Genomic DNA, 144,179 nt, shown 5'->3' with positions numbered 1-144,179 from the left:
CCTTGAAATAGGTGACCAACTGTAATGACATCACAAAGCGCTCAGCTGAGCTCACCTGAAACAGGTGACCAACTGAAATGACTCACTCACTTACTTCCCCTGGAGATGAGGACATATCTCTTAATGTCAGGGCGGATAACATAACACACTAGAAGTCAGAGTGAAAGCCATCCTCCAACTAGAACCTTAAGACCTACTCAAATGACATCACAAAGTGCTCAACTCTATTCCCATGGGGACAAAGGAATGTCTCTTACTGGCATGGCGGAACACATAACACACTAGACCAGAGGGGAAGCCAAGATCCAGCTGGAATCTTGTGACGTACTACAATGACATCACAAAGCACTCACCTCAGTTCCCCTGGAGATGAGGGAATGTCTCTTCTGGCATGGGGGATAACAGAACACACTGGCAAGCCAACCTCCACCTTGAAACAGGTGACCTACTGAAATGACATCACAAAGCGCTCACCAGAGTACACCTGGAGACGAGGGGATGTCTGTTACAAGCAGGGGGGATATCATAACACACCAGGAGTCACAGCGGAAGCCATCCTCCACCATGAAACAGGTGACCAACTGAAATGACATCACAAAGCGCTCACCTGAGTTAACTTGGAGAAGAGGGGATGTCTGTTACAAGCAGGGGGGATATCACAACACACCAGGAGTCACAGGGGAAGCCAACCTCCACCTTGAAACAGGTGACCAACTGAAATGACCTCACAAAGCGCTCACCTGAGTTCCCCTAGAGAGCAGGGGATGTATGTTACAAGCAGGAGGGGTATCACAAAGCGCTCACCTGAGTTCCCCTGGTGAGGAGGGGATGTCTGTTACAAGCAGGGGGGATATCACAACATACCAGGAGTCACAGGGGAAGCCAACCTCCACCTTGAAACAGGTGACCAACTGAAATGACATCACAAAGCGCTCACCAGAGTTCCCCTGGAGAGGAGGGGATGTCTGTTACAAGCAGGGGGGATATCACAACACACCAGGAGTCACAGGGGAAGCCAACCTCCACCTTGAAACAGGTGACCAACTGAAATGACCTCACAAAGCGCTCACCTGAGTTCCCCTGGAGAGCAGGGGATGTATGTTACAAGCATGAGGGGTATCACAAAGCGCTCACCTGAGTTCCCCTGGTGAGGAGGGGATGTCTGTTACAAGCAGGGGGGATATCACAACATACCAGGAGTCACAGGGGAAGCCAACCTCCACCTTGAAACAGGTGACCAACTGAAATGACATCACAAAGTGCTCACCAGAGTTCCCCTGGAGAGGATGGGATGTCTGTTACAAGCAGGGGGGATATCACAACACACCAGGAGTCACAGGGGAAGCCAACCTCCACCTTGAAACAGGTGACCAACTGAAATGACATCACAAAGCGCTCACCTGAGTTCCCGTAGAGATGAGGGGATGTCTGTTACAAGTAGGGGGGATATCACAACACGACACGATTCACAGGGGAAAACAATCTCCACCTTCAAACAGGTGACCAACTGAAATGACATAACAAAGCGCTGACCTGAGTTCCCCTGGAGAGCAGGGGATCTCTGTTACAAGCAGGAGGGGTATCACAAAGCGCTCACCTGAGTTCGCCTGGAGAGGAGGGGATGTCTGTTACAAGCAGGGGGGATATCATAACACACCAGGAGTCACAGGGGAAGACAACCTCCACCATGAAACAAGTGACCAACTGAAATGACATCACAAAGCGCTCACCTGAGTTCCCCTGGAGAAGAGGGGATGTCTGTTACAAGCAGGGGGGATATCATAACACACCAGGAGTCACAGGGGAAGACAACCTCCACCATGAAACAAGTGACCAACTGAAATGACATCACAAAGCGCTCACCTGAGTTCCCCTGGAGAAGAGGGGATGTCTGTTACAAGCAGGGGGGATATCACAACACACCAGGAGTCACAGCGGAAGCCAACCTCCACCATGAAACAAGTGACCAACTGAAATGACATCACAAAGCGCTCACCTGAGTTCCCCTGGAGAAGAGGGGATGTTTGTTACAAGCAGGGGGAATATCACAAAGCGCTCACCTGAGTTCCCCTGGAGTTTAGGGGATGTCTATTACAAAAAGGGGGGATATCAAAACACACCAGGAGTCAGAGGGGAAGCCAACCTCCACCTTGAAACAGGTGACCAACTGTAATGACATCACAAAGCGCTCACCTGAGTTCCCCTGGAGACTAGGGGATGTCTGTTACAAGCAGGGGGGTTATCACAACACACCAGGAGTCACAGCGGAAGCCATCCTCCAATATGAAACAGGTGACCAACTGAAATGACATCACAATGCGCTCACCTGAGTTCCCCTGGAGAGCAGGGGATGTCTGTTACAAGCAGGAGGGATATCACAAAGCGCTCACCTGAGTTCCCCTGGTGAGGAGGGGATGTCTGTTACAAGTAGGGGGGATATCACAACACACCAGGAGTCACAGGGGAAGCCAACCTCAACCTTGAAACATGTGACCAACTGAAATGACATCACAAAGCGCTCACCTGAGTTCCCCTAGAGATGAGGGGATGTCTGTTACAAGAAGGGGGGATATCACAAAGCGCTCACCTGAGTTCCCCTGCTGAGGAGGGGATGTCTGTTACAAGCAGGGGGGATATCACAACACACCAGGAGTCACAGGGGAAGCCAACCTCCACCTTGAAACAGGTGACCAACTGAATAGACATCACAAAGCGCTGACTTGACTTTCCCTTGAGAGGAGGGGATGTCTGTTACAAGCAGGGGGGATATCACAACACACCAGGAGTCACAGGGAAAGCCAACCTCCACCTTGAAACAGGTGACCAACTGAAATGACATCACAAAGCGCTCACCTGAGTTCCCCTGGAGAGCAGGGGATGTCTGTTACAAGCAGGGGGGATATCAGAAAGCGCTCACCTAAGTTCCCCTGGTGAGGAGGGGATGTCTGTTACAAGCAGGGGGGATATCACAACACGCCAGGAGTCACAGGGGCAGCCAACCTTCACCTTGAAACAGGTGACCAACTGAAATGAATCACTCACTTACTTCCCCTGGAGATGAGGACATGTCTCTTAATGTCAGGGCGGATAACATAACACACTAGAAGTCAGAGTGAAAGCCATCCTCCAACTAGAACCTTAAGACCTACTCAAATGACATCACAAAGTGCTCAACTCGATTCCCATGGAGACAAAGGAATGTCTCTTACTGGCATGGCGGAACACATAACACACTAGACCAGAGGGGAAGCCAAGCTCCAGCTGGAATCTTGTGACGTACTACAATGACATCACAAAGCACTCACCTCAGTTCCCCTGGAGATGAGGGAATGTCTCTTCTGGCATAGGGGATAACATAACACACTGGCAAGCCAACCTCCACCTTGAAACAGGTGACCTACTGAAATGACATCACAAAGCGCTCACCAGAGTACACCTGGAGACGAGGGGATGTCTGTTACAAGCAGGGGGGATATCACAACACACTAGGAGTCAGAGGGGAAGTCAACCTCCACCTTGAAACAGGTGACCAACTGAAATGACATCACAAAGCGCTCAACTGAGTTCCCCTAGAGATGAGGGGATGTCTGTTACAAGCAGGGGGGATATAACAAAGCGCTCACCTGAGTTCCCCTGCTGAGGAGGGGAAGTCTGTTACAAGCAGGGGGATATCACAACACACCAGGAGTCACAAGGGAAGCCAACCTCTACCTTGAAACAGGTGACCAACTGAAATGACATCACAAAGCGCTGACTTGACTTTCCCTTGAGAGGAGGGGATGTCCGTTACAAACAGGGGGGATATCACAACACACCAGGAGTCACAGGGGAAGCCAACCTCCACCTTGAAACAGGTGACCAACTGAAATGACATCACAAAGCGCTCACCAGAGTTCCCCTGGAGAGGAGGGGATGTCTGTTACAAGCAGGGGGGATATCACAACACACCAGAAGTCACAGGGGCAGCCAACCTTCACCTTGAAACAGGTGACCAACTGAAATGACTCACTCACTTACTTCCCCTGGAGATGAGGACATGTCTCTTAATGTCAGGGCGGATACCATAACACAATAAAAGTCAGAGTCAAAGCCATCCTCCAACTAGAACCTTAAGACCTACTGAAATGACATCACAAAGCGCTGACTTGACTTTCCCTTGAGAGGAGGGGATGTCCGTTACAAACAGGGAGGATATCACAACACACCAGGAGTCACAGGGGAAGCCAACCTCCACCTTGAAACAGGTGACCAACTGAAATGACATCACAAAGCGCTCACCTGAGTTCCCCTGGAGAGCAGGGGATGTCTGTTACAAGCAGGGGGGATATCACAACACACCAGGAGTCACAGGGGAAGCCAACCTCCACCTTGAAACAGGTGACCATCTGAAATGTCATCACAAAGCGCACACCTTAGTTCCCGTAGAGATGAGGGGATGTCTGTTACAAGTAGGGGGGATATCACAACACGACAGGATTCACAGGGGAAGACAATCTCCACCTTGAAACAGGTGACCAACTGAAATGACATCACAAAGCGCTGACCTGAGTTCCCCTGGAGAGCAGGGGATCTCTGTTACAAGCAGGGGGAATATCACAAAGCGCTCACCTGAGTTCCCCTGGAGAGGAGGGGATGTCTGTTACAAGCAGGGGGGATATCACAACACACCAGGAGTCACAGGGGAAGCCAACCTCCACCTTGAAACAGGTGACCAACTGAAATGACATCACAAAGCGCTCACCTGAGTTTCCCTGGAGAGCAGGGGATGTCTGTTACAAGCAGGGGGGATATCACAAAGCGCTCACCTGAGTTCCCCTGGTGAGGAGGGGATGTCTGTTACAAGCAGGGGGGATATCACAACACACCAGGAGTCACAGGGGAAGCCAACCTCAACCTTGAAACAGGTGACCAACTGAAATGACATCACAAAGCGCTCACCTGAGTTCCCCTGGAGAGGAGGGGATGTCTGTTACAAGCAGGGGGGATATCACAATCCACTCACCTGAGTTCTCCTGGAGAGGAGGGGATGTCTGTTACAAGCAGGGGGGATATCACAACACACCAGGAGTCACAGGGGAAGCCAACCTCCACCTTGAAACAGGTGACCAACAGAAATGACATCACAAAGCGCTCACCTGAGTTCCCCTACAGATGAGGGGATGTCTGTTACAAGTAGGGGGGATATAACAACACGCCAGGATTCACAGGGGAAGACAATCTCCACCTTGAAACAGGCGACCAACTGAAATGACATCACAAAGCGCTCACCTGAGTTCCCCTGGAGAGCAGGGGATGTCTGTTACAAGCAGGGGGGATATCACAAAGCGCTCACCTGAGTTCTCCTGGAGAGGAGGGGATGTCTGTTACAAGCAGGGGGGATATCACAACACACCAGGAGTCAGAGGGGAAGCCAACCTCCACCTTGAAACAGGTGACCAACTGTAATGACATCACAAAGCGCTCACCTGAGTTCCCCTGGAGACTAGGGGATGTCTGTTACAAGCAGGGGGGTTATCACAACACACCAGGAGTCACAGCGGAAGCCATCCTCCAATATGAAACAGGTGACCAACTGAAATGACATCACAATGCGCTCACCTGAGTTCCCCTGGAGAGCAGGGGATGTCTGTTACAAGCAGGAGGGATATCACAAAGCGCTCACCTGAGTTCCCCTGGTGAGGAGGGGATGTCTGTTACAAGTAGGGGGGATATCACAACACACCAGGAGTCACAGGGGAAGCCAACCTCAACCTTGAAACATGTGACCAACTGAAATGACATCACAAAGCGCTCACCTGAGTTCCCCTAGAGATGAGGGGATGTCTGTTACAAGAAGGGGGGATATCACAAAGCGCTCACCTGAGTTCCCCTGCTGAGGAGGGGATGTCTGTTACAAGCAGGGGGGATATCACAACACACCAGGAGTCACAGGGGAAGCCAACCTCCACCTTGAAACAGGTGACCAACTGAATAGACATCACAAAGCGCTGACTTGACTTTCCCTTGAGAGGAGGGGATGTCTGTTACAAGCAGGGGGGATATCACAACACACCAGGAGTCACAGGGAAAGCCAACCTCCACCTTGAAACAGGTGACCAACTGAAATGACATCACAAAGCGCTCACCTGAGTTCCCCTGGAGAGCAGGGGATGTCTGTTACAAGCAGGGGGGATATCAGAAAGCGCTCACCTAAGTTCCCCTGGTGAGGAGGGGATGTCTGTTACAAGCAGGGGGGATATCACAACACGCCAGGAGTCACAGGGGCAGCCAACCTTCACCTTGAAACAGGTGACCAACTGAAATGAATCACTCACTTACTTCCCCTGGAGATGAGGACATGTCTCTTAATGTCAGGGCGGATAACATAACACACTAGAAGTCAGAGTGAAAGCCATCCTCCAACTAGAACCTTAAGACCTACTCAAATGACATCACAAAGTGCTCAACTCGATTCCCATGGAGACAAAGGAATGTCTCTTACTGGCATGGCGGAACACATAACACACTAGACCAGAGGGGAAGCCAAGCTCCAGCTGGAATCTTGTGACGTACTACAATGACATCACAAAGCACTCACCTCAGTTCCCCTGGAGATGAGGGAATGTCTCTTCTGGCATAGGGGATAACATAACACACTGGCAAGCCAACCTCCACCTTGAAACAGGTGACCTACTGAAATGACATCACAAAGCGCTCACCAGAGTACACCTGGAGACGAGGGGATGTCTGTTACAAGCAGGGGGGATATCACAACACACTAGGAGTCAGAGGGGAAGTCAACCTCCACCTTGAAACAGGTGACCAACTGAAATGACATCACAAAGCGCTCAACTGAGTTCCCCTAGAGATGAGGGGATGTCTGTTACAAGCAGGGGGGATATAACAAAGCGCTCACCTGAGTTCCCCTGCTGAGGAGGGGAAGTCTGTTACAAGCAGGGGGATATCACAACACACCAGGAGTCACAAGGGAAGCCAACCTCTACCTTGAAACAGGTGACCAACTGAAATGACATCACAAAGCGCTGACTTGACTTTCCCTTGAGAGGAGGGGATGTCCGTTACAAACAGGGGGGATATCACAACACACCAGGAGTCACAGGGGAAGCCAACCTCCACCTTGAAACAGGTGACCAACTGAAATGACATCACAAAGCGCTCACCAGAGTTCCCCTGGAGAGGAGGGGATGTCTGTTACAAGCAGGGGGGATATCACAACACACCAGAAGTCACAGGGGCAGCCAACCTTCACCTTGAAACAGGTGACCAACTGAAATGACTCACTCACTTACTTCCCCTGGAGATGAGGACATGTCTCTTAATGTCAGGGCGGATACCATAACACAATAAAAGTCAGAGTCAAAGCCATCCTCCAACTAGAACCTTAAGACCTACTGAAATGACATCACAAAGCGCTGACTTGACTTTCCCTTGAGAGGAGGGGATGTCCGTTACAAACAGGGAGGATATCACAACACACCAGGAGTCACAGGGGAAGCCAACCTCCACCTTGAAACAGGTGACCAACTGAAATGACATCACAAAGCGCTCACCTGAGTTCCCCTGGAGAGCAGGGGATGTCTGTTACAAGCAGGGGGGATATCACAACACACCAGGAGTCACAGGGGAAGCCAACCTCCACCTTGAAACAGGTGACCATCTGAAATGTCATCACAAAGCGCACACCTTAGTTCCCGTAGAGATGAGGGGATGTCTGTTACAAGTAGGGGGGATATCACAACACGACAGGATTCACAGGGGAAGACAATCTCCACCTTGAAACAGGTGACCAACTGAAATGACATCACAAAGCGCTGACCTGAGTTCCCCTGGAGAGCAGGGGATCTCTGTTACAAGCAGGGGGAATATCACAAAGCGCTCACCTGAGTTCCCCTGGAGAGGAGGGGATGTCTGTTACAAGCAGGGGGGATATCACAACACACCAGGAGTCACAGGGGAAGCCAACCTCCACCTTGAAACAGGTGACCAACTGAAATGACATCACAAAGCGCTCACCTGAGTTTCCCTGGAGAGCAGGGGATGTCTGTTACAAGCAGGGGGGATATCACAAAGCGCTCACCTGAGTTCCCCTGGTGAGGAGGGGATGTCTGTTACAAGCAGGGGGGATATCACAACACACCAGGAGTCACAGGGGAAGCCAACCTCAACCTTGAAACAGGTGACCAACTGAAATGACATCACAAAGCGCTCACCTGAGTTCCCCTGGAGAGGAGGGGATGTCTGTTACAAGCAGGGGGGATATCACAATCCACTCACCTGAGTTCTCCTGGAGAGGAGGGGATGTCTGTTACAAGCAGGGGGGATATCACAACACACCAGGAGTCACAGGGGAAGCCAACCTCCACCTTGAAACAGGTGACCAACAGAAATGACATCACAAAGCGCTCACCTGAGTTCCCCTACAGATGAGGGGATGTCTGTTACAAGTAGGGGGGATATAACAACACGCCAGGATTCACAGGGGAAGACAATCTCCACCTTGAAACAGGCGACCAACTGAAATGACATCACAAAGCGCTCACCTGAGTTCCCCTGGAGAGCAGGGGATGTCTGTTACAAGCAGGGGGGATATCACAAAGCGCTCACCTGAGTTCTCCTGGAGAGGAGGGGATGTCTGTTACAAGCAGGGGGGATATCACAACACACCAGAAGTCACAGGGGCAGCCAACCTTCACCTTGAAACAGGTGACCAACTGAAATGACTCACTCACTCACTTCCCCTGGAGTTGAGGAAATGTCTCTTAATGTCATGGCGGATAACATAACACACTAGAAGTCAGAGTGAAAGCCATCCTCCAACTAGAACCTTAAGACCTACTGAAATGACATCACAAAGCTCTCAACTCTATTCCCATGGAGACAAAGGAATGTCTCTTACTAGCATGGCGGAACACATAACACACTAGACCAGAGGGGAAGCCAAGCTCCAGCTGGAATCTTGTGACGTACTACAATGACATCACAAAGCACTCACCTCAGTTCCCCTGGAGATGAGGGAATGTCTCTTCTGGCAGGGGGGATAACATAACACACTGGCAAGCCAACCTCCATCTTGAAACAGGTGACCTACTGAAATGACATCACAAAGCGCTCACCAGAGTACACCGGGAGACGAGGGGATGTCTGTTACAAGCAGGGGGGATATCACAACACACCAGAATTCACATGGGAAGACAATCTCCACCTTGAAACAGGTGACCAACTGAAATGACATCACAAAGCGCTCACCTGAGTTCACCTGGAGAAGTGGGGATGTCTGTTACAAGCAGGGGGAATATCACAAAGTGCTCACCTGAGTTCCCCTGGAGAGGAGGGGATGTCTCTTATAAGCAGGGGAGATATCACAAATCGCTCACCTGAGTTCCCATGGAGAGGAGGAGATGTCTGTTACAAGCAGGGGGGATATCACAACACACCAGGAGTCACAAGGGAAGCCAACCTCCACCTTGAAAAAGGTGACCAACTGAAATGACTCACTCACTCACTTCCCCTGGAGTTGAGGAAATGTCTCTTAATGTCATGGCGGATAACATAACACACTAGAAGTCAGAGTGAAAGCCATCCTCCAACTAGAACCTTAAGACCTACTGAAATGACATCACAAAGGGCTCAACTCTATTCCCATGGAGACAAAGGAATGTCTCTTACTAGCATGGCGGAACACATAACACACTAGACCAGAGGGGAAGCCAAGCTCCAGCTGGAATCTTGTGACGTACTACAATGACATCAGAAAGCACTCACCTCAGTTCCCCTGGAGATGAGGGAATCTCTCTTCTGGCATGGGGGATAACATAACACACTGGAAGTCAGAGGGCAAGCCAACCTCCACCTTGAAACTGGTGACCTACTGAAATGACATCACAAAGCGCTCATCAGAGTACACCTGGAGAGGAGGGGTAGCTGTTACTAGCAGGGGGGATATCACAACACACCAGGATTCACATGGGAAGACAATCTCCACCTTGAAACAGGTGACCAACTGAAATGACATCACAAAGCGCTCACCTGAGTTCCCGTAGAGAGGAGGGGATGTCTTTTACAAGCAGGGGGGATATCACAAAGCGCTCACCTGAGTTCCCCTGGAGAGGACGGGATGTCTGTTATAAGCAGGGGAGATATCACAAATCGCTCACCTGAGTTCCCATGGAGAGGAGGAGATGTCTGTTACAAGCAGGGGGGATATCACAACACACGAGGAGTCACAAGGGAAGCCAACCTCCACCTTGAAACAGGTGACCAACAGAAATGGCATCACAAAGCGCTCACCTGAGTTCCCCTGGACAGCAGGGGATCTCTGTTACAAGCAGGGGGGATATCACAAAGCGCTCACCTGAGTTCCCATGGAGAGGAGGAGATTTCTGTTACAAGCAGGGGGGATATCACAACACACCAGGAGTCACAGGGGAAGCCAATATCCACCTTGAAACAGGTGACCAACAGAAATGGCATCACAAAGCGCTCACCTGAGTTCCCCTAGAGAGGAGGGGATGTCTGTTACAGGCAGGAGGGATATCACAAAGCGCTCACTTGAGTTACCCTGGAGAGGACGGGATGTCTGTTACAAGCAGGGGGGATACCACAACACACCAGGAGTCACAGGGGAAGCCAACCTCCCCCTTGAAACAGGTGACCAACTGAAATGGCATCAGAAAGCGCTCACCTGAGTTCACATGGAGAAGAGGGGATGTCTGTTACAAGCAGGGGGGATATCACAACACACCAGGAGTCACAGGGGAAGCCAACCTCCACCTTGAAACAGGTGACCAACTGAAATGACCTCACAAAGCGCTCACCTGAGTTCCCCTAGAGAGCAGGGGATGTATGTTACAAGCAGGAGGGGTATCACAAAGCGCTCACCTGAGTTCCCCTGGTGAGGAGGGGATGTCTGTTACAAGCAGGGGGGATATCACAACATACCAGGAGTCACAGGGGAAGCCAACCTCCACCTTGAAACAGGTGACCAACTGAAATGACATCACAAAGCGCTCACCAGAGTTCCCCTGGAGAGGAGGGGATGTCTGTTACAAGCAGGGGGGATATCACAACATACCAGGAGTCACAGGGGAAGCCAACCTCCACCTTGAAACAGGTGACCAACTGAAATGACCTCACAAAGCGCTCACCTGAGTTCCCCTGGAGAGCAGGGGATGTATGTTACAAGCAGGAGGGGTATCACAAAGCGCTCACCTGAGTTCCCCTGGTGAGGAGGGGATGTCTGTTACAAGCAGGGGGGATATCACAACATACCAGGAGTCACAGGGGAAGCCAACCTCCACCTTGAAACAGGTGACCAACTGAAATGACATCACAAAGCGCTCACCAGAGTTCCCCTGGAGAGGATGGGATGTCTGTTACAAGCAGGGGGGATATCACAACACACCAGGAGTCACAGGGGAAGCCAACCTCCACCTTGAAACAGGTGACCAACTGAAATGACATCACAAAGCGCTCACCTGAGTTCCCGTAGAGATGAGGGGATGTCTGTTACAAGTAGGGGGGATATCACAACACGACAGGATTCACAGGGGAAAACAATCTCCACCTTCAAACAGGTGACCAACTGAAATGACATAACAAAGCGCTGACCTGAGTTCCCCTGGAGAGCAGGGGATCTCTGTTACAAGCAGGAGGGGTATCACAAAGCGCTCACCTGAGTTCGCCTGGAGAGGAGGGGATGTCTGTTACAAGCAGGGGGGATATCATAACACACCAGGAGTCACAGGGGAAGACAACCTCCACCATGAAACACGTGACCAACTGAAATGACATCACAAAGCGCTCACCTGAGTTCCCCTGGAGAAGAGGGGATGTCTGTTACAAGCAGGGGGGATATCATAACACACCAGGAGTCACAGGGGAAGACAACCTCCACCATGAAACAAGTGACCAACTGAAATGACATCACAAAGCGCTCACCTGAGTTCCCCTGGAGAAGAGGGGATGTCTGTTACAAGCAGGGGGGATATCACAACACACCAGGAGTCACAGCGGAAGCCAACCTCCACCATGAAACAAGTGACCAACTGAAATGACATCACAAAGCGCTCACCTGAGTTCCCCTGGAGAAGAGGGGATGTTTGTTACAAGCAGGGGGAATATCACAAAGCGCTCACCTGAGTTCCCCTGGAGTTTAGGGGATGTCTATTACAACAAGGGGGGATATCAAAACACACCAGGAGTCAGAGGGGAAGCCAACCTCCACCTTGAAACAGGTGACCAACTGTAATGACATCACAAAGCGCTCACCTGAGTTCCCCTGGAGACTAGGGGATGTCTGTTACAAGCAGGGGGGTTATCACAACACACCAGGAGTCACAGCGGAAGCCATCCTCCAATATGAAACAGGTGACCAACTGAAATGACATCACAATGCGCTCACCTGAGGTCCCCTGGAGAGCAGGGGATGTCTGTTACAAGCAGGAGGGATATCACAAAGCGCTCACCTGAGTTCCCCTGGTGAGGAGGGGATGTCTGTTACAAGTAGGGGGGATATCACAACACACCAGGAGTCACAGGGGAAGCCAACCTCAACCTTGAAACATGTGACCAACTGAAATGACATCACAAAGCGCTCACCTGAGTTCCCCTAGAGATGAGGGGATGTCTGTTACAAGAAGGGGGGATATCACAAAGCGCTCACCTGAGTTCCCCTGCTGAGGAGGGGATGTCTGTTACAAGCAGGGGGGATATCACAACACGCCAGGAGTCACAGGGGAAGCCAACCTTCACCTTGAAACAGGTGACCAACTGAAATGAATCACTCACTTACTTCCCCTGGAGATGAGGACATGTCTCTTAATGTCAGGGCGGATAACATAACACACTAGAAGTCAGAGTGAAAGCCATCCTCCAACTAGAACCTTAAGACCTACTCAAATGACATCACAAAGTGCTCAACTCGATTCCCATGGAGACAAAGGAATGTCTCTTACTGGCATGGCGGAACACATAACACACTAGACCAGAGGGGAAGCCAAGCTCCAGCTGGAATCTTGTGACGTACTACAATGACATCACAAAGCACTCACCTCAGTTCCCCTGGAGATGAGGGAATGTCTCTTCTGGCATAGGGGATAACATAACACACTGGCAAGCCAACCTCCACCTTGAAACAGGTGACCTACTGAAATGACATCACAAAGCGCTCACCAGAGTACACCTGGAGACGAGGGGATGTCTGTTACAAGCAGGGGGGATATCACAACACACTAGGAGTCAGAGGGGAAGTCAACCTCCACCTTGAAACAGGTGACCAACTGAAATGACATCACAAAGCGCTCAACTGAGTTCCCCTAGAGATGAGGGGATGTCTGTTACAAGCAGGGGGGATATAACAAAGCGCTCACCTGAGTTCCCCTGCTGAGGAGGGGAAGTCTGTTACAAGCAGGGGGATATCACAACACACCAGGAGTCACAAGGGAAGCCAACCTCTACCTTGAAACAGGTGACCAACTGAAATGACATCACAAAGCGCTGACTTGACTTTCCCTTGAGAGGAGGGGATGTCCGTTACAAACAGGGGGGATATCACAACACACCAGGAGTCACAGGGGAAGCCAACCTCCACCTTGAAACAGGTGACCAACTGAAATGACATCACAAAGCGCTCACCAGAGTTCCCCTGGAGAGGAGGGGATGTCTGATACAAGCAGGGGGGATATCACAACACACCAGAAGTCACAGGGGCAGCCAACCTTCACCTTGAAACAGGTGACCAACTGAAATGACTCACTCACTTACTTCCCCTGGAGATGAGGACATGTCTCTTAATGTCAGGGCGGATAACATAACACAATAAAAGTCAGAGTCAAAGCCATCCTCCAACTAGAACCTTAAGACCTACTGAAATGACATCACAAAGCGCTGACTTGACTTTCCCTTGAGAGGAGGGGATGTCCGTTACAAACAGGGAGGATATCACAACACACCAGGAGTCACAGAGGAAGCCAACCTCCACCTTGAAACAGGTGACCAACTGAAATGACATCACAAAGCGCTCACCTGAGTTCCCCTGGAGAGCAGGGGATGTCTGTTACAAGCAGGGGGGATATCACAACACACCAGGAGTCACAGGGGAAGCCAACCTCCACCTTGAAACAGGTGACCATCTGAAATGTCATCACAAAGCGCACACCTTAGTTCCCGTAGAGATGAGGGGATGTCTGTTACAAGTAGGGGGGATATCACAACACGACAGGATTCACAGGGGAAGACAATCTCCACCTTGAAACAGGTGACCAACTGAAATGACATCACAAAGCGCTCACCAGAGTTCCCCTGGAGAGGAGGGGATGTCTGTTACAAGCAGGGGGGATATCACAACACACCAGAAGTCACAGGGGCAGCCAACCTTCACCTTGAAACAGGTGACCAACTGAAATGACTCACTCACTTACTTCCCCTGGAGATGAGGACATGTCTCTTAATGTCAGGGCGGATAACATAACACAATAAAAGTCAGAGTCAAAGCCATCCTCCAACTAGAACCTTAAGACCTACTGAAATGACATCACAAAGCGCTGACTTGACTTTCCCTTGAGAGGAGGGGATGTCCGTTACAAACAGGGAGGATATCACAACACACCAGGAGTCACAGAGGAAGCCAACCTCCACCTTGAAACAGGTGACCAACTGAAATGACATCACAAAGCGCTCACCTGAGTTCCCCTGGAGAGCAGGGGATGTCTGTTACAAGCAGGGGGGATATCACAACACACCAGGAGTCACAGGGGAAGCCAACCTCCACCTTGAAACAGGTGACCATCTGAAATGTCATCACAAAGCGCACACCTTAGTTCCCGTAGAGATGAGGGGATGTCTGTTACAAGTAGGGGGGATATCACAACACGACAGGATTCACAGGGGAAGACAATCTCCACCTTGAAACAGGTGACCAACTGAAATGACATCACAAAGCGCTGACCTGAGTTCCCCTGGAGAGCAGGGGATCTCTGTTACAAGCAGGGGGAATATCACAAAGCGCTCACCTGAGTTCCCCTGGAGAGGAGGGGATGTCTGTTACAAGCAGGGGGGATATCACAACACACCAGGAGTCACAGGGGAAGCCAACCTCCACCTTGAAACAGGTGACCAACTGAAATGACATCACAAAGCACTCACCTGAGTTTCCCTGGAGAGCAGGGGATGTCTGTTACAAGCAGGGGGGATATCACAAAGCGCTCACCTGAGTTCCCCTGGTGAGGAGGGGATGTCTGTTACAAGCAGGGGGGATATCACAACACACCAGGAGTCACAGGGGAAGCCAACCTCAACCTTGAAACAGGTGACCAACTGAAATGACATCACAAAGCGCTCACCTGAGTTCCCCTGGAGAGGAGGGGATGTCTGTTACAAGCAGGGGGGATATCACAATCCACTCACCTGAGTTCTCCTGGAGAGGAGGGGATGTCTGTTACAAGCAGGGGGGATATCACAACACACCAGGAGTCACAGGGGAAGCCAACCTCCACCTTGAAACAGGTGACCAACAGAAATGACATCACAAAGCGCTCACCTGAGTTCCCCTAGAGATGAGGGGATGTCTGTTACAAGTAGGGGGGATATAACAACACGCCAGGATTCACAGGGGAAGACAATCTCCACCTTGAAACAGGCGACCAACTGAAATGACATCACAAAGCGCTCACCTGAGTTCCCCTGGAGAGCAGGGGATGTCTGTTACAAGCAGGGGGGATATCACAAAGCGCTCACCTGAGTTCTCCTGGAGAGGAGGGGATGTCTGTTACAAGCAGGGGTGATATCACAACACACCAGAAGTCACAGGGGCAGCCAACCTTCACCTTGAAACAGGTGACCAACTGAAATGACTCACTCACTCACTTCCCCTGGAGTTGAGGAAATGTCTCTTAATGTCATGGCGGATAACATAACACACTAGAAGTCAGAGTGAAAGCCATCCTCCAACTAGAACCTTAAGACCTATTGAAATGACATCACAAAGCTCTCAACTCTATTCCCATGGAGACAAAGGAATGTCTCTTACTAGCATGGCGGAACACATAACACACTAGACCAGAGGGGAAGCCAAGCTCCAGCTGGAATCTTGTGACGTACTACAATGACATCACAAAGCACTCACCTCAGTTCCCCTGGAGATGAGGGAATGTCTCTTCTGGCAGGGGGGATAACATAACACACTGGCAAGCCAACCTCCATCTTGAAACAGGTGACCTACTGAAATGACATCACAAAGCGCTCACCAGAGTACACCGGGAGACGAGGGGATGTCTGTTACAAGCAGGGGGGATATCACAACACACGAGAATTCACATGGGAAGACAATCTCCACCTTGAAACAGGTGACCAACTGAAATGACATCACAAAGCGCTCACCTGAGTTCACCTGGAGAAGTGGGGATGTCTGTTACAAGCAGGGGGGATATCACAAAGTGCTCACCTGAGTTCCCCTGGAGAGGAGGGGATGTCTCTTATAAGCAGGGGAGATATCACAAATCGCTCACCTGAGTTCCCATGGAGAGGAGGAGATGTCTGTTACAAGCAGGGGGGATATCACAACACACCAGGAGTCACAAGGGAAGCCAACCTCCACCTTGAAAAAGGTGACCAACTGAAATGACTCACTCACTCACTTCCCCTGGAGTTGAGGAAATGTCTCTTAATGTCATGGCGGATAACATAACACACTAGAAGTCAGAGTGAAAGCCATCCTCCAACTAGAACCTTAAGACCTACTGAAATGACATCACAAAGGGCTCAACTCTATTCCCATGGAGACAAAGGAATGTCTCTTACTAGCATGGCGGAACACATAACACACTAGACCAGAGGGGAAGCCAAGCTCCAGCTGGAATCTTGTGACGTACTACAATGACATCAGAAAGCACTCACCTCAGTTCCCCTGGAGATGAGGGAATGTCTCTTCTGGCATGGGGGATAACATAACACACTGGAAGTCAGAGGGCAAGCCAACCTCCACCTTGAAACTGGTGACCTACTGAAATGACATCACAAAGCGCTCATCAGAGTACACCTGGAGAGGAGGGGTAGCTGTTACTAGCAGGGGGGATATCACAACACACCAGGATTCACATGGGAAGACAATCTCCACCTTGAAACAGGTGACCAACTGAAATGACATCACAAAGCGCTCACCTGAGTTCCCGTAGAGAGGAGGGGATGTCTTTTACAAGCAGGGGGGATATCACAAAGCGCTCACCTGAGTTCCCCTGGAGAGGACGGGATGTCTGTTATAAGCAGGGGAGATATCACAAATCGCTCACCTGAGTTCCCATGGAGAGGAGGAGATGTCTGTTACAAGCAGGGGGGATATCACAACACACGAGGAGTCACAAGGGAAGCCAACCTCCACCTTGAAACAGGTGACCAACAGAAATGGCATCACAAAGCGCTCACCTGAGTTCCCCTGGACAGCAGGGGATCTCTGTTACAAGCAGGGGGGATATCACAAAGCGCTCACCTGAGTTCCCATGGAGAGGAGGAGATTTCTGTTACAAGCAGGGGGGATATCACAACACACCAGGAGTCACAGGGGAAGCCAATATCCACCTTGAAACAGGTGACCAACAGAAATGGCATCACAAAGCGCTCACCTGAGTTCCCCTAGAGAGGAGGGGATGTCTGTTACAGGCAGGAGGGATATCACAAAGCGCTCACTTGAGTTACCCTGGAGAGGACGGGATGTCTGTTACAAGCAGGGGGGATACCACAACACACCAGGAGTCACAGGGGAAGCCAACCTCCCCCTTGAAACAGGTGACCAACTGAAATGGCATCAGAAAGCGCTCACCTGAGTTCACATGGAGAGGTGGGGATGTCTGTTACAAGCAGGGGGGATATCACAAAGCGCTCACCTGAGTTCCCCTGGAGAGGAGGGGATGTCTGTTATAAGCAGGGGGGATATCACAAATCACTCACCTGAGTTCCCATGGAGAGGAGGAGATGTCTGTTACAAGCAGGGGGGGATATCACAACACACCAGTAGTCACAGGGGAAGCCAACCTCCACCTTGAAACAGGTGACCAACAGAAATGGCATCACAAAGCGCTCACCTGAGTTCCCCTGGAGAGTAGGGGATGTCTGTTACAAGCGGGGGAGGATATCACAACATGCCAGGATTCACAGGGGAAGACAATCTCCACCTTGAAACAGGTGACCAACTGAAATGACATCACAAAGCGCTCACCTGAGTTCCCCTGGAGAGCAGTGGATCTCTGTTACAAGCAGGGGGGATATCACAAAGCGCTCACCAGAGTTCCCATGGAGAGGAGGAGATTTCTGTTACAAGCAGGGGGGATATCACAACACAACAGGAGTCACAGGGGAAGCCAACCTCCACCTTGAAACAGGTGACCAACTGAAATGACATCAAAAAGCGCTCACCTGAGTTCCCCTGGAGAGCAGGGGATCTCTGTTACAAGCAGGGGGGATATCACAAAGCGCTCACCAGAGTTCCCATGGAGAGGAGGAGATTTCTGTTACAAGCAGGGGGGATATCACAACACACCAGAAGTCACAGGGGCAGCCAACCTTCACCTTGAAACAGGTGACCAACTGAAATGACTCACTCACTCACTTCCCCTGGAGTTGAGGAAATGTCTCTTAATGTCATGGCGGATAACATAACACACTAGAAGTCAGAGTCAAAGCCATCCTCCAACTAGAACCTTAAGACCTACTGAAATGACATCACAAAGCGCTCAACTCTATTCCCAGGGAGACAAAGGAATGTCTCTTACTGGCATGGCGGAACACATAACACACTAGACCAGAGGGGAAGCCAAGCTCCAGCTGGAATCTTGTGACGTACTACAATGACATCACAAAGCACTCACCTCAGTTCCCCTGGAGATGAGGGAATGTCTCTTCTGGCATGGGGGATAACATAACACACTGGAAGTCAGAGGGCAAGCCAACCTCCACCTTGAAACAAGTGAACAACTGAAATGGCATCACAAAGCGCTCACCTGTGTTCCACTAGAGATGAGGGGATGTCTGTTACAAGCAGGGGGGATATCGCAACCCACCAGGAGTCACAGGGGAAGCCAACCTCCACCTTGAAACAAGTGACCAACTGAAATGACATCACAAAGCGCTCACCTGAGTTCACCTGGAGAGGTGGGGATGTCTGTTACAAGCAGGGGGGATATCACAAAGCGCTCACCTGAGTTCCCCTGGAGAGGAGGGGATGTCTGTTATAAGCAGGGGAGATATCACAAATCGCTCACCTGAGTTCCCATGGAGAGGAGGAGATGTCTGTTACAAGCAGGGGGGATATCACAACACACCAGGAGTCACAAGGGAAGCCAACCTCCACCTTGAAACAGGTGACCAACAGAAATGGCATCACAAAGCGCTCACTTGAGTTCCCCTGGACAGCAGGGGATCTCTATTACAAGCAGGGGGGATATCACAAAGCGCTCACCGGAGATCCCCTAGAGAGGAGGGGATGTCTGTTACAAGCAGGAGGGATATCACAAAGCGCTCACTTGAGTTACCCTGGAGAGGACGGGATGTCTGTTACAAGCAGGGGGGATACCACAACACACCAGGAGTCACAGGGGAAGCCAACCTCCCCCTTGAAACAGGTGACCAACTGAAATGGCATCAGAAAGCGCTCACCTGAGTTCACCTGGAGAGGTGGGGATGTCTGTTACAAGCAGGGGGGATATCACAAAGCGCTCACCTGAGTTCCCCTGGAGAGGTGGGGATGTCTGTTATAAGCAGGGGGGATATCACAAATCACTCACCTAAGTTCCCATGGAGAGGAGGAGATGTCTGTTACAAGCAGGGGGGATATCACAACACACCAGGAGTCACAGGGGAAGCCAACCTCCACCTTGAAACAGGTGACCAACAGAAATGGCATCACAAAGCGCTCACCTGAGTTCCCCTGGAGAGGAGGGGATGTCCGTTACAAGCGGGGGAGGATATCACAACACGCCAGACTTCACAGGGGAAGACAATCTCCACCTTGAAACAGGTGACCAACTGAAATGACATCACAAAGCGCTCACCTGAGTTCCCCTGGAGAGCAGGGGATCTCTGTTACAAGCAGGGGGGATATCACAAAGCGCTCACCAGAGTTCCCATGGAAAGGAGGAGATTTCTGTTACAAGCAGGGGGGATATCACAACACAACAGGAGTCACAGGGGAAGCCAACCTCCACCTTGAAACAGGTGACCAACTGAAATGACATCAAAAAGTGCTCACCTGAGTTCCCCTAGAGATGAGGGGATGTTGGTTATAAGCAGGGGGGATATCACAACACAAGAGGAGTCACAACGGAAGCCAACCTCCACCTTGAAACAGGTGACAAACTGAAATGACATCACAAAACGCTCACCTGAGTTCCCCTGGTGAGGAGGGGATGTCTGTTACAAGCAGGGGGGATATCACTACACGCCAGGAGTCACAGGGGATGCCAACCTCCTCCTTGAAACAGGTGACCAACTGAAATGACATCAAAAAGTGCTCACCTCAGTTCCCCTAGAGATGAGGGGATGTCTGTTATAAGCAGGGGAGATATCACAACACAATAGGAGTCACAGCGGAAGCCAACCTCCACCTTGAAACAGGTGACAAACTGAAATGACATCACAAAACGCTCACCTGAGTTCCCCTGGAGAGCAGGGGATGTCTGTTACAAGCAGCGGGGATATCACAAAGCGCTCACCTGAGTTCCCTTGGAGAGGACGGGATGTCTGTTATAAGCAGGGGGGATACCACAACACACCATGAGTCACAGGGGAAGCCAACCTCAACCTTGAAAAAGGTGACCAACTGAAATGACATCACAAAGCGCTCACTTGAGTTCCCCTGGAGAGGACGGGATGTCTGTTACAAGCAGGGGGGATACCACAACACACCAGGAGTCACAGGGGAAGCCAACCTCCACCTTGAAACAGGTGACCAACTGAAATGGCATCACAAAGCGCTCACCTGAGTTCCACTAGAGATGAGGGGATGTCTGATACAAGCAGGGGGGATATCACTACACACCAGGAGTCACAGGGGAAGCCAACCTCCACCTTGAAACAGGTGACCAACTAAAATGACATCACAAAGCACTCACCTGAGTTCACCTGGAGAGGTGGGGATGTCTGTTACAAGCAGGGGGGATATCACAAAGCGCTCACCTGAGTTCCCCTGGAGAGGAGGGGATGTCTGTTATAAGCAGGGGAGATATCACAAATCGCTCACCTGAGTTCCCATGGAGAGGAGGAGATGTCTGTTACAAGCAGGGGGGATATCACAACACACCAGGAGTCACAAGGGAAGCCAACCTCCACCTTGAAACAGGTGACCAACAGAAATGGCATCACAAAGCGCTCACTTGAGTTCCCCTGGACAGCAGGGGATCTCTGTTACAAGCAGGGGGGATATCACAAAGCGCTCACCTGAGTTCCCCTAGAGAGGAGGGGATGTCTGTTACAGGCAGGAGGGATATCACAAAGCGCTCACTTGAGTTACCCTGGAGAGGACGGGATGTCTGTTACAAGCAGGGGGGATACCACAACACACCAGGAGTCACAGGGGAAGCCAACCTCCCCCTTGAAACAGGTGACCAACTGAAATGGCATCAGAAAGCGCTCACCTGAGTTCACCTGGAGAGGTGGGGATGTCTGTTACAAGCAGGGGGGATATCACAAAGCGCTCACCTGAGTTCCCCTGGAGAGGTGGGGATGTCTGTTATAAGCAGGGGGGATATCACAAATCACTCACCTAAGTTCCCATGGAGAGGAGGAGATGTCTGTTACAAGCAGGGGGGATATCACAACACACCAGGAGTCACAGGGGAAGCCAACCTCCACCTTGAAACAGGTGACCAACAGAAATGGCATCACAAAGCGCTCACCTGAGTTCCCCTGGAGAGGAGGGGATGTCCGTTACAAGCGGGGGAGGATATCACAACACGCCAGACTTCACAGGGGAAGACAATCTCCACCTTGAAACAGGTGACCAACTGAAATGACATCACAAAGCGCTCACCTGAGTTCCCCTGGAGAGCAGGGGATCTCTGTTACAAGCAGGGGGGATATCACAAAGCGCTCACCAGAGTTCCCATGGAAAGGAGGAGATTTCTGTTACAAGCAGGGGGGATATCACAACACAACAGGAGTCACAGGGGAAGCCAACCTCCACCTTGAAACAGGTGACCAACTGAAATGACATCAAAAAGTGCTCACCTGAGTTCCCCTAGAGATGAGGGGATGTTGGTTATAAGCAGGGGGGATATCACAACACAAGAGGAGTCACAACGGAAGCCAACCTCCACCTTGAAACAGGTGACAAACTGAAATGACATCACAAAACGCTCACCTGAGTTCCCCTGGTGAGGAGGGGATGTCTGTTACAAGCAGGGGGGATATCACTACACGCCAGGAGTCACAGGGGATGCCAACCTCCTCCTTGAAACAGGTGACCAACTGAAATGACATCAAAAAGTGCTCACCTCAGTTCCCCTAGAGATGAGGGGATGTCTGTTATAAGCAGGGGAGATATCACAACACAATAGGAGTCACAGCGGAAGCCAACCTCCACCTTGAAACACAAAACGCTCACCTGAGTTCCCCTGGAGAGCAGGGGATGTCTGTTACAAGCAGCGGGGATATCACAAAGCGCTCACCTGAGTTCCCTTGGAGAGGACGGGATGTCTGTTATAAGCAGGGGGGATACCACAACACACCATGAGTCACAGGGGAAGCCAACCTCAACCTTGAAAAAGGTGACCAACTGAAATGACATCACAAAGCGCTCACTTGAGTTCCCCTGGAGAGGACGGGATGTCTGTTACAAGCAGGGGGGATACCACAACACACCAGGAGTCACAGGGGAAGCCAACCTCCACCTTGAAACAGGTGACCAACTGAAATGGCATCACAAAGCACTCACCTGAGTTCCACTAGAGATGAGGGGATGTCTGATACAAGCAGGGGGGATATCACTACACACCAGGAGTCACAGGGGAAGCCAACCTCCACCTTGAAACAGGTGACCAACTAAAATGACATCACAAAGCACTCACCTGAGTTCACCTGGAGAGGTGGGGATGTCTGTTACAAGCAGGGGGGATATCACAAAGCGCTCACCTGAGTTCCCCTGGAGAGGAGGGGATGTCTGTTATAAGCAGGGGGGAGATCACAAAGCGCTCACCTGAGTTCCCCTGGAGAGGAGGAGATGTCTGTTAGAAGCAGGGGGGATATCACAACACACCAGGAGTCACAGGGGAAGCAACCCTCCACCTTGAAACAGGTGACCAACAGAAATGGCATCACAAAGCGCTCACCTGAGTTCCCCTGGAGAGGAGGGGATGTCTGTTACAAGCGGGGGGGGGGGGGATATCACAACACGCCAGGAGTCACAGGGGAAGCCAACCTCCACCTTGAAACAGGTGACCAACTGAAATTACATCACAAAGCGCTCACCTGTGTTCCCTAGCGATGAGGAGATGTCTGTTACAAGCGGGGGGGGGGGGATATCACAACACACCAGGAGAGACAGCGGAAGCCAACCTCCTTGTTGAAACAAGTGACCAACTGAAATGACATCATAAAGCGCTCACCTGAGTTCCCCTAGAGATGAGGGTATGTCTGTTACAAGCAGGGGGGATATCACAAAGCGTTCACCTGAGTTCACCAGGAGAGGAGGGAATGTCTGTTACAAGCAGGAGGGATATCACAACACACCAGGTGTCAGGATTGTAGAATCTCTGTCATAAATTAGCCTGAGTTCCTCCATGTCAGTTATATTGTTTAATGGGACCTGGCGCCTGCTAGCCCCGGCCTTGTAGTTTGTAAGCAATAAAATAGAATAGTGATGTTATTCTAACCTTATCTTGTTGTGGGCTCACAGGGTTGTTTGTACCTCTCTCAAGGATGGGAGTTTGGAATCCTGTTTTTGTTTCACATATGTCTTTCTTCACTAACCCCCCTCCTTGGGAACTGTCAAGTTTTGGGCGGGAGAAATGTATTGATAAGCTGAGGCAAATCTGGCTTCGAGTCAGATTTGACTTTCAGTCCAATGCGTATAGTGCTAATCAATAAAACTATTTTCTTTTGAATAAGTTTTGTTGTGAGTTTCCTGTGCGTCTGACATCAAGTCAAATCTCACAACTCCTTTCACCTGCAAAATGCAGGGCGAGGGACATACTTTTTCTGAGCAGGGAGAGGGCCTGGATTGGGACCTCTCCCAGGGCGACGGCGCGAGTGCCGGCCCGCACAGCTCGGGCATGATGCGGGCAATCTCGGGGACAACCCCGGGGCCCGAGGAATTTTTGGAACGACACGTCACCCAACGCAGGCGATTGTCTAGATACGACCGCCCTACTGGGGATGAGAAGTGGCCGGAGCACCTGGGACTGCCTAGCTACGCGCTTGAGCCTGTGGGTGAGACACAGGACTTGCAGTACAAGCTGGACAGGGTGACTAACTGGCTGCAGGATCTTTCGGGTCGGTTGGATCCGGAGGAGAAGCGCCGAACGCAACGCCTGCTGAAGGAGGTGCTCGGTGGTGGTGCGCACGATACCAGCCTGCGAACAGTGAGTGGTGGGCTTGCACTGCGGGAACACGGCATGGCGGACACGCAAGCGGCAGCGGATGCTGAGGCGTTGGCCAGGGCCAGGGCGCAGCTGGAAATCGAAGCGGAGGCAGAGGCTCGAGCGAGAGCGCAGCGAGAGCAAGAAGGCGAGGACGAGGAGCGAGAAGACGAAGGCGGCGCGGGCGGCGATGGGGCCGGAGGGGACGGCGCGGACGGAGGCGAGGATGCAGCGGCGGCGGCAGCAGCAGCGGCGGCGGCGGACGTTGCGGGAGCCGAGGCGGCGGCGGCAGCAGCGGCGCGCGAAGCGGCGCGAGCGGCAGCGCGAGCAGCAGAGGCGGCACGGGCAGCGGAACGAGCAAGAGCGGCGGCGGGGAGAGGACGAGGCATTGGCCGTGGTGCAAGACCCCCAGTACCGGCCCCGGCACCGGCGGATTGGGGCCCGGGGCGCCTACCGGCCCACCTCCGGGGTGTGGAGATGCGGGCCACCTATAAATTCAAGGCTAAGTTTTCCGGAGACCCCTCCGATTTTCCTACGTTCCTGGTGCACCTCCAGGCCTACATGATGGAAATGGGGTTCACTTTCCAGGACGACGCTGAGAAAGTGCGTTTCGTGGGTCAAGCCCTCGAAGGCAAAGCAGCCAAGTGGTTCGTGGACTTGTACCGCTATCACCCCCAAGCCATCCGTGACTACAACCATTTTATGAGAGCCCTGCGCCAGATGTACGTGGAACCGTTCGAGCGAGAGACCGCGGAGAAAAAACTCAGGGCTCACCGGCAAGGGAAGTTGTCAGTGGTCGAGTACGCCAGGGAGTTTAAGGAGCTGGCTTCCTCGGTGCCGGACTGGACGGAGCCCCAACGCGTGCTGTCGTTTGTGGAGGGCCTCAATCCTACTCTGGCAGACAAATGCCTCCTCCTGGAAGACCCGCTTACAGTCGAAGGGTGGGTCCAATTGGCTGGGGAGATGGAAAATCGATTGGAGCGAGCTTCGATGGTGCAGGTCCTGGCAGGCAAAACCGTGGCGAAAACTTCCACCCCGGCGAAAGCCAAGCCCCGAGCCAAGTTGGAGCCGTCTGAGCGCACCCGGCGCATGGAAAAGGGGCTGTGCTTGGGTTGCGGCCAAGCGGGGCACTTTCTCGCACACTGCCCGACAAAAGCAGCAGCGACTCCGAAGGCCGTGAGCAGCGCCCCACCGAAAGCCCAGCCTGCCAAGAAAACCACTCCAAAGAAAAGTGCCAAGTCTCTCCTGGTGCCAGTGGCTACCGTGCCAGCAGTGGACGACTCGGAGGAGGGAAGCGGGCTGGAGGACGAGGATCAAGCCGAGGAGCAGTCGGGAAACGAGGACGGTCTGCTGTAAAGGCGCCCCGCCAGCAGGCCGCCAACAGGGGCAAACGCGTGGTGAGTGATTCCCCCTTGCTACTCCTGCCTGCCAAGCTCTCCAACCCCAAGTCGGGGAAAACAGTGGGAGTCCGGTGTATCGTGGACTCGGGGTGCACCCAATCCCTAGTGAGCCCGGCACTGGCCGAGACTTTGGGGGTGGGAAAGGTGCCGCTGAGGGAACCCTTGCCAATCACCCAATTAGACGGGAAATGTGCTCCCGGAGGGGAGGCCACAGCGAAAACGCGCCCAATGGACTTGGACATAAAAAAACATTGGGAGCAAATCCAGCCTTTGGTAGCCCCTCATTCTGCCTTCCCTTGTGTGTTGGGGTTGGATTGGTTGAAGGAGCATGACCCCCTAGTGAAGTGGAAAGAAGGGACTGTGGACTTTACCTCTCCCGCCTGCGAGCAGCACGCCCGACCGCGGGATCCCCCAAGCAAGGGGGTTGTGGCCGCTTTGGGATCGGGGGGGGCAGCGCTCCCTCCTGAGTATCGGGACTTTGCGGATGTGTTCGCGGAGGTCGAGTGCAACCAACTCCCTCCCCACCGTAAAACTGACTGTGCCATCGAATTGAAGAAAGGGGAACCACTCCCCAAAGCCAAGCTTTATTCCATGAGCCCCCGGGAAATGGCGGAGCTTAGGGATTTTCTGGATAAGAACCTGGCGAGGGGTTTTATTAGACCGGCCACGTCTTCATTGGCGGCCCCGGTCCTTTTTGTAAAAAAAAAAGATGGTTCGCTACGTTTGTGTACTGACTACCGTGGGTTGAACGCGGTCTCTACCTGCAATGCCTACCCGCTCCCCCTGATTAAAGACTTGTTGGGACATTTGGGGAAGGCACGGATTTTTACGAAATTGGATTTGAGGGAAGCCTATTACCGAGTTCGGATCAAGAAGGGGCACGAATATTTAACGGCCTTTAATACCCCCCTGGGGCAGTTTGAGTACACCGTAATGCCGTTCGGCCTCGCCGGCGCTCCGGGCGTGTTCATGAATATGATTAATGAAATTATGCATGATTTATTGTACCAGGGGGTGTTGGTTTATATTGATGATATTCTTGTGTACTCTGAGAATGTTGAGAGTCATGCTGATCTGGTCCGCGAAGTGCTCGACCGCTTGCGGAAGCACCAGTTGTTTGCTAAACTGTCTAAATGTGAGTTCCACCGCGATGCGGTGGAGTTTTTGGGGTTCCGTGTCTCCCAGGCTGGGATTGAGATGGACCCTGGCAAGGTGCGCGACTTGCTGGCTTGGGAACCTCCCCGCACCAGGAGGCAACTGCAAAGTTTCTTAGGATTCGCTAATTTTTACCGGACTTTCATCCCTAATTTTGCTAAAGTGGCGTTGCCCCTCACTGACTTGTTGAAAACCAAACAAGGGGGAAAAGCGGCGGGCCGCCCAGGGACGCCCCTTCTGTGGACTCCCCCCTGTCAAGACGCATTTGACAAACTAAAGTTGTTGTTTACGTCCGAACCAGTACTGGCCCATGCTGACCCTTCTAAGCAATTTACTGTACAAGTAGACTCCTCGGACGTAGCAATGGGGGCCGTGATCCTCCAAGAGGGGGAGGACGGGAAGTTACACCCACTGGCCTATCTGTCCAAGAAATTCTCGGGAGCAGAGCGAAATTGGGCAATTTGGGAAAAAGAAGCGGCTGCAGTAAAATTGGCCCTTTCCACCTGGAGGCATTGGCTAGAGGGGTCCGCGATCCCATTTGTCGTCTGGACGGATCATAAAAACCTTCAGGCACTCAAGCAGCCCCGATCGCTGTCCGCCAAGCAAATGAGATGGGCGGAGTTTTTCGCCCGTTTCAACTTCTCCCTTAAGCATCTGCCGGGTAAAATGAACTTTTTGGCAGATGCATTGTCACGCCTGCCCCAGTACAACAGCAAACGAGACCCATTGGTGGACACCGTTTTTACCCCCGCCCAACTAGGGATGGCCGCCGTGACGCGCAGCCACGTAAAGACTGTTCCGCCCGTCCCAGGGGGCTGGGTCCAGAAGGAGATGTCACAAGATCCGGAGTTTGGCTCCCTCCGCCCTGATCTGTCGGAGAAGGGAGGGCTCTTTTTTAAGGGCGAGAGACTCTTTGTTCCCGTTGCGACCAGGGGAAAAGTTTTGAAACTTTGCCACGACGCAAAGACTGCTGGACACTTTGGTTTCGTGAAAACTCTGCACCTAGTCAGGAGACAGTATTGGTGGCCGTCCCTGCGCAAAGATGTGGAGAAATACGTGCAGGGGTGCCCTATTTGTATTGCCTCAAAACCGGTTGGGGGCAAGAAAAAGGGGTTATTGCAACCACAGCCCACCCCCTCTCGTCCATGGACAGATGTCACTATGGACTTTATTACGGACCTCCCTCCCAGCCACGGGAACACCGTTATATGGGTGGTCGTGGATGCTTTTTCTAAACAGGCTCACTTCATTCCCTGCACGGGAGTGCCTTCAGCACCAAAATTGGCTTCTCTTTTTATTGAACACGTGGTACGTCTGCACGGGATCCCGACACGTGTCCTGACGGATCGGGGCCCCCAGTTCGTTTCCAAGTTTTGGAGGGAACTCTTGAGACTATTGGGGGTGGAGCAAGCCCTCACTTCGGGTTATCACCCTGAATCAAATGGCCAGACCGAAAGAGTAAACCAAATCCTGGAACAGTATTTGCGTTGTTTTATCAATCACCAGCAGGACAATTGGGTCTCCTTATTACCGCTGGCTGAATTTGCCTACAACAATGGGGTTCATGCCTCAACAGGGGTATCACCCTTTAAAGTAGTGTATGGGACTGATTTGGCAACAGCCCCCACCTGGGAACTCAGCTCCACTGAGACTCCTGACATAGATAAATGGGCATCAACCATCAGTACAGGTTGGCCAAAAATTGTTGCTAGCCTCAAAGAGGCGAAACAGGCCTATAAAGCTCAAGCAGATAAGAAAAGAGTACCTGCACCTGATTGGAAAGTGGGAGACCTGGCCTATTTGTCTACTAAGAACCTGAGGTGCCAGCAGAAATCTAAGAAACTGGGCCCTAAATATGTGGGGCCATTTAAGGTGGTAAAACTGATTAATCCTGTGACTGTTGAGCTAGCTTTACCAAAGACTTATAGGAATGTGCATCCGGTTTTTCATTCCAGCCTGCTGCGAAGAGCTCCGGTCCCAGTGGCACCCTCCTCCAGACCAGCCTGTGCCAATTTACATCGACAAAGACACCCACTATGAAGTCAACCAAATTTTAGATTCTCGTTTGCACAAGGGTCGCCTTCAATATCTGATCGAGTGGAAAGATTTCCCCTCGGGGGACAAAGAGTGGGTGGAGGCAGGGAATGTAAAGGCACCCCGCCTTCTCCGGGCTTTCCATCGAGCATTTCCTGATTGTCCTCGCCCGGTAGATGCCGGCTAGATGGGGGAGTGAAGTTAGTTTTAATGCGGAGGGATGTCAGGATTGTAGAATCTCTGTCATAAATTAGCCTGAGTTCCTCCATGTCAGTTATATTGTTTAATGGGACCTGGCGCCTGCTAGCCCCGGCCTTGTAGTTTGTAAGCAATAAAATAGAATAGTGATGTTATTCTAACCTTATCTTGTTGTGGGCTCACAGGGTTGTTTGTACCTCTCTCAAGGATGGGAGTTTGGAATCCTGTTTTTGTTTCACATATGTCTTTCTTCACTAACCCCCCTCCTTGGGAACTGTCAAGTTTTGGGCGGGAGAAATGTATTGATAAGCTGAGGCAAATCTGGCTTCGAGTCAGATTTGACTTTCAGTCCAATGCGTATAGTGCTAATCAATAAAACTATTTTCTTTTGAATAAGTTTTGTTGTGAGTTTCCTGTGCGTCTGACACCAGGAGTCACAGGGGAAGCCAACCTCCACCTTGAAACAGATGACCAACTGAAATGACATCACAAAGCGCTCACCTGAGTTCCCCTGGAGAGCAGGGGATCTCTATTACAAGCAGGGGGGATATCACAAAGCGCTCACCTGAGTTCCCCTGGTGAGGAGGGGATATCTGTTACAAGCAGGGGGGATACCACAACACACCAGGAGTCACAGGGGAAGCCAACCTCAACCTTGAAAAAGGTGACCAACTGAAATGACATCACAAAGCGCTCACCTGAGTTCACCAGGAGAGGAGGGAATGTCTGTTACAGGCAGGAGGGATATCACAAAGCGCTCACTTGAATTCCCCTGGAGAGGACGTGAAGTCTGTTACAAGCAGGGGGGATACCACAACACACCAGGAGTCACAGGGGAACCCAACCTCCACCTTGAAACAGGTGACCAACTGAAATGGCATCACAAAGCGCTCACCTGAGTTCCCCTAGAGATGAGGGGATGTCTGTTACAAGCAGGGGGGATATCACAACACACCAGGAGAGACAGCGGAAGCCAACCTCCACCTTGATATAGAATATATAGATTTGTGGAACACAATTGAGAACACAAATACAGATTTGTGGAACACACTTTAGACACAGTCTGTCTATGGTTTATTTTTAGGTCAGGCAGAATGTATCTTGAGTTCATTGTGGCACTATGTGTATAGTTATTTCTTTGTCTCTCAAAACCTTGAGTTTGTCAAAAGCAGATAGCTCCTGAATGTAGCATCCCTCCATATAAAGGAATGTATTATTTGAAACAAAGAGCGAGAAAATTGTAATAAGATATATAGCCATCCGTGATAGGTCAGATTGTACGCCCTTCGTCGTCGACCTGATTGGTCAAAGGGACAGTGAGGGACTGAGCGTCAGGATACCTCATGATGACGTATCAAGGTCTTAAAAATGAGCTGCACTGATGCAGACTTCAGAGAATGCACCAATTAGCTTTCTCTCCATGCTTGCAAACATGTATCCTAAATAAATCCTCTTGCTCCTTAGCTGTCTTTGTTGTGGTAAATTTTACACTGTATGATCCATAACAATTTGGTGTTAGAAGTGGGATCCGCTTTTGGATCATTTTGACTCTCTGGCTGAAGAACTTATTGGTCTCAATTTCGGGGAGGCGCCCTGGTCTTCTTTTGACTAGCCCTGGATGAGTTCCATTGCTTCGCAGCCAGTCAGTCAAGAACCCAGCAGCAACAGGCAAGGATTTCTTGGTGAGTAGATTGGTTAAATAAGAACACTGCTCCAATAATATATTTGGGTGTGATTTTTAACGGGCATCTGACTGGCATGTAAGAAGCATTAGGCTGCCAGCCGTGGGACTGTGGTCCCGAAAGACTCAGACGACAGGCTCTGAAAGAACACCAAAGATATTGTTGGGTGGTTTTTTCAATGGGCGTCTGACTGGCTACTAAGAAGCATTAGGCTGCCAGCCTTGGGACCGAGGTCCCGAAAGACTCAGACGACAGGCTCTGTAAGGAAACATTGTACAATGGGGAGTAAGACGTCTAATAATAGGTTTTCTGTGGGGGACGCCCCGTCTGCTGGCAGTCAGACTGCGCAAGAGTCCCGGTCTTTCTGCGAACAGTCAGATAAGAATTCCTAAGGATGGTCCAGTGGGACTGGTGTGTGAAATATGGGATAATAAATTTAAAGGAGATGGATCCATGAAACTGTGGCCAGAATATGCTTTGAAAAATAATTATAAGTGCCCCCTTTGGGCTCTTGTTATCTTTTGTATGTTTGTTATCTTTTGTGTGTTTATTTGTTTGAAGGAGGAGGGTCACTGGAGGCAGGGGAGGGAATCCCTTGTGTTCTGCTGTGGAGTGAAATAATGCAGAGTGGAAAATGTAAAATGGCCATCCCTTGTATGGCAGTAAGAAACAAAATAGTCAAACCCTCTGCTCCCTCCAAGCAGAATAATAAAACATGGGATCCGCTCATTTGTTCTCCTCCCCCTCCCTATCAACCCCCTAGTCCCGATGGTCCTGTGCATGAGGAAGAGGATCCAGGGAGGGGAAGTTGATCCTGGTTTTCTCCCCGCTCTGGAGCCTACAGGGAGAAGTAACCCTTCCTCTGCACGCATCATTGGGCTGGCAGAGCTTAGGGATCTTTATGATCAAACTGAATATTGGGGAGATGGAACAATGCAGGCAGCCTTGGACAGCCAGCTATTGATGTGGAGGCTTCTGCCCCGAAATTAAACATGGCTGCCGAGTTCCCTCTCCGCCAGGTTCTGCAAGGAAACAACCAGATTGGCTATGTTGAGGTGCCCCTTACTTCTGCTGATATTTGGGGAATGAGGGGGCATCTTCCAAAATTCGGGAGGACCCAGAAGAATTTAGATTGGCTTTTGGGACCTTCCTTTTTCACACCTACTGAAATTCAACATTTTGGCAGAGGTGGTTAATAGTGGCATAGAATAGGCTAGGAAAGTTTGGATTGAAAGAGGAGCAAGGCAACCAAGGAGTCTGGTAAATAAAGGTAATGAGAAGGAGGGATGTAGAAAAGGAGAAATTAAAGGTACAGTTGATGATATAAACAGTACAAGAGTTACTGTACTGGTAAAGGAGTGTGGAAGGGACAAAATGAAAGGGTTTTAGCTGGGAAAGCATAAGACAGACTACGGATTTGTCCCAAGCAAAGCAGGCTAAAAGAGAAAGTGAGAGAAAAGCGAAAGAGGGGTGGCGGAATCAGAGATTGGTATGTTCTGTTGCTTTTATGTTTTTTTTGGGTTCATAAATATCTAGGCAGGCTAAAAGGAGTATACCCTGGACAGGATTTAAAATCCATAATTGGTAAGTGAGAAAAAAATTAAATTTGTATTGAAATATGGAAAAATTGATAGGTTTTCTTTCTGCTAACATATCACCCTTTGTGATTCCTGTAGTATTACAAGAAACCAAATGAAATAATGTATTGATGTGTTAAAGGTGTTATTAATTGAGCAATGTTTATTCTAACTCTGCCTCTTCATGATAAGTCTTGAAGTTATTCATATCATCATGTTATTAAGAAGGTTTTTTGGCTTTTATGAGAATCTCTGGTTAGAGAACAAGTGGGCTCTATATTGAATGTAATAAATAATATGTGTATTTCCATTGGTAAGAACTAAATGTGTTTTTTTATTTTGGGTGCAAAGAGATAATTTTATGTGTGTGCCTAATGAAAGGCAGCTGGGAGACAAGATTGTTCTCCCCCTCCTCTCACAGTTCTTGTTTGCCCTTTGTTAGTTTCCACTATATAAGTCAGTGGGTTTTATGTGAGTTTCTTAAATCTCCAAAGAGTTGGCTTCCATAAGATATGAGAAACCCTAATTTTGTAAATGGAGTAAAAATGATTAGGCTCAGTGAAGCCAAAATAGGCTTTCTTTCCCCCTCTCTGTTTTAGTCCAGCGATGGAATGGAATCTCAAGGTTTTTGTGTCTAGGAGACGCATTTTAAAATCTGGCAAGGGGGAGAGAACGGGGGATTGAAAAATGGTCTTTGCAATGAAATTTCTTTTTTTATTAGAAAGTAAAATGTTCGGGGTTGTTTTGGTTTTAAAATTGAATCACCTGCTTTGAACTATGTCTGTTCAGGTTTGGTTTGTTTATGTTTGACAACTAAGAAGTGAAGGTGTCTGTATATTGTAAATTAGGTTGGATATAACCAAAAGCAACTTGTTTTTAGATAAATTTTGTAATGTGAAAGTTTTTTTTTATTGTTTTAAAATAATCCTGGGCGGGAGATAACAACCAGGGGCTTATCACGTCACAGGAATTCTTTTTTGGTCACCCAACCCTCCCCCTTTCTCTGGTAGAGAAAAAAAAGAGAGAGAGAAAGTTAAACGTTCTGCCCAAGAGAGGGGGGAGAGAAGGGGGAATATCAGCGTTTTTCAGAAGCACATTAGCTCTGGCATGGGCTAAAATAACCTATGGTCTTTATGGGTTTAAATATAAGTTTTGATTAAGTGAAAGCTGAGCACAATATAAATGGGAGCAAATGAAACTGTTATCTAAAGGTTTTTAAGTTTTCACCCTATGAGAACTGTTTTAGACTGAAGTCTTTTAATGTAATGCTTTTTAAATAAATGCTTAGTCTCAAAACAGGGACTTTATTTGTATAAGCCTCCATCTTCCTCTGACATTTTAAACTGGACATTACCCTGTTGTGAGAAAGTTGTGGGAAAATGGCAGAGGAAATTTGGAAGTACCGGGAAAATGTCTAAATGCTGTTAAAAGGATGATGGGTCTTGGTAAACGGAGTGATATTGATTGAAGGGTTTATAAAGCTAGAAAACAGGCAGAGGGAAAATGGAAAGAGGTTTGTGGGAGTAAAGATGTTAATATTGAGGGTTGGAGGCAATCCTGGACTGTGTAGATTTCTGGGAGAATTAAATAAATTGTTCGTTCTTGCTGATACCTGACTGTTCTTTGGTGCTGATTGGAAGAGATTTATTGAGTAAATTACATGCTTATGTATTTTTACTAAAAGGGGTATCTCTGAAAAGGATAGATGGGTTATTGTATGTAGATAAGAAAGTTTGAGAAGAAGTCAAGGAAGGCCAGGGAGAGAAAAGGAAAATGGTTAGAATTGTATGCTATTGAAGAGAGGATTGGGCTTGTTACCAGGTATATAGGATCTTGGGCTCATAACATTTGGATAGAAAGAGCCTCGTAATTTTATTTTATAATGTTCCAATATTGATCATTGTATAAAAGAAATACAGGTAATGTATAGACTGGTGTAGAATCTCAGAGCTAAGGTAATATTAATTTGTCAGATCCATATATTTTTCAAACCACCTGCCTGGAAACCAAAATCCCAGGAGGGCGTTTTTCTCATTCTCTCTTACACAATCTTGTTTCAAGAAACTGTTTGCTTTCAGATGGAAATACCTAATGAACAGGTATCAAGATTTACAACAGGTAGACCGTGTTGTCCCAAGGATTTGTTGATTTTCAAATTATTTTTGAGCAGATGTTTAGAGAAACAGGACCCATGGAAAAAGGTTTTGTCTACAAAATATGTGATTCCAGCATTCAAGCAACTGTAAGTTTGTTTTAAAAAATTGTTAAACAAAAGAGATTTTGCGATTTTAAAGGAAAGGCCAGACTGCTTTATGTTAAGTGTGTTACAGAAACACAAGAAAACCTTGTGAGGAATCCAGAAGAAATCAAAACCATAAAAAAAACTGAAACAAGAGATTTATAACAAGCACCAACCCGGGGCCTGCCAGATTTTCTTATTGTTTGTCTATAAACATCAAAGCAATGCTGCAGGACTCTGGACTTACCCATGGAAAGGTAAGGCGCAACCTATTGCTTGCTTTTCCAAGCAGATGGACGCACTAGACCTGCTGTTCCTCATGGTGCAAGAGGTCAGGCTGGTGTGATGGGATTGCCTTGACCAGCTGGCAAACATGATGTTCCCAGAGGCTGTGGTTTCCCTGGCTCAGATGTCATTGCTGGCCTCAAGGATCCCCCTGGTGAACATGGATCTCTTGGCCCTGCTGTATCCAAAGGATCTCCCAGTGAAGCTGGATGCCCAGGTGAACCTGGTCTCCCTGGAGCCAAGGATCTGACTGGTAATCCTGGCAACCCTGGTCTGATGGTAAGACTGGACCTGCTAGTCAAGATAAACCTCATGGCTAGAGGATGGCCTCAAGATTCAAGGGCCATTGCAGTTACTTTGATGGAGAAGGCTCAGAAGTATCTTGGAACAGCCCCTCCATGTCTACTGTCCATATGGCAGTGATTAATCAATTCGAGACTGTATGAAAGTATCTTGCTGTAACAACTGGCTAAACCCAGCCACACTGTTTTCCTTGGAGACAGAACTGACCCCTAATTAAGATGGTATAGGATTGATGTGAACACCAAGATCAGGCTGGATCTAAAGAAATGGAGAGTGGATCACAGACTATGATGTTGTCACAAGCAATGACATTCTGGAAGTCAGCCCTCTCCCACCTGCATGATCAGCTGAGACCGCAGAGGTTTAGGCTCTCATATAAGCCTTACACCTGAGAAAAAGGTAAGAAGAAAAATATTTATATAGACTCAAAGTATGGACATGGGTTAATAAGTTCAAATGAAATAGCAAAAGGGGTCCCTCACATCAAATGAGGCTGAATTAATGTATCAAGAAAGTTATTCCAGGCTATGGAACACCTTGAAGAAGTGGCCGTGATCTGAGTAAGGGCCAACACCAGGCACCAGACCGAAAAAGGCCAAAAGAAACCAGAATGCAAGGCAACAAAATGATTTTAAGTGCCTTAAATTAGGCATAAAGTGTACCTCACTAATTATAAAGAAAGATTAATAAAACAGGAGGAGAGAGAAAATGGATGGTGTTTGGATCTAGACACTGGCTGGTAAAAATTATACCTATAAGGTATGTGTTTGTTTTGTTTTATTCTGCTCTGAGTTCTTCAAGTCTATACATAAAAAGAAACAGTAATTTAGGATCTGGTTAGATATATTATATTGGAACAGAGGTGAGATAATAGATAAATAGTATAAAATGTTTTAGGTGTTAATAAATCTGCTGAAAGACTAACTCTGTTAAAAATGTAAACTTTAATAATTTCTTGACTTGTTTTGTCAATAGCTTCATTTCCCAGAAAGCAGAGTGGGCCGAACTATTCCTCAGTCATCTCTTGTGAGGGGATGTTTGGATTGAAGCTAAATGTTTGGATTGAAGTAAAATGTGGCAAAAACATTTTAACAAGGGAGTTGGACTGGATGATCCAGGAGGTCCCATCTAATTATATGATTTTATGATTTTATTGTTCTGTGATTTTATGATTTTATGTTAATAAATCAAAGGGAAAATGAGTAACATTTCCCTTAGAAAAACTGATAAGAGTTTTCCATAGCTCTTGTCAGCTTAGGTGTGTGAGCGTGAAAAACAATTGAAAATTACTAGGGGATTTTTCAAGAATTCTTTAAAGACCTAGGACACAGTTAATTATAAATTGGCTTTTGCCCTATGACTTTCCAGTTTATTTCTTAACCAGGTAACCAAGTATGGATGAAGTCCTGAGAAACCAGATTATTAAAACTGATGATGAAGTGGAAATTCCTTTCCAAATATTGTTGACTGGTGATAATGAGTGTCAAAATAGATTCCAGAGACAATGGGTCCATTTTACCGTATGTGAGCTGCTGCAATATCTTTTGAGGCTGAAGAAAAAAATGCTGCCTAATAAAAACTTTAACGCACGTGCAAGTGCAAACTTGGGATGGCAGGAATTATAAACATCCGAAACCATCCATCTCCAGAACTACCTTTCAGTCAAGTAACACAGAACTCATGAGGAGTCATCAAGGGGATGATCCTATTTGGGACCCAGAGACTTATTATGTTATCTTTGCAGGAGCTTTTGAAAATTGTTTATTTATCATTTCTTTATGGGCTATAATTGATTTAGGAGGGTACCTTCTGTTCTTTCTATTTTGGGAAAATCTAGAAAGACTACAAGAGAGACCCAGCTATTTACGCTTATTGGGGAAGGGTTGTTTTTCTTTCTTTAAACACTAATCTTCACCAGAAGTGGAAGGTAAGATTTTATGTTTACAGGAACATACACAATGAAAGCAAACAAATTAATTAGAAATTTGTTTTACCCTGGATGGTACTTTTTGGGATATATGATACTATTTTCCGTAAGATTACAAGCGAATCAACCAGATCCTATAAACCCTTTTGTATATAACACTATCAGTGCACCTCCCCCTTTAGTGAATAATAGAACACTATATTCTAGATTCCAGGGAAATTTCCATATTTTTTGTTTACAACCCAGACATCAAGCCCCAAAAGGTATTGGCTTGAGATATGCAAAACTCATCAATGGGGAACACTGATTAACAGAACTATAATTACCTGAATGCCCCTGTTTCTAACTTGAATGGAGGTGGATGAATATGTAAAGAATTAACATGGGAATTGTCATACATACACAATGATAAATATATGGGAGATGCAAAAGGTTGGGTAAAACATACAAAGAGATATGTATATAAAAACAATTATTTTGTACTTTCTTGGGATACACCTCTCTGGTGGGACAGATGTTCTGGGACCAAGGGACCAAGCCTTATGAAGATAGGTTGAGGGACTTGGGAATGTTCAACCTGGAGAAAAGGAGGTTGAGAGGGGACATGATATTATTTGATAGTATTTGACATGATAAGTATTTGAAAGGTTGTCACTTGGAGGAGGGCAGGATGCTGTTTCCGTTGGCTGCAGAGGAGAGGACACGTAGTAATGGGTTTAAACTACAAGTACAACGATATAGGCTAGAGATCAGGAAAAAATTCTCACAGTTAGAGTAGTTCGGCAGTGGAATAGGCTGCCTAAGGAGGTGGTGAACTCCCCCTCACTGGCAGTCTTCAAGCAAAGGTTGGATACACACTTTTCTTGGATGCTTTAGGATGATTTGGACTGATCCTGCGTTGAGCAGGGGGTTGAACTAGATGGCCTGTATGGCCCCTTCCAACTTTATGATTCTATGATTTTATGAATATTGAATTTAAAGGCCTGAAAAGAGTAATCCAAAGTCTAATATAGACAAAACTCAATGCATGGGCCACTTAAACTGCAAAAGTTTTAAACTTAATAACATAAAAGCAAATTAAGTTTAACAGAGCAATTTATCAAAATCGCTTGGCTTTAAATTATTTGCTTGCTGCAAATGTGTGTGGTGGTGGTGTGTGTAGAATAATCTCCAGACAAACAGAGGCCAAAATATTAGCCCTGTAAGAATACAAGCCACTCTCTAACACAGATTCAACTGAAGGAGAAACCATGATAGAAGAAAAATGTTAATGCGTTCCACAAAGAAGAGTTAAAAAAATTAAAAGGGGGGAATTGATATAGATTATATAGATTTGTGGAACACAATTGAGAACACAAATACAGATTTGTGGAACACACTTTAGACAAGGTCTGTCTATGGTTTATTTTTAGGTCAGGCAGAATGTATCTTGAGTTCATTGTGGCACTATGTGTATAGTTATTTCTTTGTCTCTCAAAACCTTGAGTTTGTCAAAAGCAGATAGCTCCTGAATGTAGCATCCCTCCATATAAAGGAATGTATTATTTGAAACAAAGAGCGAGAAAATTGTAATAAGATATATAGCCATCCGTGATAGGTCAGATTGTACGCCCTTCGTCGTCGACCTGATTGGTCAAAGGGACAGTGAGGGACTGAGCGTCAGGATACCTCATGATGACGTATCAAGATCTTAAAAATGAGCTGCACTGATGCAGACTTCAGAGAATGCACCAATTAGCTTTCTCTCCATGCTTGCATACATGTATCCTAAATAAATCCTCTTGCTGCTTAGCTGTCTTTGTTGTGGTCTTGTAAATTTTACACTGTATGATCCATAACAACCTTGAAACAGGTGACGAACTGAAATGACATCACAAAACGCTCACCTGAGTTCCCCTGGAGAGCAGGGGATGTCTGTTACAAGCAGGGGGGATATCACAAAGCGCTCACCTGAGTTCCCCTGGAGAGGACGGGATGTCTTTTACAGACAGGAGGGATATCATCTTTTCTTTCTCTCCCCATAACATCCCTCCTATGAAAGAGACTGGAATGGTCCACAGTTGCCCTGCAGGCCTGAGTTCTCCATAAGCAGCTTAAAAATCATCTTTTCTTTCTCTCCCCATAACATCCCTCCTATGAAAGAGACTGGAATGGCACACAGTTACCCAGCAGGCCTCAGTTCTGCCTAAGCAGCTTAAAAATCATCTTTTCTTTCTCTCCCCATAACATCCCTCCTATGAAAGAGACTGGAATGGCCAACAGTTACCCAGCAGGCCTCAGTCCTGCCTAAGCAGCTTAAATCATCTTTTCTTTCTCTCCCCATAACATACTTCCTATGAGAGAGGTCAGAGAGAACTGGAATGGTCCACAGTTACCCACTAGGCCTCAGTTCTCCCTAAGCACTTTAAAATCACCTTTTCTTTCTCTCCCCATAACATGCTTCCTATGAGAGACACTGGAATGGTCCACAGTTACCCAGCAGGCCTCAGTTCTCCCTAAGCAGCTTAAAAATCATCTTTTCTTTCTCTCCCCATAACATCCCTCCTATGAAAGAGACTGGAATGGTCCACAGTTACCCAGCAGGCCTCAGTTCTCCATAAGCAGCTTAAAAATCATCTCTTCTTTCTCTCCCCATAACATCCCTCCTATGAAAGAGACTGGAATGGTCCACAGTTACCCAGCAGGTCTCAATTCTCCCTAAGCAGTTTAAAATCACCTTTTCTTTCTCTCCCCATAACATACTTCCTATGAGAGAGGTCTGAGAGAACTGGAATGGTCCACAGTTACCCACTAGGCCTCAGTTCTCCCTAAGCAGTTTAAAATCACCTTTTCTTTCTCTCCCCATAACATGATTTCCTATGAGACAGACTGGAATGGTCCACAGTTACCCAGCAGGCCTCAGTTCTCCCTAAGCAGCTTAAAAATCATCTTTTCTTTCTCTCCCCATAACATACTTCCTATGAGAGAACTGGAATGGTCCACAGTTACCCAGCAGGCCTCAGTTCTCCCTAAGCAGCTTAAAAATCATCTTTTTTTTCTCTCCTTATAACATCCCTCCTATGAAAGAGACTGGAATGGTCCACAGTTACCCAGCAGGCCTCAGTTCTCCATAAGCAGCTTAAAAATCATCTCTTCTTTCTCTCCCCATAACATCCCTCCTATGAAAGAGACTGGAATGGTCCACAGTTACCCAGCAGGTCTCAATTCTCCCTAAGCAGTTTAAAATCACCTTTTCTTTCTCTCCCCATAACATACTTCCTATGAAAGAGACTGGAATGCTCCACAGTTACCCAGCAGGCCTCAGTTCTCCATAAGCAGCTTAAAAATCATCTTTTCTTTCTCATCCCATAACATCCCTCCTATGAAAGAGACTGGAATGGTCCACAGTTACCCACTAGGCCTCAGTTCTCCCTAAGCACTTTAAAATCACCTTTTCTTTCTCTCCCCATAACATGCTTCCTTTGAGAGAGACTGGAATGGTCCACAGTTACCCAGCAGGCCTCAGTTCTCCATAAGCAGTTTAAAATCACCTTTTCTTTCTCTCCCCATAACATACTTCCTATGAGAGAGGTCTGAGAGAACTGGAATGGTCCACAGTTACCCACTAGGCCTCAGTTCTCCCTAAGCAGTTTAAAATCACCTTTTCTTTCTCTCCCCATAACATGATTTCCTATGAGAGAGACTGGAATGGTCCACAGTTACCCAGCAGGCCTCAGTTCTCCCTAAGCAGCTTAAAAATCATCTTTTCTTTCTCTCCCCATAACATACTTCCTATGAGAGAACTGGAATGGTCCACAGTTACCCAGCAGGCCTCAGTTCTCCCTAAGCAGCTTAAAAATCATCTTTTTTTTCTCTCCTTATAACATCCCTCCTATGAAAGAGACTGGAATGGTCCACAGTTACCCAGCAGGCCTCAGTTCTCCATAAGCAGCTTAAAAATCATCTCTTCTTTCTCTCCCCATAACATCCCTCCTATGAAAGAGACTGGAATGGGCCACAGTTACCCAGCAGGTCTCAATTCTCCCTAAGCAGTTTAAAATCACCTTTTCTTTCTCTCCCCATAACATACTTCCTATGAGAGAGACTGGAATGCTCCACAGTTACCCAGCAGGCCTCAGTTCTCCATAAGCAGCTTAAAAATCATCTTTTCTTTCTCATCCCATAACATCCCTCCTATGAAAGAGACTGGAATGGTCAACAGTTACCCACTAGGCCTCAGTTCTCCCTAAGCAGTTTAAAATCACCTTTTCTTTCTCTCCCCATAACATGATTTCCTATGAGAGAGACTGGAATGGTCCACAGTTACCCACTAGGCCTCAGTTCTCCCTAAGCAGTTTAAAATCACCTTTTCTTTCTCTCCCCATAACATGATTTCCTATGAGAGAGACTGGAATGGTCCACAGTTACCCAGCAGGCCTCAGTTCTCCCTAAGCAGCTTAAATCATCTTTTCTTTCTCTCCCCATAACATACTTCCTATGAGAGAGGTCTGAGAGAACTGGAATGGTCCACAGTTACCCACTAGGCCTCAGTTCTCCCTAAGCAGTTTAAAATCACCTTTTCTTTCTCTCCCCATAACATGATTTCCTATGAGAGAGACTGGAATGGTCCACAGTTACCCAGCAGGCCTCAGTTCTCCCTAAGCAGCTTAAAAATCATCTTTTCTTTCTCTCCCCATAACATACTTCCTATGAGAGAGGTCTGAGAGAACTGGAATGGTCCACAGTTACCCACTAGGCCTCAGTTCTCCCTAAGCCATTTAAAATCACCTTTTCTTTCACCATAACATGCTTCCTATGAGAGAGGTCTGAGAGAACTGGAATGGTCCACAGTTACCCAGCAGGCCTCAGTTCTCCCTAAGCAGCTTAAAAATCATCTTTTTTTTCTCTCCTTATAACATCCCTCCTATGAAAGAGACTGGAATGGTCCACAGTTACCCAGCAGGCCTCAGTTCTCCATAAGCAGCTTAAAAATCATCTCTTCTTTCTCTCCCCATAACATCCCTCCTATGAAAGAGACTGGAATGGTCCACAGTTACCCAGCAGGTCTCAATTCTCCCTAAGCAGTTTAAAATCACCTTTTCTTTCTCTCCCCATAACATAGTTCCTATGAGAGAGACTGGAATGCTCCACAGTTACCCAGCAGGCCTGAGTTCTCCATAAGCAGCTTAAAAATCATCTTTTCTTTCTCTCCCCATAACATCCCTCCTATGAAAGAGACTGGAATGGTCCACAGTTACCCAGCAGGCCTCAGTTCTCCATAAGCAGCTTAAAAATCATCTTTTCTTTCTCTCCCCATAACATCCCTCCTATGACAGAGACTGGAATGGTCAACAGTTACCCACTAGGCCTCAGTTCTCCCTAAGCAGTTTAAAATCACCTTTTCTTTCTCTCCCCATAACATGATTTCCTATGAGAGAGACTGGAATGGTCCACAGTTGCCCAGCAAGCCTCAGTTCTCCATAAGCAGCTTAAAAATCATCTTTTCTTTCTCTCCACATAACATCCCTCCTATGAAGGAGACTGGAATGGCCAACAGTTACCCAGAAGGCCTCAGTTCTGCCTAAGCAGCTTAAATCATCTTTTCTTTCTCTCCCCATAACATACTTCCTATGAGAGAACTGGAATGGTCCACAGTTACCCACTAGGCCTCAGTTCTCCCTAAGCCATTTAAAATCACCTTTTCTTTCACCATAACATGCTTCCTATGAGAGAGGTCTGAGAGAACTGGAATGGTCCACAGTTACCCAGCAGGCCTCAGTTCTCCCTAAGCAGCTTAAATATCATCTTTTTTTTCTCTCCTTATAACATCCCTCCTATGAAAGAGACTGGAATGGTCCACAGTTACCCAGCAGGCCTCAGTTCTCCATAAGCAGCTTAAAAATCATCTCTTCTTTCTCTCCCCATAACATCCCTCCTATGAAAGAGACTGAAATGGTCCACAGTTACCCAGCAGGTCTCAGTTCTCCCTAAGCAGTTTAAAATCACCTTTTCTTTTTCTCCCCATAACATTCATCCTATGAGAGAGACTGGAATGGTCCACAGTTACCCAGCAGGCCTCAGTTCTCCCTAAGCAGCTTAAAAATCACCTTTTCTTTCTCTCCCCATAACATTCATCCCATGAGAGAAAGGAATGTCCACAGTTACCGAGTAGGCCTCAGTTCTCCCTAAGCAGCTTAAAAATCACCTTTTCTTTCTCTCCCCATAACATCCCTCCTATGAAAGAGACTGGAATGGCCCACAGTTATCAGAACAGGTCTCAGTTCTCCCTAAGCGGCTTAAAGTCACCTTTTCTTTCTCTCCCCATAAGATACTTCCTATGAGAGAGATCTGAGAGACTGGATTGTCCACAGTTACCCAGCAGGCCTCAGTTCTCCATAAGCAGCTTAAAAATCATCTTTTTTTTCTCTCCTTATAACATCCCTCCTATGAAAGAGACTGGAATGGTCCACAGTTACCCAGCAGGCCTCAGTTCTCCATAAGCAGCTTAAAAATCATCTCTTCTTTCTCTCCCCATAACATCCCTCCTATGAAAGAGACTGGAATGGGCCACAGTTACCCAGCAGGTCTCAATTCTCCCTAAGCAGTTTAAAATCACCTTTTCTTTCTCTCCCCATAACATACTTCCTATGAGAGAGACTGGAATGCTCCACAGTTACCCAGCAGGCCTCAGTTCTCCATAAGCAGCTTAAAAATCATCTTTTCTTTCTCATCCCATAACATCCCTCCTATGAAAGAGACTGGAATGGTCAACAGTTACCCACTAGGCCTCAGTTCTCCCTAAGCAGTTTAAAATCACCTTTTCTTTCTCTCCCCATAACATGATTTCCTATGAGAGAGACTGGAATGGTCCACAGTTACCCACTAGGCCTCAGTTCTCCCTAAGCAGTTTAAAATCACCTTTTCTTTCTCTCCCCATAACATGATTTCCTATGAGAGAGACTGGAATGGTCCACAGTTACCCAGCAGGCCTCAGTTCTCCCTAAGCAGCTTAAATCATCTTTTCTTTCTCTCCCCATAACATACTTCCTATGAGAGAGGTCTGAGAGAACTGGAATGGTCCACAGTTACCCACTAGGCCTCAGTTCTCCCTAAGCAGTTTAAAATCACCTTTTCTTTCTCTCCCCATAACATGATTTCCTATGAGAGAGACTGGAATGGTCCACAGTTACCCAGCAGGCCTCAGTTCTCCCTAAGCAGCTTAAAAATCATCTTTTCTTTCTCTCCCCATAACATACTTCCTATGAGAGAGGTCTGAGAGAACTGGAATGGTCCACAGTTACCCACTAGGCCTCAGTTCTCCCTAAGCCATTTAAAATCACCTTTTCTTTCACCATAACATGCTTCCTATGAGAGAGGTCTGAGAGAACTGGAATGGTCCACAGTTACCCAGCAGGCCTCAGTTCTCCCTAAGCAGCTTAAAAATCATCTTTTTTTTCTCTCCTTATAACATCCCTCCTATGAAAGAGACTGGAATGGTCCACAGTTACCCAGCAGGCCTCAGTTCTCCATAAGCAGCTTAAAAATCATCTCTTCTTTCTCTCCCCATAACATCCCTCCTATGAAAGAGACTGGAATGGTCCACAGTTACCCAGCAGGTCTCAATTCTCCCTAAGCAGTTTAAAATCACCTTTTCTTTCTCTCCCCATAACATAGTTCCTATGAGAGAGACTGGAATGCTCCACAGTTACCCAGCAGGCCTCAGTTCTCCATAAGCAGCTTAAAAATCATCTTTTCTTTCTCTCCCCATAACATCCCTCCTATGAAAGAGACTGGAATGGTCCACAGTTACCCAGCAGGCCTCAGTTCTCCATAAGCAGCTTAAAAATAATCCTTTCTTTCTCTCCCCATAACATCCCTCCTATGAAAGAGACTGGAATGGTCAACAGTTACCCACTATGCCTCAGTTCTCCCTAAGCACTTTAAAATCACCTTTTCTTTCTCTCCCCATAACATGCTTCCTTTGAGAGAGACTGGAATGGTCCACAGTTACCCAGCAGGCCTCAGTTCTCCATAAGCAGCTTAAAAATCATCTTTTCTTTCTCTCCCCATAACATCCCTCCTATGAAAGAGACTGGAATGGTCCACAGTTACCCAGCAGGCCTCAGTTCTCCATAAGCAGCTTAAAAATCATCTTTTCTTTCTCTCCCCATAACATCCCTCCTATGACAGAGACTGGAATGGTCAACAGTTACCCACTAGGCCTCAGTTCTCCCTAAGCAGTTTAAAATCACCTTTTCTTTCTCTCCCCATAACATGATTTCCTATGAGAGAGACTGGAATGGTCCACAGTTACCCACTAGGCCTCAGTTCTCCCTAAGCAGTTTAAAATCACCTTTTCTTTCTCTCCCCATAACATGATTTCCTATGAGAGAGACTGGAATGGTCCACAGTTGCCCAGCAAGCCTCAGTTCTCCATAAGCAGCTTAAAAATCATCTTTTCTTTCTCTCCACATAACATCCCTCCTATGAAGGAGACTGGAATGGCCAACAGTTACCCAGAAGGCCTCAGTTCTGCCTAAGCAGCTTAAATCATCTTTTCTTTCTCTCCCCATAACATACTTCCTATGAGAGAACTGGAATGGTCCACAGTTACCCACTAGGCCTCAGTTCTCCCTAAGCCATTTAAAATCACCTTTTCTTTCACCATAACATGCTTCCTATGAGAGAGGTCTGAGAGAACTGGAATGGTCCACAGTTACCCAGCAGGCCTCAGTTCTCCCTAAGCAGCTTAAATATCATCTTTTTTTTCTCTCCTTATAACATCCCTCCTATGAAAGAGACTGGAATGGTCCACAGTTACCCAGCAGGCCTCAGTTCTCCATAAGCAGCTTAAAAATCATCTCTTCTTTCTCTCCCCATAACATCCCTCCTATGAAAGAGACTGAAATGGTCCACAGTTACCCAGCAGGTCTCAGTTCTCCCTAAGCAGTTTAAAATCACCTTTTCTTTTTCTCCCCATAACATTCATCCTATGAGAGAGACTGGAATGGTCCACAGTTACCCAGCAGGCCTCAGTTCTCCCTAAGCAGCTTAAAAATCACCTTTTCTTTCTCTCCCCATAACATTCATCCCATGAGAGAAAGGAATGTCCACAGTTACCGAGTAGGCCTCAGTTCTCCCTAAGCAGCTTAAAAATCACCTTTTCTTTCTCTCCCCATAACATCCCTCCTATGAAAGAGACTGGAATGGCCCACAGTTATCAGAACAGGTCTCAGTTCTCCCTAAGCGGCTTAAAGTCACCTTTTCTTTCTCTCCCCATAAGATACTTCCTATGAGAGAGATCTGAGAGACTGGATTGTCCACAGTTACCCAGCAGGCCTCAGTTCTCCATAAGCAGCTTAAAAATCATCTTTTCTTTCTCTCCCCATAACATCCCTCCTATGAAAGAGACTGGAATGGTCCACAGTTACCCAGCAGGCCTCAGTTCTCCATAAGCATCTTAAAAATTATCTTTTCTTTCTCTCCTCATAACATCCCTCATATGAAAGATACTGCAATGGCCCAAAGCTACCCAGCATGCCTCAGTTCTCCTTAAGCAGTTTAAATTCAACTTTTCTTTCTTTCCCCATAACATTCATCCTATGAGAGAGGTCTGAGAGAACTGGAATGGTCCACAGTTACCCAGCAGGCCTCAGTTCTCCCTAAGCAGCTTAAAAATCATCTTTTCTTTCTCTCCCCATAACATACTTCCTATGAGAGAACTGGAATGGTCCACAGTTACCCAGCAGGCCTCAGTTCTCCCTAAGCAGCTTAAAAATCATCTTTTTTTTCTCTCCTTATAACATCCCTCCTATGAAAGAGACTGGAATGGTCCACAGTTACCCAGCAGGCCTCAGTTCTCCATAAGCAGCTTAAAAATCATCTCTTCTTTCTCTCCCCATAACATCCCTCCTATGAAAGAGACTGGAATGGGCCACAGTTACCCAGCAGGTCTCAATTCTCCCTAAGCAGTTTAAAATCACCTTTTCTTTCTCTCCCCATAACATACTTCCTATGAGAGAGACTGGAATGCTCCACAGTTACCCAGCAGGCCTCAGTTCTCCATAAGCAGCTTAAAAATCATCTTTTCTTTCTCATCCCATAACATCCCTCCTATGAAAGAGACTGGAATGGTCAACAGTTACCCACTAGGCCTCAGTTCTCCCTAAGCAGTTTAAAATCACCTTTTCTTTCTCTCCCCATAACATGATTTCCTATGAGAGAGACTGGAATGGTCCACAGTTACCCACTAGGCCTCAGTTCTCCCTAAGCAGTTTAAAATCACCTTTTCTTTCTCTCCCCATAACATGATTTCCTATGAGAGAGACTGGAATGGTCCACAGTTACCCAGCAGGCCTCAGTTCTCCCTAAGCAGCTTAAATCATCTTTTCTTTCTCTCCCCATAACATACTTCCTATGAGAGAGGTCTGAGAGAACTGGAATGGTCCACAGTTACCCACTAGGCCTCAGTTCTCCCTAAGCAGTTTAAAATCACCTTTTCTTTCTCTCCCCATAACATGATTTCCTATGAGAGAGACTGGAATGGTCCACAGTTACCCAGCAGGCCTCAGTTCTCCCTAAGCAGCTTAAAAATCATCTTTTCTTTCTCTCCCCATAACATACTTCCTATGAGAGAGGTCTGAGAGAACTGGAATGGTCCACAGTTACCCACTAGGCCTCAGTTCTCCCTAAGCCATTTAAAATCACCTTTTCTTTCACCATAACATGCTTCCTATGAGAGAGGTCTGAGAGAACTGGAATGGTCCACAGTTACCCAGCAGGCCTCAGTTCTCCCTAAGCAGCTTAAAAATCATCTTTTTTTTCTCTCCTTATAACATCCCTCCTATGAAAGAGACTGGAATGGTCCACAGTTACCCAGCAGGCCTCAGTTCTCCATAAGCAGCTTAAAAATCATCTCTTCTTTCTCTCCCCATAACATCCCTCCTATGAAAGAGACTGGAATGGTCCACAGTTACCCAGCAGGTCTCAATTCTCCCTAAGCAGTTTAAAATCACCTTTTCTTTCTCTCCCCATAACATAGTTCCTATGAGAGAGACTGGAATGCTCCACAGTTACCCAGCAGGCCTCAGTTCTCCATAAGCAGCTTAAAAATCATCTTTTCTTTCTCTCCCCATAACATCCCTCCTATGAAAGAGACTGGAATGGTCCACAGTTACCCAGCAGGCCTCAGTTCTCCATAAGCAGCTTAAAAATAATCCTTTCTTTCTCTCCCCATAACATCCCTCCTATGAAAGAGACTGGAATGGTCAACAGTTACCCACTATGCCTCAGTTCTCCCTAAGCACTTTAAAATCACCTTTTCTTTCTCTCCCCATAACATGCTTCCTTTGAGAGAGACTGGAATGGTCCACAGTTACCCAGCAGGCCTCAGTTCTCCATAAGCAGCTTAAAAATCATCTTTTCTTTCTCTCCCCATAACATCCCTCCTATGAAAGAGACTGGAATGGTCCACAGTTACCCAGCAGGCCTCAGTTCTCCATAAGCAGCTTAAAAATCATCTTTTCTTTCTCTCCCCATAACATCCCTCCTATGACAGAGACTGGAATGGTCAACAGTTACCCACTAGGCCTCAGTTCTCCCTAAGCAGTTTAAAATCACCTTTTCTTTCTCTCCCCATAACATGATTTCCTATGAGAGAGACTGGAATGGTCCACAGTTACCCACTAGGCCTCAGTTCTCCCTAAGCAGTTTAAAATCACCTTTTCTTTCTCTCCCCATAACATGATTTCCTATGAGAGAGACTGGAATGGTCCACAGTTGCCCAGCAAGCCTCAGTTCTCCATAAGCAGCTTAAAAATCATCTTTTCTTTCTCTCCACATAACATCCCTCCTATGAAGGAGACTGGAATGGCCAACAGTTACCCAGAAGGCCTCAGTTCTGCCTAAGCAGCTTAAATCATCTTTTCTTTCTCTCCCCATAACATCCCTCCTATGAAAGAGACTGGAATGGTCCACAGTTACCCACTAGGCCTCAGTTCTCCCTAAGCCATTTAAAATCACCTTTTCTTTCACCATAACATGCTTCCTATGAGAGAGGTCTGAGAGAACTGGAATGGTCCACAGTTACCCAGCAGGCCTCAGTTCTCCCTAAGCAGCTTAAATATCATCTTTTTTTTCTCTCCTTATAACATCCCTCCTATGAAAGAGACTGGAATGGTCCACAGTTACCCAGCAGGCCTCAGTTCTCCATAAGCAGCTTAAAAATCATCTCTTCTTTCTCTCCCCATAACATCCCTCCTATGAAAGAGACTGAAATGGTCCACAGTTACCCAGCAGGTCTCAGTTCTCCCTAAGCAGTTTAAAATCACCTTTTCTTTTTCTCCCCATAACATTCATCCTATGAGAGAGACTGGAATGGTCCACAGTTACCCAGCAGGCCTCAGTTCTCCCTAAGCAGCTTAAAAATCACCTTTTCTTTCTCTCCCCATAACATTCATCCCATGAGAGAAAGGAATGTCCACAGTTACCGAGTAGGCCTCAGTTCTCCCTAAGCAGCTTAAAAATCACCTTTTCTTTCTCTCCCCATAACATCCCTCCTATGAAAGAGACTGGAATGGCCCACAGTTATCAGAACAGGTCTCAGTTCTCCCTAAGCGGCTTAAAGTCACCTTTTCTTTCTCTCCCCATAAGATACTTCCTATGAGAGAGATCTGAGAGACTGGATTGTCCACAGTTACCCAGCAGGCCTCAGTTCTCCATAAGCAGCTTAAAAATCATCTTTTCTTTCTCTCCCCATAACATCCCTCCTATGAAAGAGACTGGAATGGTCCACAGTTACCCAGCAGGCCTCAGTTCTCCATAAGCATCTTAAAAATTATCTTTTCTTTCTCTCCTCATAACATCCCTCATATGAAAGATACTGCAATGGCCCAAAGCTACCCAGCATGCCTCAGTTCTCCTTAAGCAGTTTAAATTCAACTTTTCTTTCTTTCCCCATAACATTCATCCTATGAGAGAGGTCTGAGAGAACTGGAATGGTCCACAGTTACCCAGCAGGCCTCAGTTCTCCCTAAGCAGTTTAAAATCACCTTTTCTTTCTCTCCCCATAACATACTTCCTATGAGAGAGACTGGAATGGTCCACAGTTACCCAGCAGGCCTCAGTTCTCCCTAAGCAGCTTAAAAATCATCTTTTCTTTCTCTCCCCATAACATAGTTCCTATGAGAGAACTGGAATGGTCCACAGTTACCCACTAGGCCTCAGTTCTCCCTAAGCAGTTTAAAATCACCTTTTCTTTCTCTCCCCATAACATACTTCCTATGAGAGAGGTCCGAGAGAACTGGAATGGTCCACAGTTACCCACTAGGCCTCAGTTCTCACTAAGCCATTTAAAATCACCTTTTCCTTCACCATAACATGCTTCCTATGAGAGAGGTCTGAGAGAACTGGAATGGTCCACAGTTACCCAGCAGGCCTCAGTTCTCCCTAAGCAGCTTAAATATCATCTTTTTTTTCTCTCCTTATAACATCCCTCCTATGAAAGAGACTGGAATGGTCCACAGTAACCCAGCAGGCCTCAGTTCTCCATAAGCAGCTTAAAAATCATCTCTTCTTTCTCTCCCCATAACATCCCTCCTATGAAAGAGACTGGAATGGTCCACAGTTACCCAGCAGGTCTCAGTTCTCCCTAAGCAGTTTAAAATCACCTTTTCTTTCTCTCCCCATAACATACTTCCTATGAGAGAGACTGGAATGGTCCACAGTTACCCCGCAGGCCTCAGTTCTCCCTAAGCAGCTTAAAAATCATCTTTTCTTTCTCTCCCCATAACATACTTCCTATGAGAGAACTGGAATGGTCCACAGTTACCCACTAAGCTTCAGTTCTCACTAAGCCATTTAAAATCACCTTTTCCTTCACCATAACATGCTTCCTATGAGAGAGGTCTGAGAGAACTGGAATGGTCCACAGTTACCCAGCAGGCCTCAGTTCTCCCTAAGCAGCTTAAAAATCATCTTTTTTTCCTCTCCTTATAACATCCCTCCTATGAAAGAGACTGGAATGGTCCACAGTTACCCAGCAGGACTCAGTTCTCCATAAGCAGCTTGAAAATCATCTCTTCTTTCTCTCCCCATATGAAAGAGACTGGAATGGTCCACAGTTACCCACTAGGCCTCAGTTCTCCCTAAGCCATTTAAAATCACCTTTTCTTTCACCATAACATGCTTCCTATGAGAGAGGTCCGAGAGAACTGGAATGGTCCACAGTTACCCACTAGGCCTCAGTTCTCACTAAGCCATTTAAAATCACCTTTTCCTTCACCATAACATGCTTCCTATGAGAGAGGTCTGAGAGAACTGGAATGGTCCACAGTTACCCAGCAGGCCTCAGTTCTCCCTAAGCAGCTTAAAAATCATCTTTTTTTTCTCTCCTTATAACATCCCTCCTATGAAAGAGACTGGAATGGTCCACAGTTACCCAGCAGGACTCAGTTCTCCATAAGCAGCTTAAAAATCATCTCTTCTTTCTCTCCCCATATGAAAGAGACTGGAATGGTCCACAGTTACCCACTAGGCCTCAGTTCTCCCTAAGCCATTTAAAATCACCTTTTCTTTCACCATAACATGCTTCCTATGAGAGAGGTCTGAGAGAACTGGAATGGTCCACAGTTACCCAGCAGGCCTCAGTTCTACCTAAGCATCTTAAAAATCATCTTTTTTTTCTCTCCTTATAACATCCCTCCTATGAAAGAGACTGGAATGGTCCACAGTTACCCAGCAGGCCTCAGTTCTCCATAAGCAGCTTAAAAATCATCTCTTCTTTCTCTCCCCATAACATCCCTCCTATGAAAGAGACTGGAATGGTCCACAGTTACCCAGCAGGTCTCAGTTCTCCCTAAGCAGTTTAAAATCACCTTTTCTTTCTCTCCCCATAACATACTTCCTATGAGAGAGACTGGAATGGTCCACAGTTACCCAGCAGGCCTCAGTTCTCCATAAGCATCTTAAAAATCATCTTTTCTTTCTCTCCCCATAACATCCCTCCTATGAAAGAGACTAGAATGGTCCACAGTTACCCAGCAGGCCTCAGTTCTCCCTAAGCAGCTTAAAAATCATCTTTTCTTTCTCTCCACATAACATCCCTCCTATGAAGGAGACTGGAATGGCCAACAGTTACCCAGAAGGCCTCAGTTCTGCCTAAGCAGCTTAAATCATCTTTTCTTTCTCTCCCCATAACATTCTTCCTATGAGACAACTGGAATGGTCCACAGTTACCCACTAGGCCTCAGTTCTCCCTAAGCAGTTTAAAATCACCTTTTCTTTCTCTCCCCATAACATACTTCCTGTAAGAGAGGTCTGAGAGAACTGGAATGGTCCACAGTTACCCACTAGGCCTCAGTTCTCCCTAAGCCATTTAAAATCACCTTTTCTTTCACCATAACATGCTTCCTATGAGAGAGGTCTGAGAGAACTGGAATGGTCCACAGTTACCCAGCAGGCCTCAGTTCTCCCTAAGCAGCTTAAAAATCATCTTTTCTTTCTCTCCCCATAACATCCCTCCTATGAAAGAGACTGGAATGGTCCACAGTTACCCAGCAGGCCTCAGTTCTCCCTAAGCAGCTTAAAACCACCTTTTCTTTTTCTCCCCATAACATTCATCCTATGAGAGACTGGAATGGTCCACAGTTACCCAGCAGGCCTCAGTTCTCCCTAAGCAGCTTAAAAATCACCTTTTCTTTCTCTCCCCATAACATTCATCCCATGAGAGAAAGGAATGTCCACAGTTACCCAGTAGGCCTCAGTTCTCCCTAAGCAGCTTAAAAATCACCTTTTCTTTCTCTCCCCATAACATCCCTCCTATGAAAGAGACTGGAATGGCCCACAGTTATCAGAACAGGTCTCAGTTCTCCCTAAGCGGCTTAAGGTCACCTTTTCTTTCTCTCCCCATAACATACTTCCTATGAGAGAGACTGGAATGCTCCACAGTTAACCAGCAGGCCTCAGTTCTCCATAAGTAGCTTAAAAATCATCTTTTCTTTCTCTCCCCATAACATCCCTCCTATGAAAGAGACTGGAATGGTCCACAGTTACCCAGCAGGCCTCAGTTCTCCATAAGCAGCTTAAAAATCATCTTTTCTTTCTCTCCCCATAACATCCCTCCTATGAAAGAGACTGGAATGGTCAACAGTTACCCACTAGGCCTCAGTTCTCCCTAAGCACTTTAAAATCACCTTTTCTTTCTCTCCCCATAACATGATTTCCTATGAGAGAGACTGGAATGGTCCACAGTTACCCAGCAGGCCTCAGTTCTCCCTAAGCAGCTTAAAAATCATCTTTTCTTTCTTTCCCCATAACATCACTCCTATGAAAGAGACTGGAATGGTCCACAGTTGCCCAGCAGGCCTCAGTTCTCCATAAGGAGCTTAAAAATCATCTTTTCTTTCTCTCCATATAACATCCCTCCTATGAAGGAGACTGGAATGGCCAAGAGTTACCCAGAAGGCCTCAGTTCTGCCTAAGCAGCTTAAATCATCTTTTCTTTCTCTCCCCATAACATACTTCCTATGAGAGAACTAGAGTGGTCCAAAGTTACCCACTAGGCCTCAGTTCTCCCTAAGCAGTTTAAAATCACCTTTTCTTTCTCTCCCCATAACATACTTCCTATGAGAGAGGTCCGAGAGAACTGGAATGGTCCACAGTTACCCACTAGGCCTCAGTTCTCCCTAAGCCATTTAAAATCACCTTTTCTTTCACCATAACATGCTTCCTATGAGAGAGGTCTGAGAGAACTGGAATGGTCCACAGTTACCCAGCAGCCCTCAGTTCTCCCTAAGCAGCTTAAAAATCATCTTTTTTTTCTCTCCTTATAACATCCCTCCTATGAAAGAGACTGGAATTGTCCACAGTTACCCAGCAGGCCTCAGTTCTCCATAAGCAGCTTAAAAATCATCTCTTCTTTCTCTCCCCATAACATCCCTCCTATGAAAGAGACTGGAATGGTCAACAGTTACCCACTAGGCCTCAGTTCTCCCTAAGCACTTTAAAATCACCTTTTCTTTCTCTCCCCATAACATGCTTCCTTTGAGAGAGACTGGAATGGTCCACAGTTACCCAGCAGGCCTCAGTTCTCCATAAGCAGCTTAAAAATCATCTTTTCTTTCTCTCCCCATAACATCCCTCCTATGAAAGAGACTGGAATGGTCCACAGTTACCCAGCAGGCCTCAGTTCTCCATAAGCAGCTTAAAAATCATCTTTTCTTTCTCTCCCCATAACATCCCTCCTATGAAAGAGACTGGAATGGTCAACAGAGACCCACTAGGCCTCAGTTCTCCCTAAGCAGTTTAAAATCACCTTTTCTTTCTCTCCCCATAACATGATTTCCTATGAGAGAGACTGGAATGGTCCACAGTTACCCAGCAGGCCTCAGTTCTCCCTAAGCAGCTTAAAAATCATCTTTTCTTTCTCTCCCCATAACATCACTCCTATGAAAGAGACTGGAATGGTCCACAGTTGCCCAGCAGGCCTCAGTTCTCCATAAGCAGCTTAAAAATCATCTTTTCTTTCTCTCCACATAACATCCCTCCTATGAAAGAGACTGGAATGGTCCACAGATACCCAGCAGGACTCAGTTCTCCCTAAGCAGCTTAAATCATCTCTTCTTTCTCTCCCCATAACATACTTCCTATGAGAGAGGTCTGAGAGAACTGGAATGGTCCACAGTTACCCACTAGGCCTCAGTTCTCCCTAAGCAGTTTAAAATCACCTTTTCTTTCTCTCCCCATAACATGATTTCCTATGAGAGAGACTGGAATGGTCCACAGTTACCCAGCAGGCCTCAGTTCTCCCTAAGCAGCTTAAAAATCATCTTTTCTTTCTCTCCCCATAACATACTTCCTATGAGAGAACTGGAATGGTCCACAGTTACCCACTAGGCCTCAGTTCTCCCTAAGCAGTTTAAAATCACCTTTTCTTTCTCTCCCCATAACATACTTCCTATGAGAGAGGTCCGAGAGAACTGGAATGGTCCACAGTTACCCACTAGGCCTCAGTTCTCCCTAAGCCATTTAAAATCACCTTTTCTTTCACCATAACATGCTTCCTATGAGAGAGGTCTGAGAGAACTGGAATGGTCCACAGTTACCCAGCAGGCCTCACTCCCTAAGCAGCTTAAAAATCATCTTTTTTTTCTCTCCTTATCCCTCCTATGAAAGAGACTGGAATGGTCCACAGTTACCCAGCAGGCCTCAGTTCTCCATAAGCCGCTTAAAAATCATCTCTTCTTTCTCTCCCCATAACATCCCTCCTATGAAAGAGACTGGAATGGTCCACAGTTACCCAGCAGGTCTCAATTCTCCCTAAGCAGTTTAAAATCACCTTTTCTTTCTCTCCCCATAACATAGTTCCTATGAGAGAGACTGGAATGCTCCACAGTTACCCAGCAGGCCTCAGTTCTCCATAAGCAGCTTAAAAATCATCTTTTCTTTCTCTCCCCATAACATCCCTCCTATGAAAGAGACTGGAATGGTCCACAGTTACCCAGCAGGCCTCAGTTCTCCATAAGCAGCTTAAAAATCATCTTTTCTTTCTCTCCCCATAACATCCCTCCTATGAAAGAGACTGGAATGGTCAACAGTTACTCACTAGGCCTCAGTTCTCCCTAAGCACTTTAAAATCACCTTTTCTTTCTCTCCCCATAACATGCTTCCTTTGAGAGAGACTGGAATGGTCCACAGTTACCCAGCAGGCCTCAGTTCTCCATAAGCAGCTTAAAAATCATCTTTTCTTTCTCTCCCCATAACATCCCTCCTATGAAAGAGACTGGAATGGTCCAAAGTTACCCAGCAGGCCTCAGTTCTCCATAAGCAGCTTAAAAATCGTCTTTTCTTTCTCTCCCCATAACATCCCTCCTATGAAAGAGACTGGAATGGTCAACAGTTACCCACTAGGCCTCATTTCTCCCTAAGCAGTTTAAAATCACCTTTTCTTTCTCTCCCCATAACATGATTTCCTATGAGAGAGACTGGAATGGTCCACAGTTACCCAGCAGGCCTCAGTTCTCCCTAAGCAGCTTAAAAATCATCTTTTCTTTCTCTCCCCATAACATCACTCCTATGAAAGAGACTGGAATGGTCCACAGTTGCCCAGCAGGCCTCAGTTCTCCATAAGCAGCTTAAAAATCATCTTTTCTTTCTCTCCACATAACATCCCTCCTATGAAGGAGACTGGAATGGCCAACAGTTACCCAGAAGGCCTCAGTTCCGCCTAAGCAGCTTAAATCATCTTTTCATTCTCTCCCCATAACATCCCTCCTATGAAAGAGACTGGAATGGCCCACAGTTATCAGAACAGGTCTCAGTTCTCCCTAAGCGGCTTAAAGTCACCTTTTCTTTCTCTCCCCATAACATCCCTCCTATGAAAGAGACTGGAATGGTCCACAGTTACCCAGCAGGCCTCAGTTCTCCATAAGCAGCTTAAAAATCATCTTTTCTTTCTCTCCCCATAACATCCCTCCTATGAAAGAGACTGGAATGGTCAACAGTTACCCACTAGGCCTCAGTTCTCCCTAAGCCATTTAAAATCACCTTTTCTTTCACCATAACATGCTTCGTATGAGAGAGGTCTGAGAGAACTGGAATGGTCCACAGTTACCCAGCAGGCCTCAGTTCTCCCTAAGCAGCTTAAAAATCATCTTTTTTTTCTCTCCTTATAACATCCCTCCTATGAAAGAGACTGGAATGGTCCACAGTTACCCAGCAGGCCTCAGTTCTCCATAAGCAGCTTAAAAATCATCTCTTCTTTCTCTCCCCATAACATCCCTCCTATGAAAGAGACTGGAATGGTCCACAGTTACCCAGCAGGTCTCAGTTCTCCCTAAGCCGTTTAAAATCACCTTTTCTTTCTCTCCCCATAACATACTTACTATGAGAGAGACTGGAATGGTCCACAGTTACCCAGCAGGCCTCAGTTCTCCATAAGCAGCTTAAAAATCATCTTTTCTTTCTCTCCCCATAACATCCCTCCTATGAAAGAGACTAGAATGGTCCACAGTTACCCAGCAGGCCTCAGTTCTCCATAAGCAGCTTAAAAATCATCTTTTCTTTCTCTCCCCATAACATCCCTCCTATGAAAGAGACTGGAATGCTCCACAGTTACCCAGCAGGCCTCAGTTCTCCCTAAGCAGCTTAAAAATCATCTTTTCTTTCTCTCCCCATAACATCCCTCCTATGAAAGAGACTGGAATGGTCCACAGTTACCCAGCAGGCCTCAGTTCTCCCTAAGCAGCTTAAAACCACCTTTTCTTTTTCTCCCCATAACATTCATCCTATGAGAGACTGGAATGGTCCACAGTTACCCAGCAGGCCTCAGTTCTCCCTAAGCCGCTTAAAAATCACCTTTTCTTTCTCTCCCCATAACATTCATCCCATGAGAGAAACGAATGTCCACAGTTACCCAGTAGGCCTCAGTTCTCCCTAAGCAGCTTAAAAATCACCTTTTCTTTCTCTCCCCATAACATCCCTCCTATGAAAGAGACTGGAATGGCCCACAGTTATCAGAACAGGTCTCAGTTCTCCCTAAGCGGCTTAAAGTCACCTTTTCTTTCTCTCCCCATAAGATACTTCCTATGAGAGAGGTCTGAGAGACTGGATTGTCCACAGTTACCCAGCAGGCCTCAGTTCTCCATAAGCATCTTAAAAATTATCTTTTCTTTCTCTCCTCATAACATCCCTCCTATGAAAGAGACTGGAATGGTCCACAGTTACCCAGCAGGCCTCAGTTCTCCATAAGCAGCTTAAAAATCATCTCTTCTTTCTCTCCCCATATGAAAGAGACTGGAATGGTCCACAGTTACCCAGCAGGTCTCAGTTCTCCCTAAGCAGTTTAAAATCACCTTTTCTTTCTCTCCCCATAACATCCCTCCTATGAAAGAGACTGGAATGGTCCACAGTTACCCAGCAGGTCTCAGTTCTCCCTAAGCCATTTAAAATCACCTTTTCTTTCACCATAACATGCTTCCTATGAGAGAGGTCTGAGAGAACTGGAATGGTCCACAGTTACCCAGCAGGCCTCAGTTCTCCATAAGCAGCTTAAAAATCATCTTTTCTTTCTCTCCCCATAACATCCCTCCTATGAAAGAGACTGGAATGGTCAACAGTTACCCACTAGGCCTCAGTTCTCCCTAAGCCATTTAAAATCACCTTTTCTTTCACCATAACATGCTTCGTATGAGAGAGGTCTGAGAGAACTGGAATGGTCCACAGTTACCCAGCAGGCCTCAGTTCTCCCTAAGCAGCTTAAAAATCATCTTTTTTTTCTCTCCTTATAACATCCCTCCTATGAAAGAGACTGGAATGGTCCACAGTTACCCAGCAGGCCTCAGTTCTCCATAAGCAGCTTAAAAATCATCTCTTCTTTCTCTCCCCATAACATCCCTCCTATGAAAGAGACTGGAATGGTCCACAGTTACCCAGCAGGTCTCAGTTCTCCCTAAGCCGTTTAAAATCACCTTTTCTTTCTCTCCCCATAACATACTTACTATGAGAGAGACTGGAATGGTCCACAGTTACCCAGCAGGCCTCAGTTCTCCATAAGCAGCTTAAAAATCATCTTTTCTTTCTCTCCCCATAACATCCCTCCTATGAAAGAGACTAGAATGGTCCACAGTTACCCAGCAGGCCTCAGTTCTCCATAAGCAGCTTAAAAATCATCTTTTCTTTCTCTCCCCATAACATCCCTCCTATGAAAGAGACTGGAATGCTCCACAGTTACCCAGCAGGCCTCAGTTCTCCCTAAGCAGCTTAAAAATCATCTTTTCTTTCTCTCCCCATAACATCCCTCCTATGAAAGAGACTGGAATGGTCCACAGTTACCCAGCAGGCCTCAGTTCTCCCTAAGCAGCTTAAAACCACCTTTTCTTTTTCTCCCCATAACATTCATCCTATGAGAGACTGGAATGGTCCACAGTTACCCAGCAGGCCTCAGTTCTCCCTAAGCCGCTTAAAAATCACCTTTTCTTTCTCTCCCCATAACATTCATCCCATGAGAGAAACGAATGTCCACAGTTACCCAGTAGGCCTCAGTTCTCCCTAAGCAGCTTAAAAATCACCTTTTCTTTCTCTCCCCATAACATCCCTCCTATGAAAGAGACTGGAATGGCCCACAGTTATCAGAACAGGTCTCAGTTCTCCCTAAGCGGCTTAAAGTCACCTTTTCTTTCTCTCCCCATAAGATACTTCCTATGAGAGAGGTCTGAGAGACTGGATTGTCCACAGTTACCCAGCAGGCCTCAGTTCTCCATAAGCAGCTTAAAAATCATCTTTTCTTTCTCTCCACATAACATCCCTCCTATGAAGGAGACTGGAATGGCCAACAGTTACCCAGAAGGCCTCAGTTCCGCCTAAGCAGCTTAAATCATCTTTTCATTCTCTCCCCATAACATCCCTCCTATGAAAGAGACTGGAATGGCCCACAGTTATCAGAACAGGTCTCAGTTCTCCCTAAGCGGCTTAAAGTCACCTTTTCTTTCTCTCCCCATAACATCCCTCCTATGAAAGAGACTGGAATGGTCCACAGTTACCCAGCAGGCCTCAGTTCTCCATAAGCAGCTTAAAAATCATCTTTTCTTTCTCTCCCCATAACATCCCTCCTATGAAAGAGACTGGAATGGTCAACAGTTACCCACTAGGCCTCAGTTCTCCCTAAGCCATTTAAAATCACCTTTTCTTTCACCATAACATGCTTCGTATGAGAGAGGTCTGAGAGAACTGGAATGGTCCACAGTTACCCAGCAGGCCTCAGTTCTCCCTAAGCAGCTTAAAAATCATCTTTTTTTTCTCTCCTTATAACATCCCTCCTATGAAAGAGACTGGAATGGTCCACAGTTACCCAGCAGGCCTCAGTTCTCCATAAGCAGCTTAAAAATCATCTCTTCTTTCTCTCCCCATAACATCCCTCCTATGAAAGAGACTGGAATGGTCCACAGTTACCCAGCAGGTCTCAGTTCTCCCTAAGCCGTTTAAAATCACCTTTTCTTTCTCTCCCCATAACATACTTACTATGAGAGAGACTGGAATGGTCCACAGTTACCCAGCAGGCCTCAGTTCTCCATAAGCAGCTTAAAAATCATCTTTTCTTTCTCTCCCCATAACATCCCTCCTATGAAAGAGACTAGAATGGTCCACAGTTACCCAGCAGGCCTCAGTTCTCCATAAGCAGCTTAAAAATCATCTTTTCTTTCTCTCCCCATAACATCCCTCCTATGAAAGAGACTGGAATGCTCCACAGTTACCCAGCAGGCCTCAGTTCTCCCTAAGCAGCTTAAAAATCATCTTTTCTTTCTCTCCCCATAACATCCCTCCTATGAAAGAGACTGGAATGGTCCACAGTTACCCAGCAGGCCTCAGTTCTCCCTAAGCAGCTTAAAACCACCTTTTCTTTTTCTCCCCATAACATTCATCCTATGAGAGACTGGAATGGTCCACAGTTACCCAGCAGGCCTCAGTTCTCCCTAAGCCGCTTAAAAATCACCTTTTCTTTCTCTCCCCATAACATTCATCCCATGAGAGAAACGAATGTCCACAGTTACCCAGTAGGCCTCAGTTCTCCCTAAGCAGCTTAAAAATCACCTTTTCTTTCTCTCCCCATAACATCCCTCCTATGAAAGAGACTGGAATGGCCCACAGTTATCAGAACAGGTCTCAGTTCTCCCTAAGCGGCTTAAAGTCACCTTTTCTTTCTCTCCCCATAAGATACTTCCTATGAGAGAGGTCTGAGAGACTGGATTGTCCACAGTTACCCAGCAGGCCTCAGTTCTCCATAAGCATCTTAAAAATTATCTTTTCTTTCTCTCCTCATAACATCCCTCCTATGAAAGAGACTGGAATGGTCCACAGTTACCCAGCAGGCCTCAGTTCTCCATAAGCAGCTTAAAAATCATCTCTTCTTTCTCTCCCCATATGAAAGAGACTGGAATGGTCCACAGTTACCCAGCAGGTCTCAGTTCTCCCTAAGCAGTTTAAAATCACCTTTTCTTTCTCTCCCCATAACATCCCTCCTATGAAAGAGACTGGAATGGTCCACAGTTACCCAGCAGGTCTCAGTTCTCCCTAAGCCATTTAAAATCACCTTTTCTTTCACCATAACATGCTTCCTATGAGAGAGGTCTGAGAGAACTGGAATGGTCCACAGTTACCCAGCAGGCCTCAGTTCTCCATAAGCAGCTTAAAAATCATCTTTTCTTTCTCTCCCCATAACATCCCTCCTATGAAAGAGACTGGAATGGTCAACAGTTACCCACTAGGCCTCAGTTCTCCCTAAGCCATTTAAAATCACCTTTTCTTTCACCATAACATGCTTCGTATGAGAGAGGTCTGAGAGAACTGGAATGGTCCACAGTTACCCAGCAGGCCTCAGTTCTCCCTAAGCAGCTTAAAAATCATCTTTTTTTTCTCTCCTTATAACATCCCTCCTATGAAAGAGACTGGAATGGTCCACAGTTACCCAGCAGGCCTCAGTTCTCCATAAGCAGCTTAAAAATCATCTCTTCTTTCTCTCCCCATAACATCCCTCCTATGAAAGAGACTGGAATGGTCCACAGTTACCCAGCAGGTCTCAGTTCTCCCTAAGCCGTTTAAAATCACCTTTTCTTTCTCTCCCCATAACATACTTACTATGAGAGAGACTGGAATGGTCCACAGTTACCCAGCAGGCCTCAGTTCTCCATAAGCAGCTTAAAAATCATCTTTTCTTTCTCTCCCCATAACATCCCTCCTATGAAAGAGACTAGAATGGTCCACAGTTACCCAGCAGGCCTCAGTTCTCCATAAGCAGCTTAAAAATCATCTTTTCTTTCTCTCCCCATAACATCCCTCCTATGAAAGAGACTGGAATGCTCCACAGTTACCCAGCAGGCCTCAGTTCTCCCTAAGCAGCTTAAAAATCATCTTTTCTTTCTCTCCCCATAACATCCCTCCTATGAAAGAGACTGGAATGGTCCACAGTTACCCAGCAGGCCTCAGTTCTCCCTAAGCAGCTTAAAACCACCTTTTCTTTTTCTCCCCATAACATTCATCCTATGAGAGACTGGAATGGTCCACAGTTACCCAGCAGGCCTCAGTTCTCCCTAAGCCGCTTAAAAATCACCTTTTCTTTCTCTCCCCATAACATTCATCCCATGAGAGAAACGAATGTCCACAGTTACCCAGTAGGCCTCAGTTCTCCCTAAGCAGCTTAAAAATCACCTTTTCTTTCTCTCCCCATAACATCCCTCCTATGAAAGAGACTGGAATGGCCCACAGTTATCAGAACAGGTCTCAGTTCTCCCTAAGCGGCTTAAAGTCACCTTTTCTTTCTCTCCCCATAAGATACTTCCTATGAGAGAGGTCTGAGAGACTGGATTGTCCACAGTTACCCAGCAGGCCTCAGTTCTCCATAAGCATCTTAAAAATTATCTTTTCTTTCTCTCCTCATAACATCCCTCCTATGAAAGAGACTGGAATGGTCCACAGTTACCCAGCAGGCCTCAGTTCTCCATAAGCAGCTTAAAAATCATCTCTTCTTTCTCTCCCCATATGAAAGAGACTGGAATGGTCCACAGTTACCCAGCAGGTCTCAGTTCTCCCTAAGCAGTTTAAAATCACCTTTTCTTTCTCTCCCCATAACATCCCTCCTATGAAAGAGACTGGAATGGTCCACAGTTACCCAGCAGGTCTCAGTTCTCCCTAAGCCATTTAAAATCACCTTTTCTTTCACCATAACATGCTTCCTATGAGAGAGGTCTGAGAGAACTGGAATGGTCCACAGTTACCCAGCAGGCCTCAGTTCTCCCTAAGCAGCTTAAAAATCATCTTTTTTTTCTCTCCTTATAACATCCCTCCTATGAAAGAGACTGGAATGGTCCACAGTTACCCAGCAGGCCTCAGTTCTCCCTAAGCAGTTTAAAATCACCTTTTCTTTCTCTCCCCATAACATACTTCCTATGAGAGAGACTGGAATGGTCCACAGTTACCCAGCAGGCCTCAGTTCTCCATAAGCAGCTTAAAAATCATCTTTTCTTTCTCTCCCCATAACATCCCTCCTATGAAAGAGACTAGAATGTTCCACAGTTACCCACTAGGCCTCAGTTCTCCATAAGCAGCTTAAAAATCACCTTTTCTTTCACCATAACATGCTTCCTATGAGAGAGGTCTGAGAGAACTGGAATGGTCCACAGTTACCCAGCAGGCCTCAGTTCTCCCTAAGCAGCTTAAAAATCATCTTTTTTTTCTCTCCTTATAACATCCCTCCTATGAAAGAGACTGGAATGGTCCACAGTTACCCAGCAGGCCTCAGTTCTCCATAAGCAGCTTAAAAATCATCTCTTCTTTCTCTCCCCATAACATCCCTCCTATGAAAGAGACTGGAATGGTCCACAGTTACCCAGCAGGTCTCAGTTCTCCCTAAGCAGTTTAAAATCACCTTTTCTTTCTCTCCCCATAACATACTTCCTATGAGAGAGACTGGAATGGTCCACAGTTACCCAGCAGGCCTCAATTCTCCATAAGCAGCTTAAAAATCATATTTTCTTTTTCTCCCCATAACATCCCTCCTATGAAAGAGACTGGAATGCTCCACAGTTACCCAGCAGGCCTCAGTTCTCCCTAAGCAGCTTAAAAATCATCTTTTCTTTCTCTCCCCATAACATCCCTCCTATGAAAGAGACTAGAATGGTCCACAGTTACCCAGCAGGTCTCAGTTCTCCCTAAGCCGTTTAAAATCACCTTTTCTTTCTCTCCCCATAACATACTTACTATGAGAGAGACTGGAATGGTCCACAGTTACCCAGCAGGCCTCAGTTCTCCATAAGCAGCTTAAAAATCATCTTTTCTTTCTCTCCCCATAACATCCCTCCTATGAAAGAGACTAGAATGGTCCACAGTTACCCAGCAGGCCTCAGTTCTCCATAAGCAGCTTAAAAATCATCTTTTCTTTCTCTCCCCATAACATCCCTCCTATGAAAGAGACTGGAATGCTCCACAGTTACCCAGCAGGCCTCAGTTCTCCCTAAGCAGCTTAAAAATCATCTTTTCTTTCTCTCCCCATAACATCCCTCCTATGAAAGAGACTGGAATGGTCCACAGTTACCCAGCAGGCCTCAGTTCTCCCTAAGCAGCTTAAAACCACCTTTTCTTTTTCTCCCCATAACATTCATCCTATGAGAGACTGGAATGGTCCACAGTTACCCAGCAGGCCTCAGTTCTCCCTAAGCAGCTTAAAAATCACCTTTTCTTTCTCTCCCCATAACATTCATCCCATGAGAGAAAGGAATGTCCACAGTTACCCAGTAGGCCTCAGTTCTCCCTAAGCAGCTTAAAAATCACCTTTTCTTTCTCTCCCCATAACATCCCTCCTATGAAAGAGACTGGAATGGCCCACAGTTATCAGAACAGGTCTCAGTTCTCCCTAAGCGGCTTAAAGTCACCTTTTCTTTCTCTCCCCATAAGATACTTCCTATGAGAGAGGTCTGAGAGACTGGATTGTCCACAGTTACCCAGCAGGCCTCAGTTCTCCATAAGCATCTTAAAAATTATCTTTTCTTTCTCTCCTCATAACATCCCTCATATGAAAGATACTGCAATGGCCCAAAGCTACCCAGCATGCCTCAGTTCTCCTTAAGCAGTTTAAATTCAACTTTTCTTTCTTTCCCTATAACATTCATCCTATGAGAGAGGTCTGAGAGAACTGGAATGGTCCACAGTTACCCAGCAGGCCTCAGTTCTCCCTAAGCAGTTTAAAATCACCTTTTCTTTCTCTCCCCATAACATACTTCCTATGAGAGAGACTGGAATGGTCCACAGTTACCCACTAGGCCTCAGTTCTCCCTAAGCAGTTTAAAATCACCTTTTCTTTCTCTCCCATAACATACTTCCTATGAGAGAGGTCCGAGAGAACTGGAATGGTCCACAGTTACCCACTAGGCCTCAGTTCTCCCTAAGCCATTTAAAATCACCTTTTCTTTCACCATAACATGCTTCCTATGAGAGAGATCTGAGAGAACTGGAATGGTCCACAGTTACCCAGCAGGCCTCAGTTCTCCCTAAGCAGCTTAAAAATCATCTTTTTTTTCTCTCCTTATAACATCCCTCCTATGAAAGAGACTGGAATGGTCCACAGTTACCCAGCAGGCCTCAGTTCTCCATAAGCAGCTTAAAAATCATCTCTTCTTTCTCTCCCCATATGAAAGAGACTGGAATGGTCCACAGTTACCCAGCAGGTCTCAGTTCTCCCTAAGCAGTTTAAAATCACCTTTTCTTTCTCTCCCCATAACATCCCTCCTATGAAAGAGACTGGAATGGTCCACAGTTACCCACTAGGCCTCAATTCTCCCTAAGCCATTTAAAATCACCTTTTCTTTCACCATAACATGCTTCCTATGAGAGAGGTCTGAGAGAACTGGAATGGTCCACAGTTACCCAGCAGGCCTCAGTTCTCCCTAAGCAGCTTAAAAATCATCTTTTTTTTCTCTCCTTATAACATCCCTCCTATGAAAGAGACTGGAATGGTCCACAGTTACCCAGCAGGCCTCAGTTCTCCATAAGCAGCTTAAAAATCATCTCTTCTTTCTCTCCCCATAACATCCCTCCTATGAAAGAGACTGGAATGGTCCACAGTAACCCAGCAGGTCTCAGTTCTCCCTAAGCAGTTTAAAATCACCTTTTCTTTCTCTCCCCATAACATACTTCCTATGAGAGAGACTGGAATGGTCCACAGTTACCCAGCAGGCCTCAGTTCTCCATAAGCAGCTAAAATATCATCTTTTCTTTCTCTCCCCATAACATCCCTCCTATGAAAGAGACTAGAATGTTCCACAGTTACCCAGCAGGCCTCAGTTCTCCATAAGCAGCTTAAAAATCATCTTTTCTTTCTCTCCCCATAACATCCCTCCTATGAAAGAGACTGGAGTGCTCCACAGTTACCCAGCAGGCCTCAGTTCTCCCTAAGCAGCTTAAAAATCATCTTTTCTTTCTCTCCCCATAACATCCCTCCTATGAAAGAGACTGGAATGGTCCAAAGTTACCCAGCAGGCCTCAGTTCTCCCTAAGCAGCTTAAAACCACCTTTTCTTTTTCTCCCCATAACATTCATCCTATGAGAGACTGGAATGGTCCACAGTTACCCAGCAGGCCTCAGTTCTCCCTAAGCAGCTTAAAAATCACCTTTTCTTTCTCTCCCCATAACATTCATCTCATGAGAGAAAGGAATGTCCACAGTTACCCAGTAGGCCTCAGTTCTCCCTAAGCAGCTTAAAAATCATCTTTTCTTTCTCTCCCCATAACATCCCTCCTATGAAAGAGACTGGAATGGCCCACAGTTCTCAGAACAGGTCTCAGTTCTCCCTAAGCGGCTTAAAGTCACCTTTTCTTTCTCTCCCCATAACATACTTCCTATGAGACTGGAATGCTCCACAGTTACCCAGCAGGCCTCAGTTCTCCATAAGCAGCTTAAAAATCATCTTTTCTTTCTCTCCCCATAACATCCCTCCTATGAAAGAGACTGGAATGGTCCACAGTTACCCAGCAGGCCTCAGTTCTCCATAAGCAGCTTAAAAATCATCTTTTCTTTCTCTCCCGATAACATCCCTCCTATGAAAGAGACTGGAATGGTCAACAGTTACCCACTAGGCCTCAGTTCTCCCTAAGCACTTTAAAATCACCTTTTCTTTCTCTCCCCATAACATGCTTCCTTTGAGAGAGACTGGAATGGTCCACAGTTACCCAGCAGGCCTCAGTTCTCCATAAGCAGCTTAAAAATCATCTTTTCTTTCTCTCCCCATAACATCCCTCCTATGAAAGAGACTGGAATGCTCCACAGTTACCCAGCAGGCCTCAGTTCTCCATAAGCAGCTTAAAAATCATCTTTTCTTTCTCTCCCGATAACATCCCTCCTATGAAAGAGACTGGAATGGTCAACAGTTACCCACTAGGCCTCAGTTCACCCTAAGTAGTTTAAAATCACCTTTTCTTTCTCTCCCCATAACATGATTTCCTATGAGAGAGACTGGAATGGTCCACAGTTACCCAGCAGGCCTCAGTTCTCCCTAAGCAGCTTAAAAATCATCTTTTCTTTCTCTCCCCATAACATCAATCCTATGAAAGAGACTGGAATGGTCCACAGTTGCCCAGCAGGCCTCAGTTCTCCATAAGCAGCTTAAAAATCATCTTTTCTTTCTCTCCCCATCCCTCCTATGAAAGAGCCTGGAATGGTCCACAGTTACCCAGCAGGCCTCAGTTCTCCATAAGCAGCTTAAAAATCATCTTTTCTTTCTCTCCCCATAACATCCCTCCTATGAAAGAGACTGGAATGGTCCACAGATACCCAGCAGGACTCAGTTCTCCCTAAGCAGCTTAAATCATCTTTTCTTTCTCTCCCCATAACATACTTCCTATGAGAGAGGTCTGAGAGAACTGGATAGTCCACAGTTACCCAGCAGGCCTCAGTTCTTCCTAAGCAGTTTAAATTCACCTTTTCTTTCGTTCCCCATAACATAATTCCTATGAGAGAGGTCTGAGGGAACTGTATTGGTCCACAGTTACCCACCAGGCCTCAGTTCTCCCTAAGCAGTTTAAATTCACCTTTTCTTTCTCTCCCCATAACATTCATCCTATGAGAAAAGTCTGAGACAATTGGAATGGTCCACAGTTACCCATCAGGCCTCAGTTCTCCCTAAGCAGTTTAAAATCACCTTTTCTTTCTCTCCCCATAACATCCCTCCTATGAAAGAGACTGGAATGGTCAACAGTTACCCACTAGGCCTCAGTTCACCCTAAGTAGTTTAAAATCACCTTTTCTTTCTCTCCCCATAACATGATTTCCTATGAGAGAGACTGGAATGGTCCACAGTTACCCAGCAGGCCTCAGTTCTCCCTAAGCAGCTTAAAAATCATCTTTTCTTTCTCTCCCCATAACATCAATCCTATGAAAGAGACTGGAATGGTCCACAGTTGCCCAGCAGGCCTCAGTTCTCCATAAGCAGCTTAAAAATCATCTTTTCTTTCTCTCCCCATCCCTCCTATGAAAGAGCCTGGAATGGTCCACAGTTACCCAGCAGGCCTCAGTTCTCCATAAGCAGCTTAAAAATCATCTTTTCTTTCTCTCCCCATAACATCCCTCCTATGAAAGAGACTGGAATGGTCCACAGATACCCAGCAGGACTCAGTTCTCCCTAAGCAGCTTAAATCATCTTTTCTTTCTCTCCCCATAACATACTTCCTATGAGAGAGGTCTGAGAGAACTGGATAGTCCACAGTTACCCAGCAGGCCTCAGTTCTTCCTAAGCAGTTTAAATTCACCTTTTCTTTCGTTCCCCATAACATAATTCCTATGAGAGAGGTCTGAGGGAACTGTATTGGTCCACAGTTACCCACCAGGCCTCAGTTCTCCCTAAGCAGTTTAAATTCACCTTTTCTTTCTCTCCCCATAACATTCATCCTATGAGAAAAGTCTGAGACAATTGGAATGGTCCACAGTTACCCATCAGGCCTCAGTTCTCCCTAAGCAGTTTAAAATCACCTTTTCTTTCTCTCCCCATAACATCCCTCCTATGAAAGAGACTGGAATGGTCCACAGTTACCCAGCAGGCCTCAGTTCTCCCTAAGCAGTTTAAAATCACCTTTTCTTTCTCTCCCCATAACATCCCTCCTATGAAAGAGACTGGAATGGTCCACAGTTACCCAGCAGGCCTCAGTTCTCCATAAGCAGCTTAAAAATCATCTTTTCTTTCTCTCCCCATAACATCCCTCCTATGAAAGAGACTGGAATGGTCAACAGTTACCCAACAGGCCTCAGTTCTCCCTAAGCAGCTTAAAAATAATCTTTTCTTTCTCTCCCCATCCCTCCTATGAAAGAGACTGGAATGGTCCACAGTTACCCAGCCGGCCTCAGTTCTCCCTAAGCTGTTTAAATTCACCTTTTATTTCTCTCCCCATAACATTCATCCTATGAGAAAAGTCTGAGACAATTGGAATGGTCCACAGTTACCCACCAGGCCTCAGTTCTCCCTAAGCAGTTTAAAATCACCTTTTCTTTCTCTCCCCATAACATACTTCCTATGAGAGAGGTCTGAGAGAACTGGAATGTTCCACAGTAACCCACCAGGCCTCAGTTCTCCCTAAGCAGTTTAAAATCACCTTTTCTTTCTCTCCCCATAACATGCATCCCATGAGAGAAAGGAATGTCCACAGTTACACAGCAGGCCTCAGTTCTCCATAAGCAGCTTAAATCATCTTTTCTTTCTCTCCCCATACTTCCTATGAGAGAGGTCTGAGAGAACTGGAATGGTTGACAGTTACCCACCAGGGCCCAGTTTTCCCTAAGCAGCTTAAAAATCACCTTTTCTTTCTCTCCCCATAACATTCATCCTATGAGAGAGGTCTGAGAGAACTGGAATGTCCACAGTTACCCAGCAGGCCTCAGTTCTCCCTCAGCAGCTTAAAAATCATCTTTTCTTTATCTCCCTATAACATCCCTCCTATGAAAGAGACTGGAATGGTCCACAGTTACCCACTAGGCCTCAGTTCTCCCTAAGCCATTTAAAATCACCTTTTCTTTCACCATAACATGCTTCCTATGAGAGAGGTCTGAGAGAACTGGAATGGTCCACAGTTACCCAGCAGGCCTCAGTTCTCCCTAAGCAGCTTAAAAATCATCTTTTTTTTCTCTCCTTATAACATCCCTCCTATGAAAGAGACTGGAGTGGTCCACAGTTACCCAGCAGGCCTCAGTTCTCCATAAGCAGTTTAAAATCACCTTTTCTTTCTCTCCCCATAACATACTTCCTATGAGAGAGGTCTGAGAGAACTGGAATGGTCCACAGTTACCCAGCAGGCCTCAGTTCTCCCTAAGCAGCTTAAAAATCGTCTTTTCTTTCTCTCCCCATAACATCCCTGCTATGAAAGAGACTGGAATGGTCCACAGTTACCCAGCAGGCCTCAGTTCTCCCTAAGCAGCTGAAAAATCATCTTTTCTTTCTCTCCCCATAACATACTTCCTATGAAAGAGGTCTGAGAGAACTGGAATGGTCCACAGTTACCCAGCAGGCCTCAGTTCTCCCTAAGCAGTTTGAAATCAACTTTTCTTTCTCTCCCCATAACATCCCTCTTATGAAACAGCCTGGAATGGTCCACAGTTACCCAGCAGGCCTCAGTTCTCCCTAAGCAGCTTAAAATCACCTTTTCTTTTTCTCCCCATAACATTCATCCTATGAGAGACTGGAATGGTCCACAGTTACCCAGCTGGACTCAGTTTTCCCTAAGCAGCTTAAAAATCACCTTTTCTTTCTCTCCCCATAACATTCATCCCATGAGAGAAAGGAATGTCCACAGTTACCCAGCAGGCCTCAGTTCTCCATAAGCATCTTAAAAATTATCTTTTCTTTCTCTCCTCATAACATCCCTCATATGAAAGATACTGCAATGGCCCAAAGCTACCCAGCATGCCTCAGTTCTCTCTAAACAGCTTAAAAATTATCTTTTCTTTCCCTCCTCATATCATCCCTCCTATATAAGAGACTGGAATGGCCAACAGTTAACCAGCAGGCCTCAGTTCTCCTAAAGCAGTTTAAATTCACCTTTTCTTTCTTTCCCCATAACATTCATCCTATGAGAGAGGTCTGAGAGAACTGGAATGGTCCACAGTTACCCACCAGGCCGCAGTTATCCCTAAGCAGTTTAAATTCACCTTTTCTTTCTCTCCCCATAACATTCATCCTATGAGAAAAGTCTGAGACAATTGGAATGGTCCACAGTTACCCACCAGGCCTCAGTTCTCCCTAAGCAGTTTAAAATCACCTTTTCTTTCTCTCCCCATAACATCCCTCCTATGAAAGAGACTGGAATGGTCCACAGTTACCCAGCAGGCCTCAGTTCTCCCTAAGCAGCTTAAAATCACCTTTTCTTTTTCTCCCCATAACATTCATCCTATGAGAGACTGGAATGGGCCACAGTTACCCAGCAGGCCTCAGTTCTCCCTAAGCAGCTTAAAAATCACCTTTTCTTTCTCTCCCCATAACATTCATCCCATGAGAGAAAGGAATGTCCACAGTTACCCAGCAGGCCTCAGTTCTCCATAAGCATCTTAAAAATTATCTTTTCTTTCTCTCCTCATAACATCCCTCATATGAAAGATACTGCAATGGCCCAAAGCTACCCAGCATGCCTCAGTTCTCTCTAAACAGCTTAAAAATTATCTTTTCTTTCCCTCCTCATATCATCCCTCCTATATAAGAGACTGGAATGGCCAACAGTTAACCAGCAGGCCTCAGTTCTCCTAAAGCAGTTTAAATTCACCTTTTCTTTCTTTCCCCATAACATTCATCCTATGAGAGAGGTCTGAGAGAACTGGAATGGTCCACAGTTACCCACCAGGCCGCAGTTATCCCTAAGCAGTTTAAATTCACCTTTTCTTTCTCTCCCCATAACATTCATCCTATGAGAAAAGTCTGAGACAATTGGAATGGTCCACAGTTACCCACCAGGCCTCAGTTCTCCCTAAGCAGTTTAAAATCACCTTTTCTTTCTCTCCCCATAACATGATTTCCTATGAGAGAGACTGGAATGGGCCACAGTTACCCAGCAGGCCTCCGTTCTCCCTAAGCAGCTTAAAAATCACCTTTTCTTTTTCTCCCCATAACATCCCTCCTATGAAAGAGACTGGAATGGCCCACAGTTATCAGAACAGGTCTCAGTTCTCCCTAAGCGGCTTAAAGTCACCTTTTCTTTCTCTCCCCATAACATACTTCCTATGAGAGAGGTCTGAGAGACTGGATTGTCCACAGTTACCCAGCAGGCCTCAGTTCTCCATAAGCATCTTAAAAATTATCTTTTCTTTCTCTCCTCATAACATCCCTCATATGAAAGATACTGCAATGGCCCAAAGCTACCCAGCATGCCTCAGTTCTCTCTAAACAGCTTAAAAATTAACTTTTCTTTCTCTCCTCATATCATCCCTCCTATGTAAGAGACTGGAATGGTCCACAGTTACCCACTAGGCCTCAGTTCTCCCTAAGCAGTTTAAAATCACCTTTTCTTTCTCTCCCCATAACATACTTCCTATGAGAGAGGTCTGAGAGAACTGGAATGGTCCACAGTTACCCACCAGGCCTCAGTTCTCCATAAAGGTAAAGGTAAAGGTATCCCCTGTGCAAGCACCGAGTCATGTCTGACCCTTGGGGTGACACCCTCTAGCGTTTTCATGGCAGACTCAATACGGGGTGGTTTGCCAGTGCCTTCCCCAGTCATTACCGTTTACCCCCCAGCAAGCTGGGTACTCATTTTACCGACCTCGGAAGGATGGAAGGCTAAGCAGCTTAAAAATCACCTTTTCTTTCTCTCCCGATAACATCCCTCCTATGAAAGAGACTGGAATGGTCAACAGTTACCCACTAGGCCTCAGTTCACCCTAAGTAGTTTAAAATCACCTTTTCTTTCTCTCCCCATAACATGATTTCCTATGAGAGAGACTGGAATGGTCCACAGTTACCCAGCAGGCCTCAGTTCTCCCTAAGCAGCTTAAAAATCATCTTTTCTTTCTCTCCCCATAACATCAATCCTATGAAAGAGACTGGAATGGTCCACAGTTGCCCAGCAGGCCTCAGTTCTCCATAAGCAGCTTAAAAATCATCTTTTCTTTCTCTCCCCATCCCTCCTATGAAAGAGCCTGGAATGGTCCACAGTTACCCAGCAGGCCTCAGTTCTCCATAAGCAGCTTAAAAATCATCTTTTCTTTCTCTCCCCATAACATCCCTCCTATGAAAGAGACTGGAATGGTCCACAGATACCCAGCAGGACTCAGTTCTCCCTAAGCAGCTTAAATCATCTTTTCTTTCTCTCCCCATAACATACTTCCTATGAGAGAGGTCTGAGAGAACTGGATAGTCCACAGTTACCCAGCAGGCCTCAGTTCTTCCTAAGCAGTTTAAATTCACCTTTTCTTTCGTTCCCCATAACATAATTCCTATGAGAGAGGTCTGAGGGAACTGTATTGGTCCACAGTTACCCACCAGGCCTCAGTTCTCCCTAAGCAGTTTAAATTCACCTTTTCTTTCTCTCCCCATAACATTCATCCTATGAGAAAAGTCTGAGACAATTGGAATGGTCCACAGTTACCCATCAGGCCTCAGTTCTCCCTAAGCAGTTTAAAATCACCTTTTCTTTCTCTCCCCATAACATCCCTCCTATGAAAGAGACTGGAATGGTCCACAGTTACCCAGCAGGCCTCAGTTCTCCCTAAGCAGTTTAAAATCACCTTTTCTTTCTCTCCCCATAACATACTTCCTATGAGAGAGACTTGAATGGTCCACAGTTACCCAGCAGGCCTCAGTTCTCCATAAGCAGCTTAAAAATCACCTTTTCTTTCTCTCCTCATAACATCCCTCCTATGAAAGAGACTGGAATGGTCCACAGTTACCCAGCAGGCCTCAGTTCTCCATAAGCAGCTTAAAAATCATCTTTTCTTTCTCTCCCCATCCCTCCTATGAAAGAGACTGGAATGGTCAACAGTTACCCAGCAGGCCTCAGTTCTCCCTAAGCAGCTTAAAAATCACCTTTTCTTTCTCTCCCCATCCCTCCTATGAAAGAGACTGGAATGGTCCACAGTTACCCAGCCGGCCTCAGTTCTCCCTAAGCTGTTTAAATTCACCTTTTATTTCTCTCCCCATAACATTCATCCTATGAGAAAAGTCTGAGACAATTGGAATGGTCCACAGTTACCCACCAGGCCTCAGTTCTCCCTAAGCAGTTTAAAATCACCTTTTCTTTCTCTCCCCATAACATACTTCCTATGAGAGAGGTCTGAGAGAACTGGAATGGTCCACAGTAACCCACCAGGCCTCAGTTCTCCCTAAGCAGTTTAAAATCACCTTTTCTTTCTCTCCCTATAACATGCATCCCATGAGAGAAAGGAATGTCCACAGTTACACAGCAGGCCTCAGTTCTCCATAAGCAGCTTAAATCATCTTTTCTTTCTCTCCCCATACTTCCTATGAGAGAGGTCTGAGAGAACTGGAATGGTTGACAGTTACCCACCAGGGCCCAGTTTTCCCTAAGCAGCTTAAAAATCACCTTTTCTTTCTCTCCCCATAACATTCATCCTATGAGAGAGGTCTGAGAGAACTGGAATGTCCACAGTTACCCAGCAGGCCTCAGTTCTCCCTCAGCAGCTTAAAAATCATCTTTTCTTTATCTCCCTATAACATCCCTCCTATGAAAGAGACTGGAATGGTCCACAGTTACCCACTAGGCCTCAGTTCTCCCTAAGCCATTTAAAATCACCTTTTCTTTCACCATAACATGCTTCCTATGAGAGAGGTCTGAGAGAACTGGAATGGTCCACAGTTACCCAGCAGGCCTCAGTTCTCCATAAGCAGCTTAAAAATCATCTTTTCTTTCTCTCCCCATCCCTCCTATGAAAGAGACTGGAATGGTCAACAGTTACCCAGCAGGCCTCAGTTCTCCCTAAGCAGCTTAAAAATCACCTTTTCTTTCTCTCCCCATCCCTCCTATGAAAGAGACTGGAATGGTCCACAGTTACCCAGCCGGCCTCAGTTCTCCCTAAGCTGTTTAAATTCACCTTTTATTTCTCTCCCCATAACATTCATCCTATGAGAAAAGTCTGAGACAATTGGAATGGTCCACAGTTACCCACCAGGCCTCAGTTCTCCCTAAGCAGTTTAAAATCACCTTTTCTTTCTCTCCCCATAACATACTTCCTATGAGAGAGGTCTGAGAGAACTGGAATGGTCCACAGTAACCCACCAGGCCTCAGTTCTCCCTAAGCAGTTTAAAATCACCTTTTCTTTCTCTCCCCATAACATGCATCCCATGAGAGAAAGGAATGTCCACAGTTACACAGCAGGCCTCAGTTCTCCATAAGCAGCTTAAATCATCTTTTCTTTCTCTCCCCATACTTCCTATGAGAGAGGTCTGAGAGAACTGGAATGGTTGACAGTTACCCACCAGGGCCCAGTTTTCCCTAAGCAGCTTAAAAATCACCTTTTCTTTCTCTCCCCATAACATTCATCCTATGAGAGAGGTCTGAGAGAACTGGAATGTCCACAGTTACCCAGCAGGCCTCAGTTCTCCCTCAGCAGCTTAAAAATCATCTTTTTTTTCTCTCCTTATAACATCCCTCCTATGAAAGAGACTGGAGTGGTCCACAGTTACCCAGCAGGCCTCAGTTCTCCATAAGCAGTTTAAAATCACCTTTTCTTTCTCTCCCCATAACATACTTCCTATGAGAGAGAACTGGAATGGTCCAGTTACCCAGCAGGCCTCAGTTCTCCCTAAGCAGCTGCAAAATCAGCTTTTCTTTCTCTCCCCATAACATACTTCCTATGAGAGTGGTCTGAGAGAACTGGAATGGTCCACAGTTACCCAGCAGGCCTCAGTTCTCCCTAAGCAGTTTGAAATCAACTTTTCTTTCTCTCCCCATAATATCCCTCCTATGAAAGAGCCTGGAATGGTCCACAGTTACCCAGCAGGCCTCAGTTCTCCCTAAGCAGCTTAAAATCACCTTTTCTTTTTCTCCCCATAACATTCATCCTATGAGAGACTGGAATGGTCCACAGTTACCCAGCAGGCTTCAGTCCTCCCTAAGCCGTTTAAAATCACCTTTTCTTTCTCTCCCCATAACATACTTCCTATGAGAGAGAACTGGAATGGTCCACAGTTACCCACCAGGCCTCAGTTCTCCCTCAGCAGCTTAAATCATCTTTTCTTTTTTGCTCCATACTTCCTATGAGAGAGGTCTGAGAGAACTGGAATGGTTGACAGTTACCCACCAGGCCCCAGTTCTCCCTAAGCAGCTTAAAAATCACCTTTTCTTTCTCTCCCCATAACATTCATCCTATGAGAGAGGTCTAAGAGAACTGGAATGTCCACAGTTACTCAGCAGGCCTCAGTTCTCCCTAAGCAGCTTAAAAATCATCTTTTCTTTCTCTCCCTATAACATCCCTCCTATGAAAGAGACTGGAATGGTCCACAGTTACCCAGGATGCCTCAGTTCTCCATAAGCAGTTTAAAAATCATCTTTTCTTTCTCTCCCCATAACATCCCTCCTATGAAAGAGAATGGAATGGTCCACAGTTACCCAGCAGGCCACAGTTCTCCCTAAGCAGCTTAAATCATCTTTTCTTTCTCTCCCCATACTTCCTATGAGAGAGGTCTGAGAGAACTGGAATGGTTGACAGTTACCCACCAGGGCCCAGTTTTCCCTAAGCAGCTTAAAAATCACCTTTTCTTTCTCTCCCCATAACATTCATCCTATGAGAGAGGTCTGAGAGAACTGGAATGTCCACAGTTACCCAGCAGGCCTCAGTTCTCCCTCAGCAGCTTAAAAATCATCTTTTCTTTATCTCCCTATAACATCCCTCCTATGAAAGAGACTGGAATGGTCCACAGTTACCCACTAGGCCTCAGTTCTCCCTAAGCCATTTAAAATCACCTTTTCTTTCACCATAACATGCTTCCTATGAGAGAGGTCTGAGAGAACTGGAATGGTCCACAGTTACCCAGCAGGCCTCAGTTCTCCCTAAGCAGCTTAAAAATCATCTTTTTTTTCTCTCCTTATAACATCCCTCCTATGAAAGAGACTGGAGTGGTCCACAGTTACCCAGCAGGCCTCAGTTCTCCATAAGCAGTTTAAAATCACCTTTTCTTTCTCTCCCCATAACATACTTCCTATGAGAGAGAACTGGAATGGTCCACAGTTACCCAGCAGGCCTCAGTTCTCCCTAAGCAGCTGCAAAATCAGCTTTTCTTTCTCTCCCCATAACATACTTCCTATGAGAGTGGTCTGAGAGAACTGGAATGGTCCACAGTTACCCAGCAGGCCTCAGTTCTCCCTAAGCAGTTTGAAATCAACTTTTCTTTCTCTCCCCATAATATCCCTCCTATGAAAGAGCCTGGAATGGAACACAGTTACCCAGCAGGCCTCAGTTCTCCCTAAGCAGCTTAAAATCACCTTTTCTTTTTCTCCCCATAACATTCATCCTATGAGAGACTGGAATGGTCCACAGTTACCCAGCTGGCTTCAGTCCTCCCTAAGCCGTTTAAAATCACCTTTTCTTTCTCTCCCCATAACATACTTCCTATGAGAGAGAACTGGAATGGTCCACAGTTACCCACCAGGCCTCAGTTCTCCCTCAGCAGCTTAAATCATCTTTTCTTTTTTGCCCCATACTTCCTATGAGAGAGGTCTGAGAGAACTGGAATGGTTGACAGTTACCCACCAGGCCCCAGTTCTCCCTAAGCAGCTTAAAAATCACCTTTTCTTTCTCTCCCCATAACATTCATCCTATGAGAGAGGTCTAAGAGAACTGGAATGTCCACAGTTACTCAGCAGGCCTCAGTTCTCCCTAAGCAGCTTAAAAATAATCTTTTCTTTCTCTCCCTATAACATCCCTCCTATGAAAGAGACTGGAATGGTCCACAGTTACCCAGGAGGCCTCAGTTCTCCATAAGCAGTTTAAAAATCATCTTTTCTTTCTCTCCCCATAACATCCCTCCTATGAAAGAGAATGGAATGGTCCACAGTTACCCAGCAGGCCACAGTTCTCCCTAAGCAGCTTAAATCATCTTTTCTTTCTCTCCCCATAACATCCCTGCTATGAAAGAGACTGGAATGGTCCACAGTTACCCAGCAGGCCTCAGTTCTCCCTAAGCAGCTGAAAAATCATCTTTTCTTTCTCTCCCCATAACATACTTCCTATGAAAGAGGTCTGAGAGAACTGGAATGGTCCACAGTTACCCAGCAGGCCTCAGTTCTCCCTAAGCAGTTTGAAATCAACTTTTCTTTCTCTCCCCATAACATCCCTCTTATGAAACAGCCTGGAATGGTCCACAGTTACCCAGCAGGCCTCAGTTCTCCCTAAGCAGCTTAAAATCACCTTTTCTTTTTCTCCCCATAACATTCATCCTATGAGAGACTGGAATGGTCCACAGTTACCCAGCTGGACTCAGTTTTCCCTAAGCAGCTTAAAAATCACCTTTTCTTTCTCTCCCCATAACATTCATCCCATGAGAGAAAGGAATGTCCACAGTTACCCAGCAGGCCTCAGTTCTCCATAAGCATCTTAAAAATTATCTTTTCTTTCTCTCCTCATAACATCCCTCATATGAAAGATACTGCAATGGCCCAAAGCTACCCAGCATGCCTCAGTTCTCTCTAAACAGCTTAAAAATTATCTTTTCTTTCCCTCCTCATATCATCCCTCCTATATAAGAGACTGGAATGGCCAACAGTTAACCAGCAGGCCTCAGTTCTCCTAAAGCAGTTTAAATTCACCTTTTCTTTCTTTCCCCATAACATTCATCCTATGAGAGAGGTCTGAGAGAACTGGAATGGTCCACAGTTACCCACCAGGCCGCAGTTATCCCTAAGCAGTTTAAATTCACCTTTTCTTTCTCTCCCCATAACATTCATCCTATGAGAAAAGTCTGAGACAATTGGAATGGTCCACAGTTACCCACCAGGCCTCAGTTCTCCCTAAGCAGTTTAAAATCACCTTTTCTTTCTCTCCCCATAACATCCCTCCTATGAAAGAGACTGGAATGGTCCACAGTTACCCAGCAGGCCTCAGTTCTCCCTAAGCAGCTTAAAATCACCTTTTCTTTTTCTCCCCATAACATTCATCCTATGAGAGACTGGAATGGGCCACAGTTACCCAGCAGGCCTCAGTTCTCCCTAAGCAGCTTAAAAATCACATTTTCTTTCTCTCCCCATAACATTCATCCCATGAGAGAAAGGAATGTCCACAGTTACCCAGTAGGCCTCCGTTCTCCCTAAGCAGCTTAAAAATCACCTTTTCTTTTTCTCCCCATAACATCCCTCCTATGAAAGAGACTGGAATGGCCCACAGTTATCAGAACAGGTCTCAGTTCTCCCTAAGCGGCTTAAAGTCACCTTTTCTTTCTCTCCCCATAACATACTTCCTATGAGAGAGGTCTGAGAGACTGGATTGTCCACAGTTACCCAGCAGGCCTCAGTTCTCCATAAGCATCTTAAAAATTATCTTTTCTTTCTCTCCTCATAACATCCCTCATATGAAAGATACTGCAATGGCCCAAAGCTACCCAGCATGCCTCAGTTCTCTCTAAACAGCTTAAAAATTAACTTTTCTTTCTCTCCTCATATCATCCCTCCTATGTAAGAGACTGGAATGGTCCACAGTTACCCACTAGGCCTCAGTTCTCCCTAAGCAGTTTAAAATCACCTTTTCTTTCTCTCCCCATAACATACTTCCTATGAGAGAGGTCTGAGAGAACTGGAATGGTCCACAGTTACCCACCAGGCCTCAGTTCTCCATAAAGGTAAAGGTAAAGGTATCCCCTGTGCAAGCACCGAGTCATGTCTGACCCTTGGGGTGACGCCCTCTAGCGTTTTCATGGCAGACTCAATACGGGGTGGTTTGCCAGTGCCTTCCCCAGTCATTACCGTTTACCCCCCAGCAAGCTGGGTACTCATTTTACCGACCTCGGAAGGATGGAAGGCTAAGCAGCTTAAAAATCATCTTTTCTTTCTCTCCCGATAACATCCCTCCTATGAAAGAGACTGGAATGGTCAACAGTTACCCACTAGGCCTCAGTTCACCCTAAGTAGTTTAAAATCACCTTTTCTTTCTCTCCCCATAACATGATTTCCTATGAGAGAGACTGGAATGGTCCACAGTTACCCAGCAGTCCTCAGTTCTCCCTAAGCAGCTTAAAAATCATCTTTTCTTTCTCTCCCCATAACATCAATCCTATGAAAGAGACTGGAATGGTCCACAGTTGCCCAGCAGGCCTCAGTTCTCCATAAGCAGCTTAAAAATCATCTTTTCTTTCTCTCCCCATCCCTCCTATGAAAGAGCCTGGAATGGTCCACAGTTACCCAGCAGGCCTCAGTTCTCCATAAGCAGCTTAAAAATCATCTTTTCTTTCTCTCCCCATAACATCCCTCCTATGAAAGAGACTGGAATGGTCCACAGATACCCAGCAGGACTCAGTTCTCCCTAAGCAGCTTAAATCATCTTTTCTTTCTCTCCCCATAACATACTTCCTATGAGAGAGGTCTGAGAGAACTGGATAGTCCACAGTTACCCAGCAGGCCTCAGTTCTTCCTAAGCAGTTTAAATTCACCTTTTCTTTCGTTCCCCATAACATAATTCCTATGAGAGAGGTCTGAGGGAACTGTATTGGTCCACAGTTACCCACCAGGCCTCAGTTCTCCCTAAGCAGTTTAAATTCACCTTTTCTTTCTCTCCCCATAACATTCATCCTATGAGAAAAGTCTGAGACAATTGGAATGGTCCACAGTTACCCATCAGGCCTCAGTTCTCCCTAAGCAGTTTAAAATCACCTTTTCTTTCTCTCCCCATAACATCCCTCCTATGAAAGAGACTGGAATGGTCCACAGTTACCCAGCAGGCCTCAGTTCTCCCTAAGCAGTTTAAAATCACCTTTTCTTTCTCTCCCCATAACATACTTCCTATGAGAGAGACTCGAATGGTCCACAGTTACCCAGCAGGCCTCAGTTCTCCATAAGCAGCTTAAAAATCACCTTTTCTTTCTCTCCTCATAACATCCCTCCTATGAAAGAGACTGGAATGGTCCACAGTTACCCAGCAGGCCTCAGTTCTCCATAAGCAGCTTAAAAATCATCTTTTCTTTCTCTCCCGATAACATCCCTCCTATGAAAGAGACTGGAATGGTCAACAGTTACCCACTAGGCCTCAGTTCACCCTAAGTAGTTTAAAATCACCTTTTCTTTCTCTCCCCATAACATGATTTCCTATGAGAGAGACTGGAATGGTCCACAGTTACCCAGCAGGCCTCAGTTCTCCCTAAGCAGCTTAAAAATCATCTTTTCTTTCTCTCCCCATAACATCAATCCTATGAAAGAGACTGGAATGGTCCACAGTTACCCAGCAGGCCTCAGTTCTCCCTAAGCAGTTTAAAATCACCTTTTCTTTCTCTCCCCATAACATACTTCCTATGAGAGAGACTCGAATGGTCCACAGTTACCCAGCAGGCCTCAGTTCTCCATAAGCAGCTTAAAAATCACCTTTTCTTTCTCTCCTCATAACATCCCTCCTATGAAAGAGACTGGAATGGTCCACAGTTACCCAGCAGGCCTCAGTTCTCCATAAGCAGCTTAAAAATCATCTTTTCTTTCTCTCCCGATAACATCCCTCCTATGAAAGAGACTGGAATGGTCAACAGTTACCCACTAGGCCTCAGTTCACCCTAAGTAGTTTAAAATCACCTTTTCTTTCTCTCCCCATAACATGATTTCCTATGAGAGAGACTGGAATGGTCCACAGTTACCCAGCAGGCCTCAGTTCTCCCTAAGCAGCTTAAAAATCATCTTTTCTTTCTCTCCCCATAACATCAATCCTATGAAAGAGACTGGAATGGTCCACAGTTGCCCAGCAGGCCTCAGTTCTCCATAAGCAGCTTAAAAATCATCTTTTCTTTCTCTCCCCATCCCTCCTATGAAAGAGCCTGGAATGGTCCACAGTTACCCAGCAGGCCTCAGTTCTCCATAAGCAGCTTAAAAATCATCTTTTCTTTCTCTCCCCATAACATCCCTCCTATGAAAGAGACTGGAATGGTCCACAGATACCCAGCAGGACTCAGTTCTCCCTAAGCAGCTTAAATCATCTTTTCTTTCTCTCCCCATAACATACTTCCTATGAGAGAGGTCTGAGAGAACTGGATAGTCCACAGTTACCCAGCAGGCCTCAGTTCTTCCTAAGCAGTTTAAATTCACCTTTTCTTTCGTTCCCCATAACATAATTCCTATGAGAGAGGTCTGAGGGAACTGTATTGGTCCACAGTTACCCACCAGGCCTCAGTTCTCCCTAAGCAGTTTAAATTCACCTTTTCTTTCTCTCCCCATAACATTCATCCTATGAGAAAAGTCTGAGACAATTGGAATGGTCCACAGTTACCCATCAGGCCTCAGTTCTCCCTAAGCAGTTTAAAATCACCTTTTCTTTCTCTCCCCATAACATCCCTCCTATGAAAGAGACTGGAATGGTCCACAGTTACCCAGCAGGCCTCAGTTCTCCCTAAGCAGTTTAAAATCACCTTTTCTTTCTCTCCCCATAACATACTTCCTATGAGAGAGACTCGAATGGTCCACAGTTACCCAGCAGGCCTCAGTTCTCCATAAGCAGCTTAAAAATCACCTTTTCTTTCTCTCCTCATAACATCCCTCCTATGAAAGAGACTGGAATGGTCCACAGTTACCCAGCAGGCCTCAGTTCTCCATAAGCAGCTTAAAAATCATCTTTTCTTTCTCTCCCCATAACATCCCTCCTATGAAAGAGACTGGAATGGTCAACAGTTACCCAGCAGGCCTCAGTTCTCCCTAAGCAGCTTAAAAATAATCTTTTCTTTCTCTCCCCATCCCTCCTATGAAAGAGACTGGAATGGTCCACAGTTACCCAGCCGGCCTCAGTTCTCCCTAAGCTGTTTAAATTCACCTTTTATTTCTCTCCCCATAACATTCATCCTATGAGAAAAGTCTGAGACAATTGGAATGGTCCACAGTTACCCACCAGGCCTCAGTTCTCCCTAAGCAGTTTAAAATCACCTTTTCTTTCTCTCCCCATAACATACTTCCTATGAGAGAGGTCTGAGAGAACTGGAATGGTCCACAGTAACCCACCAGGCCTCAGTTCTCCCTAAGCAGTTTAAAATCACCTTTTCTTTCTCTCCCTATAACATGCATCCCATGAGAGAAAGGAATGTCCACAGTTACACAGCAGGCCTCAGTTCTCCATAAGCAGCTTAAATCATCTTTTCTTTCTCTCCCCATACTTCCTATGAGAGAGGTCTGAGAGAACTGGAATGGTTGACAGTTACCCACCAGGGCCCAGTTTTCCCTAAGCAGCTTAAAAATCACCTTTTCTTTCTCTCCCCATAACATTCATCCTATGAGAGAGGTCTGAGAGAACTGGAATGTCCACAGTTACCCAGCAGGCCTCAGTTCTCCCTCAGCAGCTTAAAAATCATCTTTTTTTTCTCTCCTTATAACATCCCTCCTATGAAAGAGACTGGAGTGGTCCACAGTTACCCAGCAGGCCTCAGTTCTCCATAAGCAGTTTAAAATCACCTTTTCTTTCTCTCCCCATAACATACTTCCTATGAGAGAGAACTGGAATGGTCTACAGTTACCCAGCAGGCCTCAGTTCTCCCTAAGCAGCTGCAAAATCAGCTTTTCTTTCTCTCCCCATAACATACTTCCTATGAGAGTGGTCTGAGAGAACTGGAATGGTCCACAGTTACCCAGCAGGCCTCAGTTCTCCCTAAGCAGCTTAAAATCACCTTTTCTTTTTCTCCCCATAACATTCATCCTATGAGAGACTGGAATGGTCCACAGTTACCCAGCAGGCTTCAGTCCTCCCTAAGCCGTTTAAAATCACCTTTTCTTTCTCTCCCCATAACATACTTCCTATGAGAGAGAACTGGAATGGTCCACAGTTACCCACCAGGCCTCAGTTCTCCCTCAGCAGCTTAAATCATCTTTTCTTTTTTGCCCCATACTTCCTATGAGAGAGGTCTGAGAGAACTGGAATGGTTGACAGTTACCCACCAGGCCCCAGTTCTCCCTAAGCAGCTTAAAAATCACCTTTTCTTTCTCTCCCCATAACATTCATCCTATGAGAGAGGTCTAAGAGAACTGGAATGTCCACAGTTACTCAGCAGGCCTCAGTTCTCCCTAAGCAGCTTAAAAATCATCTTTTCTTTCTCTCCCTATAACATCCCTCCTATGAAAGAGACTGGAATGGTCCACAGTTACCCAGGATGCCTCAGTTCTCCATAAGCAGTTTAAAAATCATCTTTTCTTTCTCTCCCCATAACATCCCTCCTATGAAAGAGAATGGAATGGTCCACAGTTACCCAGCAGGCCACAGTTCTCCCTAAGCAGCTTAAATCATCTTTTCTTTCTCTCCCCATAACATACTTCCTATGAGAGAGGTCTGAGAGAACTGGAATGGTCCACAGTTACCCAGCAGGCCTCAGTTCTCCCTAAGCAGCTTAAAAATCATCTTTTCTTTCTCTCCCCATAACATCCCTGCTATGAAAGAGACTGGAATGGTCCACAGTTACCCAGCAGGCCTCAGTTCTCCCTAAGCAGCTGAAAAATCATCTTTTCTTTCTCTCCCCATAACATACTTCCTATGAAAGAGGTCTGAGAGAACTGGAATGGTCCACAGTTACCCAGCAGGCCTCAGTTCTCCCTAAGCAGTTTGAAATCAACTTTTCTTTCTCTCCCCATAACATCCCTCTTATGAAACAGCCTGGAATGGTCCACAGTTACCCAGCAGGCCTCAGTTCTCCCTAAGCAGCTTAAAAATCACCTTTTCTTTCTCTCCCCATAACATTCATCCCATGAGAGAAAGGAATGTCCACAGTTACCCAGCAGGCCTCAGTTCTCCATAAGCATCTTAAAAATTATCTTTTCTTTCTCTCCTCATAACATCCCTCATATGAAAGATACTGCAATGGCCCAAAGCTACCCAGCATGCCTCAGTTCTCTCTAAACAGCTTAAAAATTATCTTTTCTTTCCCTCCTCATATCATCCCTCCTATATAAGAGACTGGAATGGCCAACAGTTAACCAGCAGGCCTCAGTTCTCCCTAAGCAGTTTAAAATCACCTTTTCTTTCTCTCCCCATAACATACTTCCTATGAGAGAACTGGAATGGTCCACAGTTACCCAGCAGGCCTCAGTTCTCCCTAAGCAGCTTAAAAATCATCTTTTTTTTCTCTCCTTATAACATCCCTCCTATGAAAGAGACTGGAATGGTCCACAGTTACCCAGCAGGCCTCAGTTCTCCATAAGCAGCTTAAAAATCATCTCTTCTTTCTCTCCCCATAACATCCCTCCTATGAAAGAGACTGGAATGGTCCACAGTTACCCAGCAGGTCTCAGTTCTCCCTAAGCAGTTTAAAATCATCTTTTCTTTCTCTCCCCATAACATACCTCCTATGAGAGAGACTGGAATGGTCCACAGTTACCCAGCAGGCCTCAGTTCTCCATAAGCAGCTTAAAAATCATCTTTTCATTCTCTCCCCATAACATCCCTCCTATGAAACAGACTAGAATGGTCCACAGTTATCCAGCAGGCCTCAGTTCTCCATAAGCAGCTTAAAAATCATCTTTTCTTTCTCTCCCCATAACATCCCTCCTATGAAAGAGACTGGAAAGGTCAACAGTTACCCAGCAGGCCTCAGTTCTCCCTAAGCAGTTTAAAAATCATCTTTTCTTTCTCTCCCCATAACATGCTTCCTATGAGAGAACTGGAATGGTCCACAGTTACCCACTAGGCCTCAGTTCTCCCTAAGCAGCTTAAATCATCTTTTCTTTCTCTCCCCATAACATACTTCTTATGAGAGAGGTCTGAGAGAACTGGAATGGTCCACCAGGCCTCAGTTCTCCCTAAGCAATTTAAAATCACCTTTTTCTTTTTCTCCCTACAACATGCTTCCTATGAGAGGGGTCTGAGAGAACTGGAATGGTCCACAGTTACCCAGCAGGCCTCAGTTCTCCCTGAGCAGCTTAAAAATCATCTTTTCTTTCTCTCCCCATAACATCCCTCCTATGAAAGAGAATGGAATGGTCCACAGTTACGCACCAGGCCTCAGTTCTCCCTAAGCAGTTTAAAATCACCTTTTCTTTCTCTCCCCATAACATACTTCCTATGAGAGAGGTCCGAGAGAACTGGAATGGTCCACAGTTACCCAGCAGGCCTCAGTTCTCCCTAAGCAGCTGCAAAATCACCTTTTCTTTCACCATAACATGCTTCCTATGAGAGAGGTCTGAGAGAACTGGAATGGTCCACAGTTACCCAGCAGGCCTCAGTTCTCCCTAAGCAGCTTAAAAATCTTTTTTTTCTCTCCTTATAACATCCCTCCTATGAAAGAGACTGGAATGGTCCACAGTTACCCAGCAGGCCTCAGTTCTCCCTAAGAAGTTTAAAATCACCTTTTCTTTCTCTCCCCATAACATACTTCCTATGAGAGAGACTGGAATGCTCCACAGTTACCCAGCAGGCCTCAGTTCTCCATAAGCAGCTTACAAATCATCTTTTCTTTCTCTCCCCATAACATCCCTCCTATGAAAGAGACTGGAATGGTCAACAGTTACCCACTAGGCCTCAGTTCTCCCTAAGCACTTTAAAATCAACTTTTCTTTATCTCCCCATAACATGCTTCCTATGAGAGAGACTGGAATGGTCCACAGTTACCCAGCAGGCCTCAGTTCTCCATAAGCAGCTTAAAAATCATCTTTTCTTTCTCTCCCCATAACATCCCTCCTATGAAAGAGACTGGAATGGTCCACAGTTACCCAGCAGGCCTCAGTTCTCCATAAGCAGCTTAAAAATCATCTTTTCTTTCTCTCCCGATAACATCCCTCTTATGAAAGAGACTGGAATGGTCCACAGTTGCCCAGCAGGCCTCAGTTCTCCATAAGCAGCTTAAAAATCATCTTTTCTTTCTCTCCCCATAACATGATTTCCTATGAGAGAGACTGGAATGGTCCACAGTTACCCAGAAGGCCTCAGTTCTCCCTAAGCAGCTTAAAAATAATCTTTTCTTTCACTCCCCATAACATTCATCCTATGAGAAAAGTCTGAGACAATTGGAATGGTCCACAGTTACCCACCAGGCCTCCGTTCTCCCGAAGCAGTTTAAAATCACCTTTTCTTTCTCTCCTCATAACATACTTCCTATGAGAGAGACTGGAATGGTCCACAGTTAACCAGCAGGCCTCAGTTCTCCATAAGCAGCTTAAAAATTATCTTTTCTTTCTCTCCTCATAACATCCCTCATATGAAAGATACTGCAATGGCCCAAAGCTACCCAGCATGCCTCAGTTCTCTCTAAACAGCTTAAAAATTAAATTTTCTTTCTCTCCTCATATCATCCCTCCTATGTAAGAGACTGGAATGGTCCACAGTTACCCACTAGGCCTCAGTTCTCCCTAAGCAGTTTAAAATCACCTTTTCTTTCTCTCCCCATAACATACTTCCTATGAGAGAGGTCTGAGAGAACTGGAATGGTCCACAGTTACCCACCAGGCCTCAGTTCTCCATAAAGGTAAAGGTAAAGGTATCCCCTGTGCAAGCACCGAGTCATGTCTGACCCTTGGGGTGACGCCCTCTAGCGTTTTCATGGCAGACTCAATACGGGGTGGTTTGCCAGTGCCTTCCCCAGTCATTACCGTTTACCCCCCAGCAAGCTGGGTACTCATTTTACCGACCTCGGAAGGATGGAAGGCTAAGCAGCTTAAAAATCATCTTTTCTTTCTCTCCCGATAACATCCCTCCTATGAAAGAGACTGGAATGGTCAACAGTTACCCAGCAGGCCTCAGTTCTCCCTAAGTAGTTTAAAATCACCTTTTCTTTCTCTCCCCATAACATGATTTCCTATGAGAGAGACTGGAATGGTCCACAGTTACCCAGCAGGCCTCAGTTCTCCCTAAGCAGCTTAAAAATCATCTTTTCTTTCTCTCCCCATAACATCAATCCTATGAAAGAGACTGGAATGGTCCACAGTTGCCCAGCAGGCCTCAGTTCTCCATAAGCAGCTTAAAAATCATCTTTTCTTTCTCTCCCCATCCCTCCTATGAAAGAGACTGGAATGGTCCACAGTTACCCAGCGGGCCTCAATTCTCCATAAGCAGCTTAAAAATCATCTTTTCTTTCTCTCCCCATAACATTCATCCTATGAGAAAAGTCTGAGACAATTGGAATGGTCCACAGTTACCCACCAGGCCTCCGTTCTCCCGAAGCAGTTTAAAATCACCTTTTCTTTCTCTCCTCATAACATACTTCCTATGAGAGAGACTGGAATGGTCCACAGTTACCCAGCAGGCCTCAGTTCTCCATAAGCAGCTTAAAAATCATCTTTTCTTTCTCTCCCCATAACATCCCGCCTATGAAAGAGACTGGAATGATCCACAGTTACCGATTAGGCCTCAGTTCTCCCTAAGCAGTTTAAAATCACCTTTTCTTTCTCTCCCCATAACATACTTCCTATGAGAGAGGTCCGAGAGAACTGGAATGGTCCACAGTTACCCACTAGGCCTCAGTTCTCCCTAAGCCATTTAAAATCACCTTTTCTTTCACCATAACATGCTTCCTATGAGAGAGGTCTGAGAGAACTGGAATGGTCCACAGTTACCCAGCAGGCCTCCCTAAGCAGCTTAAAAATCATCTTTTTTTTCTCTCCTTATAACATCCCTCCTATGAAAGAGACTGGAATGGTCCACAGTTACCCAGCAGGCCTCAGTTCTCCATAAGCAGCTTAAAAATCATCTCTTCTTTCTCTCCCCATAACATCCCTCCTATGAAAGAGACTGGAATGGTCCACAGTTACCCAGCAGGTCTCAGTTCTCCCTAAGCAGTTTAAAATCACCTTTTCTTTCTCTCCCCATAACATACCTCCTATGAGAGAGACTGGAATGGTCCACAGTTACCCAGCAGGCCTCAGTTCTCCATAAGCAGCTTAAAAATCATCTTTTCATTCTCTCCCCATAACATCCCTCCTATGAAACAGACTAGAATGGTCCACAGTTATCCAGCAGGCCTCAGTTCTCCATAAGCAGCTTAAAAATCATCTTTTCTTTCTCTCCCCATAACATCCCTCCTATGAAAGAGACTGGAAAGGTCAACAGTTACCCAGCAGGCCTCAGTTCTCCCTAAGCAGTTTAAAAATCATCTTTTCTTTCTCTCCCCATAACATGCTTCCTATGAGAGAACTGGAATGGTCCACAGTTACCCACTAGGCCTCAGTTCTCCCTAAGCAGCTTAAATCATCTTTTCTTTCTCTCCCCATAACATACTTCTTATGAGAGAGGTCTGAGAGAACTGGAATGGTCCACCAGGCCTCAGTTCTCCCTAAGCAATTTAAAATCACCTTTTTCTTTTTCTCCCTACAACATGCTTCCTATGAGAGGGGTCTGAGAGAACTGGAATGGTCCACAGTTACCCAGCAGGCCTCAGTTCTCCCTGAGCAGCTTAAAAATCATCTTTTCTTTCTCTCCCCATAACATCCCTCCTATGAAAGAGAATGGAATGGTCCACAGTTACGCACCAGGCCTCAGTTCTCCCTAAGCAGTTTAAAATCACCTTTTCTTTCTCTCCCCATAACATACTTCCTATGAGAGAGGTCCGAGAGAACTGGAATGGTCCACAGTTACCCAGCAGGCCTCAGTTCTCCCTAAGCAGCTGCAAAATCACCTTTTCTTTCACCATAACATGCTTCCTATGAGAGAGGTCTGAGAGAACTGGAATGGTCCACAGTTACCCAGCAGGCCTCAGTTCTCCCTAAGCAGCTTAAAAATCTTTTTTTTCTCTCCTTATAACATCCCTCCTATGAAAGAGACTGGAATGGTCCACAGTTACCCAGCAGGCCTCAGTTCTCCCTAAGAAGTTTAAAATCACCTTTTCTTTCTCTCCCCATAACATACTTCCTATGAGAGAGACTGGAATGCTCCACAGTTACCCAGCAGGCCTCAGTTCTCCATAAGCAGCTTACAAATCATCTTTTCTTTCTCTCCCCATAACATCCCTCCTATGAAAGAGACTGGAATGGTCAACAGTTACCCACTAGGCCTCAGTTCTCCCTAAGCACTTTAAAATCAACTTTTCTTTATCTCCCCATAACATGCTTCCTATGAGAGAGACTGGAATGGTCCACAGTTACCCAGCAGGCCTCAGTTCTCCATAAGCAGCTTAAAAATCATCTTTTCTTTCTCTCCCCATAACATCCCTCCTATGAAAGAGACTGGAATGGTCCACAGTTACCCAGCAGGCCTCAGTTCTCCATAAGCAGCTTAAAAATCATCTTTTCTTTCTCTCCCGATAACATCCCTCTTATGAAAGAGACTGGAATGGTCCACAGTTGCCCAGCAGGCCTCAGTTCTCCATAAGCAGCTTAAAAATCATCTTTTCTTTCTCTCCCCATAACATGATTTCCTATGAGAGAGACTGGAATGGTCCACAGTTACCCAGAAGGCCTCAGTTCTCCCTAAGCAGCTTAAAAATAATCTTTTCTTTCACTCCCCATAACATTCATCCTATGAGAAAAGTCTGAGACAATTGGAATGGTCCACAGTTACCCACCAGGCCTCCGTTCTCCCGAAGCAGTTTAAAATCACCTTTTCTTTCTCTCCTCATAACATACTTCCTATGAGAGAGACTGGAATGGTCCACAGTTAACCAGCAGGCCTCAGTTCTCCATAAGCAGCTTAAAAATTATCTTTTCTTTCTCTCCTCATAACATCCCTCATATGAAAGATACTGCAATGGCCCAAAGCTACCCAGCATGCCTCAGTTCTCTCTAAACAGCTTAAAAATTAACTTTTCTTTCTCTCCTCATATCATCCCTCCTATGTAAGAGACTGGAATGGTCCACAGTTACCCACTAGGCCTCAGTTCTCCCTAAGCAGTTTAAAATCACCTTTTCTTTCTCTCCCCATAACATACTTCCTATGAGAGAGGTCTGAGAGAACTGGAATGGTCCACAGTTACCCACCAGGCCTCAGTTCTCCATAAAGGTAAAGGTAAAGGTATCCCCTGTGCAAGCACCGAGTCATGTCTGACCCTTGGGGTGACGCCCTCTAGCGTTTTCATGGCAGACTCAATACGGGGTGGTTTGCCAGTGCCTTCCCCAGTCATTACCGTTTACCCCCCAGCAAGCTGGGTACTCATTTCACCGACCTCGGAAGGATGGAAGGCTAAGCAGCTTAAAAATCATCTTTTCTTTCTCTCCCGATAACATCCCTCCTATGAAAGAGACTGGAATGGTCAACAGTTACCCAGCAGGCCTCAGTTCTCCCTAAGTAGTTTAAAATCACCTTTTCTTTCTCTCCCCATAACATGATTTCCTATGAGAGAGACTGGAATGGTCCACAGTTACCCAGCAGGCCTCAGTTCTCCCTAAGCAGCTTAAAAATCATCTTTTCTTTCTCTCCCCATAACATCAATCCTATGAAAGAGACTGGAATGGTCCACAGTTGCCCAGCAGGCCTCAGTTCTCCATAAGCAGCTTAAAAATCATCTTTTCTTTCTCTCCCCATCCCTCCTATGAAAGAGACTGGAATGGTCCACAGTTACCCAGCGGGCCTCAATTCTCCATAAGCAGCTTAAAAATCATCTTTTCTTTCTCTCCCCATAACATTCATCCTATGAGAAAAGTCTGAGACAATTGGAATGGTCCACAGTTACCCACCAGGCCTCCGTTCTCCCGAAGCAGTTTAAAATCACCTTTTCTTTCTCTCCTCATAACATACTTCCTATGAGAGAGACTGGAATGGTCCACAGTTACCCAGCAGGCCTCAGTTCTCCATAAGCAGCTTAAAAATCATCTTTTCTTTCTCTCCCCATAACATCCCGCCTATGAAAGAGACTGGAATGATCCACAGTTACCGATTAGGCCTCAGTTCTCCCTAAGCAGTTTAAAATCACCTTTTCTTTCTCTCCCCATAACATACTTCCTATGAGAGAGGTCCGAGAGAACTGGAATGGTCCACAGTTACCCACTAGGCCTCAGTTCTCCCTAAGCCATTTAAAATCACCTTTTCTTTCACCATAACATGCTTCCTATGAGAGAGGTCTGAGAGAACTGGAATGGTCCACAGTTACCCAGCAGGCCTCCCTAAGCAGCTTAAAAATCATCTTTTTTTTCTCTCCTTATAACATCCCTCCTATGAAAGAGACTGGAATGGTCCACAGTTACCCAGCAGGCCTCAGTTCTCCATAAGCAGCTTAAAAATCATCTCTTCTTTCTCTCCCCATAACATCCCTCCTATGAAAGAGACTGGAATGGTCCACAGTTACCCAGCAGGTCTCAGTTCTCCCTAAGCAGTTTAAAATCACCTTTTCTTTCTCTCCCCATAACATACCTCCTATGAGAGAGACTGGAATGGTCCACAGTTACCCAGCAGGCCTCAGTTCTCCATAAGCAGCTTAAAAATCATCTTTTCATTCTCTCCCCATAACATCCCTCCTATGAAACAGACTAGAATGGTCCACAGTTATCCAGCAGGCCTCAGTTCTCCATAAGCAGCTTAAAAATCATCTTTTCTTTCTCTCCCCATAACATCCCTCCTATGAAAGAGACTGGAAAGGTCAACAGTTACCCAGCAGGCCTCAGTTCTCCCTAAGCAGTTTAAAAATCATCTTTTCTTTCTCTCCCCATAACTTGCTTCCTATGAGAGAACTGGAATGGTCCACAGTTACCCACTAGGCCTCAGTTCTCCCTAAGCAGCTTAAATCATCTTTTCTTTCTCTCCCCATAACATACTTCTTATGAGAGAGGTCTGAGAGAACTGGAATGGTCCACCAGGCCTCAGTTCTCCCTAAGCAATTTAAAATCACCTTTTTCTTTTTCTCCCTACAACATGCTTCCTATGAGAGGGGTCTGAGAGAACTGGAATGGTCCACAGTTACCCAGCAGGCCTCAGTTCTCCCTGAGCAGCTTAAAAATCATCTTTTCTTTCTCTCCCCATAACATCCCTCCTATGAAAGAGAATGGAATGGTCCACAGTTACGCACCAGGCCTCAGTTCTCCCTAAGCAGTTTAAAATCACCTTTTCTTTCTCTCCCCATAACATACTTCCTATGAGAGAGGTCCAAGAGAACTGGAATGGTCCACAGTTACCCAGCAGGCCTCAGTTCTCCCTAAGCAGCTGCAAAATCACCTTTTCTTTCACCATAACATGCTTCCTATGAGAGAGGTCTGAGAGAACTGGAATGGTCCACAGTTACCCAGCAGGCCTCAGTTCTCCCTAAGCAGCTTAAAAATCATCTTTTTTTTCTCTCCTTATAACATCCCTCCTATGAAAGAGACTGGAATGGTCCACAGTTACCCAGCAGGCCTCAGTTCTCCCTAAGAAGTTTAAAATCACCTTTTCTTTCTCTCCCCATAACATACTTCCTATGAGAGAGACTGGAATGCTCCACAGTTACCCAGCAGGCCTCAGTTCTCCATAAGCAGCTTACAAATCATCTTTTCTTTCTCTCCCCATAACATCCCTCCTATGAAAGAGACTGGAATGGTCCACAGTTACCCACTAGGCCTCAGTTCTCCCTAAGCACTTTAAAATCAACTTTTCTTTATCTCCCCATAACATGCTTCCTATGAGAGAGACTGGAATGGTCCACAGTTACCCAGCAGGCCTGAGTTCTCCATAAGCAGCTTAAAAATCATCTTTTCTTTCTCTCCCCATAACATCCCTCCTATGAAAGAGACTGGAATGGTCCACAGTTACCCAGCAGGCCTCAGTTCTCCATAAGCAGCTTAAAAATCATCTTTTCTTTCTCTCCCGATAACATCCCTCTTATGAAAGAGACTGGAATGGTCCACAGTTGCCCAGCAGGCCTCAGTTCTCCATAAGCAGCTTAAAAATCATCTTTTCTTTCTCTCCCCATAACATGATTTCCTATGAGAGAGACTGGAATGGTCCACAGTTACCCAGAAGGCCTCAGTTCTCCCTAAGCAGCTTAAAAATAATCTTTTCTTTCACTCCCCATAACATTCATCCTATGAGAAAAGTCTGAGACAATTGGAATGGTCCACAGTTACCCACCAGGCCTCCGTTCTCCCGAAGCAGTTTAAAATCACCTTTTCTTTCTCTCCTCATAACATACTTCCTATGAGAGAGACTGGAATGGTCCACAGTTACCCAGCAGGCCTCAGTTCTCCATAAGCAGCTTAAAAATCATCTTTTCTTTCTCTCCCCATAACATCCCTCCTATGAAAGAGACTGGAATGGTCAACAGTTACCCAGCAGGCCTCAGTTCTCCCGAAGCAGCTTAAAAATCATCTTTTCTTTCTCTCCCCATCCCTCCTATGAAAGAGACTGGAATGGTCCACAGTTACCCAGCGGGCCTCAATTCTCCATAAGCAGCTTAAAAATCATCTTTTCTTTCTCTCCCCATAACATCCCGCCTATGAAAGAGACTGGAATGGTCCACAGTTACCGATTAGGCCTCAGTTCTCCCTAAGCAGTTTAAAATCACCTTTTCTTTCTCTCCCCATAACATACTTCCTATGAGAGAGGTCCGAGAGAACTGGAATGGTCCACAGTTACCCACTAGGCCTCAGTTCTCCCTAAGCCATTTAAAATCACCTTTTCTTTCACCATAACATGCTTCCTATGAGAGAGGTCTGAGAGAACTGGAATGGTCCACAGTTACCCAGCAGGCCTCCCTAAGCAGCTTAAAAATCATCTTTTTTTTCTCTCCTTATAACATCCCTCCTATGAAAGAGACTGGAATGGTCCACAGTTACCCAGCAGGCCTCAGTTCTCCATAAGCAGCTTAAAAATCATCTCTTCTTTCTCTCCCCATAACATCCCTCCTATGAAAGTGACTGGAATGGTCCACAGTTACCCAGCAGGTCTCAGTTCTCCCTAAGCAGTTTAAAATCACCTTTTCTTTCTCTCCCCATAACATACCTCCTATGAGAGAGACTGGAATGGTCCACAGTTACCCAGCAGGCCTCAGTTCTCCATAAGCAGCTTAAAAATCATCTTTTCATTCTCTCCCCATAACATCCCTCCTATGAAACAGACTAGAATGGTCCACAGTTACCCAGCAGGCCTCAGTTCTCCATAAGCAGCTTAAAAATCATCTTTTCTTTCTCTCCCCATAACATCCCTCCTATGAAAGAGACTGGAAAGGTCAACAGTTACCCAGCAGGCCTCAGTTCTCCATAAGCAGCTTAAAAATCATCTTTTCTTTCTCTCCCCATAACATGCTTCCTATGAGAGAACTGGAATGGTCCACAGTTACCCACTAGGCCTCAGTTCTCCCTAAGCAGCTTAAATCATCTTTTCTTTCTCTCCCCATAACATACTTCTTATGAGAGAGGTCTGAGAGAACTGGAATGGTCCACCAGGCCTCAGTTCTCCCTAAGCAATTTAAAATCACCTTTTTCTTTTTCTCCCTACAACATGCTTCCTATGAGAGGGGTCTGAGAGAACTGGAATGGTCCACAGTTACCCAGCAGGCCTCAGTTCTCCCTGAGCAGCTTAAAAATCATCTTTTCTTTCTCTCCCCATAACATCCCTCCTATGAAAGAGACTGGAATGCTCCACAGTTACCCAGCAGGACTCAGTTCTCCATAAGCAGCTTAAATCATCTATTCTTTGACTCCCCATAACATCCCTCCTATGAAAGAGAATGGAATGCTCCACAGTTACGCACCAGGCCTCAGTTCTCCCTAAGTAGTTTAAAATCACCTTTTCTTTCTCTCCCCATAACATACTTCCTATGAGAGAGGTCCGAGAGAACTGGAATGGTCCACAGTTACCCAGCAGGCCTCAGTTCTCCCTAAGCAGCTGCAAAATCACCTTTTCTTTCACCATAACATGCTTCCTATGAGAGAGGTCTGAGAGAACTGGAATGGTCCACAGTTACCCAGCAGGCCTCAGTTCTCCCTAAGCAGCTTAAAAATCATCTTTTTTTTCTCTCCTTATAACATCCCTCCTATGAAAGAGACTGGAATGGTCCACAGTTACCCAGCAGGCCTCAGTTCTCCCTAAGAAGTTTAAAATCACCTTTTCTTTCTCTCCCCATAACATACTTCCTATGAGAGAGACTGGAATGCTCCACAGTTACCCAGCAGGCCTCAGTTCTCCATAAGCAGCTTACAAATCATCTTTTCTTTCTCTCCCCATAACATCCCTCCTATGAAAGAGACTGGAATGGTCAACAGTTACCCACTAGGCCTCAGTTCTCCCTAAGCACTTTAAAATCAACTTTTCTTTATCTCCCCATAACATGCTTCCTATGAGAGAGACTGGAATGGTCCACAGTTACCCAGGAGGCCTGAGTTCTCCAAAAGCAGCTTAAAAATCATCTTTTCTTTCTCTCCCCATAACATCCCTCCTATGAAAGAGACTGGAATGGTCCACAGTTACCCAGCAGGCCTCAGTTCTCCGCAAGCAGCTTAAAAATCATCTTTTCTTTCTCTCCCCATAACATCCCTCCTATGAAAGAGACTGGAATGGTCCACAGTTACCCAGCAGGCCTCAGTTCTCCATAAGCAGCTTAAAAATCATCTTTTCTTTCTCTCCCGATAACATCCCTCTTATGAAAGAGACTGGAATGGTCCACAGTTGCCCAGCAGGCCTCAGTTCTCCATAAGCAGCTTAAAAATCATCTTTTCTTTCTCTCCCCATAACATGATTTCCTATGAGAGAGACTGGAATGGTCCACAGTTACCCAGAAGGCCTCAGTTCTCCCTAAGCAGCTTAAAAATAATCTTTTCTTTCACTCCCCATAACATTCATCCTATGAGAAAAGTCTGAGACAATTGGAATGGTCCACAGTTACCCACCAGGCCTCCGTTCTCCCGAAGCAGTTTAAAATCACCTTTTCTTTCTCTCCTCATAACATACTTCCTATGAGAGAGACTGGAATGGTCCACAGTTACCCAGCAGGCCTCAGTTCTCCATAAGCAGCTTAAAAATCATCTTTTCTTTCTTTCCCCATAACATCCCTCCTATGAAAGAGACTGGAATGGTCAACAGTTACCCAGCAGGCCTCAGTTCTCCCTAAGCAGCTTAAAAATCATCTTTTCTTTCTTTCCCCATCCCTCCTATGAAAGAGACTGGAATGGTCCACAGTTACCCAGCGGGCCTCAATTCTCCATAAGCAGCTTAAAAATCATCTTTTCTTTCTCTCCCCATAACATCCCGCCTATGAAAGAGACTGGAATGGTCCACAGTTACCGATTAGGCCTCAGTTCTCCCTAAGCAGTTTAAAATCACCTTTTCTTTCTCTCCCCATAACATACTTCCTATGAGAGAGGTCCGAGAGAACTGGAATGGTCCACAGTTACCCACTAGGCCTCAGTTCTCCCTAAGCCATTTAAAATCACCTTTTCTTTCACCATAACATGCTTCCTATGAGAGAGGTCTGAGAGAACTGGAATGGTCCACAGTTACCCAGCAGGCCTCCCTAAGCAGCTTAAAAATCATCTTTTTTTTCTCTCCTTATAACATCCCTCCTATGAAAGAGACTGGAATGGTCCACAGTTACCCAGCAGGCCTCAGTTCTCCATAAGCAGCTTAAAAATCATCTCTTCTTTCTCTCCCCATAACATCCCTCCTATGAAAGTGACTGGAATGGTCCACAGTTACCCAGCAGGTCTCAGTTCTCCCTAAGCAGTTTAAAATCACCTTTTCTTTCTCTCCCCATAACATACCTCCTATGAGAGAGACTGGAATGGTCCACAGTTACCCAGCAGGCCTCAGTTCTCCATAAGCAGCTTAAAAATCATCTTTTCATTCTCTCCCCATAACATCCCTCCTATGAAACAGACTAGAATGGTCCACAGTTACCCAGCAGGCCTCAGTTCTCCATAAGCAGCTTAAAAATCATCTTTTCTTTCTCTCCCCATAACATCCCTCCTATGAAAGAGACTGGAAAGGTCAACAGTTACCCAGCAGGCCTCAGTTCTCCATAAGCAGCTTAAAAATCATCTTTTCTTTCTCTCCCCATAACATGCTTCCTATGAGAGAACTGGAATGGTCCACAGTTACCCACTAGGCCTCAGTTCTCCCTAAGCAGCTTAAATCATCTTTTCTTTCTCTCCCCATAACATACTTATGAGAGAGGTCTGAGAGAACTGGAATGGTCCACCAGGCCTCAGTTCTCCCTAAGCAATTTAAAATCACCTTTTTCTTTTTCTCCCTACAACATGCTTCCTATGAGAGGGGTCTGAGAGAACTGGAATGGTCCACAGTTACCCAGCAGGCCTCAGTTCTCCCTGAGCAGCTTAAAAATCATCTTTTCTTTCTCTCCCCATAACATCCCTCCTATGAAAGAGACTGGAATGGTCCACAGTTACCCAGCAGGACTCAGTTCTCCATAAGCAGCTTAAATCATCTATTCTTTGACTCCCCATAACATCCCTCCTATGAAAGAGACTGGAATGGTCCACAGTTACCCAGCAGGCCTCAGTTCTCCATAAGCAGCTTAAAAATCATCTCTTCTTTCTTTCCCCATAACATCCCTCCTATGAAAGTGACTGGAATGGTCCACAGTTACCCAGCAGGTCTCAGTTCTCCCTAAGCAGTTTAAAATCACCTTTTCTTTCTCTCCCCATAACATACCTCCTATGAGAGAGACTGGAATGGTCCACAGTTACCCAGCAGGCCTCAGTTCTCCATAAGCAGCTTAAAAATCATCTTTTCATTCTCTCCCCATAACATCCCTCCTATGAAACAGACTAGAATGGTCCACAGTTACCCAGCAGGCCTCAGTTCTCCATAAGCAGCTTAAAAATCATCTTTTCTTTCTCTCCCCATAACATCCCTCCTATGAAAGAGACTGGAAAGGTCAACAGTTACCCAGCAGGCCTCAGTTCTCCATAAGCAGCTTAAAAATCATCTTTTCTTTCTCTCCCCATAACATGCTTCCTATGAGAGAACTGGAATGGTCCACAGTTACCCACTAGGCCTCAGTTCTCCCTAAGCAGCTTAAATCATCTTTTCTTTCTCTCCCCATAACATACTTCTTATGAGAGAGGTCTGAGAGAACTGGAATGGTCCACCAGGCCTCAGTTCTCCCTAAGCAATTTAAAATCACCTTTTTCTTTTTCTCCCTACAACATGCTTCCTATGAGAGGGGTCTGAGAGAACTGGAATGGTCCACAGTTACCCAGCAGGCCTCAGTTCTCCCTGAGCAGCTTAAAAATCATCTTTTCTTTCTCTCCCCATAACATCCCTCCTATGAAAGAGACTGGAATGGTCCACAGTTACCCAGCAGGACTCAGTTCTCCATAAGCAGCTTAAATCATCTATTCTTTGACTACCCATAACATCCCTCCTATGAAAGAGAATGGAATGGTCCACAGTTACGCACCAGGCCTCAGTTCTCCCTAAGCAGTTTAAAATCACCTTTTCTTTCTCTCCCCATAACATACTTCCTATGAGAGAGGTCCGAGAGAACTGGAATGGTCCACAGTTACCCAGCAGGCCTCAGTTCTCCCTAAGCAGCTGCAAAATCACCTTTTCTTTCACCATAACATGCTTCCTATGAGAGAGGTCTGAGAGAACTGGAATGGTCCACAGTTACCCAGCAGGCCTAAGTTCTCCCGAAGCAGTTTAAAATCACCTTTTCTTTCTCTCCTCATAACATACTTCCTATCAGAGAGACTGGAATGGTCCACAGTTACCCAGCAGGCCTCAGTTCTCCATAAGCAGCTTAAAAATCATCTTTTCTTTCTCTCCCCATAACATCCCTCCTATGAAAGAGACTGGAATGGTCAACAGTTACCCAGCAGGCCTCAGTTCTCCCTAAGCAGCTTAAAAATCATCTTTTCTTTCTCTCCCCATCCCTCCTATGAAAGAGACTGGAATGGTCCACAGTTACCCAGCGGGCCTCAATTCTCCATAAGCAGCTTAAAAATCATCTTTTCTTTCTCTCCCCATAACATCCCGCCTATGAAAGAGACTGGAATGGTCCACAGTTACCGATTAGGCCTCAGTTCTCCCTAAGCAGTTTAAAATCACCTTTTCTTTCTCTCCCCATAACATACTTCCTATGAGAGAGGTCCGAGAGAACTGGAATGGTCCACAGTTACCCACTAGGCCTCAGTTCTCCCTATGCCATTTAAAATCACCTTTTCTTTCACCATAACATGCTTCCTATGAGAGAGGTCTGAGAGAACTGGAATGGTCCACAGTTACCCAGCAGGCCTAAGTTCTCCCTAAGCAGCTTAAAAATCATCTTTTTTTTCTCTCCTTATAACATCCCTCCTATGAAAGAGACTGGAATGGTCCACAGTTACCCAGCAGGCCTCAGTTCTCCATAAGCAGCTTAAAAATCATCTCTTCTTTCTCTCCCCATAACATACCTCCTATGAGAGAGACTGGAATGGTCCACAGTTACCCAGCAGGCCTCAGTTCTCCATAAGCAGCTTAAAAATCATCTTTTCATTCTCTCCCCATAACATCCCTCCTATGAAACAGACTAGAATGGTCCACAGTTACCCAGCAGGCCTCAGTTCTCCATAAGCAGCTTAAAAATCATCTTTTCTTTCTCTCCCCATAACATCCCTCCTATGAAAGAGACTGGAAAGGTCAACAGTTACCCAGCAGGCCTCAGTTCTCCCTAAGCAGTTTAAAAATCATCTTTTCTTTCTCTCCCCATAACATGCTTCCTATGAGAGAACTGGAATGGTCGACAGTTACCCACTAGGCCTCAGTTCTCCCTAAGCAGCTTAAATCATCTTTTCTTTCTCTCCCCATAACATACTTCTTATGAGAGAGGTCTGAGAGAACTGGAATGGTCCACCAGGCCTCAGTTCTCCCTAAGCAATTTAAAATCACCTTTTTCTTTTTCTCCCTACAACATGCTTCCTATGAGAGGGGTCTGAGAGAACTGGAATGGTCCACAGTTACCCAGCAGGCCTCAGTTCTCCCTGAGCAGCTTAAAAATCATCTTTTCTTTCTCTCCCCATAACATCCCTCCTATGAAAGAGACTGGAATGGTCCACAGTTACCCAGCAGGACTCAGTTCTCCATAAGCAGCTTAAATCATCTATTCTTTGACTCCCCATAACATCCCTCCTATGAAAGAGAATGGAATGGTCCACAGTTACGCACCAGGCCTCAGTTCTCCCTAAGCAGTTTAAAATCACCTTTTCTTTCTCTCCCCATAACATACTTCCTATGAGAGAGGTCTGAGAGAACTGGAATGGTCCACAGTTACCCAGCAGGCCTCAGTTCTCCCTAAGCAGCTGCAAAATCACCTTTTCTTTCACCATAACATGCTTCCTATGAGAGAGGTCTGAGAGAACTGGAATGGTCCACAGTTACCCAGCAGGCCTCAGTTCTCCCTAAGCAGCTTAAAAATCATCTTTTTTTTCTCTCCTTATAACATCCCTCCTATGAAAGAGACTGGAATGGTCCACAGTTACCCAGCAGCCCTCAGTTCTCCCTAAGAAGTTTAAAATCACCTTTTCTTTCTCTCCCCATAACATACTTCCTATGAGAGAGACTGGAATGCTCCACAGTTACCCAGCAGGCCTCAGTTCTCCATAAGCAGCTTACAAATCATCTTTTCTTTCTCTCCCCATAACATCCCTCCTATGAAAGAGACTGGAATGGTCAACAGTTACCCACTAGGCCTCAGTTCTCCCTAAGCACTTTAAAATCAACTTTTCTTTATCTCCCCATAACATTCTTCCTATGAGAGAGACTGGAATGGTCCACAGTTACCCAGGAGGCCTGAGTTCTCCAAAAGCAGCTTAAAAATCATCTTTTCTTTCTCTCCCCATAACATCCCTCCTATGAAAGAGACTGGAATGGTCCACAGTTACCCAGCAGGCCTCAGTTCTCCATAAGCAGCTTAAAAATCATCTTTTCTTTCTCTCCCGATAACATTCCTCCTATGAAAGAGACTGGAATGGTCCACAGTTGCCCAGCAGGCCTCAGTTCTCCATAAGCAGCTTAAAAATCATCTTTTCTTTCTCTCCCCATAACATGATTTCCTATGAGAGAGACTGGAATGGTCCACAGTTACCCAGCAGGCCTCAGTTCTCCCTAAGCAGCTTAAAAATAATCTTTTCTTTCACTCCCCATAACATTCATCCTATGAGAAAAGTCTGAGACAATTGGAATGGTCCACAGTTACCCACCAGGCCTCCGTTCTCCCGAAGCAGTTTAAAATCACCTTTTCTTTCTCTCCTCATAACATACTTCCTATGAGAGAGACTGGAATGGTCCACAGTTACCCAGCAGGCCTCAGTTCTCCATAAGCAGCTTAAAAATAATCTTTTCTTTCTCTCCCCATAACATCCCTCCTATGAAAGAGACTGGAATGGTCAACAGTTACCCAGGGGGCCTCAGTTATTCCCTAAGCAGCTTAAAAATCATCTTTTCTTTCTCTCCCCATCCCTCCTATGAAAGAGACTGGAATGGTCCACAGTTACCCAGCGGGCCTCAATTCTCCATAAGCAGCTTAAAAATCATCTTTTCTTTCTCTCCCCATAACATCCCGCCTATGAAAGAGACTGGAATGGTCCACAGTTACCCACTAGGCCTCAGTTCTCCCTAAGCAGTTTAAAATCACCTTTTCTTTCTCTCCCCATAACATACTTCCTATGAGAGAGGTCCGAAAGAACCGGAATGGTCCACAGTTACCCACTAGGCCTCAGTTCTCCCTAAGCCATTTAAAATCACCTTTTCTTTCACCATAACATGCTTCCTATGAGAGAGGTCTGAGAGAACTGGAATGGTCCACAGTTACCCAGCAGGCCTCAGTTCTCCCTAAGCAGCTTAAAAATCATCTTTTTTTTCTCTCCTTATAACATCCCTCCTATGAAAGAGACTGGAATGGTCCACAGTTACCCAGCAGGCCTCAGTTCTCCATAAGCAGCTTAAAAATCATCTCTTCTTTCTCTCCCCATAACATCCCTCCTATGAAAGAGACTGGAATGGTCCACAGTTACCCAGCAGGTCTCAGTTCTCCCTAAGCAGTTTAAAATCACCTTTTCTTTCTCTCCCCATAACATACTTCCTATGAGAGAGACTGGAATGGTCCACAGTTACCCAGCAGGCCTCAGTTCTCCATAAGCAGCTTAAAAATCATCTTTTCTTTCTCTCCCCATAACATCCCTCCTATGAAAGAGACTGGAATGGTCCACAGATACCCAGCAGGACTCAGTTCTCCCTAAGCAGCTTAAATCATCTTTTCTTTCTCTCCCCATAACATACTTCCTATGAGAGAGGTCTGAGAGAACTGGATAGTCCACAGTTACCCAGCAGGCCTCAGTTCTTCCTAAGCAGTTTAAATTCACCTTTTCTTTCGTTCCCCATAACATAATTCCTATGAGAGAGGTCTGAGGGAACTGTATTGGTCCACAGTTACCCACCAGGCCTCAGTTCTCCCTAAGCAGTTTAAATTCACCTTTTCTTTCTCTCCCCATAACATTCATCCTATGAGAAAAGTCTGAGACAATTGGAATGGTCCACAGTTACCCATCAGGCCTCAGTTCTCCCTAAGCAGTTTAAAATCACCTTTTCTTTCTCTCCCCATAACATCCCTCCTATGAAAGAGACTGGAATGGTCCACAGTTACCCAGCAGGCCTCAGTTCTCCCTAAGCAGCTGCAAAATCACCTTTTCTTTCACCATAACATGCTTCCTATGAGAGAGGTCTGAGAGAACTGGAATGGTCCACAGTTACCCAGCAGGCCTCAGTTCTCCCTAAGCAGCTTAAAAGTCATCTTTTTTTTCTCTCCTTATAACATCCCTCCTATGAAAGAGACTGGAATGGTCCACAGTTACCCAGCAGGCCTCAGTTCTCCCTAAGAAGTTTAAAATCACCTTTTCTTTCTCTCCCCATAACATACTTCCTATGAGAGAGACTGGAATGCTCCACAGTTACCCAGCAGGCCTCAGTTCTCCATAAGCAGCTTACAAATCATCTTTTCTTTCTCTCCCCATAACATCCCTCCTATGAAAGAGACTGGAATGGTCAACAGTTACCCACTAGGCCTCAGTTCTGCCTAAGCACTTTAAAATCAACTTTTCTTTATCTCCCCATAACATGCTTCCTATGAGAGAGACTGGAATGGTCCACAGTTACCCAGCAGGCCTGAGTTCTCCATAAGCAGCTTAAAAATCATCTTTTCTTTCTCTCCCCATAACATCCCTCCTATGAAAGAGACTGGAATGGTCCACAGTTACCCAGCAGGCCTCAGTTCTCCATAAGCAGCTTAAAAATCATCTTTTCTTTCTCTCCCGATAACATTCCTCCTATGAAAGAGACTGGAATGGTCCACAGTTGCCCAGCAGGCCTCAGTTCTCCATAAGCAGCTTAAAAATCATCTTTTCTTTCTCTCCCCATAACATGATTTCCTATGAGAGAGACTGGAATGGTCCACAGTTACCCAGCAGGCCTCAGTTCTCCCTAAGCAGCTTAAAAATCACCTTTTCTTTCACCATAACATGCTTCCTATGAGAGAGGTCTGAGAGAACTGGAATGGTCCACAGTTACCCAGCAGGCCTCAGTTCTCCCTAAGCAGCTTAAAAATCATCTTTTTTTCTCTCCTTATAACATCCCTCCTATGAAAGAGACTGGAATGGTCCACAGTTACCCAGCAGGCCTCAGTTCTCCCTAAGAAGTTTAAAATCACCTTTTCTTTCTCTCCCCATAACATACTTCCTATGAGAGAGACTGGAATGCTCCACAGTTACCCAGCAGGCCTCAGTTCTCCATAAGCAGCTTACAAATCATCTTTTCTTTCTCTCCCCATAACATCCCTCCTATGAAAGAGACTGGAATGGTCAACAGTTACCCACTAGGCCTCAGTTCTGCCTAAGCACTTTAAAATCAACTTTTCTTTATCTCCCCATAACATGCTTCCTATGAGAGAGACTGGAATGGTCCACAGTTATCCAGCAGGCCTGAGTTCTCCATAAGCAGCTTAAAAATCATCTTTTCTTTCTCTCCCCATAACATCCCTCCTATGAAAGAGACTGGAATGGTCCACAGTTACCCAGCAGGCCTCAGTTCTCCATAAGCAGCTTAAAAATCATCTTTTCTTTCTCTCCCGATAACATTCCTCCTATGAAAGAGACTGGAATGGTCCACAGTTGCCCAGCAGGCCTCAGTTCTCCATAAGCAGCTTAAAAATCATCTTTTCTTTCTCTCCCCATAACATGATTTCCTATGAGAGAGACTGGAATGGTCCACAGTTACACAGCAGGCCTCAGTTCTCCCTAAGCAGCTTAAAAATAATCTTTTCTTTCACTCCCCATAACATTCATCCTATGAGAAAAGTCTGAGACAATTGGAATGGTCCACAGTTACCCACCAGGCCTCCGTTCTCCCGAAGCAGTTTAAAATCACCTTTTCTTTCTCTCCTCATAACATACTTCCTATGAGAGAGACTGGAATGGTCCACAGTTACCCAGCAGGCCTCAGTTCTCCATAAGCAGCTTAAAAATAATCTTTTCTTTCTCTCCCCATAACATCCCTCCTATGAAAGAGACTGGAATGGTCAACAGTTACCCAGCAGGCCTCAGTTATTCCCTAAGCAGCTTAAAAATCATCTTTTCTTTCTCTCCCCATAACATCCCTCCTATTAAAGAGACTGGAATGGTCCACAGTTACCTACTAGGCCTCAGTTCTCCCTAAGCAGTTTAAAATCACCTTTTCTTTCTCTCCCCATAACATACTTCCTATGAGAGAGGTCCGAAAGAACCGGAATGGTCCACAGTTACCCACTAGGCCTCAGTTCTCCCTAAGCCATTTAAAATCACCTTTTCTTTCACCATAACATGCTTCCTATGAGAGAGGTCTGAGAGAACTGGAATGGTCCACAGTTACCCAGCAGGCCTCAGTTCTCCCTAAGCAGCTTAAAAATCATCTTTTTTTTCTCTCCTTATAACATCCCTCCTATGAAAGAGACTGGAATGGTCCACAGTTACCCAGCAGGCCTCAGTTCTCCATAAGCAGCTTAAAAATCATCTCTTCTTTCTCTCCCCATAACATCCCTCCTATGAAAGAGACTGGAATGGTCCACAGTTACCCAGCAGGTCTCAGTTCTCCCTAAGCAGTTTAAAATCACCTTTTCTTTCTCTCCCCATAACATACTTCCTATGAGAGAGACTGGAATGGTCCACAGTTACCCAGCAGGACTCAGTTCTCCATAAGCAGCTTAAAAATCATCTTTTCTTTCTCTCCCCATAACATCCCTCCTATGAAAGAGACTGGAATGGTCCACAGATACCCAGCAGGACTCAGTTCTCCCTAAGCAGCTTAAATCATCTTTTCTTTCTCTGCCCATAACATCCCTCCTATGAAAGAGAATGGAATGGTCCACAGTTACGCACCAGGCCTCAGTTCTCCCTAAGCAGTTTAAAATCACCTTTTCTTTCTCTCCCCATAACATACTTCCTATGAGAGAGGTCCGAGAGAACTGGAATGGTCCACAGTTACCCAGCAGGCCTCAGTTCTCCCTAAGCAGCTGCAAAATCACCTTTTCTTTCACCATAACATGCTTCCTATGAGAGAGGTCTGAGAGAACTGGAATGGTCCACAGTTACCCAGCAGGCCTCAGTTCTCCCTAAGCAGCTGCAAAATCACCTTTTCTTTCACCATAACATGCTTCCTATGAGAGAGGTCTGAGATAACTGGAATGGTCCACAGTTACCCAGCAGGCCTCAGTTCTCCCTAAGCAGCTTAAAAATCATCTTTTTTTTCTCTCCTTATAACATCCCTCCTATGAAAGAGACTGGAATGGTCCACAGTTACCCACCAGGCCGCAGTTATCCCTAAGCAGTTTAAATTCACCTTTTCTTTCTCTCCCCATAACATTCATCCTATGAGAAAAGTCTGAGACAATTGGAATGGTCCACAGTTACCCACCAGGCCTCAGTTCTCCCTAAGCAGTTTAAAATCACCTTTTCTTTCTCTCCCCATAACATACTTCCTATGAGAGAGACTGGAATGGTCCACAGTTACCCAGCAGGACTCAGTTCTCCATAAGCAGCTTAAAAATCATCTTTTCTTTCTCTCCCCATAACATCCCTCCTATGAAAGAGACTGGAATGGTCCACAGATACCCAGCAGGACTCAGTTCTCCCTAAGCAGCTTAAATCATCTTTTCTTTCTCTGCCCATAACATCCCTCCTATGAAAGAGAATGGAATGGTCCACAGTTACGCACCAGGCCTCAGTTCTCCCTAAGCAGTTTAAAATCACCTTTTCTTTCTCTCCCCATAACATACTTCCTATGAGAGAGGTCCGAGAGAACTGGAATGGTCCACAGTTACCCAGCAGGCCTCAGTTCTCCCTAAGCAGCTGCAAAATCACCTTTTCTTTCACCATAACATGCTTCCTATGAGAGAGGTCTGAGAGAACTGGAATGGTCCACAGTTACCCAGCAGGCCTCAGTTCTCCCTAAGCAGCTTAAAAATCATCTTTTTTTTCTCTCCTTATAACATCCCTCCTATGAAAGAGACTGGAATGGTCCACAGTTACCCAGCAGGCCTCAGTTCTCCCTAAGAAGTTTAAAATCACCTTTTCTTTCTCTCCCCATAACATACTTCCTATGAGAGAGACTGGAATGCTCCACAGTTACCCAGCAGGCCTCAGTTCTCCATAAGCAGCTTACAAATCATCTTTTCTTTCTCTCCCCATAACATCCCTCCTATGAAAGAGACTGGAATGGTCAACAGTTACCCACTAGGCCTCAGTTCTCCCTAAGCACTTTAAAATCAACTTTTCTTTATCTCCCCATAACATTCTTCCTATGAGAGAGACTGGAATGGTCCACAGTTACCCAGCAGGCCTGAGTTCTCCAAAAGCAGCTTAAAAATCATCTTTTCTTTCTCTCCCCATAATATCCCTCCTATGAAAGAGACTGGAATGGTCCACAGTTACCCAGCAGGCCTCAGTTCTCCATAAGCAGCTTAAAAATCATCTTTTCTTTCTCTCCCGATAACATTCCTCCTATGAAAGAGACTGGAATGGTCCACAGTTGCCCAGCAGGCCTCAGTTCTCCATAAGCAGCTTAAAAATCATCTTTTCTTTCTCTCCCCATAACATGATTTCCTATGAGAGAGACTGGAATGGTCCACAGTTACCCAGCAGGCCTCAGTTCTCCCTAAGCAGCTTAAAAATAATCTTTTCTTTCATTCCCCATAACATTCATCCTATGAGAAAAGTCTGAGACAATTGGAATGGTCCACAGTTACCCACCAGGCCTCCGTTCTCCCGAAGCAGTTTAAAATCACCTTTTCTTTCTCTCCTCATAACATACTTCCTATGAGAGAGACTGGAATGGTCCACAGTTACCCAGCAGGCATCAGTTCTCCATAAGCAGCTTAAAAATAATCTTTTCTTTCTCTCCCCATAACATCCCTCCTATGAAAGAGACTGGAATGGTCAACAGTTACCCAGCAGGCCTCAGTTATTCCCTAAGCAGCTTAAAAATCATCTTTTCTTTCTCTCCCCATCCCTCCTATGAAAGAGACTGGAATGGTCCACAGTTACCCAGCGGGCCTCAATTCTCCATAAGCAGCTTAAAAATCATCTTTTCTTTCTCTCCCCATAACATCCCGCCTATGAAAGAGACTGGAATGGTCCACAGTTACCCACCAGGCCTCAGTTCTCCCTAAGCAGTTTAAAATCACCTTTTCTTTCTCTCCCCATAACATCCCTCCTATGAAAGAGACTGGAATGGTCCACAGTTACCCAGCAGGCCTCAGTTCTCCCTAAGCAGCTTAAAAATCACCTTTTCTTTCTCTCCCCATAACATCCTTCCTATGAAAGAGACTTTAATGGCCCACAGTTATCAGAACAGGTCTCAGTTCTCCCTAAGCGGCTTAAAGTCACCTTTTCTTTCTCTCCCCATAACATACTTCCTATGAGAGAGGTCTGAGAGACTGGATTGTCCACAGTTACCCAGCAGGCCTCAGTTCTCCATAAGCATCTTAAAAATTATCTTTTCTTTCTCTCCTCATAACATCCCTCATATGAAAGATACTGCAATGGCCCAAAGCTACCCAGCATGCCTCAGTTCTCTCTAAACAGCTTAAAAATTAACTTTTCTTTCTCTCCTCATATCATCCCTCCTATGTAAGAGACTGGAATGGTCCACAGTTACCCACTAGGCCTCAGTTCTCCCTAAGCAGTTTAAAATCACCTTTTCTTTCTCTCCCCATAACATACTTCCTATGAGAGAGGTCTGAGAGAACTGGAATGGTCCACAGTTACCCACCAGGCCTCAGTTCTCCATAAAGGTAAAGGTAAAGGTATCCCCTGTGCAAGCACCGAGTCATGTCTGACCCTTGGGGTGACGCCCTCTAGCGTTTTCATGGCAGACTCAATACGGGGTGGTTTGCCAGTGCCTTCCCCAGTCATTACCGTTTACCCCCCAGCAAGCTGGGTACTCATTTTACCGACCTCGGAAGGATGGAAGGCTAAGCAGCTTAAAAATCATCTTTTCTTTCTCTCCCCATAACATCCCTCCTATGAAAGAGCCTGGAATGGTCCACAGTTACCCAGCAGGCCTCAGTTCTCCATAAGCAGCTTAAAAATCATATTTTCTTTCTCTCCCCATAACATCCCTCCTATGAAAGAGAATGGAATGGTCAACAGTTACCCAGCAGGCCACAGTTCTCCGTAAGCAGCTTAAAATCACCTTTTCTTTCTCTCCCCATAACATTCTTCCTATGAGAGAGGTCTGAGAGGACTGGAATGGTCCACAGTTACCCACCAGGCCGCAGTTCTCCCTAAGCAGTTTAAATTCACCTTTTCTTTCTCTCCCCATAACATTCATCCTATGAGAAAAGTCTGAGACAATTGGAATAGTCCACAGTTACCCACCAGGCCTCAATTTTCCCTAAGCAGTTTAAAATCACCTTTTCTTTCTCTCCCCATAACATCCCTCCTATGAAAGAGACTGGAATGGTCCACAGTTACCCAGCAGGCCTCAGTTCTCCCTAAGCAGGTTAAAAATCACCTTTTCTTTCTCTCCCCATAACATCCTTCCTATGAAAGAGACTTTAATGGCCCACAGTTATCAGAACAGGTCTCAGTTCTCCCTAAGCGGCTTAAAGTCACCTTTTCTTTCTCTCCCCATAACATACTTCCTATGAGAGAGGTCTGAGAGACTGGATTGTCCACAGTTACCCAGCAGGCCTCAGTTCTCCATAAGCATCTTAAAAATTATCTTTTCTTTCTCTCCTCATAACATCCCTCGTATGAAAGATACTGCAATGGCCCAAAGCTACCCAGCATGCCTCAGTTCTCTCTAAACAGCTTAAAATTATCTTTTCTTTCTCTCCTCATATCATCCCTCCTATGTAAGAGACTGGAATGGCCAACAGTTACCCAGCCGGCCTCAGTTCTCCTTAAGCAGTTTAAATTCACCTTTTCTTTCTTTCCCCATAACATTCATCCTATGAGAGAGGTCTGAGAGAACTGGAATGGTCCACAGTTACCCACCAGGCCCCAGTTCTCCCTAAGCAGTTTAAATTCACCTTTTCTTTCTTTCCCCATAACATAATTCCTATGAGAGAGGTCTGAGGGAACTGTATTGGTCCACAGTTACCCACCAGGCCTCAGTTCTCCCTAAGCAGTTTAAATTCACCTTTTCTTTCTCTCCCCATAACATTCATCCTATGAGAAAAGTCTGAGACAATTGGAATGGTCCACAGTTACCCACCAGGCCTCAGTTCTCCCTAAGCAGTTTAAAATCACCTTTTCTTTCTCTCCCCATAACATCCCTCCTATGAAAGAGACTGGAATGGTCCACAGTTACCCAGCAAGCCTCAGTTCTCCCTAAGCAGCTTAAAATCACCTTTTCTTTTTCTCCCCATAACATTCATCCTATGAGAGACTGGAATGGTCCACAGTTACCCAGCAGGCCTCAGTTCTCCCTAAGCAGCTTAAAAATCACCTTTTCTTTCTCTCCCCATAACATTCATCCCATGAGAGAAAGGAATGTCCACAGTTACCCAGTAGGCCTCCGTTCTCCCTAAGCAGCTTAAAAATCGCCTTTTCTTTCTCTCCCCATAACATCCCTCCTATGAAAGAGACTGGAATGGCCCACAGTTATCAGAACAGGTCTCAGTTCTCCCTAAGCGGCTTAAAGTCACCTTTTCTTTCTCTCCCCATAACATACTTCCTATGAGAGAGGTCTGAGAGACTGGATTGTCCACAGTTACCCAGCAGGCCTCAGTTCTCCATAAGCATCTTAAAAATTATCTTTTCTTTCTCTCCTCATAACATCCCTCCTATGAAAGATACTGCAATGGACCAAAGCTACCCAGCATGCCTCAGTTCTCTCTAAACAGCTTAAAAATTATCTTTTCTTTCTCTCCTCATATCATCCCTCCTATGTAAGAGACTGGAATGGTCCACAGTTACCCACTAGGCCTCAGTTCTCCCTAAGCAGTTTAAAATCACCTTTTCTTTCTCTCCCCATAACATACTTCCTATGAGAGAGGTCTGAGAGAACTGGAATGATCCACAGTTACCCACCAGGCCGCAGTTCTCCCTAAGCAGTTTAAATTCACCTTTTCTTTCTTTCCCCATAACATAATTCCTATGAGAGAGGTCTGAGGGAACTGTATTGGTCAACAGTTACCCAGCAGGCTTCAGTTCTCCCTAAGCAGCTTAAAAATCATCTTTTCTTTCTCTCCCCATCCCTCCTATGAAAGAGACTGGAATGGTCCACAGTTACCCACCAGGCCTCAGTTCTCCCTAAGCAGTTTAAAATCACCTTTTCTTTCTCTCCCCATAACATCCCTCCTATGAAAGAGACTGGAATGGTCCACAGTTACCCACTAGGCCTCAGTTCTCCCTAAGCAGTTTAAAATCACCTTTTCTTTCTCTCCCCATAACATACTTCCTATGAGAGAGGTCCGAGAGAACTGGAATGGTCCACAGTTACCCACTAGGCCTCAGTTCTCCCTAAGCCATTTAAAATCACCTTTTCTTTCACCATAACATGCTTCCTATGAGAGAGGTCTGAGAGAACTGGAATGGTCCACAGTTACCCAGCAGGCCTAAGTTCTCCCTAAGCAGCTTAAAAATCATCTTTTTTTTCTCTCCTTATAACATCCCTCCTATGAAAGAGACTGGAATGGTCCACAGTTACCCAGCAGGCCTCAGTTCTCCATAAGCAGCTTAAAAATCATCTCTTCTTTCTCTCCCCATAACATACCTCCTATGAGAGAGACTGGAATGGTCCACAGTTACCCAGCAGGCCTCAGTTCTCCATAAGCAGCTTAAAAATCATCTTTTCATTCTCTCCCCATAACATCCCTCCTATGAAACAGACTAGAATGGTCCACAGTTACCCAGCAGGCCTCAGTTCTCCATAAGCAGCTTAAAAATCATCTTTTCTTTCTCTCCCCATAACATCCCTCCTATGAAAGAGACTGGAAAGGTCAACAGTTACCCAGCAGGCCTCAGTTCTCCCTAAGCAGTTTAAAAATCATCTTTTCTTTCTCTCCCCATAACATGTTTCCTATGAGAGAACTGGAATGGTCGACAGTTACCCACTAGGCCTCAGTTCTCCCTAAGCAGCTTAAATCATCTTTTCTTTCTCTCCCCATAACATACTTCTTATGAGAGAGGTCTGAGAGAACTGGAATGGTCCACCAGGCCTCAGTTCTCCCTAAGCAATTTAAAATCACCTTTTTCTTTTTCTCCCTACAACATGCTTCCTATGAGAGGGGTCTGAGAGAACTGGAATGGTCCACAGTTACCCAGCAGGCCTCAGTTCTCCCTGAGCAGCTTAAAAATCATCTTTTATTTCTCTCCCCATAACATCCCTCCTATGAAAGAGACTGGAATGGTCCACAGTTACCCAGCAGGACTCAGTTCTCCATAAGCAGCTTAAATCATCTATTCTTTGACTCCCCATAACATCCCTCCTATGAAAGAGAATGGAATGGTCCACAGTTACGCACCAGGCCTCAGTTCTCCCTAAGCAGTTTAAAATCACCTTTTCTTTCTCTCCCCATAACATACTTCCTATGAGAGAGGTCCGAGAGAACTGGAATGGTCCACAGTTACCCAGCAGGCCTCAGTTCTCCCTAAGCAGCTGCAAAATCACCTTTTCTTTCACCATAACATGCTTCCTATGAGAGAGGTCTGAGAGAACTGGAATGGTCCACAGTTACCCAGCAGGCCTCAGTTCTCCCTAAGCAGCTTAAAAATCATCTTTTTTTTCTCTCCTTATAACATCCCTCCTATGAAAGAGACTGGAATGGTCCACAGTTACCCAGCAGGCCTCAGTTCTCCCTAAGAAGTTTAAAATCACCTTTTCTTTCTCTCCCCATAACATACTTCCTATGAGAGAGACTGGAATGCTCCACAGTTACCCAGCAGGCCTCAGTTCTCCATAAGCAGCTTACAAATCATCTTTTCTTTCTCTCCCCATAACATCCCACCTATGAAAGAGACTGGAATGGTCAACAGTTACCCACTAGGCCTCAGTTCTGCCTAAGCACTTTAAAATCAACTTTTCTTTATCTCCCCATAACATGCTTCCTATGAGAGAGACTGGAATGGTCCACAGTTACCCAGCAGGCCTGAGTTCTCCATAAGCAGCTTAAAAATCATCTTTTCTTTCTCTCCCCATAACATCCCTCCTATGAAAGAGACTGGAATGGTCCACAGTTACCCAGCAGGCCTCAGTTCTCCATAAGCAGCTTAAAAATCATCTTTTCTTTCTCTCCCGATAACATTCCTCCTATGAAAGAGACTGGAATGGTCCACAGTTGCCCAGCAGGCCTCAGTTCTCCATAAGCAGCTTAAAAATCATCTTTTCTTTCTCTCCCCATAACATGATTTCCTATGAGAGAGACTGGAATGGTCCACAGTTACCCAGCAGGCCTCAGTTCTCCCTAAGCAGCTTAAAAATAATCTTTTCTTTCACTCCCCATAACATTCATCCTATGAGAAAAGTCTGAGACAATTGGAATGGTCCACAGTTACCCACCAGGCCTCCGTTCTCCCGAAGCAGTTTAAAATCACCTTTTCTTTCTCTCCTCATAACATACTTCCTATGAGAGAGACTGGAATGGTCCACAGTTACCCAGCAGGCCTCAGTTCTCCATAAGCAGCTTAAAAATAATCTTTTCTTTCTCTCCCCATAACATCCCTCCTATGAAAGAGACTGGAATGGTCAACAGTTACCCAGCAGGCCTCAGTTATTCCCTAAGCAGCTTAAAAATCATCTTTTCTTTCTCTCCCCATCCCTCCTATGAAAGAGACTGGAATGGTCCACAGTTACCCAGCGGGCCTCAATTCTCCATAAGCAGCTTAAAAATCATCTTTTCTTTCTCTCCCCATAACATCCCGCCTATGAAAGAGACTGGAATGGTCCACAGTTACCCACTAGGCCTCAGTTCTCCCTAAGCAGTTTAAAATCACCTTTTCTTTCTCTCCCCATAACATACTTCCTATGAGAGAGGTCCGAAAGAACCGGAATGGTCCACAGTTACCCACTAGGCCTCAGTTCTCCCTAAGCCATTTAAAATCACCTTTTCTTTCACCATAACATGCTTCCTATGAGAGAGGTCTGAGAGAACTGGAATGGTCCACAGTTACCCAGCAGGCCTCAGTTCTCCCTAAGCAGCTTAAAAATCATCTTTTTTTTCTCTCCTTATAACATCCCTCCTATGAAAGAGACTGGAATGGTCCACAGTTACCCAGCAGGCCTCAGTTCTCCATAAGCAGCTTAAAAATCATCTCTTCTTTCTCTCCCCATAACATCCCTCCTATGAAAGAGACTGGAATTGTCCACAGTTACCCAGCAGGTCTCAGTTCTCCCTAAGCAGTTTAAAATCACCTTTTCTTTCTCTCCCCATAACATACTTCCTATGAGAGAGACTGGAATGGTCCACAGTTACCCAGCAGGCCTGAGTTCTCCATAAGCAGCTTAAAAATCATCTTTTCTTTCTCTCCCCATAACATCCCTCCTATGAAAGAGACTGGAATGGTCCACAGTTACCCAGCAGGCCTCAGTTCTCCATAAGCAGCTTAAAAATCATCTTTTCTTTCTCTCCCGATAACATTCCTCCTATGAAAGACTGGAATGGTCCACAGTTGCCCAGCAGGCCTCCATAAGCAGCTTAAAAATCATCTTTTCTTTCTCTCCCCATAACATGATTTCCTATGAGAGAGACTGGAATGGTCCACAGTTACCCAGCAGGCCTCAGTTCTCCCTAAGCAGCTTAAAAATAATCTTTTCTTTCACTCCCCATAACATTCATCCTATGAGAAAAGTCTGAGACAATTGGAATGGTCCACAGTTACCCACCAGGCCTCCGTTCTCCCGAAGCAGTTTAAAATCACCTTTTCTTTCTCTCCTCATAACATACTTCCTATGAGAGAGACTGGAATGGTCCACAGTTACCCAGCAGGCCTCAGTTCTCCATAAGCAGCTTAAAAATAATCTTTTCTTTCTCTCCCCATAACATCCCTCCTATGAAAGAGACTGGAATGGTCAACAGTTACCCAGCAGGCCTCAGTTATTCCCTAAGCAGCTTAAAAATCATCTTTTCTTTCTCTCCCCATCCCTCCTATGAAAGAGACTGGAATGGTCCACAGTTACCCAGCGGGCCTCAATTCTCCATAAGCAGCTTAAAAATCATCTTTTCTTTCTCTCCCCATAACATCCCGCCTATGAAACAGACTGGAATGGTCCACAGTTACCCACTAGGCCTCAGTTCTCCCTAAGCAGTTTAAAATCACCTTTTCTTTCTCTCCCCATAACATACTTCCTATGAGAGTGGTCCGAAAGAACCGGAATGGTCCACAGTTACCCACTAGGCCTCAGTTCTCCCTAAGCCATTTAAAATCACCTTTTCTTTCACCATAACATGCTTCCTATGAGAGAGGTCTGAGAGAACTGGAATGGTCCACAGTTACCCAGCAGGCCTCAGTTCTCCCTAAGCAGCTTAAAAATCATCTTTTTTTTCTCTCCTTATAACATCCCTCCTATGAAAGAGACTGGAATGGTCCACAGTTACCCAGCAGGCCTCAGTTCTCCATAAGCAGCTTAAAAATCATCTCTTCTTTCTCTCCCCATAACATCCCTCCTATGAAAGAGACTGGAATTGTCCACAGTTACCCAGCAGGTCTCAGTTCTCCCTAAGCAGTTTAAAATCACCTTTTCTTTCTCTCCCCATAACATACTTCCTATGAGAGAGACTGGAATGGTCCACAGTTACCCAGCAGGCCTCAGTTCTCCATAAGCAGCTTAAAAATCATCTTTTCTTTCTCTCCCCATAACATCCCTCCTATGAAAGAGACTGGAATGGTCCACAGATACCCAGCAGGACTCAGTTCTCCCTAAGCAGCTTAAATCATCTTTTCTTTCTCTCCCCATAACATACTTCCTATGAGAGAGGTCTGAGAGAACTGGATAGTCCACAGTTACCCAGCAGGCCTCAGTTCTTCCTAAGCAGTTTAAATTCACCTTTTCTTTCGTTCCCCATAACATAATTCCTATGAGAGAGGTCTGAGGGAACTGTATTGGTCCACAGTTACCCACCAGGCCTCAGTTCTCCCTAAGCAGTTTAAATTCACCTTTTCTTTCTCTCCCCATAACATTCATCCTATGAGAAAAGTCTGAGACAATTGGAATGGTCCACAGTTACCCATCAGGCCTCAGTTCTCCCTAAGCAGTTTAAAATCACCTTTTCTTTCTCTCCCCATAACATCCCTCCTATGAAAGAGACTGGAATGGTCCACAGTTACCCAGCAGGCCTCAGTTCTCCCTAAGCAGCTGCAAAATCACCTTTTCTTTCACCATAACATGCTTCCTATGAGAGAGGTCTGAGAGAACTGGAATGGTCCACAGTTACCCAGCAGGCCTCAGTTCTCCCTAAGCAGCTTAAAAATCATCTTTTTTTTCTCTCCTTATAACATCCCTCCTATGAAAGAGACTGGAATGGTCCACAGTTACCCAGCAGGCCTCAGTTCTCCCTAAGAAGTTTAAAATCACCTTTTCTTTCTCTCCCCATAACATACTTCCTATGAGAGAGACTGGAATGCTCCACAGTTACCCAGCAGGCCTCAGTTCTCCATAAGCAGCTTACAAATCATCTTTTCTTTCTCTCCCCATAACATCCCTCCTATGAAAGAGACTGGAATGGTCAACAGTTACCCACTAGGCCTCAGTTCTGCCTAAGCACTTTAAAATCAACTTTTCTTTATCTCCCCATAACATGCTTCCTATGAGAGAGACTGGAATGGTCCACAGTTACCCAGCAGGCCTGAGTTCTCCATAAGCAGCTTAAAAATCATCTTTTCTTTCTCTCCCCATAACATACTTCCTATGAGAGAGGTCCGAAAGAACCGGAATGGTCCACAGTTACCCACTAGGCCTCAGTTCTCCCTAAGCCATTTAAAATCACCTTTTCTTTCACCATAACATGCTTCCTATGAGAGAGGTCTGAGAGAACCGGAATGGTCCACAGTTACCCACTAGGCCTCAGTTCTCCCTAAGCCATTTAAAATCACCTTTTCTTTCACCATAACATGCTTCCTATGAGAGAGGTCTGAGAGAACTGGAATGGTCCACAGTTACCCAGCAGGCCTCAGTTCTCCCTAAGCAGCTTAAAAATCATCTTTTTTTTCTCTCCTTATAACATCCCTCCTATGAAAGAGACTGGAATGGTCCACAGTTACCCAGCAGGCCTCAGTTCTCCATAAGCAGCTTAAAAATCATCTCTTCTTTCTCTCCCCATAACATCCCTCCTATGAAAGAGACTGGAATTGTCCACAGTTACCCAGCAGGTCTCAGTTCTCCCTAAGCAGTTTAAAATCACCTTTTCTTTCTCTCCCCATAACATACTTCCTATGAGAGAGACTGGAATGGTCCACAGTTACCCAGCAGGCCTGAGTTCTCCATAAGCAGCTTAAAAATCATCTTTTCTTTCTCTCCCCATAACATCCCTCCTATGAAAGAGACTGGAATGGTCCACAGTTACCCAGCAGGCCTCAGTTCTCCATAAGCAGCTTAAAAATCATCTTTTCTTTCTCTCCCGATAACATTCCTCCTATGAAAGACTGGAATGGTCCACAGTTGCCCAGCAGGCCTCAGTTCTCCATAAGCAGCTTAAAAATCATCTTTTCTTTCTCTCCCCATAACATGATTTCCTATGAGAGAGACTGGAATGGTCCACAGTTACCCAGCAGGCCTCAGTTCTCCCTAAGCAGCTTAAAAATAATCTTTTCTTTCACTCCCCATAACATTCATCCTATGAGAAAAGTCTGAGACAATTGGAATGGTCCACAGTTACCCACCAGGCCTCCGTTCTCCCGAAGCAGTTTAAAATCACCTTTTCTTTCTCTCCTCATAACATACTTCCTATGAGAGAGACTGGAATGGTCCACAGTTACCCAGCAGGCCTCAGTTCTCCATAAGCAGCTTAAAAATAATCTTTTCTTTCTCTCCCCATAACATCCCTCCTATGAAAGAGACTGGAATGGTCAACAGTTACCCAGCAGGCCTCAGTTATTCCCTAAGCAGCTTAAAAATCATCTTTTCTTTCTCTCCCCATCCCTCCTATGAAAGAGACTGGAATGGTCCACAGTTACCCAGCGGGCCTCAATTCTCCATAAGCAGCTTAAAAATCATCTTTTCTTTCTCTCCCCATAACATCCCGCCTATGAAAGAGACTGGAATGGTCCACAGTTACCCACTAGGCCTCAGTTCTCCCTAAGCAGTTTAAAATCACCTTTTCTTTCTCTCCCCATAACATACTTCCTATGAGAGTGGTCCGAAAGAACCGGAATGGTCCACAGTTACCCACTAGGCCTCAGTTCTCCCTAAGCCATTTAAAATCACCTTTTCTTTCACCATAACATGCTTCCTATGAGAGAGGTCTGAGAGAACTGGAATGGTCCACAGTTACCCAGCAGGCCTCAGTTCTCCCTAAGCAGCTTAAAAATCATCTTTTTTTTCTCTCCTTATAACATCCCTCCTATGAAAGAGACTGGAATGGTCCACAGTTACCCAGCAGGCCTCAGTTCTCCATAAGCAGCTTAAAAATCATCTCTTCTTTCTCTCCCCATAACATCCCTCCTATGAAAGAGACTGGAATTGTCCACAGTTACCCAGCAGGTCTCAGTTCTCCCTAAGCAGTTTAAAATCACCTTTTCTTTCTCTCCCCATAACATACTTCCTATGAGAGAGACTGGAATGGTCCACAGTTACCCAGCAGGCCTCAGTTCTCCATAAGCAGCTTAAAAATCATCTTTTCTTTCTCTCCCCATAACATCCCTCCTATGAAAGAGACTGGAATGGTCCACAGATACCCAGCAGGACTCAGTTCTCCCTAAGCAGCTTAAATCATCTTTTCTTTCTCTCCCCATAACATACTTCCTATGAGAGAGGTCTGAGAGAACTGGATAGTCCACAGTTACCCAGCAGGCCTCAGTTCTTCCTAAGCAGTTTAAATTCACCTTTTCTTTCGTTCCCCATAACATAATTCCTATGAGAGAGGTCTGAGGGAACTGTATTGGTCCACAGTTACCCACCAGGCCTCAGTTCTCCCTAAGCAGTTTAAATTCACCTTTTCTTTCTCTCCCCATAACATTCATCCTATGAGAAAAGTCTGAGACAATTGGAATGGTCCACAGTTACCCATCAGGCCTCAGTTCTCCCTAAGCAGTTTAAAATCACCTTTTCTTTCTCTCCCCATAACATCCCTCCTATGAAAGAGACTGGAATGGTCCACAGTTACCCAGCAGGCCTCAGTTCTCCCTAAGCAGCTGCAAAATCACCTTTTCTTTCACCATAACATGCTTCCTATGAGAGAGGTCTGAGAGAACTGGAATGGTCCACAGTTACCCAGCAGGCCTCAGTTCTCCCTAAGCAGCTTAAAAATCATCTTTTTTTTCTCTCCTTATAACATCCCTCCTATGAAAGAGACTGGAATGGTCCACAGTTACCCAGCAGGCCTCAGTTCTCCCTAAGAAGTTTAAAATCACCTTTTCTTTCTCTCCCCATAACATACTTCCTATGAGAGAGACTGGAATGCTCCACAGTTACCCAGCAGGCCTCAGTTCTCCATAAGCAGCTTACAAATCATCTTTTCTTTCTCTCCCCATAACATCCCTCCTATGAAAGAGACTGGAATGGTCAACAGTTACCCACTAGGCCTCAGTTCTGCCTAAGCACTTTAAAATCAACTTTTCTTTATCTCCCCATAACATGCTTCCTATGAGAGAGACTGGAATGGTCCACAGTTACCCAGCAGGCCTGAGTTCTCCATAAGCAGCTTAAAAATCATCTTTTCTTTCTCTCCCCATAACATCCCTCCTATGAAAGAGACTGGAATGGTCCACAGTTACCCAGCAGGCCTCAGTTCTCCATAAGCAGCTTAAAAATCATCTTTTCTTTCTCTCCCGATAACATTCCTCCTATGAAAGAGACTGGAATGGTCCACAGTTGCCCAGCAGGCCTCAGTTCTCCATAAGCAGCTTAAAAATCATCTTTTCTTTCTCTCCCCATAACATGATTTCCTATGAGAGAGACTGGAATGGTCCACAGTTACCCAGCAGGCCTCAGTTCTCCCTAAGCAGCTTAAAAATCACCTTTTCTTTCACTATAACATGCTTCCTATGAGAGAGGTCTGAGAGAACTGGAATGATCCACAGTTACCCAGCAGGCCTCAGTTCTCCCTAAGCAGCTTAAAAATCATCTTTTTTTTCTCTCCTTATAACATCCCTCCTATGAAAGAGACTGGAATGGTCCACAGTTACCCAGCAGGCCTCAGTTCTCCCTAAGAAGTTTTAAATCACCTTTTCTTTCTCTCCCCATAACATACTTCCTATGAGAGAGACTGGAATGCTCCACAGTTACCCAGCAGGCCTCAGTTCTCCATAAGCAGCTTACAAATCATCTTTTCTTTCTCTCCCCATAACATCCCTCCTATGAAAGAGACTGGAATGGTCAACAGTTACCCACTAGGCCTCAGTTCTGCCTAAGCACTTTAAAATCAACTTTTCTTTATCTCCCCATAACATGCTTCCTATGAGAGAGACTGGAATGGTCCACAGTTACCCAGCAGGCCTGAGTTCTCCATAAGCAGCTTAAAAATCATCTTTTCTTTCTCTCCCCATAACATCCCTCCTATGAAAGAGACTGGAATGGTCCACAGTTACCCAGCAGGCCTCAGTTCTCCATAAGCAGCTTAAAAATCATCTTTTCTTTCTCTCCCGATAACATTCCTCCTATGAAAGAGACTGGAATGGTCCACAGTTGCCCAGCAGGCCTCAGTTCTCCATAAGCAGCTTAAAAATCATCTTTTCTTTCTCTCCCCATAACATGATTTCCTATGAGAGAGACTGGAATGGTCCACAGTTACCCAGCAGGCCTCAGTTCTCCCTAAGCAGCTTAAAAATAATCTTTTCTTTCACTCCCCATAACATTCATCCTATGAGAAAAGTCTGAGACAATTGGTATGGTCCACAGTTACCCACCAGGCCTCCGTTCTCCCGAAGCAGTATAAAATCACCTTTTCTTTCTCTCCTCATAACATACTTCCTATGAGAGAGACTGGAATGGTCCACAGTTACCCAGCAGGCCTCAGTTCTCCATAAGCAGCTTAAAAATAATCTTTTCTTTCTCTCCCCATAACATCCCTCCTATGAAAGAGACTGGAATGGTCAACAGTTACCCAGCAGGCCTCAGTTATTCCCTAAGCAGCTTAAAAATCATCTTTTCTTTCTCTCCCCATCCCTCCTATGAAAGAGACTGGAATGGTCCACAGTTACCCAGCGGGCCTCAATTCTCCATAAGCAGCTTAAAAATCATCTCTTTCTCTCCCCATAACATCCCGCCTATGAAAGAGACTGGAATGGTCCACAGTTACCCACTAGGCCTCAGTTCTCCCTAAGCAGTTTAAAATCACCTTTTCTTTCTCTCCCCATAACATACTTCCTATGAGAGAGGTCCGAAAGAACCGGAATGGTCCACAGTTACCCACTAGGCCTCAGTTCTCCCTAAGCCATTTAAAATCACCTTTTCTTTCACCATAACATGCTTCCTATGAGAGAGGTCTGAGAGAACTGGAATGGTCCACAGTTACCCAGCAGGCCTCAGTTCTCCCTAAGCAGCTTAAAAATCATCTTTTTTTTCTCTCCTTATAACATCCCTCCTATGAAAGAGACTGGAATGGTCCACAGTTACCCAGCAGGCCTCAGTTCTCCATAAGCAGCTTAAAAATCATCTCTTCTTTCTCTCCCCATAACATCCCTCCTATGAAAGAGACTGGAATGGTCCACAGTTACCCAGCAGGTCTCAGTTCTCCCTAAGCAGTTTAAAATCACCTTTTCTTTCTCTCCCCATAACATACTTCCTATGAGAGAGACTGGAATGGTCCACAGTTACCCAGCAGGCCTCAGTTCTCCATAAGCAGCTTAAAAATCATCTTTTCTTTCTCTCCCCATAACATCCCTCCTATGAAAGAGACTGGAATGGTCCACAGATACCCAGCAGGACTCAGTTCTCCCTAAGCAGCTTAAATCATCTTTTCTTTCTCTCCCCATAACATACTTCCTATGAGAGAGGTCTGAGAGAACTGGATAGTCCACAGTTACCCACCAGGCCTCAGTTCTCCCTAAGCAGTTTAAATTCACCTTTTCTTTCTCTCCCCATAACATTCATCCTATGAGAAAAGTCTGAGACAATTGGAATGGTCCACAGTTACCCATCAGGCCTCAGTTCTCCCTAAGCAGTTTAAAATCACCTTTTCTTTCTCTCCCCATAACATCCCTCCTATGAAAGAGACTGGAATGGTCCACAGTTACCCAGCAGGCCTCAGTTCTCCCTAAGCAGTTTAAAATCACCTTTTCTTTCTCTCCCCATAACATACTTCCTATGAGAGAGACTCGAATGGTCCACAGTTACCCAGCAGGCCTCAGTTCTCCATAAGCAGCTTAAAAATCACCTTTTCTTTCTCTCCCCATAACATACTTCCTATGAGAGAGGTCTGAGGAAACTGTATTGGTCCACAGTTACCCACCAAGCCTCAGTTCTCCCTAAGCAGTTTAAAATCACCTTTTCTTTCTCTCCTCATAACATCCCTCCTATGAGAGAGACTGGAATGGTCCACAGTTACCCAGCAGGCCTCAGTTCTCCATAAGCAGCTTAAAAATCATCTTTTCTTTCTCTCCCCATAACATCCCTCCTATGAAAGAGACTGGAATGGTCCACAGTTACCCAGCAGGCCTCAGTTCTCCCTAAGCAGCTTAAAAATAATCTTTTCTTTCTCTCCCCATCCCTCCTATGAAAGAGACTGGAATGGTCCACAGTTACCCAGCCGGCCTCAGTTCTCCCTAAGCAGTTTAAAATCACCTTTTCTTTCTCTCCCCATAACATACTTCCTATGAGAGAGGTCTGAGAGAATTGGAATGGTCCACAGTAACCCACCAGGCCTCAGTTCTCCCTAAGCAGTTTAAAATCACCTTTTCTTTCTCTCCCCATAACATGCATCCCATGAGAGAAAGGAATGTCCACAGTTACACAGCAGGCCTCAGTTCTCCATAAGCAGCTTAAATCATCTTTTCTTTCTCTCCCCATACTTCCTATGAGAGAGGTCTGAGAGAACTGGAATGGTTGACAGTTACCCACCAGGGCCCAGTTTTCCCTAAGCAGCTTAAAAATCACCTTTTCTTTCTCTCCCCATAACATTCATCCTATGAGAGAGGTCTGAGAGAACTGGAATGTCCACAGTTCCCCAGCAGGCCTCAGTTCTCCCTCAGCAGCTTAAAAATCATCTTTTCTTTCTCTCCCCATAACATCCCTCCTATGAAAGAGACTGGAATGGTCCACAGATACCCAGCAGGACTCAGTTCTCCCTAAGCAGCTTAAATCATCTTTTCTTTCTCTCCCCATAACATACTTCCTATGAGAGAGGTCTGAGAGAACTGGATAGTCCACAGTTACCCACCAGGCCTCAGTTCTCCCTAAGCAGTTTAAATTCACCTTTTCTTTCTCTCCCCATAACATTCATCCTATGAGAAAAGTCTGAGACAATTGGAATGGTCCACAGTTACCCATCAGGCCTCAGTTCTCCCTAAGCAGTTTAAAATCACCTTTTCTTTCTCTCCCCATAACATCCCTCCTATGAAAGAGACTGGAATGGTCCACAGTTACCCAGCAGGCCTCAGTTCCCCCAAGCAGTTTAAAATCACCTTTTCTTTCTCTCCCCATAACATACTTCCTATGAGAGAGACTCGAATGGTCCACAGTTACCCAGCAGGCCTCAGTTCTCCATAAGCAGCTTAAAAATCACCTTTTCTTTCTCTCCCCATAACATACTTCCTATGAGAGAGGTCTGAGGAAACTGTATTGGTCCACAGTTACCCACCAAGCCTCAGTTCTCCCTAAGCAGTTTAAAATCACCTTTTCTTTCTCTCCTCATAACATCCCTCCTATGAGAGAGACTGGAATGGTCCACAGTTACCCAGCAGGCCTCAGTTCTCCATAAGCAGCTTAAAAATCATCTTTTCTTTCTCTCCCCATAACATCCCTCCTATGAAAGAGACTGGAATGGTCCACAGTTACCCAGCAGGCCTCAGTTCTCCCTAAGCAGCTTAAAAATAATCTTTTCTTTCTCTCCCCATCCCTCCTATGAAAGAGACTGGAATGGTCCACAGTTACCCAGCCGGCCTCAGTTCTCCCTAAGCAGTTTAAAATCACCTTTTCTTTCTCTCCCCATAACATACTTCCTATGAGAGAGGTCTGAGAGAATTGGAATGGTCCACAGTAACCCACCAGGCCTCAGTTCTCCCTAAGCAGTTTAAAATCACCTTTTCTTTCTCTCCCCATAACATGCATCCCATGAGAGAAAGGAATGTCCACAGTTACACAGCAGGCCTCAGTTCTCCATAAGCAGCTTAAATCATCTTTTCTTTCTCTCCCCATACTTCCTATGAGAGAGGTCTGAGAGAACTGGAATGGTTGACAGTTACCCACCAGGGCCCAGTTTTCCCTAAGCAGCTTAAAAATCACCTTTTCTTTCTCTCCCCATAACATTCATCCTATGAGAGAGGTCTGAGAGAACTGGAATGTCCACAGTTCCCCAGCAGGCCTCAGTTCTCCCTCAGCAGCTTAAAAATCATCTTTTCTTTATCTCCCTATAACATCCCTCCTATGAAAGAGACTGGAATGGTCCACAGTTACCCACTAGGCCTCAGTTCTCCCTAAGCCATTTAAAATCACCTTTTCTTTCACCATAACATGCTTCCTATGAGAGAGGTCTGAGAGAACTGGAATGGTCCACAGTTACCCAGCAGGCCTCAGTTCTCCCTAAGCAGCTGCAAAATCAGCTTTTCTTTCTCTCCCCATAACATACTTCCTATGAGAGTGGTCTGAGAGAACTGGAATGGTCCACAGTTACCCAGCAGGCCTCAGTTCTCCCTAAGCAGTTTGAAATCAACTTTTCTTTCTCTCCCCATAATATCCCTCCTATGAAAGAGCCTGGAATGGTCCACAGTTACCCAGCAGGCCTCAGTTCTCCCTAAGCAGCTTAAAAATCAACTTTTCTTTCTCTCCCCATAACATCCCTCCTATGAAAGAGACTGGAATGGTCCACAGATACCCAGCAGGACTCAGTTCTCCCTAAGCAGCTTAAATCATCTTTTCTTTCTCTCCCCATAACATACTTCCTATGAGAGAGGTCTGAGAGAACTGGATAGTCCACAGTTACCCAGCAGGCCTCAGTTCTTCCTAAGCAGTTTAAATTCACCTTTTCTTTCGTTCCCCATAACATAATTCTTATGAGAGAGGTCTGATGGAACTGTATTGGTCCACAGTTACCCACCAGGCCTCAGTTCTCCCTAAGCAGTTTAAATTCACCTTTTCTTTCTCTCCCCATAACATTCATCCTATGAGAAAAGTCTGAGACAATTGGAATGGTCCACAGTTACCCATCAGGCCTCAGTTCTCCCTAAGCAGTTTAAAATCACCTTTTCTTTCTCTCCCCATAACATCCCTCCTATGAAAGAGACTGGAATGGTCCACAGTTACCCAGCAGGCCTCAGTTCTCCCTAAGCAGTTTAAAATCACCTTTTTTTTCTCTCCCCATAACATACTTCCTATGAGAGAGACTCGAATGGTCCACAGTTACCCAGCAGGCCTCAGTTCTCCATAAGCAGCTTAAAAATCACCTTTTTTTTCTCTCCTCATAACATCCCTCCTATGAAAGAGACTGGAATGGTCCACAGTTACCCAGCAGGCCTCAGTTCTCCATAAGCAGCTTAAAATCATCTTTTATTTCTCTCCCCATAACATCCCTCCTATGAAAGAGACTGGAATGGTCAACAGTTACCCAGCAGGCCTCAGTTCTCCCTAAGCAGCTTAAAAATAATCTTTTCTTTCTCTCCCCATCCCTCCTATGAAAGAGACTGGAATGGTCCACAGTTACCCAGCCGGCCTCAGTTCTCCCTAAGCTGTTTAAATTCACCTTTTATTTCCCTCCCCATAACATTCATCCTATGAGAAAAGTCTGAGACAATTGGAATGGTCCACAGTTACCCACCAGGCCTCAGTTCTCCCTAAGCAGTTTAAAATCACCTTTTCTTTCTCTCCCCATAACATACTTCCTATGAGAGAGGTCTGAGAGAACTGGAATGGTCCACAGTAACCCACCAGGCCTCAGTTCTCCCTAAGCAGTTTAAAATCACCTTTTCTTTCTCTCCCCATAACATGCATCCCATGAGAGAAAGGAATGTCCACAGTTACACAGCAGGCCTCAGTTCTCCATAAGCAGCTTAAATCATCTTTTCTTTCTCTCCCCATACTTCCTATGAGAGAGGTCTGAGAGAACTGGAATGGTTGACAGTTACCCACCAGGGCCCAGTTTTCCCTAAGCAGCTTAAAAATCACCTTTTCTTTCTCTCCCCATAACATTCATCCTATGAGAGAGGTCTGAGAGAACTGGAATGTCCACAGTTACCCAGCAGGCCTCAGTTCTCCCTCAGCAGCTTAAAAATCATCTTTTCTTTATCTCCCTATAACATCCCTCCTATGAAAGAGACTGGAATGGTCCACAGTTACCCACTAGGCCTCAGTTCTCCCTAAGCCATTTAAAATCACCTTTTCTTTCACCATAACATGCTTCCTATGAGAGAGGTCTGAGAGAACTGGAATGGTCCACAGTTACCCAGCAGGCCTCAGTTCTCCCTAAGCAGCTTAAAAATCATCTTTTTTTTCTCTCCTTATAACATCCCTCCTATGAAAGAGCCTGGAATGGTCCACAGTTACCCAGCAGGCCTCAGTTCTCCCTAAGCAGTTTGAAATCAACTTTTATTTCTCTCCCCATAATATCCCTCCTATGAAAGAGCCTGGAATGGTCCACAGTTACCCAGCAGGCCTCAGTTCTCCCTAAGCAGCTTAAAATCACCTTTTCTTTTTCTCCCCATAACATTCATCCTATGAGAGACTGGAATGGTCCACAGTTACCCAGCAGGCTTCAGTCCTCCCAAAGCCGTTTAAAATCACCTTTTCTTTCTCTCCCCATAACATACTTCCTATGAGAGAGAACTGGAATGGTCCACAGTTACCCACCAGGCCTCAGTTCTCCATAAGCAGCTTAAAAATCATCTTTTCTTCCTCTCCCCATAACATCCCTCCTATGAAAGAGCCTGGAATGGTCCACAGTTACCCAGCAGGCCTCAGTTCTCCCTCAGCAGCTTAAATCATCTTTTCTTTTTTGCCCCATACTTCCTATGAGAGAGGTCTGAGAGAACTGGAATGGTTGACAGTTACCCACCAGGCCCCAGTTCTCCCTAAGCAGCTTAAAAATCACCTTTTCTTTCTCTCCCCATAACATTCATCCTATGAGAGAGGTCTAAGAGAACTGGAATGTCCACAGTTACTCAGCAGGCCTCAGTTCTCCCTAAGCAGCTTAAAAATCATCTTTTCTTTCTCTCCCTATAACATCCCTCCTATGAAAGAGACTGGAATGGTCCACAGTTACCCAGGAGGCCTCAGTTCTCCATAAGCAGTTTAAAAATCATCTTTTCTTTCTCTCCCCATAACATCCCTCCTATGAAAGAGAATGGAATGGTCCACAGTTACCCAGCAGGCCACAGTTCTCCCTAAGCAGCTTAAATCATCTTTTCTTTCTCTCCCCATAACATACTTCCTATGAGAGAGGTCTGAGAGAACTGGAATGGTCCACAGTTACCCAGCAGGCCTCAGTTCTCCCTAAGCAGCTTAAAAATCATCTTTTCTTTCTCTCCCCATAACATCCCTGCTATGAAAGAGACTGGAATGGTCCACAGTTACCCAGCAGGCCTCAGTTCTCCCTAAGCAGCTGAAAAATCATCTTTTCTTTCTCTCCCCATAACATACTTCCTATGAAAGAGGTCTGAGAGAACTGGAATGGTCCACAGTTACCCAGCAGGCCTCAGTTCTCCCTAAGCAGTTTGAAATCAACTTTTCTTTCTCTCCCCATAACATCCCTCTTATGAAAGATACTGCAATGGCCTAAAGCTACCCAGCATGCCTCAGTTCTCTCTAAACAGCTTAAACATTATCTTTTCTTTCCCTCCTCATATCATCCCTCCTATATAAGAGACTGGAATGGCCAACAGTTAACCAGCAGGCCTCAGTTCTCCTAAAGCAGTTTAAATTCACCTTTTCTTTCTTTCCCCATAACATTCATCCTATGAGAGAGGTCTGAGAGAACTGGAATGGTCCACAGTTACCCACCAGGCCGCAGTTATCCCTAAGCAGTTTAAAATCACCTTTTCTTTCTCTCCCCATAACATCCCTCCTATGAAAGAGACTGGAATGGTCCACAGTTACCCAGCAGGCCTCAGTTCTCCCTAAGCAGCTTAAAATCACCTTTTCTTTTTCTCCCCATAACATTCATCCTATGAGAGACTGGAATGGGCCACAGTTACCCAGCAGGCCTCAGTTCTCCCTAAGCAGCTTAAAAATCACATTTTCTTTCTCTCCCCATAACATTCATCCCATGAGAGAAAGGAATGTCCACAGTTACCCAGTAGGCCTCCGTTCTCCCTAAGCAGCTTAAAAATCACCTTTTCTTTTTCTCCCCATAACATCCCTCCTATGAAAGAGACTGGAATGGCCCACAGTTATCAGAACAGGTCTCAGTTCTCCCTAAGCGGCTTAAAGTCACCTTTTCTTTCTCTCCCCATAACATACTTCCTATGAGAGAGGTCTGAGAGACTGGATTGTCCACAGTTACCCAGCAGGCCTCAGTTCTCCATAAGCATCTTAAAAATTATCTTTTCTTTCTCTCCTCATAACATCCCTCATATGAAAGATACTGCAATGGCCCAAAGCTACCCAGCATGCCTCAGTTCTCTCTAAACAGCTTAAAAATTAACTTTTCTTTCTCTCCTCATATCATCCCTCCTATGTAAGAGACTGGAATGGTCCACAGTTACCCACTAGGCCTCAGTTCTCCCTAAGCAGTTTAAAATCACCTTTTCTTTCTCTCCCCATAACATACCTCCTATGAGAGAGGTCTGAGAGAACTGGAATGGTCCACAGTTACCCACCAGGCCTCAGTTCTCCATAAAGGTAAAGGTAAAGGTATCCCCTGTGCAAGCACCGAGTCATGTCTGACCCTTGGGGTGACGCCCTCTAGCGTTTTCATGGCAGACTCAATACGGGGTGGTTTGCCAGTGCCTTCCCCAGTCATTACCGTTTACCCCCCAGCAAGCTGGGTACTCATTTTACCGACCTCGGAAGGATGGAAGGCTAAGCAGCTTAAAAATCATCTTTTCTTTCTCTCCCGATAACATCCCTCCTATGAAAGAGCCTGGAATGGTCCACAGTTACCCAGCAGGCCTCAGTTCTCCATAAGCAGCTTAAAAATCATATTTTCTTTCTCTCCCCATAACATCCCTCCTATGAAAGAGAATGGAATGGTCCACAGTTACCCAGCAGGCCACAGTTCTCCGTAAGCAGCTTAAAAATCATATTTTCTTTCTCTCCCGATAACATCCCTCCTATGAAAGAGCCTGGAATGGTCCACAGTTACCCAGCAGGCCTCAGTTCTCCATAAGCAGCTTAAAAATCATCTTTTCTTTCTCTCCCGATAACATCCCTCCTATGAAAGAGCCTGGAATGGTCCACAGTTACCCAGCAGGCCTCAGTTCTCCCTAAGCAGCTTAAAAATCACATTTTCTTTCTCTCCCCATAACATTCATCCCATGAGAGAAAGGAATGTCCACAGTTACCCAGTAGGCCTCCGTTCTCCCTAAGCAGCTTAAAAATCACCTTTTCTTTTTCTCCCCATAACATCCCTCCTATGAAAGAGACTGGAATGGCCCACAGTTATCAGAACAGGTCTCAGTTCTCCCTAAGCGGCTTAAAGTCACCTTTTCTTTCTCTCCCCATAACATACTTCCTATGAGAGAGGTCTGAGAGACTGGATTGTCCACAGTTACCCAGCAGGCCTCAGTTCTCCATAAGCATCTTAAAAATTATCTTTTCTTTCTCTCCTCATAACATCCCTCGTATGAAAGATACTGCAATGGCCCAAAGCTACCCAGCATGCCTCAGTTCTCTCTAAACAGCTTAAAATTATCTTTTCTTTCTCTCCTCATATCATCCCTCCTATGTAAGAGACTGGAATGGCCAACAGTTACCCAGCAGGCCTCAGTTCTCCTTAAGCAGTTTAAATTCACCTTTTCTTTCTTTCCCCATAACATTCATCCTATGAGAGAGGTCTGAGAGAACTGGAATGGTCCACAGTTACCCACCAGGCCCCAGTTCTCCCTAAGCAGTTTAAATTCACCTTTTCTTTCTTTCCCCATAACATAATTCCTATGAGAGAGGTCTGAGGGAACTGTATTGGTCCACAGTTACCCACCAGGCCTCAGTTCTCCCTAAGCAGTTTAAATTCACCTTTTCTTTCTCTCCCCATAACATTCATCCTATGAGAAAAGTCTGAGACAATTGGAATGGTCCACAGTTACCCACCAGGCCTCAGTTCTCCCTAAGCAGTTTAAAATCACCTTTTCTTTCTCTCCCCATAACATCCCTCCTATGAAAGAGACTGGAATGGTCCACAGTTACCCAGCAAGCCTCAGTTCTCCCTAAGCAGCTTAAAATCACCTTTTCTTTTTCTCCCCATAACATTCATCCTATGAGAGACTGGAATGGTCCACAGTTACCCAGCAGGCCTCAGTTCTCCCTAAGCAGCTTAAAAATCACCTTTTCTTTCTCTCCCCATAACATTCATCCCATGAGAGAAAGGAATGTCCACAGTTACCCAGTAGGCCTCCGTTCTCCCTAAGCAGCTTAAAAATCGCCTTTTCTTTCTCTCCCCATAACATCCCTCCTATGAAAGAGACTGGAATGGCCCACAGTTATCAGAACAGGTCTCAGTTCTCCCTAAGCGGCTTAAAGTCACCTTTTCTTTCTCTCCCCATAACATACTTCCTATGAGAGAGGTCTGAGAGACTGGATTGTCCACAGTTACCCAGCAGGCCTCAGTTCTCCATAAGCATCTTAAAAATTATCTTTTCTTTCTCTCCTCATAACATCCCTCCTATGAAAGATACTGCAATGGACCAAAGCTACCCAGCATGCCTCAGTTCTCTCTAAACAGCTTAAAAATTATCTTTTCTTTCTCTCCTCATATCATCCCTCCTATGTAAGAGACTGGAATGGTCCACAGTTACCCACTAGGCCTCAGTTCTCCCTAAGCAGTTTAAAATCACCTTTTCTTTCTCTCCCCATAACATACTTCCTATGAGAGAGGTCTGAGAGAACTGGAATGATCCACAGTTACCCACCAGGCCGCAGTTCTCCCTAAGCAGTTTAAATTCACCTTTTCTTTCTTTCCCCATAACATAATTCCTATGAGAGAGGTCTGAGGGAACTGTATTGGTCCACAGATACCCACCAGGCCTCAGTTCTCCCTAAGCAGTTTAAAATCACCTTTTCTTTCTCTCCCCATACTTCCTATGAGAGAGGTCTGAGAGAACTGGAATGGTCCACAGTTACCCACCAGGCCGCAGTTCTCCCTAAGCAGTTTAAATTCACCTTTTCTTTCTCTCCCCATAACATTCATCCTATGAGAAAAGTCTGAGACAATTGGAATGGTCCACAGTTACCCACCAGGCCTCAGTTCTCCCTAAGCAGTTTAAAATCACCTTTTCTTTCTCTCCCCATAACATCCCTCCTATGAAAGAGACTGGAATGGTCCACAGTTACCCAGCAGGCCTCAGTTCTCCCTAAGCAGCTTAAAATCACCTTTTCTTTTTCTCCCCATAACATTCATCCTATGAGAGACTGGAATGGTCCACAGTTACCCAGCAGGCCTCAGTTCTCCCTAAGCAGCTTAAAAATCACCTTTTCTTTCTCTCCCCATAACATCCCTCCTATGAAAGAGACTGGAATGGTCCACAGTTACCCAGCAGGCCTCAGTTCTCCCTAAGCAGCTTAAAAATCACCTTTTCTTTCTCTCCCCATAACATCCTTCCTATGAAAGAGACTTTAATGGCCCACAGTTATCAGAACAGGTCTCAGTTCTCCCTAAGCGGCTTAAAGTCACCTTTTCTTTCTCTCCCCATAACATACTTCCTATGAGAGAGGTCTGAGAGACTGGATTGTCCACAGTTACCCAGCAGGCCTCAGTTCTCCCTAAGCAGCTTAAAAATAATCTTTTCTTTCATTCCCCATAACATTCATCCTATGAGAAAAGTCTGAGACAATTGGAATGGTCCACAGTTACCCACCAGGCCTCCGTTCTCCCGAAGCAGTTTAAAATCACCTTTTCTTTCTCTCCTCATAACATACTTCCTATGAGAGAGACTGGAATGGTCCACAGTTACCCAGCAGGCATCAGTTCTCCATAAGCAGCTTAAAAATAATCTTTTCTTTCTCTCCCCATAACATCCCTCCTATGAAAGAGACTGGAATGGTCAACAGTTACCCAGCAGGCCTCAGTTATTCCCTAAGCAGCTTAAAAATCATCTTTTCTTTCTCTCCCCATCCCTCCTATGAAAGAGACTGGAATGGTCCACAGTTACCCAGCGGGCCTCAATTCTCCATAAGCAGCTTAAAAATCATCTTTTCTTTCTCTCCCCATAACATCCCGCCTATGAAAGAGACTGGAATGGTCCACAGTTACCCACCAGGCCTCAGTTCTCCCTAAGCAGTTTAAAATCACCTTTTCTTTCTCTCCCCATAACATCCCTCCTATGAAAGAGACTGGAATGGTCCACAGTTACCCAGCAGGCCTCAGTTCTCCCTAAGCAGCTTAAAAATCACCTTTTCTTTCTCTCCCCATAACATCCTTCCTATGAAAGAGACTTTAATGGCCCACAGTTATCAGAACAGGTCTCAGTTCTCCCTAAGCGGCTTAAAGTCACCTTTTCTTTCTCTCCCCATAACATACTTCCTATGAGAGAGGTCTGAGAGACTGGATTGTCCACAGTTACCCAGCAGGCCTCAGTTCTCCATAAGCATCTTAAAAATTATCTTTTCTTTCTCTCCTCATAACATCCCTCATATGAAAGATACTGCAATGGCCCAAAGCTACCCAGCATGCCTCAGTTCTCTCTAAACAGCTTAAAAATTAACTTTTCTTTCTCTCCTCATATCATCCCTCCTATGTAAGAGACTGGAATGGTCCACAGTTACCCACTAGGCCTCAGTTCTCCCTAAGCAGTTTAAAATCACCTTTTCTTTCTCTCCCCATAACATACTTCCTATGAGAGAGGTCTGAGAGAACTGGAATGGTCCACAGTTACCCACCAGGCCTCAGTTCTCCATAAAGGTAAAGGTAAAGGTATCCCCTGTGCAAGCACCGAGTCATGTCTGACCCTTGGGGTGACGCCCTCTAGCGTTTTCATGGCAGACTCAATACGGGGTGGTTTGCCAGTGCCTTCCCCAGTCATTACCGTTTACCCCCCAGCAAGCTGGGTACTCATTTTACCGACCTCGGAAGGATGGAAGGCTAAGCAGCTTAAAAATCATCTTTTCTTTCTCTCCCCATAACATCCCTCCTATGAAAGAGCCTGGAATGGTCCACAGTTACCCAGCAGGCCTCAGTTCTCCCTAAGCGGCTTAAAGTCACCTTTTCTTTCTCTCCCCATAACATACTTCCTATGAGAGAGGTCTGAGAGACTGGATTGTACACAGTTACCCAGCAGGCCTCAGTTCTCCATAAGCATCTTAAAAATTATCTTTTCTTTCTCTCCTCATAACATCCCTCATATGAAAGATACTGCAATTGACCAAAGCTACCCAGCATGCCTCAGTTCTCTCTAAACAGCTTAAAAATTATCTTTTCTTTCTCTCCTCATATCATCCCTCCTATGTAAGAGACTGGAATGGTCCACAGTTACCCACTAGGCCTCAGTTCTCCCTAAGCAGCTTAAAAATCATCTTTTCTTTCTCTCCCCATCCCTCCTATGAAAGAGACTGGAATGGTCCACAGTTACCCAGTGGGCCTCAATTCTCCATAAGCAGCTTAAAAATCATCTTTTCTTTCTCTCCCCATAACATCCCGCCTATGAAAGAGACTGGAATGGTCCACAGTTACCCACTAGGCCTCAGTTCTCCCTAAGCAGTTTAAAATCACCTTTTCTTTCTCTCCCCATAACATACTTCCTATGAGAGAGGTCCGAGAGAACTGGAATGGTCCACAGTTACCCACTAGGCCTCAGTTCTCCCTAAGCCATTTAAAATCACCTTTTCTTTCACCATAACATGCTTCCTATGAGAGAGGTCTGAGAGAACTGGAATGGTCCACAGTTACCCAGCAGGCCTAAGTTCTCCCTAAGCAGCTTAAAAATCATCTTTTTTTTCTCTCCTTATAACATCCCTCCTATGAAAGAGACTGGAATGGTCCACAGTTACCCAGCAGGCCTCAGTTCTCCATAAGCAGCTTAAAAATCATCTCTTCTTTCTCTCCCCATAACATACCTCCTATGAGAGAGACTGGAATGGTCCACAGTTACCCAGCAGGCCTCAGTTCTCCATAAGCAGCTTAAAAATCATCTTTTCATTCTCTCCCCATAACATCCCTCCTATGAAACAGACTAGAATGGTCCACAGTTACCCAGCAGGCCTCAGTTCTCCATAAGCAGCTTAAAAATCATCTTTTCTTTCTCTCCCCATAACATCCCTCCTATGAAAGAGACTGGAAAGGTCAACAGTTACCCAGCAGGCCTCAGTTCTCCCTAAGCAGTTTAAAAATCATCTTTTCTTTCTCTCCCCATAACATGTTTCCTATGAGAGAACTGGAATGGTCGACAGTTACCCACTAGGCCTCAGTTCTCCCTAAGCAGCTTAAATCATCTTTTCTTTCTCTCCCCATAACATACTTCTTATGAGAGAGGTCTGAGAGAACTGGAATGGTCCACCAGGCCTCAGTTCTCCCTAAGCAATTTAAAATCACCTTTTTCTTTTTCTCCCTACAACATGCTTCCTATGAGAGGGGTCTGAGAGAACTGGAATGGTCCACAGTTACCCAGCAGGCCTCAGTTCTCCCTGAGCAGCTTAAAAATCATCTTTTCTTTCTCTCCCCATAACATCCCTCCTAGGAAAGAGACTGGAATGGTCCACAGTTACCCAGCAGGACTCAGTTCTCCATAAGCAGCTTAAATCATCTATTCTTTGACTCCCCATAACATCCCTCCTATGAAAGAGAATGGAATGGTCCACAGTTACGCACCAGGCCTCAGTTCTCCCTAAGCAGTTTAAAATCACCTTTTCTTTCTCTCCCCATAACATACTTCCTATGAGAGAGGTCCGAGAGAACTGGAATGGTCCACAGTTACCCAGCAGGCCTCAGTTCTCCCTAAGCAGCTGCAAAATCACCTTTTCTTTCACCATAACATGCTTCCTATGAGAGAGGTCTGAGAGAACTGGAATGGTCCACAGTTACCCAGCAGGCCTCAGTTCTCCCTAAGCAGCTTAAAAATCATCTTTTTTTTCTCTCCTTATAACATCCCTCCTATGAAAGAGACTGGAATGGTCCACAGTTACCCAGCAGGCCTCAGTTCTCCCTAAGAAGTTTAAAATCACCTTTTCTTTCTCTCCCCATAACATACTTCCTATGAGAGAGACTGGAATGCTCCACAGTTACCCAGCAGGCCTCAGTTCTCCATAAGCAGCTTACAAATCATCTTTTCTTTCTCTCCCCATAACATCCCTCCTATGAAAGAGACTGGAATGGTCAACAGTTACCCACTAGGCCTCAGTTCTGCCTAAGCACTTTAAAATCAACTTTTCTTTATCTCCCCATAACATGCTTCCTATGAGAGAGACTGGAATGGTCCACAGTTACCCAGCAGGCCTGAGTTCTCCATAAGCAGCTTAAAAATCATCTTTTCTTTCTCTCCCCATAACATCCCTCCTATGAAAGAGACTGGAATGGTCCACAGTTACCCAGCAGGCCTCAGTTCTCCATAAGCAGCTTAAAAATCATCTTTTCTTTCTCTCCCGATAACATTCCTCCTATGAAAGAGACTGGAATGGTCCACAGTTGCCCAGCAGGCCTCAGTTCTCCATAAGCAGCTTAAAAATCATCTTTTCTTTCTCTCCCCATAACATGATTTCCTATGAGAGAGACTGGAATGGTCCACAGTTACCCAGCAGGCCTCAGTTCTCCCTAAGCAGCTTAAAAATAATCTTTTCTTTCACTCCCCATAACATTCATCCTATGAGAAAAGTCTGAGACAATTGGAATGGTCCACAGTTACCCACCAGGCCTCCGTTCTCCCGAAGCAGTTTAAAATCACCTTTTCTTTCTCTCCTCATAACATACTTCCTATGAGAGAGACTGGAATGGTCCACAGTTACCCAGCAGGCCTCAGTTCTCCATAAGCAGCTTAAAAATAATCTTTTCTTTCTCTCCCCATAACATCCCTCCTATGAAAGAGACTGGAATGGTCAACAGTTACCCAGCAGGCCTCAGTTATTCCCTAAGCAGCTTAAAAATCATCTTTTCTTTCTCTCCCCATCCCTCCTATGAAAGAGACTGGAATGGTCCACAGTTACCCAGCGGGCCTCAATTCTCCATAAGCAGCTTAAAAATCATCTTTTCTTTCTCTCCCCATAACATCCCGCCTATGAAAGAGACTGGAATGGTCCACAGTTACCCACTAGGCCTCAGTTCTCCCTAAGCAGTTTAAAATCACCTTTTCTTTCTCTCCCCATAACATACTTCCTATGAGAGAGGTCCGAAAGAACCGGAATGGTCCACAGTTACCCACTAGGCCTCAGTTCTCCCTAAGCCATTTAAAATCACCTTTTCTTTCACCATAACATGCTTCCTATGAGAGAGGTCTGAGAGAACTGGAATGGTCCACAGTTACCCAGCAGGCCTCAGTTCTCCCTAAGCAGCTTAAAAATCATCTTTTTTTTCTCTCCTTATAACATCCCTCCTATGAAAGAGACTGGAATGGTCCACAGTTACCCAGCAGGCCTCAGTTCTCCATAAGCAGCTTAAAAATCATCTCTTCTTTCTCTCCCCATAACATCCCTCCTATGAAAGAGACTGGAATTGTCCACAGTTACCCAGCAGGTCTCAGTTCTCCCTAAGCAGTTTAAAATCACCTTTTCTTTCTCTCCCCATAACATACTTCCTATGAGAGAGACTGGAATGGTCCACAGTTACCCAGCAGGCCTGAGTTCTCCATAAGCAGCTTAAAAATCATCTTTTCTTTCTTTCCCCATAACATCCCTCCTATGAAAGAGACTGGAATGGTCCACAGTTACCCAGCAGGCCTCAGTTCTCCATAAGCAGCTTAAAAATCATCTTTTCTTTCTCTCCCGATAACATTCCTCCTATGAAAGAGACTGGAATGGTCCACAGTTGCCCAGCAGGCCTCAGTTCTCCATAAGCAGCTTAAAAATCATCTTTTCTTTCTCTCCCCATAACATGATTTCCTATGAGAGAGACTGGAATGGTCCACAGTTACCCAGCAGGCCTCAGTTCTCCCTAAGCAGCTTAAAAATAATCTTTTCTTTCACTCCCCATAACATTCATCCTATGAGAAAAGTCTGAGACAATTGGAATGGTCCACAGTTACCCACCAGGCCTCCGTTCTCCCGAAGCAGTTTAAAATCACCTTTTCTTTCTCTCCTCATAACATACTTCCTATGAGAGAGACTGGAATGGTCCACAGTTACCCAGCAGGCCTCAGTTCTCCATAAGCAGCTTAAAAATAATCTTTTCTTTCTCTCCCCATAACATCCCTCCTATGAAAGAGACTGGAATGGTCAACAGTTACCCAGCAGGCCTCAGTTATTCCCTAAGCAGCTTAAAAATCATCTTTTCTTTCTCTCCCCATCCCTCCTATGAAAGAGACTGGAATGGTCCACAGTTACCCAGCGGGCCTCAATTCTCCATAAGCAGCTTAAAAATCATCTTTTCTTTCTCTCCCCATAACATCCCGCCTATGAAAGAGACTGGAATGGTCCACAGTTACCCACTAGGCCTCAGTTCTCCCTAAGCAGTTTAAAATCACCTTTTCTTTCTCTCCCCATAACATACTTCCTATGAGAGTGGTCCGAAAGAACCGGAACGGTCCACAGTTACCCACTAGGCCTCAGTTCTCCCTAAGCCATTTAAAATCACCTTTTCTTTCACCATAACATGCTTCCTATGAGAGAGGTCTGAGAGAACTGGAATGGTCCACAGTTACCCAGCAGGCCTCAGTTCTCCCTAAGCAGCTTAAAAATCATCTTTTTTTTCTCTCCTTATAACATCCCTCCTATGAAAGAGACTGGAATGGTCCACAGTTACCCAGCAGGCCTCAGTTCTCCATAAGCAGCTTAAAAATCATCTCTTCTTTCTCTCCCCATAACATCCCTCCTATGAAAGAGACTGGAATTGTCCACAGTTACCCAGCAGGTCTCAGTTCTCCCTAAGCAGTTTAAAATCACCTTTTCTTTCTCTCCCCATAACATACTTCCTATGAGAGAGACTGGAATGGTCCACAGTTACCCAGCAGGCCTCAGTTCTCCATAAGCAGCTTAAAAATCATCTTTTCTTTCTCTCCCCATAACATCCCTCCTATGAAAGAGACTGGAATGGTCCACAGATACCCAGCAGGACTCAGTTCTCCCTAAGCAGCTTAAATCATCTTTTCTTTCTCTCCCCATAACATACTTCCTATGAGAGAGGTCTGAGAGAACTGGATAGTCCACAGTTACCCAGCAGGCCTCAGTTCTTCCTAAGCAGTTTAAATTCACCTTTTCTTTCGTTCCCCATAACATAATTCCTATGAGAGAGGTCTGAGGGAACTGTATTGGTCCACAGTTACCCACCAGGCCTCAGTTCTCCCTAAGCAGTTTAAATTCACCTTTTCTTTCTCTCCCCATAACATTCATCCTATGAGAAAAGTCTGAGACAATTGGAATGGTCCACAGTTACCCATCAGGCCTCAGTTCTCCCTAAGCAGTTTAAAATCACCTTTTCTTTCTCTCCCCATAACATCCCTCCTATGAAAGAGACTGGAATGGTCCACAGTTACCCAGCAGGCCTCAGTTCTCCCTAAGCAGCTGCAAAATCACCTTTTCTTTCACCATAACATGCTTCCTATGAGAGAGGTCTGAGAGAACTGGAATGGTCCACAGTTACCCAGCAGGCCTCAGTTCTCCCTAAGCAGCTTAAAAATCATCTTTTTTTTCTCTCCTTATAACATCCCTCCTATGAAAGAGACTGGAATGGTCCACAGTTACCCAGCAGGCCTCAGTTCTCCCTAAGAAGTTTAAAATCACCTTTTCTTTCTCTCCCCATAACATACTTCCTATGAGAGAGACTGGAATGCTCCACAGTTACCCAGCAGGCCTCAGTTCTCCATAAGCAGCTTACAAATCATCTTTTCTTTCTCTCCCCATAACATCCCTCCTATGAAAGAGACTGGAATGGTCAACAGTTACCCACTAGGCCTCAGTTCTGCCTAAGCACTTTAAAATCAACTTTTCTTTATCTCCCCATAACATGCTTCCTATGAGAGAGACTGGAATGGTCCACAGTTACCCAGCAGGCCTGAGTTCTCCATAAGCAGCTTAAAAATCATCTTTTCTTTCTCTCCCCATAACATCCCTCCTATGAAAGAGACTGGAATGGTCCACAGTTACCCAGCAGGCCTCAGTTCTCCATAAGCAGCTTAAAAATCATCTTTTCTTTCTCTCCCGATAACATTCCTCCTATGAAAGAGACTGGAATGGTCCACAGTTGCCCAGCAGGCCTCAGTTCTCCATAAGCAGCTTAAAAATCATCTTTTCTTTCTCTCCCCATAACATGATTTCCTATGAGAGAGACTGGAATGGTCCACAGTTACCCAGCAGGCCTCAGTTCTCCCTAAGCAGCTTAAAAATCACCTTTTCTTTCACTATAACATGCTTCCTATGAGAGAGGTCTGAGAGAACTGGAATGGTCCACAGTTACCCAGCAGGCCTCAGTTCTCCCTAAGCAGCTTAAAAATCATCTTTTTTTTCTCTCCTTATAACATCCCTCCTATGAAAGAGACTGGAATGGTCCACAGTTACCCAGCAGGCCTCAGTTCTCCCTAAGAAGTTTTAAATCACCTTTTCTTTCTCTCCCCATAACATACTTCCTATGAGAGAGACTGGAATGCTCCACAGTTACCCAGCAGGCCTCAGTTCTCCATAAGCAGCTTACAAATCATCTTTTCTTTCTCTCCCCATAACATCCCTCCTATGAAAGAGACTGGAATGGTCAACAGTTACCCACTAGGCCTCAGTTCTGCCTAAGCACTTTAAAATCAACTTTTCTTTATCTCCCCATAACATGCTTCCTATGAGAGAGACTGGAATGGTCCACAGTTACCCAGCAGGCCTGAGTTCTCCATAAGCAGCTTAAAAATCATCTTTTCTTTCTCTCCCCATAACATCCCTCCTATGAAAGAGACTGGAATGGTCCACAGTTACCCAGCAGGCCTCAGTTCTCCATAAGCAGCTTAAAAATCATCTTTTCTTTCTCTCCCGATAACATTCCTCCTATGAAAGAGACTGGAATGGTCCACAGTTGCCCAGCAGGCCTCAGTTCTCCATAAGCAGCTTAAAAATCATCTTTTCTTTCTCTCCCCATAACATGATTTCCTATGAGAGAGACTGGAATGGTCCACAGTTACCCAGCAGGCCTCAGTTCTCCCTAAGCAGCTTAAAAATAATCTTTTCTTTCACTCCCCATAACATTCATCCTATGAGAAAAGTCTGAGACAATTGGTATGGTCCACAGTTACCCACCAGGCCTCCGTTCTCCCGAAGCAGTATAAAATCACCTTTTCTTTCTCTCCTCATAACATACTTCCTATGAGAGAGACTGGAATGGTCCACAGTTACCCAGCAGGCCTCAGTTCTCCATAAGCAGCTTAAAAATAATCTTTTCTTTCTCTCCCCATAACATCCCTCCTATGAAAGAGACTGGAATGGTCAACAGTTACCCAGCAGGCCTCAGTTATTCCCTAAGCAGCTTAAAAATCATCTTTTCTTTCTCTCCCCATCCCTCCTATGAAAGAGACTGGAATGGTCCACAGTTACCCAGCGGGCCTCAATTCTCCATAAGCAGCTTAAAAATCATCTTTTCTTTCTCTCCCCATAACATCCAGCCTATGAAAGAGACTGGAATGGTCCACAGTTACCCACTAGGCCTCAGTTCTCCCTAAGCAGTTTAAAATCACCTTTTCTTTCTCTCCCCATAACATACTTCCTATGAGAGAGGTCCGAAAGAACCGGAATGGTCCACAGTTACCCACTAGGCCTCAGTTCTCCCTAAGCCATTTAAAATCACCTTTTCTTTCACCATAACATGCTTCCTATGAGAGAGGTCTGAGAGAACTGGAATGGTCCACAGTTACCCAGCAGGCCTCAGTTCTCCCTAAGCAGCTTAAAAATCATCTTTTTTTTCTCTCCTTATAACATCCCTCCTATGAAAGAGACTGGAATGGTCCACGGTTACCCAGCAGGCCTCAGTTCTCCATAAGCAGCTTAAAAATCATCTCTTCTTTCTCTCCCCATAACATCCCTCCTATGAAAGAGACTGGAATGGTCCACAGTTACCCAGCAGGTCTCAGTTCTCCCTAAGCAGTTTAAAATCACCTTTTCTTTCTCTCCCCATAACATACTTCCTATGAGAGAGACTGGAATGGTCCACAGTTACCCAGCAGGCCTCAGTTCTCCATAAGCAGCTTAAAAATCATCTTTTCTTTCTCTCCCCATAACATCCCTCCTATGAAAGAGACTGGAATGGTCCACAGATACCCAGCAGGACTCAGTTCTCCCTAAGCAGCTTAAATCATCTTTTCTTTCTCTCCCCATAACATACTTCCTATGAGAGAGGTCTGAGAGAACTGGATAGTCCACAGTTACCCACCAGGCCTCAGTTCTCCCTAAGCAGTTTAAATTCACCTTTTCTTTCTCTCCCCATAACATTCATCCTATGAGAAAAGTCTGAGACAATTGGAATGGTCCACAGTTACCCATCAGGCCTCAGTTCTCCCTAAGCAGTTTAAAATCACCTTTTCTTTCTCTCCCCATAACATCCCTCCTATGAAAGAGACTGGAATGGTCCACAGTTACCCAGCAGGCCTCAGTTCTCCCTAAGCAGTTTAAAATCACCTTTTCTTTCTCTCCCCATAACATACTTCCTATGAGAGTGGTCCGAAAGAACCGGAACGGTCCACAGTTACCCACTAGGCCTCAGTTCTCCCTAAGCCATTTAAAATCACCTTTTCTTTCACCATAACATGCTTCCTATGAGAGAGGTCTGAGAGAACTGGAATGGTCCACAGTTACCCAGCAGGCCTCAGTTCTCCCTAAGCAGCTTAAAAATCATCTTTTTTTTCTCTCCTTATAACATCCCTCCTATGAAAGAGACTGGATTGGTCCACAGTTACCCAGCAGGCCTCAGTTCTCCATAAGCAGCTTAAAAATCATCTCTTCTTTCTCTCCCCATAACATCCCTCCTATGAAAGAGACTGGAATTGTCCACAGTTACCCAGCAGGTCTCAGTTCTCCCTAAGCAGTTTAAAATCACCTTTTCTTTCTCTCCCCATAACATACTTCCTATGAGAGAGACTGGAATGGTCCACAGTTACCCAGCAGGCCTCAGTTCTCCATAAGCAGCTTAAAAATCATCTTTTCTTTCTCTCCCCATAACATCCCTCCTATGAAAGAGACTGGAATGGTCCACAGATACCCAGCAGGACTCAGTTCTCCCTAAGCAGCTTAAATCATCTTTTCTTTCTCTCCCCATAACATACTTCCTATGAGAGAGGTCTGAGAGAACTGGATAGTCCACAGTTACCCAGCAGGCCTCAGTTCTTCCTAAGCAGTTTAAATTCACCTTTTCTTTCGTTCCCCATAACATAATTCCTATGAGAGAGGTCTGAGGGAACTGTATTGGTCCACAGTTACCCACCAGGCCTCAGTTCTCCCTAAGCAGTTTAAATTCACCTTTTCTTTCTCTCCCCATAACATTCATCCTATGAGAAAAGTCTGAGACAATTGGAATGGTCCACAGTTACCCATCAGGCCTCAGTTCTCCCTAAGCAGTTTAAAATCACCTTTTCTTTCTCTCCCCATAACATCCCTCCTATGAAAGAGACTGGAATGGTCCACAGTTACCCAGCAGGCCTCAGTTCTCCATAAGCAGCTTAAAAATCATCTTTTCTTTCTCTCCCGATAACATTCCTCCTATGAAAGAGACTGGAATGGTCCACAGTTGCCCAGCAGGCCTCAGTTCTCCATAAGCAGCTTAAAAATCATCTTTTCTTTCTCTCCCCATAACATGATTTCCTATGAGAGAGACTGGAATGGTCCACAGTTACCCAGCAGGCCTCAGTTCTCCCTAAGCAGCTTAAAAATAATCTTTTCTTTCACTCCCCATAACATTCATCCTATGAGAAAAGTCTGAGACAATTGGTATGGTCCACAGTTACCCACCAGGCCTCCGTTCTCCCGAAGCAGTATAAAATCACCTTTTCTTTCTCTCCTCATAACATACTTCCTATGAGAGAGACTGGAATGGTCCACAGTTACCCAGCAGGCCTCAGTTCTCCATAAGCAGCTTAAAAATAATCTTTTCTTTCTCTCCCCATAACATCCCTCCTATGAAAGAGACTGGAATGGTCAACAGTTACCCAGCAGGCCTCAGTTATTCCCTAAGCAGCTTAAAAATCATCTTTTCTTTCTCTCCCCATCCCTCCTATGAAAGAGACTGGAATGGTCCACAGTTACCCAGCGGGCCTCAATTCTCCATAAGCAGCTTAAAAATCATCTTTTCTTTCTCTCCCCATAACATCCAGCCTATGAAAGAGACTGGAATGGTCCACAGTTACCCACTAGGCCTCAGTTCTCCCTAAGCAGTTTAAAATC

This window comes from Paroedura picta, chromosome 10 (genome assembly GCF_049243985.1).
Source record: "Paroedura picta isolate Pp20150507F chromosome 10, Ppicta_v3.0, whole genome shotgun sequence".
NCBI classification, from domain to species: domain Eukaryota; kingdom Metazoa; phylum Chordata; class Lepidosauria; order Squamata; family Gekkonidae; genus Paroedura; species Paroedura picta.
Note: the sequence above shows the minus strand (reverse complement) of the source record.